This window comes from Nyctereutes procyonoides, unplaced genomic scaffold (genome assembly GCF_905146905.1).
Source record: "Nyctereutes procyonoides isolate TBG_1078 unplaced genomic scaffold, NYPRO_anot_genome, whole genome shotgun sequence".
In the NCBI taxonomy this organism is placed as follows: Eukaryota; Metazoa; Chordata; class Mammalia; order Carnivora; family Canidae; genus Nyctereutes; species Nyctereutes procyonoides.
The window spans coordinates 9,343,479-9,457,423 of record NW_026575139.1 but is presented as its reverse complement, the minus strand read 5'-3'; the positions used below and the strand labels follow the sequence as shown (position 1 = coordinate 9,457,423).

At 49.8% G+C, this 113,945-nt stretch overlaps 4 protein-coding genes across 6 annotated transcripts; 2 read left to right on the top strand and 2 right to left on the bottom strand.

The window, feature by feature from the left end:
* The first annotated feature begins 19,943 nt into the window (after nucleotides 1-19,943).
* Nucleotides 19,944-33,160, top strand: CCDC197 (coiled-coil domain containing 197). Its single transcript, XM_055304427.1, has 8 exons — nucleotides 19,944-20,038; nucleotides 21,194-21,276; nucleotides 22,184-22,227; nucleotides 22,686-22,758; nucleotides 22,919-23,097; nucleotides 25,003-25,113; nucleotides 26,325-26,441; nucleotides 29,609-33,160. The coding sequence occupies exons 1-8, from the start codon at nucleotides 19,944-19,946 to the stop codon at nucleotides 29,804-29,806; spliced, it is 900 nt and encodes a 299-aa protein (XP_055160402.1). The 3' UTR covers nucleotides 29,807-33,160.
* An 8,703-nt stretch (nucleotides 33,161-41,863) lies between these two features.
* Nucleotides 41,864-58,513, top strand: OTUB2 (OTU deubiquitinase, ubiquitin aldehyde binding 2). 2 transcript variants are annotated; one of them, XM_055303761.1, is made up of 7 exons: nucleotides 41,864-42,149; nucleotides 50,168-50,263; nucleotides 50,665-50,760; nucleotides 52,154-52,272; nucleotides 56,047-56,131; nucleotides 56,746-56,940; nucleotides 57,914-58,513. In XM_055303761.1, the coding sequence occupies exons 1-7, from the start codon at nucleotides 42,147-42,149 to the stop codon at nucleotides 58,118-58,120; spliced, it is 801 nt and encodes a 266-aa protein (XP_055159736.1). In that variant the 5' UTR covers nucleotides 41,864-42,146; the 3' UTR covers nucleotides 58,121-58,513. The 2 variants fall into 2 exon arrangements, with proteins under 2 accessions (XP_055159736.1, XP_055159737.1); XM_055303762.1 differs by lacking the exon at nucleotides 50,168-50,263 and having other exon boundaries at nucleotides 41,874-42,149.
* Nucleotides 58,514-62,472: 3,959 nt separating this feature from the next.
* DDX24 (DEAD-box helicase 24) lies at nucleotides 62,473-83,193 on the bottom strand. 2 transcript variants are annotated; one of them, XM_055303759.1, is made up of 10 exons: nucleotides 83,112-83,193; nucleotides 82,226-82,385; nucleotides 80,947-81,663; nucleotides 73,141-73,650; nucleotides 71,892-72,045; nucleotides 71,101-71,616; nucleotides 69,633-69,708; nucleotides 66,749-66,937; nucleotides 65,088-65,217; nucleotides 62,473-63,018 (listed from the first exon to the last, which is right to left on the bottom strand). In XM_055303759.1, the coding sequence occupies exons 3-10, from the start codon at nucleotides 81,656-81,658 to the stop codon at nucleotides 62,750-62,752; spliced, it is 2,556 nt and encodes an 851-aa protein (XP_055159734.1). In that variant the 5' UTR covers nucleotides 81,659-81,663; nucleotides 82,226-82,385; nucleotides 83,112-83,193; the 3' UTR covers nucleotides 62,473-62,749. The 2 variants fall into 2 exon arrangements, with proteins under 2 accessions (XP_055159734.1, XP_055159735.1); XM_055303760.1 differs by lacking the exon at nucleotides 82,226-82,385.
* A 12,096-nt stretch (nucleotides 83,194-95,289) lies between these two features.
* On the bottom strand, nucleotides 95,290-97,236 carry LOC129495835 (interferon alpha-inducible protein 27-like protein 2). The gene is made up of 4 exons (XM_055303565.1): nucleotides 97,139-97,236; nucleotides 96,969-96,998; nucleotides 96,290-96,451; nucleotides 95,290-95,683 (listed from the first exon to the last, which is right to left on the bottom strand). Exons 1-4 carry the CDS (start codon nucleotides 97,143-97,145, stop codon nucleotides 95,484-95,486), a joined length of 399 nt encoding a protein of 132 aa, XP_055159540.1. The 5' UTR covers nucleotides 97,146-97,236; the 3' UTR covers nucleotides 95,290-95,483.
* Nucleotides 97,237-113,945: the final 16,709 nt, after the last annotated feature.

The window sequence follows — 113,945 nt, the reverse complement described above, 5'->3', positions numbered from 1 at the left end:
CAGGGGGTTGGGGAACTTGTTTGTAATCTCATGATGTATAAGAGACGGTTTAGGTCTGAACCGCAACTGCCTGATACAGAAAGCAGTGCCTTTAGCCACAGCTACCCACTGCCCCCGGCCACCCTGCCCCGTGTAACGGGGAATCCGCATGTTGGAGCGGAACAAGGAACAAACTCCGCAATGTTACGGAGGTAGGTTGGTGAACATTTGCTTTTACCCTGATCCTGACTCATCCCAGCTGAGAGGCTTGATGCTGTGGTCAAAGTCCACAAAGCCCAAGCCAAAGACAGGTTGGCCTGTCTGTTGGCACCACTGGCTGCTTCTCTGCAGAACAGGCTGGAGTCTACCCTGGAGATTCTTTACTGTTATTATTATTTTAATTTTTTAGAGAGGAGACAGAGAGAGTGGGGAGAGGGGCGGAGGGGGGAGAGAGAGAGAATCTTAAGCAGACTCCCTCTGAGTGCAGAGCCTGGCACGGGGTTCAATCCCACGACCCTGAGATCAAGACCTGAACTGAAATCAAGACTCAGATACTTAACAGGCTGAGCCACCCAGGTGCCCCTCTACCCCAGACATTCTTATGAATTCATCCAAGTCAATGCCTGAACACTACTGATTTCTTAAAACTTCTTATTAGAGCATTACATACACAGAAAAAGTGTACCTATGTGTATAGCTCAGTCGAATTTTGCAAACAGAACACACACACACACACACACACACACACACACACACACACGGCCTATCCCTTCCAGGCTTCTCTCCTTGTTTATTTTAATCTGAATTCTCATAAATAGAGGTGTGTGTATGTGTGTATGCTCGCGGGCATGCGCACACGTGTGTGCATACATGTGATGGGGAGGCCGCTCATAGAGCCCTACACCTAGCAGGGCCCAGAGAGGACGCCAAAGCCAGCACATTTCCCTATGACAATGACACCTCTTCCAGGAAGGAGAGAAAGAGGGAGGGGGGAAGAGGAAGAGTCAGCTAAGCAGGGAGGAGGGAGCTGAGATGTGGGTCAGTGCCAAGTCCTGGGACAGCTCTGACCCAGCGATGGAATATCACCTGCTAAAATAAACACCCCCGTGGCCTTGGCATCCTGGCCCTCCGCCCTGGCTGCCTCTTGATATTAGTTTATTTTGGTGTCAAGAGATGAGGAACAGACAAGAGTCCAGTTCTCAACCTGGACAGCATCCTAAATGGGAGGGGTGGACAAAGGGCAGACAGCAGGGGGCGGGGTGAGGTGGTGGGGCCCACAGAGGCCAAGTCCCAGGAGGGAGGAAGGCAGATCTATGGAAAGGGAAGGAAGGGACCAAGGAGAACGTAGAGCCACATCCCAACTTCTCTTCCTTTCTTTAAAGTGGGCACCGTGTCCTCTGATGTGTGGCAGGTTGTACTTTCCTCTGGAACAGTCCGGATCCCCTCACCCTCCCAGGTACATGGGCTCCAGGGAGAGAAGACAGGCCACCTTCCCATTTCTAGAAAGTGGCGTCGGGACAGAGCCCTTACCCCTCAGGAGAAAGGGGCAGGCCAGCCTCATGCCCTATCAACACCCTACACATAGGGGTGACACCCACTAGGATGAGGGCCCCCAGGGACCAGTCAGCGGCTGCCTGGTTCAGCCCTGTTCTCTCCAATGCCCCACATGCATGTAAGGGGAGGAATAGTGGGATCTTACAAGGGTTCTCATCAAAACGAGCGATCTGTGGTACAAGTCCAGGCCTGGGACACGGTGCTCCTGAAGCCAGCTGGGGCCTTCCTGAGTCACAACTGACCCTTCACATGAGAGTGGTCAGGACAGAAAGAAACTGCAGGACCATGGGCTCAGCTAGCCTCACCGCTCCCTGCTCTAAACCCCTCGTGCAAACCAGCGACCATCCCCAGCTGGCGGTGCTGAGCTACCCCTGCTCCGAAGTGCAGAGTAAGGGGATCCCTGGGTGGCTCAGTGGTTTAGCACCTGCCTTCGGCCCAGGGCATGATCCTGGAGTCCCAGGATCGAGTCCCATGTCGGGCTCCCTGCGTGGAGCCTGCTTCTCCCTCTGCCTGTGTCTCTGCCTCTCTCTCTCTCTCTCTCTGTGTCTCTAATAAATAAATAAATAGAATCTTAAAAAAAAAAAAGAAGTGCAGAGTAAGGCCATCTTGCACCCTCCTGGCTTTCAGCTCCTGGGAAAGACCCATCGGCTGCAGAAACCCCGGAGTCCAGGACCATCCGGGTGAGGGTTCTGACTTTCTCCAGTGGATGTCTTGACCCCCGGAGGGTGTCCCGGGCCTGGTAGGAGGGGGTCCCAAATGGCTGGGATCTGCTTGGCCAACCTTGTGCAGATGGTATCTTCCTTGTTGGGAGATGCCACCCACATGCAATCCCAGTTAGCACCACACCATCCTGTCTCCAGCATGGGAACAAGTACCAGATAATCCCTGCCTATTCCTCACCTGCTGCGGGATCCTGGCCACAGCCCCACACCTCACTGAATCTGTTTCATCTTCTGGGAAAAAGGAGAGAGATGACTCCACTTTCCTAATGGCTATTAGGGGGTGAGATGAGATCCGGGGCTCAAAGAGCCCACCTGGGGCTCAGGACTCAGGAGATGGTGAATCCTTAGGACCTCTTCCTCTGTACCTGCTACCTGCAGGGGGCTGTGTGGGAGGCGAGGGCATCTCCCATGGCCAGATGAGCTCAGGCAGCCGGTGGGCCTCATTGGGCTGACCCATCCCAGAGGCTGCTGGCCCTATTAGCTGGTCAGGTCACGTGGCCCCCTCCAGAGCCTGGTCTCACTGGGCCTGAGTCGCCCTTGGGAACTCAGAAACAAAGGTAAACCCGAGTGAGCTGCTGGGAGCAGGTGTTTTATGAACATCACTGTATCCATAGCAGGGCCGGGAGCTTCCTACTGCCCTTTGGTAGGAGAGAAAGGACTCTCCCAAACAAGACCAGCACGCAGACCCTACCACCCATCCTCCTTCCCAGGGATGAGCCACTGGCTGTGTTGGGCACCGAATGCCCTGCTGGCCGCAGCAGCTCCTGGCTGCCCCCTCATCATCTGGCCAGAGCTGAGGCCAGATCTCAGACCCATTCCTTCTGTAACTGCAGTGAAGAGGGTAAGGCAAATGCCTCTCGAATGCAGTCCCTGGTGCCGCCACTCTGGAGGCAGAGCTCACGGGGAGCGCGGTGGCTGCTGTACACATGCAGCTGTTACTGATTTGGCTGCTGAAGGGCAGTGGCCTACTCCCAGGCATCGGTTTCACCCCGGCCCTGCTCCCTGGGGAATCCAAAGTGGCCAGTGATGTGACATTACAGGGGTGTCAGCCAGCCCCGCTGCTCTGGGGATGTTCCTGGGTTTGCTGTGAGGAGGAGGGCAGGGCTGGTGGGTGTGATGGGTGTGAGCTGGTGGGCAGGGGGTGGACCTGGTGTCCCGCTGCACGGCTGCCCCTGAGGGAAGAGCCAGCATCCCACTGTCACAGGTGGGGGCTCAGAACCCTCCTGGGACTTACCCAAACTCGGTGATGGTGACACCTCCACCTGCTAGCCCCTGTCCCACACAGAACTGAAAGAGCAGAAGAGCAAAGAATGTTGGAACGGGAAGGTCCTAGGGGTTCCTCTGCTCCAGCACCCTTTTCCTGAGGCTAGGAAACCAGAGCTGGAGAACCATAGGAGCTGCCAAGGCTTTACGGAGGCCACAGCTTCCAGAAACCCACTCCCGGCTTCCGCACACCTCCCTCCCAAGCTGACAGTGGGATCTTAGCGGTTGACAGTCGCGTTGTGCTGCAGACACTACACCCAAGTTGTTGGGCAAATGGGCAGGAACCTGGCCACAGCAGAGGGAGACGAGCCCGGAAGGCAGGCTGGGCCTCCTCATGAGCACATTTAAGCTGCCTGCTGCCCGCTGGAGAATCCCAGAAATGCTCGGGTAGGAGGATGTGGTTTATAATAGACCACAAGCCCCAGTGAACAGCCAGTGGCTTCAAGCACGGGCAGTCTGGGTGTCTGTGTCATTGCGCCTCGTTGTTCCCACTCCAAGGGGTCAGGCTGGGGCCACTCCCAGCACAGGACCACTTGTAAGGTGACTGCCCTAGATCTCCCGGCAGAGCCCAGTGGCCGAGATCCACCCTTGCTGAAGGAGTCTGCCAGCTCCACCCTTGCTGGCTGTGTGACCTTGGACAGCTTACTTAAGCTCTCTGTGCCTTGGCTTCCTGATTTATAAAATGAAGGAAAAATTATGTTACAGATATCCTTTTCTTTTTCTTTTTTTGCGATTTTATTTATTTATTCATGAGAGACACAGGGAGAGAGAGAGAGAGAGAGAGAGAGAGAGAGAGAGAGAGAGAGAGGCAGAGACACAGGCAGAGGGAGAAGCAGGCTTTCTGCGGGGAGCTGATGTGGGACTCGATCCTGGGTCTCCAGGATCATGCCCTGGGCCGAAAGCAGATGTTCAACCACTGAGCCACCCAGGTGCCCTTCAGTACCCAAATCTCATAAGAAAGTATATCTTTCTTAGAAGAAGACTTATAAATGTTAGTGGTTGTTATTAATTTAAACTTCCTTGTAGAGACAGAGGGGATGGTGGTTGGCTGGAAACAGTGCTTCCTAACTGGGGACAATTTCCTCCCAGGGGACATTTGCCAATTCTTGGGGACATTTTTGGTAGCCACAGTTGAAGGGGCATTGCTACTGGCATCTAGCAGGTAGAGGCCAGGGATGCTTCTAAACATCCTACAAAGCATAAACATTCAAACAAAGAAACAAACACCCTTCACAGCACAGAACAGTCACCCCAATGTAGAGTTAACAGTCCAAATGTCCAGGACGCCTGGGTGGCTCGGTGGCTGAGCGTCTGCCTTCAGCTCAGGGCTTGATCCTGGAGTCCTGGGATCGAGTCCTACATCGGACTCCCCCCAGGGAGCCTGCTTCTCCCTCTGCCTGGGTCTCTGCCTCTCTCTGTGTGTCTCTCATGAATAAATAAATAAAATCTTAAAAAAAAAAGAACAGTCCAAATGTCCACGGAGCTGTGATGGAGAAAGCCTGGCTTGCCATGGAAAAAAAGCCAGTGGGTCTGCACTGAGCAGATGAGGGGAAGAGGCAGGGGTCTCCCTTTCGTTCCTGGGGGTGGCTTTGGATTTCAGGAATAGCTGCCATCAAGAGGGTCGGGGGCTTGGATTTCAAATGCCTTTGACTGTCATAGGAATGGTGCATTAAACGGGCTCGTAAACCAGCCCTGAAGATCACCAGCAGAGGGAAATGCAGTTGCTGCTTGAGTAAAGCAAAAGGAACAGCCCTGGTGATCATCATGAGGTTGGAGTTTCTCCATTTAGCAGGAAAGGGGGAACCCTAGGTGGGTCTCAGCTCTGCCGGCCAGACTCCTGCTGGCGGCTGGTGCCGGCAGACACACGCACGCGGGTGTGCCAACGATGCTCAGCTCACAGGCATGCTACACCCACAGAGCTCACATTCTTTAAGTGAAGAAAAGAGGGGTGCTTAATCCACCCGCTGGCACGACAGTTGGTAAGTGAACTAGTCCTGTAAAAATATTAACTAACTGTTGAAGTCTCCTGTTTTCTAAAAATACGGTCCATATCTTTTTTGGTGCGTGTGCGTGTGTATGTGTGGGGCGAGAGGCACCCGACACAGTGAAAAGAGCTCAGACCTAGCCACCAGCATGCTGGTCTTGGCTCTTCTGGAAAGTTCTGTGTGACCCTACACAAATCGTTCCCCTCTCTGGAACCCTAATGGGAGAAAAGGTGCTGTTAAGATACAGGCCCCTCCCAACTCTGGAGGGTCTGTGAAACCAGAATGGGCAGCGACAAGTCGGTGCACCCATGTTATCTTTGTTCTCTGGGATCAAGATTTCTACTTGTCACTTGGGATTCAAATCAAACCTATATTCGGATTTTCAAAACAGGAATAAAAAAACTGGGATAAGAATGATTTTGGAAGGTCTCTGAGTCCTGGGATTCCTCTCGTCGCACGTAATTTCCAATGATGGCTGTTGGCCAGAGTTTAGTTAATGTGTTTGCTGCTGGTCTTTGCACAAAGGCACATTCCCACCCATGCACACTCACGGTGTTGGACGTGACCCACCCCCAGATCCCCTGGGGACCCCTGGCTTGAGCAGACCCTGGGAAGGAGGGTGTGAGTTGTTGCACACCCTGGTTGGGGGGTGACCGTCCCCATTTCACAGCTAAGTAGGTGGAGGCTCAGAGACTTTAAGATACATTCCCAAAGTCACTCAGTACAGGGTTCAGTATTTCAAAATTCCTCTCTCTCTCTCTCTCTCTCCCTTTGTCCCCTACTTCCTGGTTTCCCTGGCGCCCCTGATGCCGGCCAGCATCGGCCCCAAACTGCTCTGTCATAGCTCCTGGCCTGGCCCCTGCAGAGCGTGTGACCAGGCACACCCCACGGCCGCCGGGGTGGGGGGCAGCCTCAGCTACAGGGCACCGCCAGCCGCTGGCCGCCTGGGCCCGGAGCCGACTTCTCTGTTGACGCAGGGCCTGCTCTGTGGCCCCTGCAGGCGGCCAGCTGGCCCCTCCCTCGGGGCCCCTGGGCCTATATTTAATGGCAGAGCCTGGCCCGACGGGATCGGGTGTCTTGTGCTTTGCGTCCCAGCAGAGAATCTTCTGCGGGCTACGGCTCCCCCTGGGAGAAAGGCAGATCCCGAAGGGTCTAAACAGGCCCCAGTTCATGCCTGTTGCTCAGTTGTCTTGATGGGGCCTCTGAGGCCCCAGTGACCAGCCTCGCACACCTTCCTCGGCCGCTCTCCTCGCTCGATGCCCTCAGCCTCGCCCCACCTGTCGGCACACTCAGGCCCTTGGACCCTCTTGGATTGAACGCCCGTTCGCTGGGGGCAGAGCAGGAGTGGGGCGATGCGGGTGGTGCTCTGGAGGCCCCACTGAGCTTCATGCACAGGAGGCAGCCGATTTCCCCTTCTCCCAGCAGGCCCTTCTCACTTGTCCCTCGGGAGTCATTACTAGAACCTTCTTCCGGGGGCCGAAGTCTGACATGAGTGACTCACCAAGAAAGCCTAGGACAGTGGCTGCCCAAGGCAAGTGCTTAGTAACTGTGACTCCTATTTCCATCCTCAAGGCACAAATTAAATGCCACAAGCCCTACTAAGAGCCAGAAGCAGGGTCAGCTGCTGGGATGTACAAGCCCTACCCTTGCTGGGCGGCACAGACTCAAAGATGGGGCAGGGGGTAGAGAGGAGTGGGGGGGAGAGGCGGGGCAAGGAGGAGAGGTAGAAGGATGAGTGGGGTCAGGGAGAAGCAGTGGGGGAGGGGGAGGGGAAGGGAGGAGGAGTGAGGGGAAAGATGGGATCAGGGAAGAGGGATGGGGCAGGGAAGAGGGGTGGGAGGAGGGATGGATCAAGGAGGAGTGGGGGAGGGGTGGGGCAGGGAGGAGGGGGTAAGGGAGGCCTTCCAACAAAGGCCATGCCTCTTGTCCTGACTCTTGGCAGATGAAGCATATGCAGGTGCCCAGGTGGGTGCCCGGCACCCAGGCGGAGGGGACCACCTGAGCCAAGGCCTGTGGCACTGAAGCCCGTGGCCAGCTTGGCCACCACAGGAGACGGAAATGGCCACAGTGCAGGCTGTGGGAGAGGGCGAGCGTGGGCTCGAGGCGTTGGCAGGGCTGGAGCAGGAGAGCTTTGTGAGTCATGCCAAGGGCTTGGACTATCTGGGGGGCAGGGGAGAGACAAGTGGAAGTGGGGGTTTGGGGTTTGGTTTTGTTTTGTTCTGCCTACAAAAGACAGACCTTTCCCACTGGCTCATGTATCAGCCCGAGGTCAACACACAGGCTGGCGGGCGGCTCAGTGCCCCGGCTCCCAGGTCGCCAGCTGCTCCTTAAAGCCTGTCACTGTCGGTCCGCATGTTGGAGGCAGGGTTGCCATGGGTTCCAGAATTCTGTGGGTTGGGAAGACCAAGATCCAGATGCCGGCCGCCCCACATCTAGGGGGCCCCCACTCCTAGCTCGTGGAGGGGTGCTTTTTTGTTTTACCCTCACTTGGCAAGAGCAGGTCGAGGAAGCAGTGCGGAATGAGTGTCTTTCCTTTCATTTCTACAGCCCAGTGCAAGGCAATGGGGGATGGGGGGTTGGGGGCTGAGAAAGGAGGGAGGAGGAGGGATGCAGGGAGTGAGAGAGGGAGAGATGGGGGGACAGGAAGCCAGCTGTCTTTGTTGGGAAATACCTGGGTACAAGTGTGGGGTGGAAGTGACTCTGGCCTTCTGACCTTCGGAGAAGGGGGAGGAGGAGGAGGACGGGGAGGAGGAGGAGGGGGAGGAGGGGGACCTCTGCAGGACAGAGTGGAGAATTAGGGCGGAGGCAGGAGGGCCACAGGAACAGGCAGGTGTGCAGGACCAGCCTGCACAGGTGCCCCTCCACCCGCCTGCACTTCCCAGGAGGGCCAGCTGGGCTCCCGGAGGGACGGTGCTGGGTCTGCTGGGGGCAGGGTCCAGTCAGGTGGAGATGGCAGGGGGCTTGGACGGTGGGAGAGCACGGGCCCCACAGTTGGTAGAAATCTCAGGGGAGGGTTTGGATGCAAGGGTCCCGAGCATCCCATGAGCTTGGAGCCAGTCATGGCCACGCCATGCAGCTGAGAGGCCCCGTGGACATCTGGCCACATGTGCTCGGCCTCCACTCTGCGCCTCTTGCCGGACTCTTAACAGAGCTTCTTGAGGGAGGATTGGGGCCTGTGTGTGGTATCTGTGACTCTGTCCCTGTCCCAGCCCATCTTGGCAAGGAGTGGCCTCTGAAAGCATCATCAAGGGGACAAAGCCCAAGGGAGATTAAGAAACCCTAGTTGCCTTTTCTAGACTGAGCTGGCTTCCTCGGTTGCGGTCAGGTCCGCTCTGCCTCCTGTGCCCAGCTCCGTGCCCGGCAGGCTGGCAGCTCTGCCCAAGCCTCCTTGCCCTCTGGCTTTTGACTGAGTCCAGCCAATGGGAGGCCAGGTGGGCAGGACAAGAAAAAGAGCGCAGGGTAATCATTTCTCCGGCCCCCCCTCTGCTTGGCACCACGGTTCTGACAGGGACTCCATCCTGTCCCTGCAGGACGCGGTACCTGTCGAGCTGGACTCCGGGTGCCTTGCTCTGTCCTGGTGTCCTTGACGCTGCCCACACCTCCACCAGTGGATTCCTTCTCTTTATCTATCTTACACTTGTGCCTGTGGAGTTTTGCAGTTGGGGTCATCAGCTTCCCTTTGAGTTTCACATAAGCAACAAATACTTTTAGTAGGAGTATGTCCTAAATACGGCGTCGGACACACTTACGCTACACAATTCCTTGCTGTTTATCAGAAATTCGTATCGAGCTGTATGTACATCTTGTCTTTTTCTTTCCAAAAAATCCTACTTTTAGGGCCCCCTGATTGATACACTAACATGTCCCTCAGGTCAAGGGGGCATTTCTAGCCCCCCAACTAGAGGAATAAGTGAGTCTGCACCCCTTAGACCCTGCCATACAGAGACGGGACCAGGGGCTGCTTCTTTGTCAAGTTGGGGCAGTGGGAGGCTGCCCTGGGGACCAGAATGTAGCCTAAAGATGAGATCGACCCAGACATCTCCCCACTTGCTGGCATCAGCCCCTAAAATGTCCCCAGGAGCACAGAGAGGCATCCAGGTCCTTGCTCCCAAGAGCAGGTCCTGGCCACTGGCAGTGACACAGCCCAATTCTCAGCAACTTTGAGGTCACAGCAGAGCTCCAAGGAGGTTGGCAACCGGGACAAAGACATTTGGAGGGAGAGAAGCCATTAGAAAGATCTGGAGTCCTCCTGCAAACTGTCGAGTGGGTTTAGAATCAGGGTTTGAAGGCTCTTTCTGTGATTCTGGGCCTCAGCTCCCTGGGAATTAAATTAAGGACTTGCTCATGGCCCTCAGACAGCGAAAGACAGGGTCAGGGCTACACTGAGGGCTGCCCACCTCCCAGGCCTAGCCTCTCGTCCTCTGAATTAGTCAATAGTTGTTGCCGTAACATATCCCAAAACACACAAAGGCTCACACACAATAGTGTGTTCCCCGCTCTTGAAAATCCACACGCAGCCGCTATTCTTCATCGACATGTGGCTCTCCGCCCAGAGGTGGTTCAGGGACCCAGGGACCCACAGACCCATGTCTGTGGGTGGCTCCACCACCACGCGTCCCCGCCGCATGCACACTGAGATGCAAGCAGAGATGGCATGAAAGGTGACACACGGAACATTCTACCCCTGGACCTGGAAGTGTCAGACACTCCTCCTCACGTGCTGTCTGCTAGCCCTCGGTCCCCGGCCTCTTGTCACTTCAGCCGGGCTGGGAAATGTTTCCTGGCTCTGTTCCCAGGAGGAAGGGGAAACAGTTTCTGTGACAGCCAGCGGCCTCGGCTCCCCACTTCCTGGCCCTGGGAAACCACACAACTGACAACACCGGGGGCAGGGGGCTGCGGGGAGGCCCCAGGAGAAGGTAGCCCCAAAGAAATGAGGCCGTGGTTCTTCCTTTGGATCCCCCTGGAGCCAACTAGGATTCGAGTTTACACGGTGTATGTGGGGAGGGAGGGCACAAAACCTGGCCGGGGGTGGAGGGGAAGGGGAGCAAAACAGAAAAGGAGGGTCAAGGCATGTATGGAGTGGCCAGGGAGGGGGGCCCAAGCAGGGTACCCGCCGTGTCTGCAACCTCCGCCAGTTTACAAGGGCCATTTCCACTCAAGTGGCCCCTGGACGGGACAGGCAGGGGTCAGCTCCCAACCTGCAGCCTTGTCCATCACCTACACCCTGGTCCCCTGGCTCCCAGAAGCGGGGTCAAAGAGCCCGCAGTGTGGCCAAGGGGTGAGCACTTGACTCGGAGTCCGCTGACCCAGGTAGGCTGCTTCCTGGCTCGTGGCCTTGGGCAAGAACGTCATCTCTTCTGAGTCCAGTCCATGTTCCGTTTTCACTTAATGACATTCCCGGGGCACCCACTGAACATGTGGCCTTGAGTGTGCTGGACTCTGAGGACACCGCTGAGTCCCCCCCCCCCCCCCCGGGCTCACAGGTACTTAACAGCTCCGTGCCACGGCTGCTTTTTAGGAAAACAGGTGGGTGGGGGTCTGCAAAGCAGATAGAACTCCCGGTCGGTTCTTGGAGGGCAAGTTGTGTTCCTGCAACAGAGCATCTCGCCAGAGCCTTGCCTGCGGCTGGGACGGCGTGCATTCCAGCCAGGTCCCCGTGCTGGGGGCGCCCCCAGGTTCCGCCGGGAACGCGGGTGTGCTCACTGCCTCTCTGCTGAGATTCTGGCGAGGGGAGATAGCTGGGTGCCTCCGTATATTGCCTGGTGCAAAATGCAAACGCAAGCCCCGTGTTCAGAGATCATCAAGATTGCAAGGCAGCAACAGCAGAGCACGAGACTAAGCATCCCTGAGCGTGGGCCCCTGCGCGCCTGCACCTCCGTGAGATGTTGCTGCAAAAAAGCATTTGTAAACTGTGAAGGACGGGGTGGGAGAGGCTCCTGAGGGGAGCAGGAGTCTGAATGAGCACGTGGATTAGTGGCACCCGCCCTAAGTCCGAGCCCCGAGTCCTGGCCCCACTCTGGGGTCAGACTGTCCGTCCTCAAAAATGGCCAGCTGGTCCTCCGACCTTGGCCAAGGCCCAGCCACCCTGTTCCCGGGTCGGAGGGGTTGGCAGCCTCAGGGCTGGGAGGCACAGGCTGTCTGAGAACCGCGGGCTGCGTTCGTGATGCCTGAGGACGCCCGGTACTGGGAAGGCCTCTCAGGGCTTGGGGACCCGCTGCCCAGCCCCGCACCAGCCCCTGCCCCGGGAAAGCGCTGCTCCAATGAGGTGCCTCTGTGCATCCAGAAGCTCCCAGGGCCCCAGCGTGCTCAGCGGGGCTCATGGATGGCCCTCCTCGGAAGCCCCCGGGATTTCATCTGGAAACGCTCTCCAGGCTTTGGGATGCCTGGAATTGGTAGGTTGAATGACGGCCTTGAAACCCACACTGACCTTCCTCCTCATGCCTGGGAGGTCCTGAATGCCCCTCAATCCAGCCTCAAATTCGTATGATGTTTCCTGTCCAGTCCAGAGGTTCCGTAGTTCAGAAGTTGGGGTTCTCAGCATCTCCTAGGGCTGAACTCAAGGCCCAGGCTCTTGTCTGGCGCCGCGGGGGAAGAACCTGCTTCCAGGGTTGTTCAGGTTGCTGGCAGAGTCGGTTCCTGGAAACCACAGGACTGAGGTCCCATCTGCTTGTCCCCTGTTGGCCCGGGACTTGTCCGGGCTCCCTGGTCTTTGCTCCATGACCCCTCCACCTCAGCCAGTGAGGACCTCCCTCACTTTGAATCTGTCTCCTACGGCAAATCTCTTGGGATCTTCCTTTAGGGGCCTGAGAAGTTTTCCAGGGCTCCTGTGATTAGATGGGATCCCCCGAGGAGCCTCCCCTGTCTCAAGGGCCACCGATCATAGTCTTAGTTACGTTTGCAAAATCACGAGGGGGTACCCCATCATAGTCACAGTCCCAGCACTGGGCTGTGGGGCCAGAGCACCATCTGGTCTCCCCCTTCCCTCCCCACCCACCCCCTTTCTTCCTTGCTTTCAGGTCGTGGCACTGTCCTGGCCGCCACCTCCTCCTCTCTCGCTGCTGCTCCTGCTTGGTCTCCTGCACCATGTTCCCCTTCCCCCACCGCCGTCAGCACTTTTATGAACATCAAGACTCCCTTAAAAAAAAAGATACGCCCCAGACGGGGACACTCAGTATCCCCATTCCAAGGCATCTCGTGGCACAGAGGCTTAGGGCCTTGACTCCCAAGCTCAGCAAATGGAGTCACTGCCCTGGGGGGACTTTGGAAAGTTCTGGGTCTTGTCCACAGGGAGGATCAGCTCTGATGGCTGGGGGTGAAGATGGGGTGGGTGACCCAAACAGGCTGGCGCCTTTTTCCAGCTTGGCTGGGGCACATTCAAGAGAGGGCCTGGCCTTCACCAGAAATGGCTGTGGCCCCGAGTAGCACAGAGGCCAGATGTGGGAGTGGCCGGGCCCCAGGCAGAGTGACAGTAGTGGCAGCTGGTGTTTGAGCACCGTCTACGTGCTAAGCTTCTGTGTCTACCGGCTTATTTAGTTCCCACAAGTACTTATGAGGTCGGTACCATTGGTAACCCCATTTTACAGAGGCTCAGCGAAGTTAAGGGACTTGTCCAAGGTCAGACAACCCACACATAGAGCAGAGCTGGGGCCTTCCTTCAGGCTCCTGACAACCAGCTCCATCTGTCCTCCAATGTTGTTAACCTGGTTGTAAGAGCCAAGGGACTATGTGGGGGAGCGGCTGAAGCAGGACCAAAGGAAGGACGCTGTGGGGCACACATGTGTGCACCCTGCATAAGGAAGAGCGGATGTTCTGGTGGTCAGAGTGGCCCAGAGGTGGACAGGGCTACCTTGGGAGGGGATGAGCTGCCTGTCGTCAGATAGATGCAAGTGAGGAGGCCACTCTTTTTTGGAGGTTCTGATAATAACAGACCCTGTACCAAGTGCCTTCCACTCAGCCATCTTCAGACCCTAATAGCTGTGTCACTTAGGTACTGCTGTACCCACTTGCAGATGAAGAAACCAAGGCTCCAGGACATTAAGTGACTCCCTGAAGGCTCTGCAGGTGGTTAGTGGGGAGCTCTACTATACCCACAGGTCTCCTGAGCGCCTGCCGGGTGTCCAGTACTACTCCTCTAGAGCCTGAGGCTCCAGCGGGGACACTTTCCCACCAGTCCTGGCCCCCATGGACATCACACTCCAGGACAGACGATCCAGAGTAATGAGAACTAAAATCGAACTTACCGAGAGTGAGGGGGAGACCAGAGGTACGCCGGAGTCAGGGTTGTTCGACACAGTCAGGGAAGGTCACTGTGAGGTGGTGGCACCTGAGCTAGATCTGAAAGGCAAGGAGGAGAAAGCACTCACAAGGGCTAGGAGAACAGCGCTCTGGGCAGAGAGAACCACAGGTGCAAAGGCCCTGGGGTGAGTCCAATGTGGGAGGAATGGCCACAGGGGACCATTTAGGACCTGGTCAGCCAAGGTTTGAAGTTCATTTGTAGTTGTTGGAGGATTTTTTTTTTTAAATATTTATTGGGCAGCCCTGGTGGCCCAGCGGATTAGCACCTGCCTTCAGCCCAGGGCATGATCCTGGAGACCTGGGATCGAGTCCCACATCAGGCTCCCCCCATGGAGCCTGCTTCTCCCTCTGCCTATGTCTCTGCCTCCCTCTGTGTCTCTCATAACTAAATAAAAATCCTTTAAAAGAAAAAAAAGAAAAAAAAATATTTATTTAGAGAGTGTGTGTGGGTGGGGAGAGGCACAGAGGGAGAGAGGGGAACTTAAGCAGACTCTGCTGAGCGTGGAGCCTGACGCAGGGCTTGATCCTGAGATCATGACCTGAGCCGAAACCAAGAGCCAGATGCTTAACCAACTGCACCACCCAGGTGACCCTGGAGGACTTTAAAGCAGTGGTAGCTTTAAACCAACCCGCAGCAGCTGGAGAGCCACCTATTAAATCTTCAGGACTCTTGCAAGCAGGACCGTTAACTATTTGCAGCTTAAAATCAGCGGTGGAGGGAGTAGTTTCCACCATGGAGATTGGCAAGCAAATTTCCAGCTTTGCCCCCTGGGAAGCTCAGAGTTAAACTTTTGCCTGCATAGCACTGGTTTGGAGCAGAGAAATGGGGAGGTTAGGTTTGCCTTTGGAGGGGAGCCCTCTACTGGGTGGAGAATGGCCTGCAGGGGACAGAGCCCCGGGATGGCCTGCAAGGAAGGCCTGTGCGTCCATCCACGTTGGAGAGAAGAGAGTGTGGACCAGGGTGGGCCAGCGGATGGGTTCAAATGATTCTGGAGGCAGATCCGATAAGCCTTGCTGACAGGACCCTCATCACCGAAGCTCAGAGCAGGGAGATGGCCCAGCCAGTGGCGCTCCAGGGACCTGGAGGTGTGATTGGATCCGGGTCTGCGGGCCCCAGGCCTACTCCGTCCCCTGCGCCTCAGTGTTTCCCCGCGTTGCCATGAAGATTCTTGCTGGGGGCTGAGAGGACAAGCTAACGACATCCCTGGCTGCCTGGCAGAGCCAGGTGCCTGAGGTCGAGCAGCCCCTCCCCACACCTCTTCCCGGGAGGGTGGTTCCTCCAAGATGCTGCAGGTGGGAGTGAGGGGAGCCGGGTGTCAGCATCACAGACATTGGAAGGTCCGGCCTCCCCTGGGTATCCAGGGGCCATGGCCAGGGTCTGCGTCCTCCCTCCTCAGAGGGCCAGCCTTCAGAGAGCTGCCCCAGAGACGGTGTCAGGGGGTCCCAGGACCTGCTGGGGGTGACCGCCCCGTTCAGGGACCTGGGCCCTGCCCTGGTGCCGGGCAAGCAGGAGGGCGGAAGCTGGGCTGGGGGCCTCAGAGGAGGAGCCGTCATAGCACTGCTTCCTGGGCCCTGGGCTACTCTGGTTTTTTGCCTCCTCAGTACCTCGGGTGGGAAGCCGGGGATAGGAATACATCTCGGAGACCCTGTCTCAGTAGGGGAGTGGGACACTGAGCAGAGCCAGGTCTTAGCAAAATTCAGGCAAAACCAATAGGCTACGCTTGTCTTCCTTGCTCCAACCCTAAGCCATGCAGGTTCACGCATACTACACAGCTTCCCTGAAGCCACTTTGCCAGCCAACCCCGGCCCCAAGGCTCTTAGAAAAGACTCCTGTGCTAGGGGGTCACCACAATTGTCACAACCTGGAGGCAGTGAGAAGGGAAGGTCAGGAGCCAAACTAAGGCTGATTGAACTCCTACTATGTGCCAGGCACTGTGCTGCTTGCTGTTCTCAGAGTTACGGTCATAGAATAATTTCCCCTCACCTCCTGCCCCTAAAATAAGAAATAAGCCCTAAAAATCTCATCTATACCCTCCTAGACTTTCTTCCATGCACACACACATAGGTTGTTTTGACAAAAATGAGATGATGCCAACTGTTCGATGTAGATGATGTCATTTCATTCTAGGTACTATAATTATCTCCACTTTACATTTATTTTTTTAAGATTTTATTTATTTATTTATTCATGAGAGACAGAGAGAGAGAGAGAGAGAGACGCAGAGACACAGGCAGAGGGAGAAGCAGGCTCCATGCAGGGAGCCCAACGTGGGACTCGATCCCGGGTCTCCAGGATCATGCCCTGGGCCGAAGGTGGTGCTAAACTGCTGAGCCACCCGGGCTGCCCTTATTTATTTATTTTTTTTTAAGATTTTATTTATTTATTTTGAGAGTGAGGGCACAACGGTGGAGGAGGGGAGAGCCAAGGAAGAGAGAGAGAGAGAATCTCAAGCAGACTCCATGCTAAGCGTGGAGCCCAAGGTGGGGCTCCGTCTCAGGACCCTGAGATCATGACCTGAGCTGAAATCAAGAGTCAGATGCTCAACCCCAAGGCGACCCTGCACTTTACATTTAAACCAGAGGCTCCGAGAGGTTGTGTGCTTTTCCTAAGGCCACACAGGTGGTAGCCCTGCTTGGCTGCACAGCCTCAGTCTGCATCCTGAGCATCACCCATGCACGGCTGGGCAAGGGCTGGTCTTGTCCCTACTGGAGGCATTTGGGGCTGCAGGGCAGGCAGGGTTGGAATTCTGGGCCGGAGGCCTGATCTGGCCATCCTGTTGGCTGCCCTGGGAGACTCAAGCCCTGGGGTCAAATTCCAGCCCCAGGAGTCCTTGTTAAGGCCTTAAAAATGGGGTTCTATTGCCATTTAATTGTGGTTCTGCCCATAATGCGCACCCCCAGTCCCAAGGTTGTCAGCTATCTGTACAGACAGCCTTGTCTTGGATTTTCCTCCCTACAGCACAGGGGAGAGAGGAGGTGTGTGTGTGGGGGGTCCCTGCCTTTCTCCACCTTGATCCTCTTTTCTGGTTTAAAGTTCCTTGCAGCACCATGAATCTGCCCCTAATCAGGGAACAGTGGGGTCTGCAGCCTGTGGGTGGGCGTAGAGGTGGGGAGGAGAAGAGGAAGAGCCAGAGCCCAGCAGAGGCTGAGGCGGGCTGGGGTGGAGTTAACTAACAGGTGCTGGAATCTCGAGACATGAGTTCAAATTGTCGCCGAGCGCCTACGCACGGGCCGCGCTCAGAAGAACCCAGCCCTGGTTTTGTGTTCCACCACTGCTGTCTTGAAGTTCTTACTTTTTTAAAATAAGGAGCCCATCCCTTTCAGGTCGCACTAGGCTCCATGAATTATGTAGCCAGCCCTGCCACCAGGTATTAGCCATGAGCCTGGGCAAGTTCCTTTGCCTCAGAGACCTCAGTGTTGGCCTCTGCAAAATGGAGCCATGCTGCTAGTGCCTTGGATGATCTTTTTTTTTTTTTTTAAGATTTTATTTACTTATTCATGAGGGACACAGAGAGAGAGAGGCAGAGACACAGGCAGAGGGAGAAGCAGGCTCCATGCAGGGAGCCCGATGTGGGACTCGATCCCAGGACCCCGGGATCACGATCCGAGCCCAAGGCAGACGCTCAACCACTAAGCCACCCAGGTGCCCCCTTGGAGGATCTTTCTGAGAAGTGAGAGACTCCCAGCAAAGCACCAGGCAGCGGTAAATCCATGATAGTTTTCACTCCCTGGTCATCATGGCAGAGTCACTCTTTGGGGCCTGACAGGGAGAGAGGTTTCCAGAGCCCCGGCAGTCTGTCTCCCAGCCTCGTGTGGGTGTGGGACATTTGAGGCCAAAAATAAAATTATTACGGGAAGCAAATTGTTCCTTCAAACCCACAACCCCTGCCTGTGGCCATCCTGGGTCAAGTAGTTTAGAGCCCTCAATGAGCGGTCCTAAGGGTTTTTGAGCCGGGGGAGAGATGAGGTGGCCAGGCAGCTCCTGCACCTGCTTAGGGCCAGGGGAGGGCAATTGTCACCCTCACAAGTGAAGGCATAGCGCCCAGAGAGAGTTAATGGGGTCCCTCTGGGAGCAGCCCCCCTTGCCTCATGTCCTGGCTTGTGGGATCCCCACTGGATCAGTATCCAAGTCCCGGCAACCCAACCTCCCAGACTCTCTGGAGTCCTGCCTTCCTAGATTAACAGCTCAGCTCAGCAATTTCCCAACAGCGAGGTGGTGGGCAGGTGTCTCTTGGGCCTCAGTTTCCCCACTGTGAAAGAACAGCTCGGGCCTCGTGGCATGCCACACGACATTAGGCCCTGCACGGAAAGCCTTAGGAGTGTCCTGACAGATGTTAGTCTCACCTCCACTGAGCCCGGAGTTGCCTCCAGAACGCCCATCTGACCGTGCCCCTCCTTCCTTCAGCTGTTTGTCGTCTTCAGGATAAAGTCCAAGCTCCCTGGGCTTCCCTGAGCCTCTGTGAGCCAAGCACCTGCTCAGCACCCATTTCCCAGCCTCCCGCCATCCACCGCCTGGGGTTTGCTCTGGGCAACTTCCAGCCCCCAGGGCAGCACCTAGGATGTGACTGTCGGTCAAGCCAGGGGACGGGCACATGACCAGGCTCAGCCAACTGGCTGCCTTCTCTAAGGCCCGGATTCTTGGGGGTAGGGAAGCTGGTTCTGCTGACTCTCCAGGCAAGCTCAGACCCCAGACCCCTGTGTCTATGACCAGCATTTCCCCTGCATGAATCCAAGGCCAGAACCAGGCCCCGCTCACCTTCGTCTCTCCGTTGATGCTCATCAGAAGTTTGAGAGGCTCTTGAACCATGGACAACAGACAGACACAGCTCCCTTGAGACCTGCTCGGGGACTTCTGGGCCGGCGGGGCCTGTGTGCCCCTGCATTGGCCCCAATCCCTGCCCCTACCCGGTGCCCTTTCACCTATGACCCCAGCCCCTGTCCAGACTCCTCCCTCCTTTGCCCTCACCGTGGTCCCTCTCTGCCCGAGCCTTCTTCCCAGTGAAACCCCTGCCTCAGGCGATGACTCCCTAGGCTGCCCTCTGTAGGGCTCTGACTGAATGGGGGCCTTTCTGGGGGGAGGCCTGGACAGCTTATAGTTGGGGCATCAGGGGGTGGGCAGCTCCCCCAAATGCTACAGACCCTTGCCATAAGGCAAGGGCAGGTCCCAAGTTGAGGACCTGAAGCTTCCTTCACCTTGCTCTGCCCCCTGCCCTGGGCCGGGGATGGATTATGAGGTCACAGCCCAGCAGTAGCTTTGTGCTCCTGGAGCCACTAGTGAGTGCAGTGGGGCCCCTGCTCCTTCCCCGTGCTCGTGTCCCCAGGTCTGATGCTGGGACCCAGAGCTGACCGTGCAGCCCCTCCCTCCTCTCTCTGCTCTGTCCCTGTGCTGGTCTAGCAGGCAGCCAATGCATGGCAGGCCTAGGGAGACTTTCTTCTCCTTTGGGCCATAACTGGGAACCAGGCGTAGGCAAGCGGTCCGGGAGCTCTTTGCCAGGCTGTGCGGAAACCAACCGTTAGGTAGCAACCTTCCAGCCGGACCACGAGCTCATTCAAAGCGTCTGTCTCGGCCCCCACGCAGCTTTGCCGAGCTCTGCACACGCGAGTATGTGATGTTGCTGAATGCACGAGTGGGTGGAGGCCGGGGCTAGGGCAGGGACCAAGCTCTCCTCCCCACGAGCGCTGCTTTCGGAGCCAGCCCCCAGCCCTGGCCCTGGGACCATCTCCCGAACACTATTGGAAATCACCTGTTGGAAGTCCCGGGCGTCGTGGCGCCCTTAGGACTTGTGGTGATGGGGTCGTCCCAGTTACAGGGTGGCCAGCGCAATAACGCCACTACGACAAAGGCAAATCCGGCCTCTCCAGGGCTGGGGGCGTAGCTCAAAGACCCCAGACATTGGCCTCAGTGGGCCTCAAGTCCATATCCAGTCCTGCTGTATGTCCCTGAGCTGGTCACCAGCCCCCTCTGAGCCTCTGTTTCCTTTTCCATGAAGTGGGGATGTGACCTGGCTTCCGGGGGACAGCTGCGGAGATCAGGAGAGAAACTGTCGCCCTGCCGGTTGCCGCTGCTGTCCCTCCTCTTCCCACCTGGCCCACGTGGGCCCCGTCCTGCAGCGGGACGACGGTGGTGAGGGGCGACGCCGTGGCCATGGACACCGACCAGGGGGCTGGCCCCAGCTCTACCGGTGACAAACACAGGGACCTGCAGGTGCTGTTACAGGAACTCTGGCGGCTCCAGGCAAAGTACGAGACGTGCCAGGCCCCGCTGTGCCCCTGCGCCAGGCCCAGTACCACCCACAGTGGGCTAAGGGGCTGGAACTGAGCAAATGCACCTGGGGGCCAGGCAGGGAGGGGACGACGAGGGGGCGATCCCTGGACGTAAACAGGAGGGACAGCAGTGGGGAGGGCAGTGGGCGGCTGGGCTCCTGCCCCTCGAGCTCGGACCCTGTGGGCTTAGTCTCCTGTCACGGAGGCAGGCCTGCCGGTGGCCCTCCCCTGCACCTGTCAGCTCAGCCCCTCTAAAGTCAACCCGCAAGGCTGTCCCCCCACCCCCACCCCTGGGTCCTCACCCCTCAGGCAGCCTGTCAGCTTCGGGCTCCCCGTGAAAGCCTGAATCAGATACAAAAGGCTGTGTCTCTGAGCAATTTTATGGAGAAAAGGTCCAACTCTGCCATCAGATTCTAGTAGGGCTTCCGACCCCACTGAGGCTTAGCACCGTGGTGTGCAGGGTCCACATGGTATTTGTGGGGCAAGATGGGTTTTCCCAGCCTTCTCCAGGACCGAATGGGTACAGTCCAGTGGGGCCCGAGAGTCAGAGGCCTGCCTTGGGGTGCTGAGCAGTCACCCCCCACTTCCCTGGAGGCTCAGCCAGCCGGCCAGGGCAGGTTCCGCTCTGCCTCAGCCCTTGACCGCTGCTCTTGACTGAACTCAGAACAGACGGCCTACCAGGGACTTGGCTTGCTCGGGGGCTGGCCTGGGCCTGCACGGACGGGCAGCAGCACACGGTCGTCCCCCCTCCAGGGGTGCTGGGCCCCCCCACCTCGGATCGAGGGCTCACTATGTCCTGGGAGCCCCACGCATGGTCTGGGCCAGCCTGAGAGGGAGGGGCTCTCCTTACTGTCCTTACAGACCCAAGCACAGGAGTGAGGCCCCTGGCCAGGTCCCACCCGAAGGGCTGGACTCCACCCTCCCCGTGCCCCTTCCTCATGGCCTGACCATGGCAGCTCTTCCTTCGATTTGTGGCTCAGTTTACTCGGCAGGAAATGGGGTGGAGAGGCCCGGCCAGCGCAGGTCTACACAGGCGATCCACGGAGAGTGGCCTTGCAAGAGGTCACGGCCTGGGAGCCCCCAAACCACGTTCCTGGGTCTGGCTCTTGCTGTCATGAGATGTCTCTGCAGGCAGAGGAGGCTGAAGAGAGAGGTGGAGAAGCACAAGCTTTTTGAAGACTACCTGATGAAGGTCCTTGAGAAAATCCCCAAGGGTACGTATGGCCCTTCCTCTCTGCTGCCGCTCCAGGCTGGGGACCAGAGTGAGCCCAGACTCCGTCTGCAGAATGAAGACCCACGGAGGCCGATGCCGCGGGGGTTTGAGGGGCACAGGTGCTGAGCGAGCCACCAACGCTGCCGGGGCGGGGGGCTGTGGCGAGTTCCCCAGGTCCCGGTTTCTTGCTCTGTGACTAGGGGAGCAGCACCTGTTGTGCGGGTCGGACGAACTCATCCTTCATAAGCCCGTGCTGTGGATCACGACCCACTAAATGCTGGCTATGATTGCCATGATTTTGCGTGTCCTTGGTTTTGTTTTTTGTTTTGCCGTTATTGACAAAAATTGCACGGACACCAGAAATGGGCTTTGTGTTTTGTTTTATCTTGATTAGTCCCGGAGCCTGCTGTTGTCAGTGCCAGAAACTTGTTAGGAAAGGGCAGGGGAACAAATATTATTATTTTTTAAAAGATTTTATTTATTTATTCATGAGAGACACACACAGAGAGAGAGAGGGGCAGAGACATAGGCAGAGGGAGAAGCAGGCTCCACGCAGGGAGCCCGACGTGGGACTCGATCCCAGGTCCCCAGGATCATGCCCTGGACTGAAGGTGGCATTAAACCGCTGAGCCACCCGGGCTGCCCACGAATATTATTTTTATTATCATTATCTCAACATCATCAACAATAACTATTACTGCTTATTAGCTATTTAAGTTCTTTAGTAAATATTTTTTTACCCCTCTGTATGAGCTTCTGAACACTGTCACCCAGGCTCAGAGGGGCTAAGGAACTTGCCCCAAATGCCCAGCCAGGAAGTGGTGGCGCTGGGTCTGACTCTGGTCTGACTTCAGAGCTGCTGTGACAAGTGCTATGGAGATGAGAGGCTCCAAAACTCTGTCCTGAAGCTCAGGAAGGCTTCATGGAAGAGGCGGCCTCTCCTGGGGCGCAAGTGAGTTCAGCGAAGGGGAACGGCATCGCGGGTGCAGGGAACAGCACACATGTAGGCCGGAGCCACAGCCCTGCGTGGTGAACTGAGGGATGGCGAGTTCCAGTGGGGCACCAGGGCCTGGCAGGGGTGCTGGGAGATTTGATTAACATCAGGAAGCTTTGAGCACCAAGCCAAGGAGGGGTGAAGGCTCCGGGTCAGCATGGGGCTTGAAGCAGACTCGGCACTCAGGGCTGCTTCTAAAGCAACCTCATAGTATGGGTGGGGGGAGCTTCCTAATTTGGCAATTCAACCCTGATCAACCCATCCAGGATGGGTTTCCTCCAAAACTGGGGACCCTGTCGCTCACGACAGCAATAATTCCTCTCCCCGTCTTTGCGGGCTCCCGCGGTTAGCACTTTCTCCTTGGGGACCGCGTCGCTGGGCATCCTCGCTCTAGAATCTGGGTTCTCCGCTGCCAGGTGGCCTTTCTCTTGAAGAGGCAGGAGGTGGTGATGGTGCTGAACAGCTGCGGACGGGTCCTGCTGTCCTGGGGTAAGCCCTGCATGGGTTGCCTGGCACCTCTCAACTGTGGGCTCCAGCTGGAATTTCAGGACGTAGGTCCCATCCACGTCGTGGGCATCACCCCTGCAGGGGGCAGGTGAGGGCTGGGCTGTCTGTTACCACCCATCCCGCCATGGCCCTGTCTCCACAGGTCACTACGAAGGGGAGGAGCCAGATGAGGCGCTGGTGGGGACCATGGTGGAGCATTACGAGAAGCTCTTCATAGTCATCCAGGACGTCCAGAAGCATCTGGAGGCCCTCTCCGAGATGAAACAGGTCATCTGCCAGAGGCTGGAGTCTCTAGAGGAGAGCCACAGGGCTCTTATCCCGGTAACAGCTCTCCGAAGCCTGGTCCCTTGCCCTGAGGCCATAGAACTGGAGACAGAGGGTGGCCCGTCCCTCTGCACCCCGGGGAGGCCTTGGAGCAGCGGTGGGCTGCTGAGAGGGTCTGGGTGGGGCTGAGAGGTGACACTCCAGAGCCTTGTCCTGTTGCCCTTTCTCTCCCTACCTTTCCCTGTCTGCTGGCTGGCTCGGGGCTTCTCCAGAAGCTTAGCTTGTTTCAAAGGCGTTCTTGGTGGTAGAAAAGCCCCGAGTCCTAGATTCAAACAGACCAGTTCGCGTTCCATTTCGGTCTCCAGCTGCATGATCCTGCGCAAGTGTGGACCCTCTCTGAGCCTCGGTTTCCCTATCTGTCACATGGCAATGCAACCTAGTTAGTAGGTGGCCATGAGCACTGAACACCAGCTGTACCAAGTAGGAGCCCTGAAGTCCCCCCTCTCTCCTTTTTGGTTAATCTTAAAATAAATAGAACTTTCGCCAGGAGGCCTGGGCATTCCAGCCAGGAGAAACTGCCCAGGCAGAGGCCTTGCAGGATGACCCTGCGTGTTGCGACTGGGGCCTGGGACCACCACGGAGGGGAAGGGGACCTGGAGAGGCAGGCTGAGGGTGGCTGGGTTCTTGCCAAGGGCCATTTCGTGATGTTTGCGGCGAGTCTCTGCCCCCTGGTGGCCGCACTGAACACCTACAGCACTTTGCACCTGTCTTCCTTGGGAGAACTGGACCCTTTAGGGTTGGGCGGGGCAGGGTGAGATGCACTTTACCTGCTTTTTTGCCTCATTTAAATCTCACCTCAGGGACGCCTGGGTGGCTCTACGGTTGAGCGTCTGCCTTTGGCTCAGGGCCTGATCCTGGGGACCCGGAATCGAGTCCCGCGTCGGGCTCCCTGCATGGAGCCTGCTCCTCCCTCTGCCCGTGTCTCTGTGTCTCTCATGGATAAATAAATAAAATCTTTAAGAAAAATCAATCAATCAATCAATCAATCTCACCCCAGCACCTGAAGATAAGTGTTTTAATTCCTAGGGCTGAGACAAGGGGAGAGGGAGACGAGGGGAGCATTCGTTGGATCCCATCTTTATTTAAAATGTTAATATTTTGTCCCTCATGGAATTTTTGTATTAACTATGAGTCTTTAAAAACTATGAATTTTCTATTCATTGGAGAGAGAGAGCGAGAGAGAGCACAAGCAGGGGCAGAGGCACAGGGAGGAGCAGACTCCCTGCTGAGGAGGGGGCCCAACACGGGGCTTGGTCCCAGGACCGCAGGATCATGACCTGAGCCGAAGGCAGATACTTTACCAACCGAGCCACCCAGGCGACCCTAACTTTGATTTTTTTAAAAAATTGGATTAAAATATGATTTATCTTAATTTATCTTCGTTTTAAATATAAGCTGAGTTTTCGATACCACCTTAAATTTCGCATCTTAGACGCAGTTGCACCCTTCTTCCCACTTTCCAGGGGAGGAGACTGAGACGAGAAGTGAGGACACCTGTGTATGTCCCATGTCCAAACCCACCCCACAGGGCCTCGCAGGGGTTGCAGCCAGCACAGCCCAGTGCAGAGTAGGCTGAGCCATGGAAGGCCACCCACAGCCTTGCTCGTGGTACCCTCCGGGCAGTCCCCCAAGGCCACAAGGGGGGAGACCCTTGGCTCTGGTTATGGCAGGAAAGGGGGCTCTGGGAGGGCGAGTCAACATGCAAACCCCAGTCAGCCTGGAAGCCTTGTCGGGTATTTCCTGATGCCTTGAACAGCTGGAAGATCCAGAACTTCCCCTCTGCCCACCCTCACCATGGCTCAGACCTCCCCAGGGCAGTGAGCACCTGGGTGGGGGCGGCGGGACCAGGCCCAGGGCAGATGTCCCAGCTGTGCCCGGGTGACCCAACCTCTCCCATCGCAGAGCCTCAAGATCCAACTGTGTCAGCTGCAGAAGCGGTGTCACCACCAGCAGAAGCAGTGGTTGCAATTGGAACACCGGGTCACCTCCCAGAAAGACATGGGCAGCTACAGTGTGAGTCCAGTCTGCGGGATGGGGGTGGGGCAGGGCTGGGGGCTGCTGTCTCCTCAAGAAGCATCACCCCCACCACACGCAGATCACACACCCCGCTTGCCTCGCCCTGGTGACTGCTTTGCAGGGGCTTCTCTAAGATGGGGCAGAGATTACAGTTGGGAAAGCTGAAGGCACAGAGAGTTTAGAGCCAAGCTCTGCCAAGAACCAGAGCTGGGATCCCCCGGCCCAGTCCCAGAGCCTGGCGTATGCTGGGTGCTCACCCAGTCCTCCTGTGGTTAATGATAGGACAGTGGCATTTAAGTGAGTGGTTATTATGCACCATCGCCAGTAATGGTTAAGTCTCTGTGCTCATCACCCGGCAGAGCTTAGCCCAGGGCCTATCCTGGGATAGGCACCCCTCAACGTGGGTGGGTTCTTACCTGTTATCTATTTCACAGATGAGAAAAGTAATGTTCACAAAGGGGAAGTCATGGCCAAAGTTCATGACCAGGGGCCCGGATTTCTGGGCTCTCCAGCTGCTTCTTCCTGGCCTTTGGAATGGGAACAAGTTACCCTCTGGCCCCTGGGTCCTCACTTAAACCAGAGCCTGTGTGCTCCCAGGCCCAGGGGCTGCTGGGAAGACACCAGGGCCAAGGCTGGGGGTGCACTCTACCGGGACAGAATGTGGGCAGCAAATGCAAGGCCCTCTCAGTCCCCGTGTGATCCTAATTTGGAAGACAAGGGGGTTGGGGTCTACATGTTGCCGACCTCCAGCCAAGGGGCTGAGTGGCCAGAGTGGATTGGCCACTGTTTATAGAGCCCCTTCTGGATCTTTCTCTTCAAGATGGGAAGCAAGGCCGCCACCACTGACCATAGCCCTGAAGACCTGAAGTCTAGGCCTCCAGGGCTGCCCAGAGTGAGGGGCTCCGGGTTCCTCCATGACCCTTCCCAGCCCCTGCCCCAGGTGTGGACCACAGGTGTCTCCAGCCAGGAGGACCCCTGGGAAGGTCATTCAATGTCCCTCATGGCTGGGGAGAATGCTCAGGCCCTGACCTGGGAGGGACTCATCCAAGGCCCTTGGGGTGGGGATGGGGGGGGGGGCGGGGAGAGCACAGACTGGGATGAGAAGGTGGCTTCTCCTGCCTGAGCAAGCTGGGGGTCGGGGGATGCTGGGAGAGGACCAGAACCTCCTCTTCCTCCTCCTCTTCCTGCTCCTCTTCTTCTTCTTGCAGAATCAGCTGCTCAACTACGTGCAAATGGCCATCGACAGCATGGTCCGTCAGTGTTCCCCTTCTACCCGCAGCGCGCCCAGGACCATGGGCCTCTTCTCTAAGCTCGACCTGATTCAGGTGAGGACCCCCTGCCGCCCCAGGCTGGCCTCCAACCTCGGCCTATCCTGGGGCTCAGCCCATGGTGCATTCGCATTCAGCCCCCAGGAGCCTGTCCCTCCATGGCTACACGGGCTCCTGGGGCAGTAGCTCTTGAGGTCTCTATTAGTCACTCAACAAACTTGTAGTGAGCTCTCATCTGGTGGAGGATCAAAGGGAGGCGCAAAGGAACTGCTGCCCAGCCTGGCCTTTCTCTTGGCCACACCCTGCACATCACACACACGAACATTCATGCGCTCTCTGTACACCTAACAATACATGTGAAGCACCTGCAGACAAACATACCAAGATGCCACGGGGATGGCCCCACATTTACACTCCCATGTGTGCTCTGGGAGGCCGCAGTTCTGTGACTGAGGGAGCCTCTCTCTTGCAGGGTCCTCAGTTGAAGGCTCAGACTCTCGGTTGAGTTCCCTGGGCTTCCCCGTCTCTCTGCCCCCCAGGAGCAGGCCCCCACCTGCCCTGTGTCGATGCTTTGGTACAGGGGACATGTTGTCACACTGGCTTCCACTGACCACAGAGCATGTCTTTCTTTTCTTTTTAATAATGTCTTTACTGGGATACAATCCACATGCCATACCATTTTCCCTTTTATTTTTTATTTTTATTTTTTTCATTTTCCCTTTTAAAGCATAAACCTCCACGTTTGCGTTTTTGGTTCAGTCAGAACCCGGCAACCATCACTACTACCCAGAACATTTCTTCACCCCAAAAAGGTACATTCTGCATCTGGTTTCTCTCACTCGGCATAATGTTTTCAAGGTCGATCCATGTCATAGTATGAAGCAATACTTCATTCGCTTTGGGGCCTGGATAATATTCCAGTGTATGGAAACACCACATTTCCTTTATCCATGAGTTGATGGACATTTGGGTTGTTTGGGGGTGTTTGGCTATTGTGAGTAATGCTGCTGTGATGTTTGTGCCCAGGTTTTAGTGTGGACATAGGAGTTCAGTGGTCTTGGCTAGATACCCAGGAGTAGAATTGCGGAATCGTATGGTAACTGTATGTTAAACATGTTGAGGAACTGCCAAACTGTTTTCCAGAGCGGCTGCACGATTTCACAATCCCATGATGAAGTGAGGGTTCCAGTTTCTCTACATCCTGTCCACGCGGGGTATCATCCGTCTTTCGTAATTCAGCCATCCTAGGGGGTGTGAGGTTATATCTCACTGTGATTTCGCTTTGCCTTTCCCTGGTGACTAATGTTGCTGAACATCTTTTTTTTTTTTTTTTAGTTGAGCATCTTTTATGTGCTGATTGGTTATTTGTATCTCTTCTTTGAAGAAATGTTCAGATCCTTTGCTCATTTTTAAATTGGATTATTTGGTTTTTTTTATTGTTGAGTGCTAAGATATATTCTAGATAGAAATATTATCAGATATATGTGTTTGCAAATATTTCCTCCCTTTCTGTGGGTTGTCCTTTCATTTGGTGCCCTTTGAAGAACAAGAGGTTTTAATTTCGATGAAATCCAGTTGAGCTGTTTTATCCTTTGGCTACTTGTCTTTAGGCATTGCATCTAAGAAACCATTGCAAAAGCTATAATCCAAAGTCGTGAAGCTTTACACCTAAGTTTTCTAATAAGAAATTTATAGTTTTTGCTTCAATATTTAGGTTTACAATCTATCTTAACTTGTTTATGGTATGGGATAGGGGTTGGATTTCATGCTTTTGCATAAAGATACTCAGTTGACCCCATACCAACTGCTGAAAAAAAAAACTATCCTTTATCCCTTGAATTATCTCTGCTGCCTTGTCAAAATTTTTTTAAATCTTTTTTTTTTTAAATTTTTATTTATTTATGATAGTCAGAGAGAGAGAGAGGAGAGAGAGGCAGAGACACAGGCAGAGGGAGAAGCAGACTCCACGCACCAGGAGCCCGACGTGGGATTCGATCCCGGGTCTCCAGGATCGCGCCCTGGGCCAAAGGCAGGCACTAAACCACTGCGCCACCCAGGGATCCCTGCCTTGTCAAAAATTAATCGACTGCCAATGTGAAGGTAGATTTCTGGACTCTTAATTCTATTGCATAGGTCTAAATGTTTATCCTATGCCAATACCACACTGTCTTGATTACTGGAGCCTTGTAGTAAATCTTGAAATTGGGAGATGTGAGTCCTCCAACTTTGCCTTTTTTTTTTTTTTTTTTGAGGTGGTTCGACTCTTCTATTAAGGTATGTTTGCATCATAAGCAGAAGCTCAGTGGCTGGGTGGGTTTCAGGCATGGTGTGACCCAGGCTCACTGGCTGGGCTGGGACTCATCCTCTCCATACTCTGCTGTCAGCGGACTTCAATATTGGCTTCACATTCTAGGTCGCAATTTGCTCTGCTTACTTGAGGCAGGCTCAGTGTTGATGTTCAAACACAGGATGTTCGGTTCCTCTGGAACACGCGGGGCTGTGTCCCTGCCCCAGGGTTGTCATAGCAACAGCCAACAGTCAGCAAGCCTGCATCTCTGTTGAGAAGGACTTCTCACGAGCTCTCAGACAGCACCAGGGCTGCTCCGCGGCATGGCTCCAGGGACCCCATTCACATCGTTGGCATCCCCTGGGGCACAACTCATGTTATTCATATTCACATTGTGATATGAATGATGTAGTTTTCAATAGGGGCACATTTGTCTAAGTAGTCACAGTGCATTAATTTCATCTTCCTCCCAAGAAAAGGGAAGAAATTACACGGTGATGACAAGGGGTGCCCTGGGTCTCCTGCAACAATCACTCAACTAAGACGTATTGAGTCGCTCAGCATTGTGCTAGGTAAAGAGTTGGAGATGGAAGATCCTTATGAAAAGAATGCCTCTCAGAGAGGGAAGCTGAGGGCAGTCAGGGTGGGCTTCCTGGAGGAAGCAGTGAAAAGAGGCAAGCAACCACATTCAGGAAACCACACCAGAACCTGGACTCTGCCATCCAGCTTGGCCACCCGTGGGCTGTGCTGCTCCAGGTAAGTCGCTTAACCTCATTGAGCTTCAATTTGCTCATTGGCCAAGTGTCACTGATACCATACCCTTTGCAGGATGCTTGTGAAAGTTAAGCAAGGTGTAGCTCACCTCTGATGGTGCTTTGGTCCTTGGGAAGGGGTGTCAAAGCACCAGCAGGTGAGAGAGATCTCTTTTTCCTCCCAGGAATTTATGTTGGACAAAATGGAGACAATGAGATTTATCTCACTGCTCATGGAACCCAGAGTATGCTGGTTAGGGGACAGTCTCAAGGACCCCAGAAGATACCCCAGATCCTTCGGGAAATGCCCAAGGGATCAAGACTCGGTTCCCAGAACCCCTTTTCCAGGCACCCAGACTTCAGACTGCTCCAGCCCGCACTGACCCAGCTAGTGGCCATGCAGGCCCTGCCAGCATCATGACCATCTTCTTACCTGTCCAACCTTCTTTTCTCATCACAGCACCCTCAAGTGGGCAGGAGTCAGCCTTGGGGATGGGGGTGGGTGCTGTTCCCTGTCCTGAGGGATTAGCAGGCATGGAGGCTGGGAATGAGGAAGGGGTGTGTGGGGGGGGTGTTCCCCGGTTGGACCCAGCAGCCAGGTGGGAGGTCTACCTCTAGGGGCCAGGGTCACATGCTCACAGTGATCAGTGGGTCTAAGAAGAGTTGTAGATAGATGCCCAGATTTTAGGAATATCCAAATCACAGACATTCTCATACAGAGCCACCCAGGGCCGTAGGATGCATGGGAGCTGGCCTTGCCCACAGCAGCCTGGGGAGCACAGTAGATGGGGGACTGAATTTTCTGCTGGGGGCATCTCATCACTGGTTCTCAGAAGCTGAATACCGAGTCAGATCTGCTGCCTTCCTGAGAGTCGGAGCTGCCTAAAGTGAATGCTGCTCTCAGGTAGACGTTGGCCAGGCAAAGCCCTTCCCCAGGCTGGTTTTGCCACTTGTAGGATTGGGTGAGAGGGTGTTTAAGGGAGTCCCCTCCCCAGTCTGACATTTTTAGGTCAGTGTCAGAAGAGCTGGGTCTGCATGGAAGGCACTGGTTTGGTTTTATTGTGTCACTGGTGTAAAATCCTCCAAGCAGCCCCTGCAGCCCTGGAAAGAATTCAGCTCTGGAAGTCTGCGTTGGTTTATCGGTTTGGGTAAAAGGGGCCAGTTACGAGCAACTGATGAGCTGCCACAGTGGTCAGCAAATTGACTTTCAAAGAAGAGTTTCAGAAAAGATGCTGCTATGCAGTCAACAAACACAGAAGGCCTCTGTTTCTCAGGGGTAGCTGGGAGAGGGGTCAGGAAGCTCTGAGGGAGGGAAGGTGGGAGCATGAATGGGTTGTAGCTGCCGAATCAATCAGGGAAGCTACGTACGTATAATAAGACTGAGTGTGGCCGGGTCTCTACGTGCAGCTTCACCAAAGGAGAGCCGAGGAGGGACCATTGCTTCGAGTTCTGACCTCACAGGCCTTTGGAGCAAAGTGAACATCTCAGGTCGGGCTCCAGTCAGGTTTGAGAAGGCCAAGGTGGTGGGACGGCTCTGAAGGTCAAGCGAACACAAGGGGGAGGGTCTTCCAGTTTGGCCAGAGCATGAAGAACCTGACTGGTGGTCTGAGAAGGTGGACTGTAGACCCCTCATGGGGTCCATGGGCCGGGCTCCAAGGTTGGGGTTTGGGTCTGGAGGCCACGTGTAGGGGTGCCTTGGTCCACTCGGGCTGCTATCCCAGAAGCCCGTAGACCAGGGGCTTCACACCACAGACATTTACTTCTCATACTTATGGAGACCGGAAGTCCCAGACCAAGGCACTGGTGGGTTGGTTGCATGGCGAGGGCCCACTCCCTGTTCTCAGATGGCCACATTCTTGTTGTGTCTTCACGTGGTGGCAGGGGCGAGGCAGCTCTACGGGGTCTTTCTTATCAGGGCACTAATCCCACTCATGGGGGCTCCACCTGCAGGACCTACTCACTCCCAAAGGCTCCACCTCCTAACACACCAGGGGTTGGGATTTCACCACGTGAATTTGGGACGGGAGGACTTAGTCCCTTGCAGGGAGGCTCCCACCTTCTTAGCCTTTCCCAGTTCTCCCTCTGCCACGACAGTCTGCTCTCCAAAGAGATCTAAGGCATCCCATCAATCCCCTGTGATGTGGGCATGTGCTAGGCCAATGGTTCTTCGATTCCAACATTCATTGGGAAGACTTGCGAAAACACAGAGCGTGGCCCTACTCCAGGGGCTTCTGATCGAACAACCTGGGGTCTTAGAGGCCTGAGGATTTGCATTTCTAATGTGATTCCCAAGAGATGCTGATGCCTTAGGTGCTGGGATCACTTTGGGAACTGCTGCTTTGGAGGAATAGCAAATCCCAAATGCCTAAGCCGGCCCTGCTCCTCCCCCTGACTGGACTTCAGTGTCCCATCTGCATGACAAGACTGGACCTGGCAGCGTGGGAGCACCATCCCCACCCTAACCTCCCGGGTGGCAGGGGACATATACCTTTTTATAGGCCCAGGGCATGGTTCTCTGGCTTCCTGGCTGTTCCAGGTGTGAGGACACCTTGGGGGGGGGGCTGTTGTCCTCCTGCCCCCTGCCATCCGCATGCTGGGCACTGGGTGTGCATTTGGAGGTCTACTTCAGGTCTTTTGTCACACTCCTCAGGGAGGGAAGAGGATGATCAGAACAGGTGCCTGGGGTGGCAGTGGCCTGGCCATCAATCTACATTTGCAATGGGCACCAGGTCTTTCAGGAGCTCCCAGCCTCCACTGAGAGGGGCTTGGGTTATGAAATAGACGGATAGGATGCTGGGCTTGGCGATGCTGCTGCAGGCAGGTACTAGAACGCCGGGGTTTATCCTTTCTGGTCTTTGTGGTCAAACAGAAAGCTATCTCAGCCCCAACCCTGTACCTTTAAAGTGCTTTTTTCTTGGGTTTCATGTTAGCTGGAGAAAAGCCTTCAAGTGCATTTGGAGAAAAAAGCAGGGGTCAGGTACCTGATGAAATGTCACCTCATCTGATCGCCCGATCAGATCCTGAGACCCCAAGACCCCAAGACACCAGGTGGTTCAGGGCTTGGACAGTTTGTGACACGGTGAGCTCATTACCTGCCAACGGATTCCAGCTTTAAGTAACTTCAAGTGTGAGAAAAATTCTTCCTCCACACCATCCTGGGAAAGTTGGTTTATTGGCAAATGGTTGGTGCTGAAAAGCTTGGACATTTGGTGGGAAAATAAAATTATGTCCTCTTTCTAGACTATACACAGTGGGACGTTCCAGTTCCTTTGAGTGGTTGCTTTCCAACTTCCACATCATTGAAACTACTACGACAGTCGCTAACCACGGAGATGCCTGGAACCTATTCTGGAAGGTGCTGGTTCTGAGGTGGGGCCCAGAAATTTGCATTCTTAGCAAGGCAGTTGCTATGGGAGTTCCAGGTGGTTCCAGGCAGGAACTGGGCAGTTCCAATGAGATGTCTCTCCCAGCATAGGGTGAGAAATACTGGGTGTGCAAACGCCCAAAAAGAAGAAAATCTGGTCTGTGTTGCCCTGCTCTTCGGTCAGGAAGCACTTTGGAAGCACGAAAGCCACAGAAGTATACCTGAAAATAATTTGACTACATAAAAATTAGAAATGCATCTACCTCAAGACATATCAAAATATCTGAGGACAATAAACTGGGAGGAAATGGTGATAAATTGGGGATCCCTGGGTGGCTCAGCGGTTGAGTGCCTGCCTTTGGCCCAGGGCGCCATCCTGGAGTCCCGGGATGGAGTCCCATGTCGGGCTCCCTGCATGGAGCCTGCTTCTCCCTCTGCCTGTGTCTCTGCCTCTCTCTCTCTCTCTCTCTCTTTGTCTATCATGAATATATCATGAATAAATAAAATCTTTAAAAAAAAAGAAATGGTGATAAATTTGGAAAAGGATCAGTGGTTTTGATATTTAAAAAGCTGTCACAAAGTAAATTACCACTGTTCATATTCAGAAAATCACAAAATAAAAATGATCTATAAACATGAAAAATATTTCACCTCACTAAAAAGATTAAAACATTTAATTTCTGCCGGTAAAAAAATTTAAGCTAATACACTAATGCTTGTTAGATAGGCTGCCTAAAGTGCGATACTGTTTACACAAACTTCAGAAAGCAATTTGATTAGAGGTCCCAAGAGGCTTTGAAAAATGTTTATGTCCTTTGGCTCAATGATTTCAAGCCAAGAAGTTTAAGCTAAAAAAAAAAAACAAAAAACAAAAACAAAAAATGGAGCTATTTGGTTCAAAAATGACAGCGAGCCCAACTCAACTTGGCTTAAGCCAATAAGGGAATTCACTGGCTTATGAAACTGAAAGGCCAGGGACCCTAGGTTCAGGTCCAGCTTGATCAGGTGGTCAGTGTCCACAGAATCCTGTCTCTGTCTCTGGGCTCTACTCTTCTACACCTTGGCTTCATTCTCTGGTTCCATGTAAACGATCTCCCCCCTGCATCCTCCAGAGTTGAGGTCAGAGGAAGAAACAATGTCCCCTCAAAGTCTCAGGGCAAGTCCCACGGTTCACTGTGATGGGTTCGCCTAGGGGCAGGTGCCTCTCTTTAAACAAATCCCTCATTGGCCAAGCTTTGGCTGTGCATCCATCCTTAACTAATCTCTGTAACTAGAGGGAACTGCATCCTCTGATTGGCCAGGTCTGGGTCAAATTTTGAGTTTAAGTGAGGTGCAATATCTTTTATGGCTAGAGTCCTTCCTCTGGAGCTGGTGGTGGGTGCCACATGAACTACATGGGTTGAATGAAGGGGAGATATGGTTCTCCCCAAGGGACACCAGGCTACTGTGATCACGGGGAGGTGGGACCTGAGGCTGGGTGGGCAAAACCCAGAAATGCCCGTTACAGATGCCGGCAGAGTGTTTAGACAAAGATGTCCACCACATTGTTATTTATAATAACCAAACTGGAAAGAACTGAAGTATCTCAGAAAAAGAGCTCAATAAGTAATGCCCAAACTTTATGATTTTATAATTCTGCAGCCATGCAATTACATGTTTTCAAAAATTATAGAAGGAAAAATAAAGGATGTAAGTTAAGTGGGGGGGGGGAAGCAGGGATTTAAAGAATAGAATTTAAGCTCAACTTGGTAAAAAAAAAATTCTATCGGAATTTGAAAAACAGAACATAAGCCAAATTTGGTCAAAATTATATAAAAGAGTGGAAGGATATGCACTAAACCAGTGCTTATCGGTTTGAGGATCATGATCCTCGGGAGGAGGCAGGTGTTAATAGCCACCTAGTGCAGCAGATTGAATCAGGGGTCCCAAGTTTTCACTGTCCCGCGGTGGTGTCCACTTCCACGCACTTGCCAGAGACTCTTGGTGGGCATCTCTCTCTCTCTCTCTCTTTTTTTTAAGATTTTATTTATTCATGAGAGACAGAGAGAGAGAGAGAGAGGCAGAGACACACAGGCAGAGGGAGAAGCAGGCTCCGTGCAGGGAGCCCGATGTGGGACTCGATCCCGGGTCTCCAGGGTCATGCCCTGGGCTGAAGGCGGCGCTAAACCACTGAGCCACCCAGGCTGCCCTCCTCTCCATCTCTTGATGATGGGTTGGCCATGTGAATCGCTTTGGCCAATAGGATATTAGTGGGTTATGACATAATCAGAGGCTTAAAACATGATCCCCCCTGGCACCTCCCACCCCCACCCCCCCACCCCCATCACGGGCTTATCATCAGTGAGCTCTGCTATGGAGGGAATGTACCCCTAGGAACCCCTTGATTCTGGAGGGTTACGAGCCACATGGAGCAGACATGGCTCCAACACATAGTTTGGCTGCACAAGAATCATTCAATCCTCAGCTAACCCTGAGCCAGAAATAAATGCTCATAATGGCAAGCCAGTGAAGCTAGCAGCGGCTGCTAGGTACACCTGCACACTCCTTCCAACGCCATTGTCTCTCCAACCCAAGGATCACCAGTCGACCTGATGGGCGTGGATTGTGTATCTGAGGGGTGCTGGGATGCTCGGTGCACCAAAAGAGCTGTTTTGCCATGATGATGTGGCTTTGGATCCTAGGACCCTACTCTTTCATTTTCTTCTTTATACTTTTGTGTATTTTTAAAAAGATTTTATTTATTTATTCATGAGAGACACAGAGAGAGAGGCAGAGACACAGGCAGAGGGAGAAGCAGGCTCGCTGCGGAGAGCCCGATGTGGGACTCGATCCCGGAACCCTGGGGTCACACCCTGAGCCCAAGGCAGACGCTCAACCGCTGAGCCCCCCACTTTGGTGTATCCCTACACTTTGGTGTATTCTCTGGAGTTTCTGCAGTGAGCATGGTGCACTTTTATAACTGGAAAAAGAAAGCTTTACTGAAAAGTTGGGAAGATTAATTGGAAACTAACTCTTCTTGGCATCTCACAGATCCTCCCTTTGGTGTCCCTGAGAAAAAGGCCACCTGCCAATTTATTCACCTGCAGGACCATCTTCAGGACTGAAGCCAGTGTTCTCAGCCCCCTGACTATTGCCTTTCGTCCGCGTTTGGGGACTCTGGCTCTGAATTAGTTTCCACTGGTCTCTAGCCTTAGTTTTCTGGCTCCATGTTACAGAAGGGGAGGCTGCAGCTCCGCGGTTAAGTGGCTGGCCCAAGGCGACACAGCCGCTCAGTGGAGGAGCGGGGACATTAGCCCCAGTCCACGGGCTCCAAATGGAGCTGCCACCTAGAAGATGAACGAGTTTTCATTCTCCTTCAGCAAGTAGTAAGAAGGTGAGAATCAGGAGTCGGAAAGCCGGTCCGAGAGGAACGTGTCCTCAAAGTCCTTCTGGGAGGGACAGGGTTTTTCTAAGACAACCGAAACGAATACTTTAACTCAGAGAGGTGCAGTAACTGGCTCCAGGTCACACAGCAAACAAGTGGCGGAACCCAAGCCTGGCTGACCTCAAAGCTAGGGCACTTTTCCTAATTCAAGTTTCTAGAACTTTCCCCCAAATGCCTCTATTGGCAGAGGAGAGTGAACCCAGACTTTCGGGGACCTGGTGCTCAGGCCTGAGGGGAACGGAGCAGCTTTGCACTTTTGTTTCATCTGAAAATTTTTTTAAAAGCTGATTCGCATTGTGTTTCATAATACGTTATTCATATATATATATATATATATATATATATATATATATATATATAAAATCATGTTTTCTACCTACAAAATATCTTTGAGGACAGCAGATGCTCCAGGGAGCTGTTCTATGTGTCTGCTGTCCTTCCAGTTCTGGCTGGCAGAGCTCTGGGTGTGGGGCCCCCCCTGGGACCCAGGCGGGGGAGCCAGCACTTACCCCACACCACCTCCATTATCTGTAAGCACAGGCTCCCCAGAGGCCTAAGGAGTTTCCAGGGATCACAGAGGCCTGAACTTTTCCATTTTTCATGTCCTGGGAGATGGGATTCATGGGATTTGTTCGGGCACCAAGCTCTGCTAACAGCCCATGCTGTCTCCTGCCGGCTCTCCCACCTGTCCCCTGGGCCAGCAGACCTCGCGTCACCCTGGACCCTCCCTCCTGCCATTCTACACCCAGCCCGCCACCAGGTCCTGTCCACATGGCCTTCTCCCGACACTGCACACTTCCCTGCTCTATGGGCCCTGTCCTAGTCCCTGCACGCCCGTCTCCAACCCGGAGGACCACAGCAGCACCTGCCACGAGCCCCCTGCCCAGTGTACTTTGGTCACCTGGTCCCTGCCCTCTGGGACTTTACCCAAGGCAGGCACACAGGAGGAGTCATGCCCTGTGATCAAGCAAGGGTGGGCCGGGAGTCATGAAGTGCTGAGAAAGAGACTAATGCTGGGGGCAGGGAAGAGGACAAATGACACCTCCTCCAACCCACCCTTTAGATTTCAGCTCAAAACTCACCTCCAGACAAGGCCAGAGCCCTCAGTTACCTGCTCCCACCGTACCCTATCCTCTTTCTTTCCAACACTTTCCAGAGTTTGCAATTAGACATTGTCTTGTGTGGCTAAAGCAATAGAGAAGACGGTGGGGGTAGAAGCCCCACTGGGCCTCCAACGGGGGTCTGAGGAAGTGATGGGGGGTCACCCACACGGTTCCCCAGAGACACAAGTATCATTAATCTCATTTCATAGAAAAGTGGACTGTGGCTAAGAGCAAGAGAGGCTGTATTAGTCATCGGAGGCTGTGTAACAAGTCACCCCCCAACTCTGCTGAAGATAATGAACATTTATTACCTCCTTATTATTCCTGGGGTCAAGCATCTGGGTGGGGCTGGGTCCTCTGGCTCCAGGTCTCTCCACTAAGCTTCAGTCCAGCTGTCAGCCAAACCTGTGGCTTCATCTGAAGGCTTGACCAGAGGAGAATCAGCTTCCAGGCTCATGCACGTGGCCATTGGGAAAAGTTCCTCACAGGCTGTGGGACTGGGGCCTGACCACCAGGTGGCCGATGACAGAGAAGGGGGAGCAAGCAGGACAGAAGCCACAGTCCTACTCTCAGAGGTGGCAACTGTCCCCTGAAGTCGAGCCCACGCTTGAGGGGAGAGGGTCACGGTGGTGTGAACACAAGAAGCTGGTTGCTGGAGGCCGTTAGAGGCTGCCTCTCACAGAGGTCACAGACCTGCCACAGGTCTCCTAACTAGGACACGTCCAGGAGGTGGGCTCTCTGCCCCCTCCGAGGATGGTGAGGCCAGGGCTGGGACTAGCAGCGCCCACCAAGCCCAGGGCCCCCACCCTGCCCTGGCCTCAGCTTCCTATGAACCATACCCACTGCTTTCTCCTCCCATGGAAGCAGGGAGCCCTGCCCACCCAGCCCCCCGAGGCTGCGGGGGTATAACACTTGCTGTCTGAGCTGAAGACATGTTGGCTTTCAGAGCCCAGGCCTGGGGAAGCACACGGTGGGCAGCTGGCTGGAAACCTGGCCCATCTACTCCTCTCCGGGGGCTGCAGGCTGTGTTTAATCTGAACAGTGAGCAGAGACTTGGGGGAACCCAGCCTCACAAAAGTATTTCTCTTCTAGATTTCCTTGTCTCACATTTGGGAAGCCCGAGCAGCCCGTCGTGGGACTGGCTCCCTGGAACCGTCCTGCGGGGTCCAAGAGAGGCCACATGCCTTTTGTGGTCTAACTCGAGTTAGCTCTCACCGTGGGTCCCCTCTCCCCGGGCTGCCTGGTGGAAAGTTAAATCTCGAACATTTGCGGGGGTTCCCTCTCCATCCTCCGCCAACCCGTTGGGGGTTGTGTGGTCCTGCGCAACTGGTTCAGTGCAGAGTCATTGGTGGTGACGTACCCGTGAGAATGGAGGCTGAGTGAAGGCAGCGAGTTTTTGTCATTTTTGTGCACAGATGTGCATAGTCGGTGCCAGTCACGCATCTGCCTGTCAGATGTGCAGTAAATCTTTGCTGAGTGTTGAATGAATGGCCTTGGGTCCTGCACCGCCCCCACCCCCGACCTAACATACACTGTGCTTTGAAGGCGGGCACAGAAAGGATCTTTGCCAGGTCAGGATCCTGTGTTCCCTTGGGCGGTGCCAACAGGTGACAGGAGAGTGAAGAGCGCCCCTTGTTCTGGGACACCTGCTTCCACCGCTTCCCAGATTCCAGAATGTTCTCTCCCTATTCAGTCAGACCTGCCTACCCATTCTCAACTCTCCCAACTTTCATTGTTTTTCTTGGAAATGCCTTTTCTGAAAAATAAATGGTTTCTCCTCATTCCTGCCCCTGGGAGTGGGAACCAGGGCAACCCACTACCTCCAGGGCTGGCCGGCAGCTCCCAGGGGACAGGCGTGGGGGAGGGGAGGGGACTAAGTCCAGCTCTGATTTTTCCTGATCTCCCCCCATCAGGGAAACAACACACAGGTTTGCACCTCAAGCTTTCCAGCTCAAAGTTACAGGCTCTGCACAATAACGATGGGGTGGGAGCAGCCCGGAGGGCAGCGTTGGGTTGTGCAAGGACGTAAAGCACTTGACAGGTCGCCCAGCATCCTGGTCCCCCCTGCACAGTGCTGGGGCCGGGGTTCAGGGGTTCACGGGGGAGGGAGAGTGTGGTCAGTGTAAAGAGCAGCAGAAAGATGGGCTTCCGCCACCAGCTCCTGGCCACACGGTGTAGCCACCTGAGGTCCCAGCTTTGTCTCACTGATCTAGCAGAGGGCAGACACCCCCCCCTTGCAGGTGCACAGGCACACCAGCCTTGGAACTCCTCCCTGCCACATGCGAGTTCTTACCTTGTCCCCCTCAGGCTCCATCCCAGAAGGATGAACAAGACTCAGGCCCCTGGAAAGCCCACATATTTTGGGTACTTCCTGGATACCAGGCACAGTGTCAAGTGCTTTTCAGGGTCAGCTCATTGAGTCTTTGCAACCGACCTTTGAGGTAGGTACCAACACCCCCACTTTACAAACAAGGAAACAGAGGCACAGGGAGGTGTGGCTTGCTCAAAAGCTATTACATGGGAATTGTGACACAAATACTCTTGATGCAACTGCCCACACCTGTAATTATCATGTCCTACTGCCCCGGCCAAGTCACAACCACAGGGACCAGCACCATAGAAGGACAGGGACAGGGGCTCCATGGGGCAGGCCCTGAAAGGACTGTTCACATTTTCAACTCAGACCCCACCTGAAAACCAGCTAGACTCTTTCTTCCTTGGAGAGCTTAGATGGGTTAGGAATCAGGAGATTATAGTTTTCCCTGCTCATTCCAGCTGCAGTAAAGGATAGAGTCCATTACGCATATATGGAGATTCTGGGTAAGATTTTTTGTTTGTTTGTTTAAAAGGCTCACTACTAAAAATATTTTTTAAGTATTTTTTTAAATTGCTCCAATTGTCCAACCCTCTCAATAAGAGGGGAATCAGAGGCCCAGAGAGGGCCTGGAAGTCGTCTGAGGCCACGCAGCAGTGAGTGGCAGAGTCTAGAGCCGGTCTGGAGCCCAGTGTTCCCTGGGAATTCCAGCCCAATGTTCCTTCTTGGGATGCCAGCTTAGCTTGGAGCTGCTGTGGCCTGGGGAGGGGAGGAAAGTGGACCAAGGGCTCGAGGCCTAGTATGGCTCAACACAGGGCTCCTAGAAGCCTCAGCCCACTCAGGGTCCTCCTCCCGGAGGCCCTCAACGCCTCAGCTGTGAGCTTGATCAGGGCTAAGCCTGTGCCCTCCCTTCCCCAGCAAAGACTCATCACCCGCTCTTCGTGGAAGTACACCTGGCTCAGGTATTTCCACACGGAGTGAAGCCCAGCACAGCTTTCAGTGAGCACCGGACGAGGAGTCAAAAGTCTGGGGAACCAGCCTGGCTAGGCCACTTTGTCGCTGAGCAGCACTGGGCTGCTTCTCTTACCTCTCTGACTCCCTTGGCTATAAAAAAAAACAAGGAGCAGAGCCTCCAAAAGCAAACAGGGGCGTGGTGGTACGCACCCTCATCATCACATGCATGGTTCCTCAGCAGAATGAGTCTGGAACCAGCTCCAGAGTCAGGCTGCCTGGGATCGAATCCCACTGTATGGTGGGCGAATTTGGGTAAGTACCTTAAATGTCTCTGTGCCTCAGTTTCCTCATCTGTAAAACAAGGATCATAGGGATGATAATAAGGCAACTTATCCCTGTAAATTAGTTGTCAGAACATTAAGTAGGATGATACAGGTTGAGAGTTGAGGACAGCGCCCAGTACACAGTGAGTGTTCAATAAAAACTCATCTTTGTTGTTCTCGCTCCTCCAACTACGATTAAAGCCTAGATTCCCCGCGTAGTAAATGATGTGCACTTGGAAGACACAGATGTTTGTTTGTCCAAGAGTCAAGCCTGGTACCTGGGGCAGGACAGTGAGCATGGGAATGGGCAATTGCTTAACACACGGACCTGGGAGTTTTGACACCTGTAAATTGATGCATGGAATGCACTGGAGCCCCCCCTTCCCCAGAAACCCTCCCTCCCCCACTGGAAGCATCTCCTGGGGAAGGGGGGCAGGGCTGGGGAATGAATCTTTGAATGATACATATTCCTGTGTTTGATGTTCCGTAATAATGAGCTTGTATGCAGGCTGAGTCACCAGACCTGATTTACGTCTGTGCCACACGTATGCAGCCTTAGGATTCCAGAGGCACAGCATCAACAATCCTGGAAATTCATTCACTCAACAACCATTAATTGGGTGCCTGCTAACCGACTGACTCATGAGTTGGAAGTGGGTAAAACATTATTTAGAAGCTACACAAGGGCAGGCAGGTAACTTGATGTTATTGGGCACGTGTTCCCCAAGCACCTGTCCTCTGATCTGGAGCAAACTATACTTACGTGGCCTTGTTGAGAAATTAATGAGAGCCGACTAATCTTTCAGGAGGCCTCAATTTGCAGTTTTGGTCAAAAGCCCTTCAGCCTTTACAAATGAAGCCCTGCCTTTTTGGGTCGGGCTAACTCCTTTGCTAGTTAAAAGCTTTCTGTGTCTTTAAAAGGGGGCGGTGCCCTGTCAAATAAACCCTGAAGCATAGGCTGAAGGCGCGTGGAGTCCCACCCACTTTCTGTGACGTCCTGCGTCCCAGCTGCTGATTGCCCGCCTGAGACGTCAATCGCGGGGCGTGCGTCTCGCTGGGACACAGTGGAGGTCTAGCCCGAGGTTTGCGGAGCGGTCGGGTGCATTCTCCGCTCGCCCCCGCGCCCTCGAGGCCCCCGCCGCCCGGCCCAACGGCGGAGCCAGCCGGTGGCTCCCGCGGCGCCCTCCCGCACCGGATCGCTGCCCGCTGGGGCGGGACCTGGCCCGACGGCTGCGGCCACTATGGTCAGTGGTCGTGGAGGGAGGCGGGGGGAGGGGAGCTGGACGGGGGGCGCGGGGGGCGGGCTCGCCGCCGAGGCACCACTGTGCTCGCAGGTCGGGGCACGGGCGCCGGGCTCAGCCCCCAGCGCGGGTCCTGGGGCGTTCGGACCCCTGGGAACAGGGAGTCGCCGCGACGGGTGCTGGGGGGGGGGTCCCCGTCCTCCCCGGGGAGGCCCTGCAAGGCCCGAGGCGCGCCCCGCCGTGCCCCGTGGACGCCCGGCGCGGGGACCCAGCCTGGGCTCCGGGCCCCGCGTCCGTGGTGCGCTCGCCCCCGTGTCCCCAGGGTGTCGCCCCGACGGCGCAGTGTAGGCGCCCTCTACGGAACGGGAACCGAGAGGCCCCGGGGCTGCGGGTCGCCGTCTTTGTTAAGTAGCCGCGCAGTGGGCAGCTCCCGGCGCCACCCCTCCTCCCCAAGCCCCCGCAAGTGACCCAGGAGGTGCAGGAGCCCCGTGGGGGGGGGGGGACGTCCTCTCCATCCCACGGATCAACAGAGGTGTGTGCTGTTGGGATGCACATGGAGAGGCGCCTCAAGTTGCAAGCACATGAGTTAGGGGGCCGCGGCGGAGGCCAGGGGAACCCTTGATTCAGAGTACGGGTGGAGCAGAAACGGCCCCAGAGCCACCCTGGGCCAGGCCGACCCTGGAACTTGCGTGGGAGGGGAAACTGAGGCCCAGATAAGCAAAGGGCGGGGACTGATTGTGGTAGTAGACCTGGAACTTGAACGCAGGCCTCTGGACTCCCAATCCAGTGCTCCTTGTGTTACATCAGACCACCTTGCAGGTGGTGGGGGGAGGGGCCGGGCACCCTGCGAGCAACCGAGCAACCTGGTGTGGTGACTGCCTGAAACCCTTTAATCCTTAGCCCCCTGCTCCAGGGAGCCTGTAGAGTGTAGGGGCTGGTGGCCCTTACGGTGGCTTCGGGTCATACAGCTCTGAGTTCAGATGCCATCTCCACCCCTTGGAAAGCCAAGAGGCTTTGGTTGGGCTGCCCCCCACCCCTAGCACTACTTGGCACATCTGCACAGCAGGCACTGTGAGGGCCACATGAGGTGACGCCTGTGGAGCGCCCGGCCTAGGTAACCAGCTACGGCTGCTCCTGTGGTACCAGGGTCCTGGAACTGGGTGCACACGCATGCCCAGTTCTTCTTGGTCCCCTCCCTCTCCTGTCTGCACGGGGAGGTGGTCCATCCCTTCAGGACGCTGCTGGGCTGGCGCATGGGTCAAAGCCTGGTCACGGCCTGGCACGTTGAGTGTGGCACGAGCAGCCAGGGCAGCTAAGTCAGGGCTGCCCTGGACAAAGCAGCTGGCTGCGGGGGGGGGGGGGGGCCAGGCCTTTGGGGCATCTGGAAGCATCAGCTTCCTGCTTCTACCCAGTGCCCCAGGGTTTCCCTGGCTCTGCTGCTCCTGGAAGGGGGCCCAGGTGTTTCTGCATCCATCACCCACTACGGAGTGGCAGGAGCTGGGGTAATAATGAGTTCAAAACGCCACCCTGGAGCCGGAGGCCACGGTTGGGAAGCTGAGAACAGGGCAGGGACGGTGGCAACGAGGACCTGAACTTTTGGTCTCTGTGCTAGACAGTGAGGCCTCTGATTCCACCTTCCCCACTGCCCTGGACTCTCAAGACCAGAAGTCAGAGGGCAGATGGGGTCAGAAGCACCAAGCCTTCACCCTGTCAGGGAAGGCTTGGGGGCCTTGGAGAGGGGTGAAGTGGTGAATGCACTGAGGAGGGTGTCTGCCTGGGAATCACGGGGTGGGGCAGGGCTGCGCAGGGTCTGCTGGCATTTACTGAGCACCTACTGCTAGCCACGCACTGTGCTATGTGGCGATTTTTATGTTCCTGCGTGGTGTGAATGGGGCTATGTGTGCGGGGGCAGCAGAGGAGAGGAATGTCCTTGGGAAATACACCATCCTTTTTCCTCTTCCATTTCAAAGACACTGGGCTAAGCTAGAGGCCCATGGAGAAGGCACAGGACCCCCTGGGAGGGCAGGGGCTGCCACTGGCTGGGCTGTAGGTAATAAGTGCTCACTCAAAATCCAGTTAACATTTGGTGAATACATGAGTGTGAGAGGGGAATAGTGAAACCACAGGGCCTTCTGTGCTTTGTTCTTTTATTTGTCAAACAAGCCCCTAGTCATCAGGCCGCATGATGGGCAGCGATGAGAAAGGTGAGGGGCCTAACCTTGCTTAGGAGTTTGGTACCTGTTGGTCAAGACAGAGCTGGATGCAAGCAATCCCTGAGCTACTACTGATCATGGCCTAAGAGGCCTGACTGAGGGCTTGGGGAGCACAGCAGAAAGCTGGTAGTTGCTGAGGGTGCAGGGAGTATCAGGGAAGGCTTCATGAGGGAGTCTTTTGAATGAGGTTCTGAAGCATATGTAGGAGTATTCAGGAAGGACTTGAGGAAGGGTGCATTCCAGGCAGGGTGGGACAGTGTGCTTAAAGGCCTGGAAACAGGGTCAAGAATGGAATATTCTGGGAAAGGTCTGTGTGGATGCAGGGAGCTCAGAGGAGGGAGGGGAGATGAGTCCAGAAAAGTAGGGAGCGTCAGGATGTGCTGGGAAGGGCTTCAACATGCTGTGTTGTGGGCTTTGAATTTTATCCTGCCGGTGGGGATGGGGTGAGGACTGTAACAGACTTCTGACAAGTACGGGGTGGTTGACTTGGATGATCTCCCTGGCAGTTTGGTGGACACAGGGTTGGAGGTGGCCAGGCTGGGTGATGAGACTGGCTCATGCATTTGTTCATTCACCCATTCACTCAGTATGCATTTTTGGAGCATTACTGTGTGCCAAGCACTGGGGATTTGGTCTTGACAGGCATGCACAAATACCTGCCCTCATGTTGTTGACATTCTAGCAGAGGGACAGACAGATTGCAAGGAAATGAGTGAACCTACATGGCAGCCGATGTGAAGAAATAAAGCAAGTCAAGGTAGTGGGGGAGGGGCAATTTTACACAGGGCACACGAGGAAGACGTCTCTGAGGAGGTGATGCCACCTGAGTCTTAAGAGGAGCATCCCAGGCAGCAGGAGCAGCATGTGCAAAGGCCCTGAGGTAGAAATGGGCATGTCTTGTTGGAGGAACACAAAGAGGGTCATTGTGGCTGGTGCTCTGGGAGGGTAAGGTAAGCGAGGCTGGATGTCGTGGAACCTGGGAGATTGTCTTCAAAACGTTGAGTCTTTTCTTTAAGTGAGGGGAGCACCTGGAAAGAATGGAAGAGAGTTGTGTCCTCCTCTGGCTTATGTGAAGCTGCCTGTGCTGGCTGCTGTGGAGGATGGTGAGGAAGGGGGGCAGGGGTGGAAGCCAGGAGATGGGTTGGGCTGATGCTATTGCAGGCTCCCTGAGGGCAGAGGGTGGCGACTCTGGCCTGACCCAGGAGCAGAGTCGATAGAGAAGAGAGGAGTGCAGGGAGGGGTCCTGGGTTTGGCATGAGCTCTGGCTGGATGGAGGGGCCTTTTGGGGAGCTGGAGACAGCTGGAGAGGAGGCAGGTGTGGAGCAAGAGAGCAGTTGGGGCATAATAGTTGGGGGGATGCTGCTCAGACATCCCGGTAGCTGTTTAAAAGTGGGAGCTTTAGGGCCAGAGATGAAAATCAGAGGGTCCTTTAGAAGATGCTGTAGGAGTCCAGACATCAAATGAGAGGTGGCTGGGATCTGAGTTCAGAGTCTCTGCAAAACTAGCCAATAACTGTGACCCAAAAGGGGTGGAAGCCCAGATGCAGGGACTTCCCTGTTTCCTTATCTGCACTGCACAGAAGGGGCATGTGGTGGGGAGGGACAGGCTGATAGCTCCCTGAGGATGTCCACACCTAATCCCCAGAACCTGTGAATAAGGTCCCTTACATGGCAACAAGGGCTTCACTGGTGTGGTGAAGTTAAGGGTTATTGAGATGAGGGCCCTGGATCATCCAGGTGGGCCCAATGATGTAATCACAAAGGTCCTTATAAGGGAGGGGGGGCAGGTGGTGGTGGTGATGGAGGAAGAGGTGGAGGTGGAGAAAGAGGGGGGAGGAGGAGGATGAGGCAGGAGGGTTAAAGTGAGGAGCTGTGATCCTGGAAGGAAAAGGATCGTGAACCAAAGAGCACAGGTAGCTTCTAGAAAGTGACAAAAGTAAGGAAATGGGTTTTCCCCTGGAGCCTCCAGAAATGCAGGTAACAAATCTGTGTTGTTTTTAAGTCACCGAGTGTGTGCTAACTTGTTATAGCCCCAATAGGAAACCAGTTCAGGGCACTAGGTCTTTCCAAGATCTTTTGCCCCAAGCATTTTGATCACTCATCAGTAAAAAAATTGATCATCCTATACATCCCTGTATTCTATACATCCTCTCCTAATGTAGCCCTTGGCCAGCCTACCTCCCTCTGAGGCAGCTCCACCAGCTAGGCTGACCACAGGCTGAGTCAGCCTCGTTAACCAGGCCCAGTACCCCAGAAGCCACGACTCACCGCGTGGTCTGACCTCAGGCTACCAGCTCCTTCACGGTAGAGTCCAGAGCTTCCAGGGGTCACCCACCGACAGGGCTCAGAACCTGGCCAATCTCCCATCTCCTCTCAGAAGGTCCCTGTCACTTCCCAAGGCTTCCTGGAGCTCCAGCCCTGGTCTTGCCTGCCTGGAGCCAGAAGGATCTGGGTTGGGTGAGCCTGGCGTTTGGGGGGTCTGAGGCTGGTGGAGCAATGCTTGAGGCTACGTGGCCAGGTTACCAGTCTGCAGAGAGACTTTGGAGAGACTATCAGAGGAAATTGGGGAATCTGACTCTCCTGCATTTGGAGTGGGTGTAGACTCGGGTTGGGATCAGTTGCAGCACACCAAGTGCTTTGATTCCTGCCCTGGCTCTGAGGCTGTGGTAGGAAAGCAGTCCAGGCTCTCAGCGAGGAGGAGGAGGACACAAACCTGGTCTGAATGCCAAGCCCACCTGCTAGTGCAAGGGGCTAGTTCCCAGGATTGCTAGGGATGGAAGAAAGGCCCTTTTCTCACTTTGAAATATAGGCCTCGACTTAACCTGCTAAATGCCCCTTCCAAGCAGAGTTGCCAGCTGCCTGACTTAATTAGCATCTATTTGCAAACCAGCAATTAAAGACTAAAATCCTTTCAGGTGGCCTGATTAGGGCCAACGGGACATTGTCAGGCTTGTCCTTTCAACATCCTGGAAATTTTCAGGCACAATTAAAATAAAACAAAACACCAATTAGAGTCAGCCAATATCAACCCGGAAAGCCTTGTACCTGATTTATGGGCCAGTAAACTGAGGCCGTGCCCAGGTTCTCCGTGGAGTTTCAGACCCTCGTTTTCCCCCAGAGCTGTGACCAGGGCTGTGCTGCTGGGGACAGGGACCAGGACAGGGACCTCAAGCTGATTTGGGCCATTCTGGAAATCCTGGTCCCCCTCCACCCCTCCCCCAGCCCCATAAGTACACTCGTGACCACTAAGGGGGCCTTGGACCTGCCGGCACCTGGGGTGGAGGAAGCCAACCAGGGGAACCATTTATCAGGAGGGGTAAATCTTAAAGTAGTATTAAGTGAAGCAACGTAAAAAGGCCATGATATCTGCAGAATAGTATGTAATGCACATTTAAAACACGTGCATACGTAAAACAACTCTGTAGTTTTAAGAAGACCAGTACATTCCACGTACATGAGGTCCCTAGGCTAGGCAGATTCAGAGAGAAAACAGAATGGTGATTGCGGGGTCTGGGGGTGGGGTGGGGAATGCAGAGTTAATGTTTAGCGGGTAGAGTGTCAGGTGGGGTGATGAAAATGCTCTGGGGACAGAAGCTGGGTGATCGTTGCACAACTGTATGTGTACTTAATGCCCTTGGACTGTACACTTACAAGTGGCTATGGGAGTATATTTTATATTTTACCTCAATGAAAAGACAGGTACACACTGAAACACGTACCACAGGGACTACCGATAGAGGGTGGGGCACGGGGACAGGGATGAAGGGAAGCCAGTGTTGACAGCAGGGCTCTCGAACCCCGAGTGTGATGAGCGCCACCGTCAGTGGCTGAGAGGCACCCCGAGCTGCTTTTTAATATTTTTCCTATAAATTTAATAGCCTAAGGAAATTTGCCCCAAATGCCAAGTTTGTATTATGGCAAGTGGAAAACCTAAACTGGCTTTCCTGGTCTAAGGTGGGTGTCCCTTTCTATTAACATTCTTGTTTTGACTGCTAATGGTGCTTTTCTATCATCTTAAGTACTTATCCTTACATCATTTGGATTAATTCCCTAAACTCCTTTCCATGCCTCCACTCCTCTCTGAAGCAACTGAATACACCTAACTACATGTCCTCCTGCCCCATTGTTTGGTTGGGTTTTGTTTGGGGCAGGCCAGGGATAAGCAGCGTTAAATACCAGTTGTACTGCTTTTTAATCCATGTTTAGAAAGACCCAAGCCAACGTTTGCAGTCCACTGTCTATAAAACGAGACTTTTGTTAGTGAGGTGGGTAATGGGACCCTGGAAGGAAGTGAATGTGAGCTAGAGGGTTCTGTAGAGCAGGCGCACCTGCTGTGTTTAAACACACCTGAGTGTCCCCTTGCCTTTCCCTCAAAGCGGCAGAAGTGGATTTTTTATTATGAAACTTATGGGGTCCTGTGGGTAACTGCTTTACTAGCACATAGTAGTAGGAGTGCAAAATTGCACACCAGTAGTTGTTATGCCGATAATGGAAATCCTCCATGATTTAGCAAAGATCAAAACATGTTAACTTTTCCCTGCTCTTGTCATGTCCAAGCTGAAGTGAGGAAGGAGGCTGACTTAATTTTGCAGAGGAGGCTGAGTATGGAATGGAAGCTTCCAGAAATGAAACCCAGAATCTCTTCCCCCACCAACAAGCATTTGCATCCCTGTTCCCTCTTTTAGAAAGCCTTTTCCTCCTGTTCTTGGGATGATACATTCATCCTTCTCCACTCAGGTTTTTCTCTGGGAAGTTGGCCTGACTCCCCCAAATTCAGGAGGGCATGTTTGGGGCCACCAGAAAGGGAGAAAAGGAATAAAGTGTGAGTTCAGGGGAGAGCCCAAGCCTGACTTGGGTGGGGTGGGGCAAGCAGGGAGTCCTCGTGGATATGGTGGCTTTTGTTTAACAAATCTCTCACCCTCTGCTCTCTTCCATGCCTTATGATGGGTCCTGGGGCATCAGGTAAATGGAAGGCCTTGGTAGTGTGACAAGCTGTCATGCGCCAAGGGAGGCCTGCATGGCTTTGGTGATGTTGATGGCAGGGAGCATCCAACCCCCCAGAAATGCCCCCTTCCCAGTCAAAGCTCCTCTCATCTGTCCTGGATGCTGGGCACAGGAATCCGAGCAAAGAAGCTCATTGTCAGATAGAAGTTTGAGTCTGTCCAATGTAGAGATGGGCATCCCTAGAAGTCACTTACACCTCATTGTGTGATCTTGTGGTCCAGCTCTGTGCTACCAGTGATGAACTTTGGTGAAATCTAATCATCAAAAATCCAGACATTTTTCCAGGTGGAAAGGAGCTTGTAACATCAAGGCTCCTCTGTGAGCCCTCAGCCCTAGCCCTCAGTCTGTGAGGAGGTGGAGAGGCTGCCCAGGAAAGGCCCGTGTGGTCAGAGGCATAAAGTGAAAGTGGTGAGCTCTGACAACTCTGTCAAAAATGATAGCAATAGATGGAAAGCTTTTCTATTCACAAAAATCCCAAATAACACCAACCTTATAGCTGTGCAGTGTTGAATAACTGTCTCCTTGGGTTGTGTGCAGACACCAGGGCCACTTCTCTTAAATTAAATGACACGTGGCTTTAATGCCAATTTCTCTTCCATTGCTTTCATGCTGTGATCAGAGCTGTTCTAGAGATGGGTTGGAGGCAGGGGTGCATCTGCCATTTGTCTGGGCACTGGGCAGGAACAGTTTGAGACAGAGAGGAGGCTGGTAGGGAGTTGGCTGTTAGAACAGAGATGTCTCCTGCCCTTTCCCTGGCCCGAAGCCACCTCCTGCCATGACCTGCTCCTTGTGGATTTCTTCTCAGCCCTCCAGAGCAGAGCCCTGCCTCTGGGCCAGGAAGCTTATCTCTGGGTTGGAATGGATCCAGGCTCCAGCTGGGCTGCAATATGGACTTTGGCCGGTAGGTGGTACATCCACCAGATGTTCTAACCCCTATTTCCAGAATGTCAAAAGGTGGTTTGTGCAGGCTGGAAGTTTAGGTATTGTTGGCAAATAAAATGAATGAATGAGTGAGACAGGAAGGGCAGGAGACAAGGGGTTACCTCATACTCCAGCATGAAGGCTCACTAGGTTCGAGGGGTTATATCCTAAAGTGAGTCCATTCGGAAGTTACAGGATGACATCCCTAAAGGATGGGGCAGATCCTGACCAGGGAACATGACATCCAAGATAACTGGTAGTGTGCCCTTTGTGGATAGGTAACATTCACTATGTCACGTAACTAGCAGTTCAGAGGCTTTCTACTTGGTGGAAGCCCATCAGTTGCTTTGAAATTGTCACACAGCTTTGCTTCCCTTTCAGAGTGAAACATCTTTCAACCTAATATCAGAAAAATGTGACATTCTATCAATTCTTCGGGATCATCCTGAAAACAGGATATACCAGAGGAAAATCCAGGTGAGATGGAGGTCTGCAGGGGAGAGGATCTTGGAGCAAATGTGCTGGAGCTGGGATTGGAGTCAAAGGTACCACTTTGAAGGCAGAGTGGCTTAGCATTGGGGCCAGGCTCCCGGGCAAATTAAAGGGATCCCAAAATATTCTCATGTTGGGTATTTGCCTTAATGAGAAATCTTTTAATTGTCAAAAATATATGTATACCTATATATTTATATAGGATTTTTTTAAAGCTAGGTACTATCCTAAATGCTTCATATACTCACTGAGATCTCATGACAAGGTTGCAAATCAGTACTTTTATATCCACATTTTACAGCTAAGGAAACCGAGGCACAGATACTAAATAGCAGGCCCACCATCCTATAGCTAGTGAGTGGACAAGCTGGGGTTTGGAACAGGCAGCCTGATCTCTAAGCTGCATCCAGAACCACAGTGCTAGGGCATCTCTCAGTGGGGAAGAACCACTCCAGCTGAGCTATGCAAAAGAGGAGTTGGCCAGAAGGGTGCAGGGACAGCTCACAGAACCAGGGCAGCAGGAGGAGCCTGGGCTCTCTCCATCTCTGGGGGCAGCACACCTCTGCTTCCTCTGCTCATTGGCAGGACTATCTCCTGCAGCCACAGGGAGCACTTCCTGGGGCAGGAGCAAAGGCTGGGCCATAGGGACTCGTGTACCCTGGAACCCTCTCAGGAGGTAAGAAGGGGTTCCCAAGGAGCATGACCTTCCCTGTTGGCCTGCCTGAGATGGGCCCCAGTAACTCCAAGCCTTGTCATTGCTGTGATGGGAGCAGGGACTTCCTGATGCCCATGCTCTGCTCTCAGAATGCTGATGGTAGCCCCATGAGGCAGCCAAGGGGACTCCAGGGCGTTGGAGAGATTGGCAGCTAGGAGCAGAGTGGAGGTGAGTGGCCTGGGGAGGGCCACATCTTTTGAGCAATGTTTGAAAGACTGGCCAGACCACGTGGTTATGTCTGAGGAGTCCTTTTCTAGAGGCTGCAGACTCCTGGCCCACTGCTCAGCCACACTACCCCTGCGCCATGCACATCACTTTTGCTCCTCTCAGTGCTACTCCTCCTGGAAGCCTTTCTAGACTTCTGATGCCACTGTTCCAAGGCACTCCCATGCTTCCCGTCTTGTCCTAATTGTCTAACCCCCAGACTGTAGGCTACCTGAGGGTGAGCCTTGACATGTTTGTTCAGCACTGGGTGCTGCCACAAGGACAGGCTCAGCACAGTTTTACATTTGTGTGATGAAGGATATTTGGGAGACTGTGAAGGGTCAGCCGGCCCAAGAGCAGGGAGCAGGTGCTACCTGGGGGAAGGGTGGGCCCTGGCCCTTACAGGACCTAAGGGGTGATGGTGTTGCAGATGTCCACATTTCCTTCTCTGCCCTACAGGAACTCAGCAAAAGGTTCACCGGGATCCGCAAGACCAAGGGGGATGGGAACTGCTTCTACCGGGCCTTGGGCTATTCCTACCTGGAATCCCTGCTGGGGAAAAGCAGAGAGGTCCTCAAGTGAGTGGGGGGCATGTGGGATCACCGGGTGGGCTGGGGGGGCGGGACGGCTGAGTCTCCCAGAGGGGGTTTCCTAGGTACAGCCTGCCAAACCTGGGGAGGGGACAGCCAGGCGGTTGGGGATGGAACCAGTGACCTCATGGGTGCCGTTGCCCTGGCCTGAGTGCGCCTAGGTGGGTTGCCTTGGCTGACTTTTTGAAGACTCACTCCAAGGAGAAAAATGAAGCTTTGCCCATTGTGAATAATTTCAGTTGCCCCTGTTCTTAAACGTGTGTAACTGGGCATCTGCCCATCTACCTCGGTCTTGACGTGATGCCGAAGGTTCCTCTCTGTTCAGCCGCTGCTCCCTGGAGCAGTCCTTTAGGCCTCTGCATCTGGGCTTAGGCCAGGGCTTCTCTGGTGTCCCCCTTCGCTCAAACCACCTGGATCTTGGTGAGGGTGGTCCCGATTCAGTTGGTCCAGGGCAGGCTTTTGTGTCCCTCCCGAGCTCCAGGGAGATGCCGCCATTGCCGGGTCTCAGACCACACTGTGAGCAGCAAGGAGCTGAGATGTGCTTCTTGATCTTGGAGCTCTCACTGCCCTGAGAGGATCTGATGAAGGCCACCGCCCACACATGCGGGAGCAGAGCAGAGTAGCCCAAGCTCCCAGAGCCCTCAGGCTTGATCCTTGGACCCTGGTGCCAGAACTACTCTGCAAGGGCAGCTTTCTCAACAGCGGCACTCCCCACATTCTTGTTGTGGGGCTGTCTGGGGCCTTACAGGGTGGTTAGTAGCATCCCTTGCATCCACCCACTAGATGCCAGGAACATCCTTCTCCCCAAGTCATGACAATCAAAAATGTCTTCGGACTCAATCAGGTATCTCCTTGGTTGGGGAGCAAGTCAACCCTGGTTGACAACAGCTAGGTTAAGGCCATTATCTCCTGTTCAAAATGTAGATTCCCTCAAAAGGGACAGAAATTAGGCCACCTGTTCCTTATTTGGAAGGAACCATTCCTGAATGACAAACTGGCTGAGTCTCTCTTGATGGGAGAGTCACCTATCTGTAGTCACCATCCTCCCCCATCTCCCCACAGCTCTGCAGAGTCGAGACCGCACAATCCTGGGCAGGGTTTTCCCCCACTACCCGTATCCCGCAGAGTTGGGCCATGTCGAGGTCTAGGGCTCTAAGCCTGACCTCACTCTCTTGCTTACTTGCTGTGTGACTTTGGGCAAGTCACCCCACCTCTCTGAGCCTCCGTTTCTGTGGAAGGTGGGTGAGTTTGCATACACAAGGTGGTGTTGTGGGTGCTGCTCACAAAGCCCAGCCCATGTGTCTGTACCAGCCCTCATGCTCATTTCCCTTCATTCCTGCACTCCTTCCAGGGCAGTGTCCCTGCCTGCAGTCCTCACCCAGCAGGGCACCACACAGACTGGCCCCAGGGATGCAGCAGAGAACGAGACAAAACCCCCCGTCTGTGGAGCAGACATGCTAGCAGGAGAAGACAGTATGTGAGGTGTCAGGTGGTGATAAGCGTTGTAGGAAACACCAGGCAGGGAAGGTGGCCAAGTTGTCCAGGGCTGGGGCAGGAGGTGTTGCCCCAGGTGTTTAAGTAGGGGTTGGAGGTAAGGTCTATAGCTATAAAAACCCTGAATTTCAGCCTGAATGAGACAGAGCCCCTGAGGGTTTGAGCAGAGCATCGCCTGGCCTGCTGGCTGGTCTCCACAGGACAGACTGAGGGGGGCAGAGCAGGGAACACACTCAGGGAAAGGAGAGAGGATAGTGACCAATCCCCCTCCACTCCCGCCATGAGCAGGTGGGGGTACTGACTGGATTCCAGATTCCTGTAGAGGGGGCATCAACAGGACTCATTCACGGTTAGGCGAGGTTGGCATTACCCCATGCTGCAATTTGAGTACACTGAGCCTCAGGAAGGTGACAAGCCTTGCCCAAGGTCATCCTAAAGCTGGCATACAGGGCAGCCCGGGTAGCTCAGCGGTTTAGCGCCACCTTCAGCCCATGGTGTGATCCTGGAGACCCTGGATTGAGTCCCACGTCAGTCTCCATGCAGGGAGCCTGTGTCTCTGCCTCTCTCGAATAAATAAAATATATATATATATTTTTTAAAAAAGCTGGCATACAGCAGAGAGCCTTACCCCAAGTCCCAACACCATCCTCCTCCCCTTCACTCGCCTCATCGGCTCAGAGTTCTGGCCTAGGCTTTTGCCTCTCACATAGCTGGGCCCGCGTGCTGCTCCACAGTGTCTGGTATAGGGGTCAGCAGTCACTGGGAGGAAGCAGTGTGGGAATGCAGCTGCTGAGGTCCAGGGAGGCGGAGGGGGCCCAAAGTCTGAGAGCAACCGAACAGCAGGGCTGCCAACTGCCGGTGTGGTGTGTTCCCCACACCCGCCCTGGCCAGAGCCAACTTCCACCTACTGCTTTAGATGTTTGTGCTCCGCATACACCACCCCTCTCCTCACCGGCCCCTCTCCTGCAAGGAGGCACCTGAGCCTCCCCCTCTGGCCTAGAGTTCCTGGTTGAAACCCTCTGCCTGTGCCCCACTGGGAGTCTAGCCTCCCTCCCCAGGGGAGGGGCTGCAACTCAGCCAGTGCCAGCTGTCCCCCAGAGACAGCTGGTCCTTCTCTACTTGGTCCTTCTTGCACCAGCTCTTACCCTCCCCTCCACGGACCAGTCATTTATTCTGTTTCTCATGTCAGCTGCTAACTGTGTCTCGGGGCCAGGGGCTGATACGGCTCCTTGCGGGCCTCTACCATGACTGCTCTTGGAAGGGAGCTGTGCCGTTAGGGGCCTGCCATGGAGGCAGATAGGGCTGAGCCAGCACTGACAAGAACAAGGGCCATTGGACCAGGTGTGAAAGGAGGTCAGTGCTGGCCAAGGTTTAACGGCTGTGGGACAGGGAGGCCTGACTTGTTAGCCCATCCTGTGGTTTAAATACTCCTGTCACAACTGGTTTTTCAAGCCACCATCATGGGGGTCACTGAGCAGGGATCAGGGAAGAGATAAACATATGCTACAGCCCAGTCATATCTCCACCATCACACATGACAGACATATGTAACCTCAAGAGCAAAGATAATTAGAAACGGAGTTTTAAATATTTAGCTTTGTGTTGTAGTATAATTCAAGTAATGGTGTTTAACCCCTGACTGGCAAAATCTTGAAAACTGAACAATTAGCTCTTGTGAATAGGTAGAGGGCACTGGTTGAGGGGACAGGGTGCTAAGGAGTGAAACACAGACGGGGAGTGAGTGGCTGTGGGTGGGAGGGAGGCTGAGAAGGGAGAGGAAATTGGGGAGCTAGGCAGGGGCCCTCCCTTGGATGTTTGTGCTGAGGAGCTGTGTCCTGAGGGAGGAGACTGTGCTAGGTCACTCCAGAGGTCCTTGTGGAGAAGGGACTGGGAGCACGGGAAGGCTGAGCATAGCCCTGGCCAGAAATGATGATCACATGCCAAGAACCACGGGGAAAAGGAGGAACAGAGTTCAGAAACCTTTGAAAGGTAGAATCAATGTCTGGGAGGGGGTAGTGATTACCTCAACCTCCTAATCTATGAACTGGGTGTAACACTCCCTTCCTGGGATTTTATACACTGGGGAGGAATAGAAAAGTTCGTGTGTGATCCACAGGGAAGTGCTCTGAAAGGGAGAGAGCAGTCACCTGGTAGTGGCACAAACCTCAGGTGTGGGGGGCAGTGGGTGTGAGCGGGAGGACACTGACTGTCACAGCAGTGCTCCATCATCATTTCTCCATGAGCCATCAGTCTTCCTTCCCCCTTCAGGTTCAAAGAACGTGTCCTGCAGACCCCAAATGACCTCCTGGCTGCTGGTTTTGAGGAGCACAAGTTCCGAAACTTCTTTAATGCTGTAAGTTAACCTGGGCAGGATGGCTGAGGGTCCAGGTCCTTCCATGCTGGCAGAGCAGATAGGAATGGGCACTGGCTGGAGCCCCTCACACCCCATGTTCTGCTGTTATGCCCTTCTTGCTCCTCCCAGCTGGGGGAAGGACAGACAGCTGCTTCCAGCACGTGGGGACAGGACCCCAGGGCCCTGCCCCTCCTATTGGGAAGGGGCACCTCCTTTGGGGCAGCTTTCAGGCTGGAAACATCCCCTAGTTTCCTTCATCCATTCCCTCTCCACCCTGCTCCCCTCCCTTATGAAGCCGGTGGGGTTGGAGGATTCAGTTCTGAATCCCAACAACCAGTGATGGAAGGAGACCCCCAAGTGCTATGCCCTAGACAGAATTCTGGGCTAAGGTACACATTGCAGAGCATTTCTAACCCTCCTACTTAGCTTTGGTCCCAGATATTTATTTCGGTACCTCAATTAGAGGACTTAAAAGGGAAATACACATGGAGGGGAGGGTCCTGTGGAGAGAGTCCCATGGGGGGCGGAGAGAAGGGGAGGGGAAGGAGGGGGGGGAGGGAGGGGAGGGAAGGTCTTGCCTGTGCCTCCCTCGACTGACACCTGGCGGAGTGTAGTTTTACAGTGTGGTAGAGCTGGTAGAGAAGGATGGCTCAGTGTCCAGCCTGCTGAAGGTGTTCAATGACCAGAGCTCCTCGGACCAAATCGTGCAGTTTTTGCGCCTGCTCACCTCAGCCTTCATCAAGAACCGCGCAGACTTCTTTCGACACTTCATTGATGAGGAGATGGACATCAAAGACTTCTGTACTCATGTAGGTCCTCAGAGTCTCAAGCTTTGGGGACTTAGCTCCCAGCCCTGGGATCTGCTGTATCAATACCCACCTCCTGGGATTGTACACACAGGGGAGGATGGTGTGTGGGCCATGGGAAGGTGCCAGGAAAGCCCCTCTCCTCTCAGGAGACTTTAACACCATCATCCCTCGCCAGGGCAGTTGATGTCACGTCTGCATTTGTAATCTGAAGAACAAGATTAGCAAGCCAGAAACTGATCCTACTTGAGCTGCCTGAACTGTGTGGCTGTGGGTGTACATCCATCTGAGAAATGAGGGCCCTGTTTACAAAACTGCAGAGTAGCAGCCCCAGAATCACATTTGTCTTAGATGTGTTTTATGCTGTATGGTATTTATCTGAAACGGAGCTGCCAACATTTAAACCTTGGGTAGCTTTCCTATCTGGATTTCTCTCAGAAGATCCAGCTCTCAGGGCTTTATTCCTGCATGGCAACAATCAGCAGGAGCAGAGTAGCAGCGCCCTGGTTATGTGGGACACGCATGCCAGCCTGCCACCATCTCTCTGTTGCCTCTTCAGCTCTCGGACTCACTCATTCGCCTAGCCCTCTGAAATTCCTTTTTGATGTCCTCTTCCGCTCTGAGATTCTTTGGTTCTGTGCATTAATAAGTTCAAGCTCAAATATTCCTGCCCCCCCCCACCCCAGTTTTTGAAAGTAGTGTTCTCTTCTTACATATAGCTAGAGTCGGGAATCAAAAAGATCTCGATTCAAGCCTTGCAGTTCTACTGTGTTTCTGGTTGCTCTTCCTCACAGGGTTTGTTTCCTCCTCTAGAAATGGGGGATGGAAGTATCTACCTAATGAGTTGTTGTGAAGACTATTTCCCAACATAGATGCTTTAAAAGACCCAGGGCCATGAAAGCCAGAGCTGGGATTCTCCTGTGTCCTCTGCCAGGCCTCCTTCCTAAACTGAATTTTTTTATTCTGGCCTTGGCAGGAAGTGGAGCCCATGGCCATGGAGTGTGACCACATCCAGATCACAGCCCTGTCTCAGGCACTGAACATCGCCCTGCAGGTGGAGTATGTGGATGAGATGGACACGGCGCTGAACCACCACGTGTTCCCCGAGGCTGCCACCCCTTCCGTTTACCTGCTCTATAAAACATCCCACTACAACATCCTTTATGCAGCCGATAAACGTTGATTAATTTTAGGCCATGCAGTGGAGCCTGTCACCTAACGGGACTGCATTCTAAATGGAACATTCCGGCTTTTCAATTTTTTAAGCAACTTAAACTATAGTTAGAAAATGTACAGCCTTTTGGGCAGAGTCACTGGGAATGAGGCCTACCCATTATGGACTGTGGTAATTTGAGGATCAAATGCTTTCTAACTCAGGGCTACAAAGCCAGAACCCCTGGCTCTGCCCCCAGTTCCCTGAGGCCCTGGGCAAGTCACCTCCCCTCTCTGGGCCTGTTTCTTCATCTGGAAAAGGTATTTGCCAGCACTGTATATTGTTCTACTGTATAAAAATAGGCCCTCTGGTTTCCTTTCACCAGGGGCAGAACCTCTGTGGGGGAAGAAAAGCTCAAGGTCAGCTGTCGTCTGTGAGTTACCTGTTCTACAAAAAGGAATCCAGTCCAATCAGCTGTTAGACTGGATGTTGGTGGATGGCTGACTGAAGCATTGGCCAGTTGAGGCCAACTTGAATGTGAGGGCTTCATTCAGCGTGGTTCTAAACGTTCATGATGATGGGGGTGTTTTCTTACCGTAACTTAAGGACAAAATAGAGACTTTTATGCCAAAGTCTAGAAAGGGGTCTTCAGCACCGAAGCTCAAGTTGTTGTGGCCCCTCTCTACCTCTCTCAGGGCCAGAACTGCTTGCCTTTGGGCAGGCCCTTTAGGATTCTGCTGCTAGCCCCACCTGAACAGAGGCTCAAGGAAGCCTGGGACCAGGAAGCTGTCTCACCATCCCCAACACAGCCTGGAAGTAGAACCCAGGTAATCCTCCAGGTGGAGACATAGCACACACAGCCACAGACATGGATGGGCAGGGCAGACCAGTTTTGCAAGGCTGTCTGTGGCTTCTTTCCCTTTTCCCCACTTCTGCTTGGTTTTGTGGGCTGGCAGGAAATTAGGTGGGAAAGAACAGAGACAAGGCAAGCAAACTGGCAGTGGGGGAGAATTTGGAAACTGCCTGGAAGCCAGGAGTCCTAGCTGGCAGCCTCCTTGTTCATCCACCTGAACGTGCCCCTTAATAACCTTGTCACATTGGTGACCCAGGACATCAAAGAGCCCTAGCTGATCTGGGGTACTGCTTGCAAGTTCTCTTCCTCTGTGGGAGGAAATGGAGAATGTAGAAGTGTGGAACTGCCCATGGGATGCTTCCCTAACCCAAGGGGTTTTCTCATAGGTTCCATTCTGCAGGGACTTATGACAATCTACCCTGAGATGTCTGCTGCCAGCCAGACTATGCACAGGGACTGAAAGCAGACTGCTGAGGCTTTGTACACAAACAGCACATTTGTATCACTCTTCTGCCTTTGCGAAGACAGGTATTAGAGTGCTTAAATGGCAGGCACAGACTCAGGTTTCCCCACTGCCTTAGGTGGAATTTAAACCCAAGGGCTCACAATAATTATGTCACTTTTCCACAGGAATGTAAATGCGACCTTGATTTCTAAATGGGAGTGCTAGGATCTGTAACACACTGGGAGGATGGGGGGGGGGAACACTATGTGACTAGTATGTATCAGGATCTCCATTTTCAAACTGAAGGGTATGAACACAGCACCAGGCTGAATGCCCTTGGCTGCTCCAAGGCACTGCAGGATGGCCTGCGCCTCCAGCTGGGCTCTCACACACTGCACAGGCAGCAGGTGCCACTTTTCAGCATGTGTTCACAAAGGCAGATTTCTCTTTGGCAGACCGGCTGGAGAAATTCCCTCTCAGACTTCCTTGCTGTACTTCCAGGTCTGAAGCTCACCAGGGCTCCTAGGATCTCTCCTGGGAAGAGGGCCCCCAGTTTAGGCAAATTATGTGCTTCCCCCTTTTTTCCACAAAATCTCTGGTCAAATCCAAGCCATGGCTCTCTGCCCTGACATCTGCCCTCAGATCTGAGGGCAAGCACAAATGGAGAAAAGGCAGTGGCCGAATTCAGGAACTTGTTCAAATCAAGTCATCTGGGGAAGTCACGGAATGCCAGCAGGACTGGCTGCTGTAGCAAGCATACTTCCTGCCTGGATAATTCTCCACCCACCTCACCAAGCCATCCATCTCTTTCCAGACCAAAAGCAGGGAGGAGAGTTGCTTTTAGAGCCTATCTTTAGACCTGCATGTTTATTATTTTCTTTCTAAAGGGAACTTTATAAATAGGACTATTTAGTGACAACAAACTGTCCATGCTTTTGACTGGGTTCCTATTTTAAACACAAAAGGGAGTTCTGGGGCCAGACTCGCCTAGGTTTGAATCCCACCTTTTTACCTCTTTCAGCCCCAATTCCCACATCAGTGAAATGGAGACAATACCTATGCAGCACAGGATCACTGGTTAAAGTGGAACAAGTTTATGGCTGAGTACTGAGACCTGACACCCAATGCTCTGAATGTGGGGAAACAGAACACTTGCAACATGGGCAAATATCACCTTGGCAGGAAACTGTAGCTTCCCACATGGGGAAGTATCAGGGGCCGTTAGAAAAGTCTAAGAACCATTCTCACACTGTGCAAAATGGGGACAGGAGCTATGGCTCAGTGGGCGGCTGCCCAGGGTCAAGGTGGGGGCCAGGCCCCATTGCTTCTCCCAGCAGTTGGTGGGAACATTTTCCTAGCATTAAAATGGTTTCCATGACAACTTCTGTCCTGGTTTCTTAGTATTTGGTATCCAGCATGCACTGAAAATCAACACTCTCCCACACTGCTTATGTATGTGAATGGATTAGCAGGGGAGAGTGGGCTCTCAGTTAGTGGAAGATCTACGTACTCAGGAAGTTCTGCCCATGGGCTGGTGGTACCAAAGAAACCAGAGGAATGACCAAAGCTTTACCTCATCAAGTCAGAGCACAGAACTGCCTGTGAGGCTAACCTTATCTTTTAAAACCTATCCCTTTAACACATGACCCCACCAAAAAAGTAAGAATTTGCTGCTGGAGGACAAGGGCAGGATGTCAGCAGGCATCAGTGGGTCTGTCTGGGCTGTAGCCAGCAGCCTCAGGCTTCTCGTTACTGAGGTGCTAAGGTTCCTTAAGGCTGCTCAAAGCTCCACTGTATCATTTGGATAATGGTGAGTCTCCTGCCATCTTCTACCAGCTGTCACTCAAGAACTCATCTCACAGACTAGGATTGTTTTCTACTGCATTCTCCCTGGTTCACTGGTGACCCTGGGGAGATACTTCCTGGCAATGATGCTACCCTTTTAAAACTGAAACAGTTTTCTGAACATGCACTGGGCCCACAAGGAAATACCCACAGTTTTAATCCCAGGTCTGCCACTTGGTGGGTCTGTGATCCTGAGCAAGTCTTAACTACTCAAGTGTCCGCCTTCTCAACCACAAAAACGTATTAGCACTTGCATCTCAGAGGCTTGTTAGAAACTAAATGATAAAATAGATGAAAATGACTAACAGTGCTGGGTATCTGGTCAGCACTCAAGGATACCCGACGCTGAGTTCAGTCAGGCTGTCCTGTTGTGGTTACACAGAGGGGCTGAGGAACATTGCTGCCATCCTGCCAACCTGTCAACCATGAAGCCAAGGGGACACCCTTGTAGAAGCCCAGACTTAGCTGTGAAGAAATCTATGCTTCTCTGGCAAATTGTGGCTACTCACCCTAGACTAACCTAAACAAAGCTGGGGGGTGGGTGTACCAAGAGGTCACTGGTTCCCCCAGCACATATTTATATCATGCTCTGACGTAAGTTCCAGGGCTGTTAAGGGGTGATTTAAAAGCCTATGCTGTCAAGGAGCTCAGCAGAGACTATACAGTGTGCCAAGTGTTATGGAGAGTTGGTAAGCACAGCTACTATGGGAGCCTACGTGAGGACACTGTTCCCTTCAGGGACCTAGAGAACATGTAGCTGTGCTCAAGGATGGAAAAGGCAAGCAGGCGGAGGGAAGAGCTTACAGAAAGGCTCAGGACAAGAGAAAGGACATGTGGGACTGTGGGCAACAACCACTCTGTCACAAAGAGGAGGGGAAGGGAGACAAGGCTGGAGAAACTGTCTAGTGCCAGACCCCAAGTGCCTCACAATGCCAGACTCTGCATACTGTTACTGGCTTCCCCACAAGCGGGTATGATGTTAAGGACGCCTGTGTTTTCTTGGAACCCAAGGATGGCAATCTCTTCCCTGCCCATCTCACAGTGTGGCTCCAACAAGACAAAAGCTGTGAATGGCAGAGATAAAGAGCTATTAGGGTTGTGGAGAAAAGTGGGACCACAAGTGAAGACCTACCACTCCATCCACACTGTCCAGTGGGATCAGATACACCCCACATGCATCCTGCAGGAGGATTAGGACAGCTATACATTCCAGCCAAAAATTCAAGAATAACATGCTGGTTCTGACTACTGTCTTTAATTGAGGAAAACAAGCTGAACATACTAGAAGTCTGTACACACTGGGATACAGAAATATATAAGCTGCTGCATAGAAATTTTACTCCAAAACAACACAAATATGCATGAAGCCTCTCCTGTGATGGGGGCTGGCATGGAAGAGGGAGATTTTTATAACCAGGGTTGATGGTGGAGTGAAAGGCAAAGTGGGAAGATTTCCTGTATAACCAGAGAACACAGAAACAATGTGCAGTCACTAACAGACTGACCTGGAGGGCAGTTAATTTGCACTTGTACTTGGCTGCGGTTGTTCCGGCTGCTGCTCTTTTGGCTTCTTTTTCTTTTTCTTCTGTTTAGCGAGGCAGCTCAAAGCAGACTCACCATTTCGTGGGGTAGACATGAGTGTGGGCAGCTTGCCAGACTGAGTTGGATACTTGGTTTTCAGGTCATCTTTGAACAATGGCTGGGAAAGTAAATGGCGCAGCTCCTTCTTCAGGACCTTCATCTGCTTTTGTCTCCTACGTTCTTCTTGCTGGTCAGTTTTTCTCCCTTAAAACACAATACAAAACAGACCATATTTACTATTATTTGTAGAAATGTTTTGTTTCCCTTGATGGATACTTGTGATGAAAAATGTTTTGGAACTCTTGGGGAATCAAGGCTCAAAAGTTCTCTAAAGACGCTAGTATTGGCTAACTTCTAGCACAGTTTGAGAGGGATACTGGGGGGGGGTGGGCCACTGGGTCCTTCACTCTATTTATCTATTTATTTATTTTTATTTATTTATTTACTCCGTGGATCAATAATTTACTACGAGTTACGACAATACTAAATTTGGTCAATTATTCATGGACTATAAAGTATCTATAAATGCTACATTAATTTAAAGCATTAGCCATTAGAATTCAAGTATTAATAAAGCCGGTGCCAACTTAAAGGAGGAAAGGAAGGGCACGGATAACGAGGGCGGCTCGGGGAGGGGGAGGGCTCCTGGCTGTTACTACGATAGTTCCGATAACGGGTTGTCCCCGGGAGCCCCACTTCTGGGGCAGGCAGAGGTGCGGGGGCCCCTGGGGTGGCCTGGGGATCCCCTCGGAGCGGGAGCCCGTGCCCTCCAGAGGGCTGGGCAGAGCCCCCGGCTGCCCAGAGCCTGGCTCCCCCTTCTGTTTCCTGCTGAGATAAGTGGAGTCTTGCCAGGCCTCGCTGGGCACCTCCTTCTACCAGGTGCAGTGCCCCCATTAGCCTTGTCCACCCGCAACACAGGTGGTTCTCGAAGGGGCCACCCAGAGGCCATGGCATAGAGGGATCCGGTCCTCAGAACAGCAGGGCCCCCACGGGTGGACCCCGCCTCCTTCACTCCATTAAAAAAAAAAAACAACCCTCTGAGACAGGAATTCTCTCAATTTTACCATCAAGAGCACTTGCTAAAAGGTCACAGAGCTAGCTAGCTAGCTGTCAAACTGCGATGAAAACCCAAGGTTCCTGACTTGAAGATCAGTTTTCTTCCTACAATTCACCCATTTGCTACTTGCTAGCTAGGGTAGGGTGACCTGACAGGTACAAAGCCTCCAGGAGACTGTGAACACCATCCGGCAGCCCAGCTCTCCTATACCTCACTACCAGCACTGTGACTGCACCTGTGGAGGTGGGTGTGCCCATAAGGGCTCCATACCAGCTGGTCCTTAGGAAGTGAAGCTCAAGCCCCAAGCCTGAGCTATCAGGAGGAACAGCTAACTGTCACCAAGCCCACTGGTCTGGTTCCTAGCTTCTGTGTTGACAGAAGCAGACAGCATAAGTCGGCCTCTGAATTTGTTGGCTTTGGCACTCAGATGCCACACTTGTGGGATGGAAAGAACACTGGATCTAACTCTGGTATTGTCAGTTCTAGATTTGGCTCTCACTTCTTAGACTGAAGAGCTTTCTTAGAGCAGGGGCCACACAGATTCATCCATGAATCCTTAGGCTTTTGCCTATGTTCAGAGTAGGGGCTCAGGAAAGGCCGGTAATGGAGCCATTTCCCTGTGCAAACTGCTGCTCTTCTGTGAGCTTCTGGTTTCCATATATAAAAGGACAGTAATTCCTGCTCTGTTTATGTCACGAGACTACGGAAGTCACTTGAGATGATGACTGGTGCAGGAGTAACAATAATGATCATAAATAACAATTTAAGATGTATCAAATATTATTTGTTAGGCACTGGCACAGGCACTTTATTCTCATTAATCAATACATCTTTGCAATAACCCCATGAGGCAGGAATTTATGACCCGTACCTTAAAGATGAGGACAGCCTAAGTACAGAAGAGAGGTTAAGGGTCTTGAGCTGGTCACACAGCCAGTTAAGGGAATGGACCAACAGTGGCCACAGAGCCTACCCCTCATGTCACTACCTTTCCATATGAGGGAGACAGCTGAAGGCTCCAGACAAATAAGACAGAAGGAACAAAGGCCAAGGGCTGTACGCTTAACTGGGACTACAGCCTGTCACAAAAACAGAAAAGGTATCTTGCTGATTTTAACAGGATCCGTGGTAGTGGCAAAGTTCCAAGAGGACAAAAGTTGAAGGAAAAAACAAATACTGAATGTATTCTTCAAGTCCCATCCAGCCCACCACTCACCCTTATACATCTCTTCTTCCAGCTCAATCTCTAGGGCAGCTGCTGCCTGTTCAATCCAAGAGTTGTGTAGACAAGCCTGGAAGTTCCGATACTCTGCTTTCTCAATCTGTCGAGCCAAATGGATTCGTTCCTGGGGAAAAGGAATAGAGTGTTCATTTGACAGAGCATTCAAGCCTCTGGGAAGCAAGGGCTCAAATACTTTGTGTCTTTTAAAAAAAACTCTGGAGGGCAGCCCGGGTGGCTCAGCGGTTTAGCGCCGCCTTCAGTCCAGGGCGTGATCCTAGAGACCCGGGATCGAGTCCCACGTTGGGCTCCCTGCATGGAGCCTGCTTCTCCCTCTGCCTGTGTCTCTGCCTCTCTCTCTCTTTGTGTCTCATGAATAAATAAATAAAATCTTTAAAAAAAAAAAAAAAAGGATTAGCTCCCATCAAAATGAATTTGTTCTGGTTCCTGATAAAAGCAGAGGGCAGTCATCACATGAGTATGCACAAATGAAATCACAAGAGCTAGCTTTCCTAACAACAAATCAGGAGAGCCCCACTTGTTGGAAGCTCACCTTAGCTGGACTGCCAGTCTACAGGTGTCCCAAGGGAACTCTTCCCCAGATACCACAGATAGGGAGCTGGGACCCTGACACACTCCAACAGCCCTGAGTTAGGGCCCCACTGTGACTGATCAGAGGGACTACAAACTCACAGAACTGCCTTCCCTTTCTTCCATGTTGTCCTTGCCAAAAACACTTCAACTCTCTGCTCATGGGTGATGGAGTCAGACCACAATGACAGTAAACACAGAAAAAATGGAAGAGATCTTGTAGTGTGAGGGAAAGGAGCCATGGGAAGAAAGAGTGGCTCTCAACCCTACTAATGGGAATTCTGTCACCTTCATCCTTCCAAGCTCATCTCCCACCATATTTCCCCACACAGCTAACATTCCTTCTGAGTCAGAGGAGCCAAAAGTCCCTGAACTCTTCTATGCTTTTGCTCCCCCACTCCTGGAATTCTATTTTCCTCTCTACCACTCCATATGCAAGAGGCTTGGAAGAAACCTCCTCTCCTACCAATATAACCATAATGCCCACCAGACCCATGGTGCTCCATTTATACCTGAACTTCAGCATGGGCTTGGTCTACATCACAAGCCAGTGGACCTCCATGGAGAAAATCCACCTGGCTTTGGTACCTAACACATGATGCCCATAGTCAGCAGCACCTATTCCGCTGAATGCTTGCTGAGTTAAAATAAAACCAGCAATGGTAGGAATTACTGGCATTTGCTTTACAGATGTGACAAAACTTAGTATCTGCCTCAGCAAGACAAGTTGACCTTACTTCCCTACAACTACCAGGTAGCCACACTCACTGTCCTTGTCCAGCGGAGGGAAGGATGGTGGTGGTGGTGGAGGCTACAGGGGCAGGCAGTGAAGGGCTCAGGAAGAAAATTCCTCATGTTTTTGGCCACTCAAAAAAGCCTTTACCCTTCTGCCATGTATAGTATCCCTATTCCTTTTTTCTCTTTTTCTTGTTTTTATGACCTCCCTATTCAGCTGTTGGCAGAATCATTAGTTTTCAAGGGTTCTGCTGCCAGGGCCTCACAGCAAGGTGAAAGTGCAGCAGCATTCCTTCCCTCATCAGTACTAGGTTTCTAAGTTTTCTTTTTACCTTGACCGCGTCCATGTACTTTGTTTGCACAGGGAACAGTGGGATGTCCTCATCTTTCTTGAGGGTTTTGTAAATCTTCTTAAAGTTGATCGTATCCTCAGGCCCAATCAGCATAAGGCTGAGGCCTTCATTGGTGGCACGAGCAGTACGACCACTTCGGTGGACATAGATCTCTGAAGTACGAGGGACCTGCCAGAGGAACAGGGAAATCAAATGCATGGTTATCAGCCAGCATTGCTCTTCTCCTTAGGGCCAGCAACCCAATGCTGGGTCTCTCTCCCTCCCTGCCAGGTAGACAGAAACCTCTCCAGCACTGTGGACATATCCAACCCTTTTCCCTTAGCCCTCATGTTTCAGGCCCATTCACTATGCAGTGTCTACCCTCCACGCCCCCGCTCCTGGCTTCAGGCCCTCATGACTACTCAAGAGAACAATGAGAGTCACTTATTTTGTCTCTAAGCCTCCCCACTCCCCTTGACCCAGCCCAAAGCTGCCACTGTAATCTTCCTGAGTCAAAGCTCTGATCTTAATTCCCACTCTAACTAAAGAAACAGGGGATCCCTGAGTGGCGCAGCGGTTTGGCACCTTCCTTTGGCCCAGGGTGCGGTCCTGGAGACCCAGGATCGAATCCCACGTTGGGCTCCCGATGCATGGAGCCTGCTTCTCCCTCTGTGTCTCTGCCTCTCTCTCTCTCTCTCTCTCTCATAAATAAATAAAAAATTAAAAAAAAAAAAAAAAACTCCACTGATTCTTCATTAACTCTACATGAATGATTAAACATGGTAATCATAACCAACATTTACAACGGGCCAAGCAATTCCAGCACTTTACATGTATTATCCCACTTACTCCTCACAAACAAGAATGTGAAATACTTTCATGACTATGCATATTATAGACCAGAAAACTGACAGAGATGTTAAGCAATTCCTCCTAGGTGAAGAATTAAATACTGGAGCCAGTATCCGAACTGAAGCAGTCTAGCTCCAAAGACCATGCTTACCCCTAGGCTCCATTGCTTCTACTCTAATACATACTGGATATTATTCACAGATATGATATAGATGCTGACAATGCCTCCCTCCCGTGCACCCATGGCAAATACCACTAATCTAGCAGTTTTCTCCACTGAACCCAGATAACACTACCAATTCCAATGAAGCTCTAAGTACTGCTCTAAACTGTTCATAATGGTGCTAGAAATGCAGTCTCTTAGCCACTCTTCACTTTCTTCCCCCAACATAACCCCTACTTGTAGCCAACTGCCCACTTCCACACCGTTCTTTCCTCCTTCCCTTCTACCTCTATATGCCCAGATCTTCCCCATCCTTAAATGCAAAGCATCTTTTAGAAAGCCCTTTCCAACTTCCCAAACTAGAAGCTACCACTCTCCCCCATATTTTGCAACCTTCTAGTATCTCCTGCCTTAATTTATGGTTGTAGTCATCTCCTCTCCTTTAGTGGGTCTGAGATTTCTCAGGGGACAGAACTGTGTCTTGTTCATCTGGATATTTCCCACAAAGACTGGCCCAGTCTCTTCCCCAAAAACGAAGAAGATCTGCTAAATTGAATTGGCACCCTGAAAGATTTTATTTGAGAGAAAGAGGAGAGAGTGCATCTGCATGCATGTGGGAGTGAGCAAAGGGAGAGAATCTTCAAGCAGACTCCCCAGTGAGCTCAGAGCCCAACAAAGGGCTTGATCTCACTATCCATGGGATCATGACCTGAGCTGAAATCAAGAGTCATATGCCCAGCCAACTGAGGTACCCTGGTGCCCATACACCCTGAAAGATTTTTTAAACCATGAAGGATCAGAAGGAAGAAATAATAACACCACAATAGCTACCACTTCCTAAGTAATGAACACTGTGCAAGGGGTCTCATCAGCAGGAACTCATTTAATTCTCATGGTAACCCAAGAGGTTAGGCTGCATCATCACTTCCAATTTACAAATAATGACAAGTGAAACCAGAGATGTTAAGTAACATCTTAACATCTGGGTTAAGATGTTAGCCCAGCCCAAGCTAACAGACTATGAAGCAGGCTATAAGCATTTGAACCTTACAAGGGTAGCCCTGAAGCCTAGACTCCTAACCACCACTCTATGCTAGGATTTGCCAGGTGCATACACTAATATTGTCAGTATTAAGAGCAGCTAACATTTAGTAAGTGCTCAGGATGTGCCTGGTGTCTAAGCTGTTCACCCATTTATTTTGCCTTAATAAGAACTTAAAAAGGGACGCCTGGGTGGCTCAATCAGTTGTGTCTCCTTCAGCTCAGATCATGATCTTGGGGTCTTGAGATCAGGCCCCACAATGGGCTCCCTGCTCACTGGGGAGTCTGCCTCTCCCTCTCGCTCTGTCTTTCCCCTCCCTGCTCATGCTCACTCTCAACCTCTCTCCCAAATTATAAAAAAAATGAAAACAAAAACAAAAAAACTTAAAGTAGACACTGTAATAACTTTCATTAAACAAAGACTGAGGCAGAAAGAGATTAAACAGCTTGCTCAAGGTTACACAACAGGGATTTAAGTCTAGGCAGGTCCTATCACCACACTCTTCTATTTCTACCAGGGTAACCAGTTCACATGCTACTATGCCCATTCCATAAAGAAAATAAGACTCTAACCTGCCAATATCAATTAGTTTGCTCAAATCAAAGAGAGAGGGGCTATGTGGTATCAGAAGTGCCAATGGGTTTTTTGAGAATAAATCTCTTGAGTTTTCAAAAAATTACAGCAGCTAATCAGTCACGAGATGACAGTGGTACTCTGCTGCATTAGGCCTTGAGACCAACAATTCCTCCTCCCTCTCTTTCCTCTCTTCCCAAACCTTTGCTTAAAACATTTCCCATTCAATGCAACAAATTCCCTAATGCCCCTACCTGGTAATGGATGACATGCTGGACTTTAGGAATATCCAGGCCCCGAGCTGCCACATCTGTTGCCAGAAGAACACAACTGTGATAGAGAGACAAAGCTCGTTAATAATAACTAATAGCTATCATTAATTAGGTTCTTAACACCTACTGAGTATTTGATCCTGATCAAATAAAACATAGAGGTAAACAGACTTGAAAAATGAACTATACAGAGTCCACTCTACCATGTGGCTAAATACAGACAGGCCTATCAGGTGACCCCACCCCAACATACCCATAGGCTCTAAGTGACCAACAGACTACTTACAAGTAGGCACAGTTACTGAAAAAGGGAGAATGCCATACATGGCCATACTTCCTCATCTTCTCCCTTTAAAAACATCCCCACTTACTGCCTCATTGCAGACAGCCTCTCCTCTGCTGGCCTGCCCACCCGCTCGCTCCCTTGTGGTGTATTCAATAAACTCCTATCGCCTTTGTTCTCCCTCAGGTGAATTCTTTCATCACCGGCACCATTGGTTTCCCCCCGATTGTTGCCCCACATTTGGGGGCCCCCACCTGATCAGACAGATGCCCCACTTAGACACCACATAAACCATTAACTTCTACCTAGCAACATTCCCAGGGAGATAAACCAGACACTTGTTCTAGAAACTAATCACCCTGTAACTTGACATTATACTGGACAAAAGTCAACTTAGGCTTAACCTCCAATTCTCAGGCCTAATCCTGAAAACATGCACACTGCCCCTGGTCATCAGTCTGACCCAAAAGGAGATGCACAATGACAGCATGGTAGGACAAAGCATGAGCTCTGGGTCTGACTGCTTTGTCTGAGGTCCAGCTCTGTCACTTTCAGGATGAGAAACTGTGGGCAAGCTGATCTGCTTATCAATTTATAAAATGAGAATAATGACAATAAATGATAAGTGGTATTAAAGCTAACATTCAGCAAATACATACCTTGGGCCAGACATTGTTCTAAATGCTTTATATGTATAAATTCCTCTAATCTTCCTAACAACCCTCTCCATTAGCTTCTACCAATATACTATTATGCCAATTATGAGAAAACTGAAACACACTGAGGTAATTTGGCCAGCTAGAAGTAGCACAGCCATGGTCCTGATCTTAAGCAGTCTGGTGCCTGTCTGTATTCTTAACCATCAATCTATTTTACTTCTCAAGGATGTTAGAACTGAATGAATGTGGTACTATATTTAAAATGACAGTATGATACTTACTCAATTGTTAAGTGTTCCACAAAAGTAGGTACTATTATCACCATTACTTATAAGTAGGAAAGTTTCTGTTGAGCATTATCAGCAACCAAATGCATTAGATGAGAGTAAGCCTGCTTCATGATGTGTAAAAAAGAGCTATCTTCTATAGCTTCCCACCATCTCACCACCATCCTGGCAACCTTGACCTAATGGCTAGAACCTGGGCTCTGGGTACAGGCCTGACTTACTCTTCCAGACGAGCAAACTGCTCCAGGTTTCTCAGCCTCTGCTTCTGGTGCATGCAGGCATGTAGGGTCAGTGGCATGATATCCAGGACTTTGAGGAGCCCAGAGAGGCGTTTGATACATGAGATACTGTTGGCAAACACTAAGGTGCGGCCTGGATACTGCATCAGGAAGTAGTACAGATATAAATCTTTCTCATCAGTCTCACAATGAATCTTGGTCTCTGTCAGTGTCTCCACCGTGGCCTCATTTCTGGTCAGGTCAATGACCTTGGGCTTGCCCCGCATACCAATCTTCTGCACAAAGAGGTCAAGTTTGGCAGTTTTGTCAATTTTCTTAGTGTGTTTCTTGTGAAGGATTCGAGCAGGAGCTTGATGTACCAGGGTCAATGTGGCAGAAAAAATAAGCGTCTGTCTCTTTGGGTTGTACTGGGAGTCACCAAGCATCTCTAGCAGCTGTGAGAGCTCAGCAAAGTGGCCTTTCTCAACCATCCGATCAGCCTCATCCACCACCAGGCACCTGCAGATCCAGAGAGATCCACATAACTTGAGGAGTCATTTATATAGCACACTTAACTACCATCTCCACCCTCAACACAGAAATACACAAACACCACCACCACCACCAGGGGCTCAATTAATCTCCCTCATGCAAGGTATTCTGAAGGCCAAACTCTGGCTGGTACCACACCATGGCACTTAGTGATAGGGAGAAGGCAGTGCACACACAATCATGTTACCTCAGGCCCACAACAGAAAAGGGAGTGAAAGAGAAGGGGAAGTATTGTCACTTACCTGAGCTGCCTAAGGTTGCTCAAATGAGGGTGCTTTTCTTTAATTAGCTCCCAGAGCCGGCCCGGAGTGGCGACTACAATCTCTGGCTGGCGGTTCAGCATCCTCTGCTGTTTCTGGGTAGACATTCCACCAACCAAAATAGCAGTTTTAATTCCTATAGTACACAAAATATGAGACCCTGTTATTCAGTTTGGCTGCCTATTTTCTGCCATGGCTGACACAGGCAACCCCAGATTAACAGAGACAATCAATCACCAGGATAGCTCTCCTCTCTTTAGGAGGTGTGGGGGATGGTGAGCCAAAAGAGTGAGCCTGGCCTGCCTCTTGGTACCACTCCTAGAAGGCATAATCAAGTCTTCTATGGTCTGGGCCTTGCCTAGTTCCCAAACTTCATTTCTTTGTATTCTCTCCCCCTTATCAACAATAGAAGAGCTGGATTTGAACCCAGGCATATATACATCCAAAGTTCCAGGAAAACAGTAGTGTACCACAATGCTGGAAATGATGTCACTCTCAGCTGTGACACATCTCCCTAGAAAGTCCTGCCCATCTCCCTCAATTCGAACTAATATGAGCCTCCTCTAATGCCTATTGTCTGTTCTGTTCTGTTCTCTGGGATGACTTCTTAAGGTATCCAAAGAGGAAAGAAAACACAGGATCATGTAGGCAAAATACTTAGTAAAGTGCCTGGCACATAATAAGAGCTTGGTAAGTCACTGTTGCTTACTATAAAGTTGCAACTGTTGCTGCTATAAAGTTAAAATTCTTACTGAGCAGCTTTTCCAGAAAGGAATTCCATGAGAAGATATATGTTAGTGCCCTAAGACAGATGTCGGCAAACTTTTTCTTAAAGTGTCAATAGTAAGCATTTTGGCCTTGTGAGCTAAACCTGTCAGAACTACTAACTTTACTTCATTCCTCCATCGTAGTGCAACAGCCACAGACACTATGTAAATAAATGGGTGTGGCTGCACTTTACAAAAAAAAAAAAAAAGGTACTTTGCCAACTCCTGCCCTAAGTATCCACCACATCCAATAAACTAACTTCTTTGCATCTAGAATGGCACAGAAATGTGTCATCCTTGGGAGAATGGAGAAAGTGTCACTCAAACAGTTTTCTATAAGGCTTAATTCTCTGGCAGGTAAGAGAGATTTCCCCTTAAGGGAGGAGCCACAGCTCATTCATCTTTGCCACCCCAGCATCTAGGATCCTCTCAGGAAGTATTTATTAAATCGAATTAAACCTCACCTGTAAACTTGGCCACAGCATCAATGTGTTGCTTGACCTGGACAGCGAGCTCCCTAGTAGGAGTCAGAACCAGTCCAAGGAGAGGGCGCTTTGGATGTGCTTTACAAGTGGCCATTTTGCCACCCAACTCTTGCTTCAACCTTCCAGTCTCTTCTTCATCTAGCTTTTCCTCTTTGTCTTCATCCTGTTTGGGGATGGTATTCTTGATTAGGGAAGAAGGTCCTTCACCAGCATCATCATCAGAGAAGGGTAGCATCTGGTCTGAAACAGCAGCTGAAGTCTTGACCTTGCTGGGTGTTGCTCTAGCCTTCACTCCAGCTTCACTGGGCAGGGCTTCACCCTCTATTCCAATCTCATCAGGCAAAACTTCAGACTCAGTTCTAGCCTCCGTTCTGGTCTCACCAGGTAATGCTCCTGTGTTACTTACAGCTGGAGTACGTTTATTTTTCACCTGCCACTGGAGTACTGTATGGATCATTGGAATGGCAAAGGCAAGAGTTTTTCCACTTCCTTAGAAGTAAAACAAAAACAAAAAAGTGTGAACCGATAAACACACTTACTTTTTTGTCTAGGCATCTTTCTTTTTTTTTTATAATTTTTTTAATTTTTATTTATTTATGATAGGCACACAGTGAGAGAGAGAGGCAGAGACACAGGAAGAGGGTGAAGCAGGCTCCATGCACCAGGAGCCCGACGTGGGATTCGATCCTGGGTCTCCAGGATCGCGCTCTGGGCCAAAGGCAGGCGCTAAACTGCTGCACCACCCAGGGATCCCTAGGCATCTTTCTTTAACACAGAATAAGGGAACCTGATAGCCAAGTGCCACCATGACCAACCCAAAGCTCCTCCACTCAGCACAGGTTCCCCAACAGCACTGCAAGCAGAAGGCATCTGGAATTAAAAGCCTGAGAAAAAGTCTAGCAGACTAACACTGAGGCCTGAGGTCACCAATGTGCATTATACACAAAGTCCAAGCACCAAAACTCTAAACAAGTTTTGTCATTATTTTGAAAAAAAAAAAAACCACCACATTAGGGTGTGGGGAATGGAAATCTATGTATAGTTTCCTAAGACCTTTGGTGGAGAAAATGGGAGTAGAAGACAATTTTCTTAGTTTTTGAGAAAATTTAAAATGATCACACTTCTTTCTATGCCTTAACATTTTCAAACTGATTTTTGAATGTGTATGAAGCCCAAATTCACATCCTCTGGGTGGTTAATACAAACAAGACAACTCAAGTTGAGAATTTAAAGTAGTTACAAAGTTATAGTCTCCCAGCTAAAGCAAATAAATGATCTCTGGAGGAAGAACCTTTATCATAGGCCTCAAAGAATTCTCACAAGAGGCACATGGGTGACTCGAATCCTGGTTTCAGCTTGGGTCATGATCTCAGTCATGAAATTGAGCCCCAAGTCAGACTCTACACTCAGCGCAGTCTGCTGGAGGTATTCTCTCTCTGCTCCTCCCCTAGCTGGTGTGTGCTCTCCCAAATTAATAAAATCTTAAAAAAAACAAAACACCTATTGAAAAAAGAATTCTCACAAGTAATTTTCAAAGGAAAATGAGCAGCTCTGAGTAAAAAAATAACCCACAAGACACTATAAACAAGAATTATAAGAAATAAAAAGATCAAAGGCCCTTAACACTTCAGATAAAACAGTACTTTACATCAGAAACCAAAACTAGAAGACAGTATCTTTATTTGAAGACATAAAAAAAGAACTGGACAACCTAGAGCTCTAAACTTAGCAAAAATTCCTTTCGAAATAAATGCAAAATAAAGACGTTTAGGGCCACACAAAAGCTGAATCATTTATTATCAGCAAACCTGAACTACAAGAAGTACTAAAGCGAGTCTTCCAAGCAGAGGATGCTACTGGATGAAATTCCATGTCTGTACAAAGGAAGAGTACCAGAAACAGTAATAGTGACATGGGTAAATATGAAAGATGTCTTTTTCTTAAATATATTATTTAAGTTTAAACTTTTTTAACCTTGGAACTATTAAACATAAAAATGTATTTTGGATTTCTAACACATAAAGTGTAGAACAAAAAGCATAATGTAAAGGAGAAGGGAGATATAGTCTTGTAAGATTCTTGTACTATATGTAATATAATACATTACTATTTGAAGATGGACTATGACACGTTGAAGATCTGTACTATGAATCTAAAAAGCAAACACTAAAAGGATGTAACAGTTACAACTAAGAAGATCAATAAAGGAAATAAAATTCCATCACAAAAAACATTCAGTCCAAAAGAAGAGGAAAAACAGAATAGCAAAATAACAAATTACAACTCAATTATTATCAATAATCACATTAAATAGAAACGACCTCAACAAATAAGAAACAACCAGAATGATGAGACAGCAAGACGCAACCTATGCTCTCTCCACAAACACCATTTTATTTTATTTTTTTACTAGGCTCAGTTTAATATAAAGCATATGATAAAGGATACAAATGAAAAGTCAAATGAAGAGGCACATAAGACAAGGTCTGAGGTCCCAAGGGCTTCTGTCCCTGTGGAACTGGGGGTGCACCACCCTCTCAGCACAAAGATGTGTTTACCAACCTAGAAGCTTCAACAAACCCACTTTAAATACAATGACATAAATTAAAAGTAGAAGTGGCATCAGCAGGCTCAGTTGATAGAGCTTGTGACTCTTGATCTTGGGATTGTTAAATTCGAGCCCGATGTTGGGTGTAGTGATTACTTAAAAATAAAATCTGAAAAAATACAAGTATGCAAAACACACCATGCTAACATTAATCAAAATAATACTAGAAAAGGTACATTAAGGGGATGTTTGAGCATCTGCCTTCAGCTCAGGGTGTGATCTCGGAGTCCTGGGATCGAGTCCCACATTGGGCTCCTTGCATGGAGCCTGCTTCTCCCTCTGCCTGTGTCTCTGTGCCTCTCTGTCTCTCATGAATAAATAAATAAAATCTTTAAAAAAAAGGTACATTAATATCAGATCGAGAAGATTTTAGAAATACTATGGGGATAAAGAGGGCCATTTAGTAATCAAAGGAATAAGTTAATTTACAGGATATAATAGTCCTCAACATTTATACACCTAAATATAACAGAGCTTCAAAACACAGGAAACAAAAACTAATGAACTGCAATGAAATCTATCACGCAAGAAAAATTAAGTAAAACAAATATTTCTAATACATTAAGGCAATTAAATTCGTAGTTAAAGCCCATCTTACAAATTCATCTGTGCAGGCACAAATGAATTCTACCAAATATTTAAGGAAGAAAAAAAAATACCAATTCTGTACAAACTCTTTCAGAAAACTAACAAGAATACTTCAAAAGTCATTACAAGGCCTGCATTACTCTGATTCCAAAACCAAAGACATTACTAGAAAACTACAAACTAATATCCCATGAACAGAAACTCAAAAATTATCAACAAAAGTTTAGCAAATCAAATCCAATACATAAGTGGAAAAATACACTGTGACCAAATATGGTTTATCTCAGGAATATAAGTTTAGTATTTGAAAAATTAGTGTAATTTACCATATTGATAGACTAAATGAAAAACCACTTCTCTTAATAAATGCAGAAAGAGCATTTCAAAAAACCCAACAACTGTTCCTGATAAAAATGTTCAGCAAACTAGGAACTGAAGAGAATTTTCTCAATCTGATAAAGGGTCATCTATGAAAAACCTAGAATTAACATTAAACTTAATGATGAAAGACTAAGTACTGTCCCCCAAAGATCAGGAACAAAATAATGGTGCCTGCCCCCATACCACTTCAATTCAAAATTGTACTGGAGGCTTTAGTGCAGTAAGACAAAAACGAGAGGCATCTAGACTGAATAAAAACTATAGAACATCTGATGTACTCTTTAAGAAACTACTAGATGGGAGGCACCTGGGTAGTTCAGTTGGTTAAGCATCTGACGATTTTGGTGCAGGTCATGATCTCAGGGTTGTGAGATTGAGATCTGTGTTGCACAGAGTTGGCTTGGGATTCTCTCTTTCTCCTCCTGTCCTTGCACTTTCTCTCTCTCTAAAATGGATGAATAAATAAAATCTTAAAAAAAAAGGAAAAAAAACCTACTTGATGGTACCAAGTTGCAGGAAATAAGGTCAATATACAAAGCTATCACATTTCTTTTTTTTTTAAAGATTTATTTATTTATTTATTTATTCATTCATGATAGACATAGAGAGAGGAGAGAGAGAGGCAGAGGGAGAAGCAGGCTCCACGACGGGAGCCCGACACAGGACTTAATCCTGGGACTCAAGGATTGCGCCCTGGGCCAAAGGCAGATGCTCAACATTAAGCCACCACATTTCTATGCTCCACATTTCTATTTGTTAGCAACGATCTGAAATAGAAAAATTTAAGTTGCCATTTACAATAGCATCAAAAATACGAAATATTTAAGGACAAATCTAATAACCAATGTGCATATACTAAAAACTACAAAACAAAAGACCAAAAAAAAATGGATATACTACATTCATGGACAGAAAGATTCTGTATGGTCCAGACGTCATTTGTCCTCAGTTTGCTTTATAATCAATGCAATCTCAATCCAAATACCAGCTGGCTCTCTGTAGAAACTGACAAGTTGACTTGATACAAAGGCAATTTAGTGGAGAAAAAGATAGTTTTTTAAATAACAATGCTGGATATCCATATTCGGGGAAAAAAAGGAACTGTGATCCACACTTCTCACTGTAAACAAAAGTTTACCCAATAAAGATCACAGACTGAAACATAAAACCTAAAACTAGTAACACTTCTAGAAGAAAACAATGGAGAAAATCTTTGTGATCTTGGGTTAGGCAAAAGGTTTGTAGATAAGCACATTGGTAAAAAGGAAAGTGATAGAACTTCATCAAAATAAAGAACTGTTCTTTTGAAAGATACTGTAAAGAAAATAAAAAGACAAAGACACTGGGAGAAAAAAATCCTAAATCACATATCTGATAAAGGGGTATATCCAGCATATATCATGAATTCAGTAATAAGAAAACAACAATCCAATTTAAAAATGGGCAAGATAAGAGTGGCTGGGTGACTCAGCCAATAAGCATCTACTTTGGCTCAGTTCATGCGATCCCAAGGTCTTGGGATCAAGCTCTAAGTCAGGCTCTCTGCTTATGGGGAAGCCTGCTTCTCCCTCTCCTTATAACTCTCTCTCACAATCTCTAACATACCCAGTATTGGCAAGGACAGGGACCAATTCAAACTCATGACTTGGTGGGTATGGAAAATGGTATAATCTCTTGGGAAAATTCCCAGAAAGTAACATTTATTATAAAACCTAGCTCTTGGGATCCCTGGGTGGCGCAGCGGTTTGGCGCCTGCCTTTGGCCCAGGGCGCGATCCTGGAGACCCGGGATCCAGTCCCACGTCGGGCTCCCGGTGCATGGAGCCTGCTTCTCCCTCTGCCTGTGTCTCTGCCTCTCTCTCTCTCTCTGTGACTATCATAAATAAATAAATAAAAAATAAAATAAAATAAAAAAAAATAAAACCTAGCTCTTACACAGGTGTTTACCAAAAAGAAATTAAAGCATATACCCAAAGACTAACACACCAATATTTATGATAGTTTTTTAAGATTTTATTTATTTATTTATTTATTTATTTATTTATTGGGTGGGGAGCAAGCACACACATGCACAGGGGGTGGAGGAGAGAGGGGAAGGGAGAGAGAATATCAAGCAGACTCCATGCTGAGTGTGGAGTCTGATGTGGGGATCATTCTCACCACCATGAGATCATAACCTGAGCTGAAACCAAGAGTTAGAGGCTTAACCGACTGAGCCACCACGTGCCCGTATTTATGATAGTTTTATTTGCAGAGCCCAAAACTAGAAAGAACAAAAATATCTATCAACAGATAGGTAAACTGTGCTATATCCTTACACTAGAATATTACCAATAAAAAGGAATGAACTATTAGCACTTGCAATAATATGACTGAATCTCAAAGTATGCTGAGTGAAGCAGCCAAACACCAACCCCCTCCCAAAAGTACATAGTGTATGATTCCATTATATAAAATTCTGGAAAATGCAAATTAATCTGGTGACAGAAAGTATATCGGAGGTTGTCCTGGGGATGGACAAGGAGTGGGGCCCAGGAGAGACTACAAAAAGGGCCCAAAGCATCTTTTGGGGGTGATGGATATTCATGATCTGTTTGCGCAGCAATTTGTCCACAGCCCCAAAAGTCCTTGTGAATCTTGGACCTGCAGATTCACAGCATTCTATGGGGATACCCAGTAACAACTGCAGTATGAATCCAAATGTCAGGCTCTAGCCACAGTGGCTGATACAACTTTGCCTCTGCCTCCAGACACCCATTTCCAGGCTTCTGCAGAAACCAAAGCAGTGTAGCAGAATGCTTAAGAGCACACAGACCTAGTCTAGAATTCAGGTACCACTACTTTCAGCTGCGGTTTTAGGGATATTGTCTTTTGTGAGGCTGAGTTTCCTCATCAGTAAGATGAGAATGATGCAACCCCTCTCAGGGTGATTTTGAGAACTGAGTTCATCAATATAATGTACTTAACACTGTGCATGATACATTTTAAATGCTAAAAAAGAGTTCTAATTTATTATTATTACTTCCATCCCCTGAGGCTTCCTCACTCTTCCACTTATGTGACTCTTCTACAAGACCTCACCGAGCGTTTTCTGACCACTCTTTCCAGAAACCCAAGGCACAAAGTGTCTAGATGGTCTAGTTCTATACCATACCATCTAACAGTCACTAGCCATGTATGGCTATCAAGCATGTAAAATGTGGTTACTCTAAATCGATGAGTGTCAAGTTCGAAATACAGGCTAGGTTTTGAAAACAGTATAAAAAGAATTAAAATACCTCAATTTTACATTAACTACATACTGATATTTTTATATAATTGATTAAATACATCATTAAAATTAACTTTTACCTGTTTTTTTACCTTTTTAAAATATGGCTCCTAGAAAATTTAAAATCATGTACGTAGCTCATGTTATATATTTATTTCTATCAGTTACTGCTGGTCTAGTTGGACTTAGTTACAAGCAGTACAAGCTCCTCCCTTCAGTTAGTAATTCAGTCTATCGAGGTCTAGTCAACCTATCATTGCTTTATAAAGTGTTAGGTGGCCCAGGGAATGAGGGAACTTTAAATACTGCCTAGACCCAACAGTCACCTCGTGCCAACATCTACCTACAAAATCCACCTAATGGTTTTCTATCACACAAATCCTTCCAATAACAATAAATTCACCAATTCCCAAAGCAGCCCCTTTATCTCTGGACAACTCTTTGAGAATTAGACATTTATTCTTTATACTAATGAAGATCTACCTATCTAGATAGCTAATCTTAACCCTACTTTACCCCCGAGCCATTTAAGGTGGCTCAAGAATACTAAAAAACCAAACCAAACCAAAACAAACAAAAAACTACCATTTGCAAGTCACTTACAATGTACTGTGTAAACTTTACTTTGGCATTTACATTTAACCCACAAGGCTAAATAAAAATAAATAAACAAGCAAGCAAGCAAGCAAGTACCGGCATTATTCTCCATTTTATAATAGGACCTACAGGGATCAGAGAGGTAAAGGCATCTGTCCAGGGTACCAATCAGAAAGTGGCAGATTTCAATCCAGAGCTGCCTGACTTCTGAACACCTTCATTCAACATTGCTTTTGTGGTTATGTCTCCAAGCTCCTCTCTCCCCAAGCTACCCAACCCATTAGCAGCTGTAAGTTTGACCCAGAAGCAATCTTACCCCAGGCAGCTAAGGATGCCCTTACCCGTCTCAGCAGCCCCAAGGATGTCCAGTTTGTCACGGATGGCAGGTGCCAAGGTCAGAGCTTGGATTGGCGTGGGTGCAGAGAAGCCTAGAAAGCTGAGTGCTCGGAGAACTGGCTTGGGTACAAATAGATCTTTCCAAGCTGTTACATCTGCCTTATGGTCATGCATTTCAGGCATCCATGTCTTTGCTTTTTTGGGCACCTTTGGAGCAGTACCCTGGGAAGGCTCCAATTTTTTTTTTCCTTTCTTTTTTTTCTTTTTTGGCACATTCGGAGTTGAGCCTTCTGATACCACCTCCTCTATCTCTGGATCAGGATAAACTGTGCCATCTCCCTGGGGCTGTGGCCCAGCATCTCTGACTTCAAACTCTTTCTGCGCACTGGTTCCTTCAGTTTCCGTATCTTTATTCTTCTTCAACTTTATCTTTTTCTTTGAGGAGCTAGACTCTCCTTCCTCCCCTCCTGAAACAGCCTGTGCCTTTCTCTTCTTGGGCTCCTCCTTGGAAAAGAGACTGAAGGAATTTTTGGCAGGGGAGACCAACTGGTAATCTGTCAGTTCCTCAAAGCACACCAAGTCATCCATCTGTCCATCTGCAAACATATTTGGGTCAATCTCCACCTGCTTCCATTTTCCCACAACTTTGATTCCCTTTGTCTGAAATCTGCCATAGCTTGGTGGCTTTGGCCTTGATTTTGTCTCCTTCAACTTCATGGTTGCTGAAAAGAAAAGGAGAGAAGTGTCCCATTAGGTCAGCAACTGCAGAGCACAGGGTTCTGAGGCAACATATATTTTCTGAGCAGCCTACAGAGTTATCAGGCCCTACAAAGAAGTGAAGATACAAGAGATACAGAAGATCAGAGAGAAGAGAGATACCAACAGAGCAGGCAAGTTGGCCTGGAACAGAGGATACCCAGAAGATGGAGGGGCACAGACGTGAGCGCCAGATCTGGTTTGGATTCCAGATCCAATATCTACCACTTGTGTGCCACTGGACAGTGGTGCTTGTTCCTCCCTGAACCTCAGTGTTCTCACCTTTTTAAAAGGGAGAGGGAGGGATCCCTGGGTGGCTCAGCGGTTTAGTGTCTGCCTTTGACCCAGGGCGCGATCCTGGAGTCCCGGGATCGAGTCCCACGTTGGGCTACTGGCATGGAGCCTGCTTCTCCCTCCTCCTGTGTCTCTGCCCCTCCCTCCCTATCATAAATAAATAGATAGATAGATAGATAGATAGATAGATAGATAGATAGATAGATAGATGATAAACAAAGGGAGAGGGAGCACCTGGGTGGCTCCGTGGTTGAGCGTCTGCCTTCAGCTCAGGGCGTGACTCTGGGGTCCCGGGATCGAGTCCCACATCGGGCTCCCCTCAGGGAGCCTGCTTCTCCCTCTGCCTGTGTCTCTGCCCCTCTCTCGGTGTCTCTCATGAATAAATAAATAAAATCTTAAAAAAAAAAAAAAAAAGAACGTGGGGAGTTAAGGGGGGCTGGAGAGGCCGGCTTCACTTGCAAGGGCTCCAGCCTGGCCCCCAAGAAGGCAAATGCCTATTCCCGCCATTCTGGCCTTCGCCCGTCCAGCTTTCTCGTGACACTGTAAGTGGTCTGCAGCACATTTCAACAGAGGCCCCTGGAACGGAACCCCATCCACGGTCTCTCCCGTTCCAGAAAGACCAAGGGGCGGCGGGGACAAAGGTAAACGGCAGTGCACACCCGGACCGGCTCTGGGGCTGCGGAGGGCGTCTCCATCTGTGTGGGCCTCAGTCTCCCCGCCTGTCAAATGGGGATGACGAAGGTGTCCTTCCCAAGGGGGGCCGTTCCACAGACGCACAAAGAAGTGACGCACGTCAGCAGCCGCCGGGCATGGCGCCTCGCGGGCTCGGCACGTCGGCGCGCAGGGAGGCTTCACCCACCGCCGCAGCTCCGCAGCGACCGCACGGCACCGGCTTCCACCACGGCGGGGGCGGTCAGGCGCCCGGGGGCGAGCGGCCGGGCCCGCGCCTCACCGCCTCACGCACGACGCTGACAGGCCTGACAGGCCGACGCCGCCGGGCCCGGACGTTCAGGGCAGGGACCCCCGGCGCCGAGGCCGGCTGCCGCCCTCGCCGGGCTCGAGGCCCCCACCGGGCCCCCCGGGAGCCCGCCCCCGGCCCCGCTCGGGCCCCGCTACTCACCGCGCGGAGACCCCGCCGCGGCTCCCTCACGCGCCGGCCAACCGCCGCGCACGCTCCCACCCCTCTCCTCGGCTGCGGCGTCCCCCGCAGTTCCGGGGCGGGGCTTGCGCTCACGCACGCCTGCGCCCTGAGGCCGGAAGTCCCGCCGCTTCCGGCTAGACCCCGCCGCGGCCCGCTGCGCGGGCGGCGCTTTTCTGCAGTGCGGCTTGGGAGGCGGGGCGGGGAGAGCTGCCGTGCGGCCTGCACGGGCCCACCCGAGGGCGCCGCTGCGCCAGCCGTGCAGCCTCCGGCTCGCTGCCGGCGCGTGCGCCCCAACGCTCTTCCTTCGATTTGTTTTTAGTGCATTGGCTGTCCGCGAAGGCGGCACCTGCTGCGTGCCTGGAGCCTTGCAGATGTTTAAGCATCTAATTTACAACCCAACCAGCCTGTATCAGAGGTGCTGTTTTCTTCGTTGTTTTTTTTTTTTTTAAATATTTATTTATTTATTTATGCATGAGAGACACAGAGAGAAAGAGAGGCAGAGACACAGGCAGAGGGAGAAGCGGGCTCCATGCAGGGAGCCCGATGCAGGACTCGATCTGGGGGGGTCTCCAGGGTCACGCCCTGGGCCAAAGGCAGGAGCTAAACCGCTGAGCCACCCAGGCTGCCCCGTGTTGTGGTTTTTTTTTTTTTTTTTTCATTCTGTTTTCTCCGGTATTCCCTCTGTTTTTTTTTTTTTTTTGTTTTGTTTTGTTTTGTTTTTTGTTTTTTTTTTGTTTGTTTGTTTGTTTGTTTTCATTGCTCTCTGATGGTTTTTAGGCTAGGCCGGCCCGACTCCAAAATGCCAAGCTGAGCTGGCTGCCCTGTTAAATGCAGAGACATCAGCTTCACGCCAGACAACCACCTTTTCCATGTGGGCATCACCACCCCATTTGGGAAACCTTTCCCATAGGCTGTCTCTGGCTGGTGACCTTGGGAAGTCCTAAAGGAATTCATGAAGTTTAGGTCTAGTGAGCCTCCCCACCCTGCCTTGGAGCCACTATATGACCGAATGTAACTCATTGGAGGGCACCCGGGCGGCTCAGTGGTTGAGCATCTGTCTTTGACTCAGGGCGAGACCATGGGGTCCTGGGATCGAGTTCCCCATCAGACTCCCTGCAGGGAGCCTGCTTATCCCTCTGCCTGTGTCTCTTTGCCTCTCTCAGAATAAATAAATAAAAATCTTTAAAAAAAAAAAAAGAATTTAACTCCTTTCTTGAGGGAACTTGGCAGTGTGCCCCTAAGAGCGTGGGTGCATAAAGCCTTTGCTCCAGCAGTGGTCTGAAGTCTGATCATGGCTAGTGACTGAAGCTGTCCAAATGGCAGAGGGAGGAGAAAGGGCTGCATATCTCTACCTGGCAAGACTAAGGTTCCTGTCCCATCCAAGCTAGTTACACACCTTGGAGGACTATAGTGTTGTCCTGACGGAACTTTGCCTTAAGAGGGCTATTTCTTCAGCAGAGACTGGCTAGAAATAGGGCCCCTGTGGTGGGACTTGAGGTCAAAATGGGTCATGGTGGAGATCCTCAGTAGAGGTCTCTGGAAAATTGACAAAAGCATCTGTATTAGAGTTTTTCAGCGGAGCAGGGATAACAGGATTTGTGTATATAGAGAGGAGTTTAAGAAATTGGGTCACTGTGATTGTGGAGTCTTGGCATATCCAAACTCGATGAGGTAGGCCAGCAGGCTGAAAACTCAGGGAAGGGTCCAAAGACAGTCAACTAACAGAATTCCTCCTTGCTCAGGGGATGTCAGTCTTTGTTTTATTAAGGCCTTCAACTGGTTGGATGGGGCCCACCCACACTGTGGGAGGTAATCTGCTTTACTCAAAGTCCACATATTTAAATGTTACTCTCACCCAAAAAACACCTTCATGGAAACGTCTAGAATAATGTTTGACCGAATTTCCAGGCACAGTGGCCCAGTCTGGTTGATGCATAAAGTTAACCATCACAGCATTCTAGGAGAGAAAAGAGTAGCTTTTGTTTGGACACCCTCCATAATGGAGGAGACAATTCTAAGATTTGCAAACAGCACCAGCTAAGTTAAAGTAGCTTTTTCCCCCTCCATGTCTTATGGCTTTGTTCACTTGACCTTGTAAAGGCACGAAAAGCAGCCATATGAGGAGGAAGTAGACAAAAGAGAGGTGAGCAGGGGCAGCGGTTAAGCATCTGCCTCCAGCCCAGGGTGTGATCCTGGAGACCTGGGATCGAGTCCCACAGCAGGCTCCCTGCATGGAGCCTGCCTCTCCCTCTGCCTGGGTGTCTCTCTCTCTCTGTGCATCTTTCATGAAAAAATAAATAAAATCTTTAAAAAAAAAAGAGAGAGGTGAGCAGATTACCTCCGCTCTTCCCAAGTCTGTATTTCAGAGCCTGAATCAGACCTAAGCTGGGGAAAAGGGAGAAGTTATAAATTTGCACGTGAGAGGGAAATTTTGACATCAGAATAGATGGTGTTTTGTATTCACCATTTTTTCCCACATTATAAGAGGGTTTTCCCCCTGATTATAATGGTCAGATATTAAAATGGCATTCTCTGAGTCAGTTTTAGTGGAACCACAAAGAGAAGAAAACAGTAAGTGCACAGTTTCCTTGCTCTCCAAAGCAGGTTCCCTGGAGAGTGTCAGACCTGACAAGGAAATCGTCTCCAAACCAGTGTCATGATACTTAGCTCAGTACCTAGTTCAAAGTATTAAAGGATTGAAATTGAAGAGGCCGAGAGACAGAGTTTCCTTGCAGAACATTGCTTACAATTTGTGGCTGAGGTTAAATAAAGTATAATTTGACTTAATTTATTTCAACAAGCATCTCCTTCTTCCGGATTCCCAGAATGTACGCTGTGAAGTAGAGCACTTTCAACTCTGCAGTAGATTGGGAAATTTATTTTCTTGTCCTATTTCTCCTAGATTACATGCCCCTCAAAGAATTTCCCTCAGCATCCTCTTGGTATTCCCTAACATGCCTAGCCAGTGTCTGGGTGACATAGCGGGTCATAGCTGTTTGTTGAATGAATGAGTGAGTGAGAAAGCCATTGACCTTAGCTCGAGGACAGTTCTGACTTTTGCAGCTGAACCCATTACCAAAAGTGACAACGAGCACTGACTTTGGCATATAGCATCTGCTCAAAGTTCATAGCAGCTTTGTTACAGCCCCATACTAGGAACAACTAAAATGTCCTATGACAGGTGCATGGTTAAACTATGGTATGTGGTAATCACTTTGTAATATATACATATATTAGGTCATTACATGGTACACCCTAAACTTACAGAAAGTTGTATGCCAATTATGTCTTAATAATTCCTATGGTACATCTATTCAACAACAGAAAGGAATGAACTAGTGGCACACCCAGCTTGGATGGATCTAAAGGGTATTATTTTGAGTTTAAAAAGCCCTGTCTGCTGGGCATAGATAGAAGAGTCTGAAAAAGACGAAATCTGGGGGACCTGGGTGGCTCAGTCGGTCAAACATCTGCCTTCAGCTCAGGTCATGATCCCAAGGTCCTGGGATCGAGGCCTACATTGGGCTCCCCACCTCCTGATCAGCGGGGAGCCTGCTTCTCCCTCTCTTACTCCCCCTGCTTCTGTTCTCACTCACTCTCTCTGTCAAATAAAGAAATAAAAATCTTAAAAAAAAATTCTAGGATGGAGAACAGATTCATGGCTTTCAGAGGTTAGGAAGGAGGGGATGGTTAGAGGTTGAACATGTGGAGTATCTTACACAGAGCTCCTAAATCCTTCGAAATTTCCTAGGTGACAGGAACATCTTTTGTCCTAATGGGATGATTATTAGTGGGCCCTTGGGTGGGGGCTGATCACCAGAAATGCCAACTCATGATTAGAACTTTAAGCCCCAATCTTCCAGGGAGGGGAAAAAGCACAGAAGACTGCATTGATCATGCTTACTTGAGGAAGCCCCCGTGAAGTCCCTAAAATATGGGGGTTCCTAGAGCTTCTGGGTTAATAAACAGGAATGCATCCATGCATGTCCTGGAAGGATGGTGCGCCCAAACCATGGAACAGAGGCTCCTGTGCTGAGGACCCCATCTTATATAACTTTTCATCCAATTGTTCATTTGTACCCTTTAATAGCCTTTGTAATAAGTCAGTAATAGTAAGTCAAGCATTTTCCTAAGTTCTGTGAGCCTTTCTAGGGAATTGTCCAACCCAAGGAGGGGATCATGGGAACTCCCAGTGTGTAGCCAAGATGGACAGAAGTTGTGGGTAACCTGGAACCCATTTCTTAAGATTAACATCTAAGGGAGCCAGTCTTGTGGGCCAGAGCCCTTAACCTATGGGGTTAATGGCAGTTAGTATTAGAATGAAGTTAAATTGCAGGACGCTGAACTGCTGTCCACACAGAAATAGAGCATTGCTTCATATGGAAAAACCCACGTGTCTGGTGTCTGATGGTTGAGTAACTGCAGTACAGAAACTGTGTTTCCAGGTGCCTGCATGGCTCAGTTGGTTAAGCATCTGCCTTTGGCTTGGGTCACGGAGCCCTGCAACCACACTGGTCTTCCTCCTCAGCGGTGTGTCTGCTCCTCCCTCTCCCTCTGTCCCTGCTGGAGTGCTCACTCTCTTTCTGAAGTAAATAAATAGAATCTTTAAAAAAAATTTTTTTTAAAAAGAACTCTGTTTCCAAATGCTCAACATCACTCTTGGCATCAGGCAAATACAAATCAAAACCACATTGGGATACTACCTCACACCAGTCAAAATGGCTAAAATTGACAAGTCAGGAAATGACAGATGTTGGTGAGGATGCGGAGAGAGGGGAACCCTCTTACACTGTTGGTGGGGATGGAAGCTGGTGCAGCCACTCCAGAAAACAGTATGGAGGTTCCTCAAAGAGTTGAAAATAGAGCTACCTATGACCCAGCAATTATACTTCTAGGTATTTACCCCAAAGATACAAATGTAGTGATCCGAAGGGGCACCTGCATCCCACTGTTTATAGCAACAATGTCCACAATAGCCACACTATGGAAAGAGCCCAGATAGCTATCGACAGATGAGTGGATAAAGAAGATGTGGTATATATGTATTATATATATGGAATATTACATATATGGTATATATTCAGCCATCAAAAAAAAAAGAAATCTTGTCATTTGCAACGAACTAGATGGTATTATGCTAAGTGAAATAAGTCAATCAGAGAAAGAAATTAACATGATTTCACTCATGTAGAATTTAAGAAACAAAACAGGATCATAGGGGAAGGGAGGGAAAAATAAAATAAGATGAAATCAAAGCGGGAGACAAACCGTAAGAAACTCTTAATCATAGGAAACAAACAGGGTAGCTGGAGAGGAGGTGGGTAGGGGGAAAGGGTAACTGGGTGATGGGCCTTAAGGAGGGCACGTGATGTGATGAGCACTGGGTGTGCTATAAGACAGATGAACCACTGACTTCTACCTCTGAAACTCATAAGACACTATATGTTAATTAATTGAATTTAAATTGAAAAAAATAATTTAAAAAAGAAACTGTTTCTCACTCAGATGGTAAAAGTAACTTACACGAGTCTTTTTTTTAATAATAAATTTATTTTTTATTGGTGTTCACTTTGCCAACATACAGAATAACACCCAGTGCTCATCCCCTCAAGTGCCCCCCTCAGTGCCTGTCACCCATTCACCCCCACCCCCCACCCTCCTTCCCTTCCACCACCCCTAGTTTGTTTCCCAGAGTTAGGAGTCTTCATGTTCTGTCTCCCTTTCTGATATTTCCCACACATTTCTTCTCCCTTCCCTTATATTCCCTTTCACTATTATTTATATCACGAGTCTTCATAATTCATCCAGCACCTTGCCCAGACCTCTGAAGAAGCTTCATGCACCATGCATTAAAAAGTAAAAAACATACACATGAGTACATACACATAAACACAGTATTTGGGTGTCCCTTTACCACCATTTGGTAAGTTGTCTCTTTTACTCAACAATACCTAATGAACAATTCCCCATGTCAAAAAATGTAAATCCACTACTGTGGAGGTACAATATTTTATTTACTTGATTTCTTTTTGTTTCAAACATTTGCTGTCATCAGCAACACCATGATAACCATTCATGTGCTGGTATCTTTGTATGCGTGTCTGATTCTTTTTTTTAAGATTTTATTTATTTATTCATGAGAGACAGAGAGAGAGAGAAAGAGAGAGAGAGATAGAGAGAGAGAGAGAGAGAGAGAGAGAGAGAGCAAGCCAGAGACGCAGGCAGGGGAAGAAGTAGAGGGAGAAGCAGGTTCCATGCAGGGAGCCTGATGTGGGACTTGATACCAGGACTCCGGGATCACACCCTGGGCTGAAAGTGGCGCTAAACCACCGAGCCACCAAGGGATCCCAGTGTCTGATTCTTAAAATGAATTCTATAAAGCAAAATTTCTGAGTCAAATGGAGTGGAAGTTTTTACTACATGTTTCCGTGTCATCAAGCAGAAAGTACATATCAGAATACACACCACCCAGTAGGGTAGGAGGGTTCACCTCTCAGCCTAGGCTAACGCTGGTTGTTATCAGTCATTTACTTTCTGGAGCAGATTTTGAGGATGTACTCAATCATGTCTGTCTCGTCCCCCGTCCCAGACTCTATGACAGAAAGCTAACCACCGTGTCCTGCATAACACCAGTTCTGCAAATGACCTGGATTGTACCACACTGGCTCCCCTGTGGCAGAGATGGAAAGTAGAGGGGGGCAGGGGCGGGATGCACAGGGCTGTGCTTCCACTGCTTTTGCTGCCAAGCACAGTCCCAGGATCCAGTTCTCATCAAGACGCAGCATTTTTCTGGCATACATGACATGTGAGGCAGTTGGGTCACAGAGCCAACAGGTGATCACGGTAGTGGCTGCTGCACTGTTGGTGGTAGAGGTCTTCAGTGTCATTCTGAGGAGCATGTCCTTCCTGGATGTTCAACCTAGAACCTCCTCCTCCTCCAGTCTTGGAGCAATTTTGAAGGCAACTAATTCCCTGTGTTAAAAGCCATTCTGCTTAAGTTAGCTGGAGTGATTTCTGTTACCTGAGACCAGATCCTGACTAATGGACTCATAGGTGCCGAAACACCCACACACTGTTACACTTTTAGAAAACGGTTTTACTCTTAGTGAGATTGAACATCTTTTCAAATATTTATTGGCCATATGTAATTCTCTCCTTGGGAAGCACCTCTTCTAGTCTCAGAGTTTCTCTTTAAAAATAGTTGTTGTTTTGTTTTGTTTTTAACAAAAAATTGATTAATAAGAACTCTTTGACAACAGGATATTAACCGTGCAGAGGTTTAGGTTTTTTTCCCACCTTGGTAGGTCACTTGTCTCTTAACCTTGCTCATGGTGTTTTTAGTACCACACATGGTCTAATGGTACCATCTTTTTTTCCTGCCCCACACATTGGCTTTGCAGTTATCTTCTAGTGATGGAAAACTCAAAGAAACCAATCTGCCTGTTTCTCCCAGTGAGGAATGTTCTTGATGCCTTAAATTCTGCCTAGAACGTAGAGCCAATACCGATCCTATGGCTGCTCCCACAACCCATCCCTGCAAACCTCTCTGCTGCTCATCCCAAAGACAGTGGTCATGCAGGATCCCAGTGAAGTTGGAGCAGTTTGGGGGTTGTACCAAAGCTAAATGGGACTGGAGGCTATGAGCTGCACAGGACCCTGGGTCTGGCCACCTCCTTTCTCATCTTGCACAGGAGGCAAAGCTCAGGACATTCAAGGATATCTCAAGAGAGGCCTCAATTGCCTCCTGATTCTACCACTTGTATTTCCTGCCTCTCCCTTTCCCCCCAACTTCACATTGGGAGGCTCGTTTTCCTGTCTCTCCTTCATTCTTTCATTCAAAACACATTTACCGAGCTCCTGAGTACTGACCCAAGAGAAAAAGACAGAAAAATCTATGCTTTCGTGGGACTTATTCCATCAGGGACAAGAAACAGTAAATGTAATAACAGACATACTTTCTGAGTGCCTGTGTGTCACCCGACTAAGGCACATAAAGCTTAATGAACTCGCCCAAGGTCACAGCTGGTAAGGATCCCAACCCAGGTGAGTGGCCAGAGATCATGCTCTTCACCACCAATCCATGCTGCCATATGGGAGTAGGGCTAAGTTCCTTTTGGTTCTGAGTTCTGTTCTCTTTGCATTGAGCTCCCCCATCGAATCGGCTCTCCAGTCTTGGGTTTAGCTTGCAGACAATTGGCCTGGAACCTGAGTCCCTAGCCCATGGTACAGTTCACAATTCTCTGGTGATTGGGGATTCCTTCCCAGCTCCAGTTTGCAGTCCGCATTTACTCGTCTGCTGGGTTAGTCCAGGCTGAGAATTGCTGCTGGTGTGCATGGCCTTCTCTTGGCCAGTGGCAGTAACTTTTCCTGGGGATTGCTGGTATGTTGAGGCACACAGATTTATCTCACTTTATATAGATAAAGGCTATTGCTAAGAGGGATCTCCAAAGCCAGAAAGCCACAAAAATTGGTGGGCATGGGTTAAGAACCTAAGACATATCACCACCACACCCAAAGACTCCTGTGTTAGGATAAGTTGGTCATGGAACAGATGAAACTGACACCACATCGCACACCAGCCTCACAAGAATTTCCATGAAACAGGGTACACTATAAAAACACTATAAAACACCAACCCAGCAGTACATCCCTAAAAGTATTAGTTGGCCCCGAGAAACTCAAATGCTTAGCCAAAAAGATCCTTAAACTCTAAAGAGTAAAATGCTCCACTTTCTGGCACACTTGCTCATTTTATGTCTAAGAACTAGAGTCCTGGAAGCTTTAAGTTTCTACAAAAATGGCAAAATCTTGCTATGCTCATTTTGTACTCTGAGAACTTATCCTGGTAACCATCAGGTTGGGGGCCCCAAGCTATGACCAGATTGAAATGCGGGTTGTACCTCATTTTCAGCTAAGATCCTAGCAAACTGCTGCTAGCCCTTGGGGGGAAATTACAATGGTCATCATGAGGAATGTTCCAGTTAGATAAGATCATTTAAGAAGTGGACTTAAAAGTCCCCAAATTAAACAAACAGAATGGGATACATATTTTAATGGTTATACAAATCCTCCAAAATTCCAAAATAGCTTTATTGAAAGATGTGTTGCAAAAACTTAATGAAAAATTGGGGGCTCCTGGGTGGCTCAGTTGGTTAAGTGTCTGATTTTTTTTAAAAAAGATTTTATTTATTCATGAGAGACAGGCAGAGACATAGGCAGAGGGAGAAGCAGGTTCCCACCAAGGAACCCGATGTGGGACTTGATCTTGGACCCCAGGATCCCCCTGAGCTGAAGGCAGACACTCAACCACTGAGCCACCCAGGCGTCCCGAGCGTCTGATTCTGATTTTAGCTCAGGTTATGATCCACTCCTGTGCATGGAGCCTGCTTGAGACTCTCTCTCCCTCTGCCCCTACCTGCATCCCCCCCAACTCATGCACGCTCTCTCCCTCTAAAATAAAACCTTTTAAAAAGTTAATGAAAAATTAAAGACGACATAGGAAAATCTTAAAAAAAAAAAAAAAGGTGGGGGTATCCCTGCGTGGTTCAGCGGTTTAGTGCCTGCCTTTGGCCCAGGGCGTGATCCTGGAGACACTGGATTGAGTCCCGTGTCGGGCTCCCTGCATGGAGCCTGCTTCTCCCTCTGCCTGTGTCTCTGCCTCTCTCTCTCTCATTCTATGTGACTATCATAAATAAATAAAAAAATTAAAAAAAAAAAAAAAGAGAACCAGTTAAGAGGCACCTGGGTGGCTCAGTCAGCTAAGTGTCTGGCTTGGGCTCAGGTCATGATCCTAGGATCCTGGGATCCAACTCCAAGTCCCGCTCCTTGCTCAGCAGGGAGTCTGCTTCTCCCTCTCCTTTGGCCCCTCCCCTGGATCATGCTTGCTCGCTCTCTCAAATAAATAAATAAAATGTCAAAAAAAAAAAAAGAACCCATTAAGAAATGATTCAAAGATCCCAACTCCTGCTGCTATTAAGATGGGCATCTTCCCACAGGCTGAGAATGGCTGGCTTTATGGGTTATTTCCAGATTTGGAGTCTTACTCTGGCTCCTTGCCCACCAACGCCCTACCAGCTGCCTCCTTGAACAGCCTGTCTGTATTCAGGGAGATAAAATTATTTTTGAAATGGATCAATTCAATTGATGAAGAGGTTCAGGGTAGGGGGTGGGGAGGTAGGAGAGTTGAACAGTTTCAGCCACCTTCTGGCCAGCCCCAGCCAGACTCTCTGGAGTGGTAATAGGGATTTTCTAGAGAAGGAAATTGAGAAGAGACATTTTTTTTTCAAACAGAAATTGTGCCAGGCTTTTTCCTGACAATTGCAAAGACTTAGGGGGCAGTCCACTGGTTTGAGTGATTTACCCCTTGAGTCCTTACCCAGCCTCAGAGCTGAGCTGTTTTCTCTGCTGGAATGCCCACAGATCTGGACCTGGCTGTGGCGAGACAGACCATAAAGCCTCTTGTCTGAGCCTCATTCTGAGGCGGGGAGAAGGATAAGGCCTGAACACAGCCAAGTTTCAGAAGCAATCGAATATGGCACTGCAGTCGTCCTGGGCTCAGCCCTGTGGGCCCCTGAGCTGGCCTGAGGAGAGGGCGGGAAGTTGTCTTGGGCTGAGACTCCAGCAGGAGGACTGGAGTCCAAGTGCTTTGTTTGGGATGTGACCCCAGGGGGCACCAGCCAGGAATGAAAGATGAGGTGGGGAAAGACACAGCCAAGAAAGGGCCCATTCATGGGTTGGCTCTGTGGCCAGCTGAGGCTTGATCTCAATAGCCCTGTCCCTTCCCCAAGGGTAGGAGTTTCTCTCCGAGCCCTGGAAGGTTTGGCATTCCAACCTTAGGGGGAAAGGTGTTCTTCCTCCCACCCTCCCCCATCCATAGGGATTGTCATGCTCTGGTGGTTTAAGGGTTTACCACCCTACCCCCAGCAATGTGAGGCTTTTGCTCCCCGGGGGGAGCAGGAGTGTGGGGCTGTAGCTCCTTCCCTATTTCTTCTCCGCGATGGAAGTTTTCTTCAGGGTTTCTGCCTGCCGGGTCTTTCTCAGTGGAGCACCCAGCAGGCCTGCTGCTTCAGCTTTTAGGGGTTCAAGAAAAGGTAATTTTCCTGTATATTTTATATTCATTTTAAAAATTATTTTTTGTATGTTGTCTGGATTTTTCTCGTTGCAGGTTGGGAGTGATAATGCTAGCAGCCCTTCCTGTTGATAGGCACACAAGTGGTCTATAAAATGTGGAGGGTGCCCCTGGACACCTCAAGACTACTGGGGTGGGGGCAGCCTGGGTGGCTCGGCGGTTTAGTGCTGCCTTCAGTCCAGGGCCTGATCCTGGAGACCCAGGATTGAGTCCCCCGTCAGGCTCCCTGTATGGAGCCTGCTTCTCCCTCTGCCTGTGTCTCTGCCTCTCTCTCTCTCTCTCTGTTTCTCATGAATAAATAAATAAAATATTTTTAAAAAGACTACTGGGGTGTAAGCAGAAGTTTTAGAATTTCTACTTATGTTATATCTCATCCTCAAAAACAAAGCCAAACCAAAACAACAAACAAGTAAACAAAAAACAACTGCAGATAATGAGACCTCTCTGGCAAGAGGTAAGCTGTCACCTGGACATGAGTGGAGACAGGGGACACCAAGAACACTTATCACAATTGGAACTGGAGGATTTTTCCCAACACAGTGAGGTGACCATTCCCGATTCAGTCTCTTGCCCGGAAGCTCCACTGTGACATTCAGCATACCATGTTGGCCTGGTGGCTTGCTTGTCAGCCTCTCCACTGGACTTTGAGGTCGGGTGGGGAAAGGCCTGTGTCTGGCTCATCTCAGGATGTAGGGTCCATGCATGAGGAAGGGAGAAGTGTTTTGGGGTCAGCGGCTCATTAGGTATCCTGGCTACCCTTCACCCTGGCTGCCTAACTGGAACGTTTGTCAACGTCAACCCCATCGTGGAACTGAGGCCCACAGAAGGTCTAAGAATGGCCCTGGGTATATACAGCCCATCCCTTGTAAGACTAGGACTAACCAAAGCCTCCTGCCAACTTGATTCAGTGCTAAGTCAGCCCTGTCCTGGCCCCCTCCATGATGCAGGTTGGAGGAATGGGGGATTCCATCCCCCTACTCCCCTCCCCCAGCAGGGCTGCAAGAGGCAAAGACAGGGAGATGTTCTGCACATGACCTTTTTTTTTTTTAGATATTATTTATTTATTCACGAGAGACACAGAAAGAGAGGCAGAGACACAGGCAGAGGGAGAAGCAGGCTCCCTCCCATGTGGGACTCAATCCTAGGACCCCAGGATCACAACAACCTAAGCCGAAGGCAAATGCTCAACCACTGAGCCACCCAGGTGTCCCTGTGCATGATCTTTATTTCTCATGCTTCTCTGACCCGACTGGGGGGTTTGGAGGTTCAGCTTGGGATTCAGTTTCTTCTTGCTGTTCCCCTTCAGCCCCGGGTTCTGCTGGGGGAGAGGAAGATTCCTTTTTTGGTTTTCCAAGGTAGGCTCCTAAACCTGACCCAAGAGAGGCCAGGAGGATTTTGGTTGACGTGCAGAGCCCAGCTGCCCCTGAAGAAGAGACAGAGGGTGAGCAGAGAAACATGCAGCGGCCAGTGGCCCCCCACCCCCGCTGGAGGTGTGAGGCCCAGACACCTGGATCCCTCCTCTAAGGTTCTGAAAACCCCCAGGGCTTGGCCTTGGGCAGAGGTCGCTGGAGGTGGCTGCCAAGTGAGGAAGTGAGAGGCAGAGGACAGTCAGCCACAGAGCCTGAGAGCGACAGGTCCCCTCACGTCACACAGGAAGCCACTGAGGCCCAGAGGGGAAGGGACCCTGCTCGTCCACCCAGGTGTCAGATCCCGGTAGGGCTGCACCCAGAGCCCTGGGCTCCTTCTCCCTCCTGGAGCTCCCTTATCCCTCCACTGCTATGGAACCTCACTCAGAAGGAGCCAGAGAGAGGACAGTGAGGGAGGCAAAGGGCCAAGAAGGAGGAGGATGTCGCAGGCCTGGGGGGAGAGGACAGGCCGTGCCTCGGGCTCGCCTCCGGCCTGAGTCAACTCCTGGCTCTGCTCCCACCCCTCCCATTGCCCCCTCCCCTCCTCCCCGTCCCCGTCCCCGTTCCCTCCCCGCTCCCCCTCCCTCCTCCCCCTCCCCCCTCCCCCCCAGCCCCCAACAAACCCACGGACTGCAGCGTGGCCACCAGGCTGCCGGCGGCGACTCCGCCCCCGTTGGCGACAGCGGCCGCGGACATCATCTTGGCCGCCAGCGAGGAGGCGGCGATTCCGGCGCCGGTGAAGCCCGCGGCGCCCAGGGTCACCGGCACCGCCGCCACCGCCACGACTGCGGGCACGCGGAGCTGGTCAGGGCGCGGCCGGGCCGGGGACCCCTCCGGGACCCCTGGGCGGTGTCGGGGCCCGTCTGCGCGGCGCGGAGGGGGTCCCGGGGCGGAGACAGAGGTGGGGGTGGGGGCGGGGTGGGGTGGGGGTGGGGTGGGGGTGGGCGAAGGGGTCACACGGGCCGAGGCGGGCCGGGTCTCTAACGTGGCTGTGCGACCCCGGGGGCGGGGGGCACTGGCCGCGCTGGGCCCCGTGTGCGTACGTGTAGGAGCTGAAGTACCCCAGTGCGGGGTTCCGCAGAAATCACCCCCTCCCTTCCCCGCCCCTCACCTCCCCGCCCCGCCCCGCCCCCGCCCCCATCAATGGAAATCTCCACCTGCGGGTTAGGTACGCGGCCCGGAGGGGCGCCCGCGCGGAGTCCGCTGCCCTCTGGGGCGCAGGGCTGCCACCCGGGCCTCCCTCCGTCCCCAAGGCGCACCCGGGCAGCCCCAGCCACGGCCGCGAGGCTCCAGGCCACTCACCTCCTCCCACTACAGCAAAGGCCGCCTGTTCTTGGGAGACGAAACCGGGGAGAGAGAGAGAACGCGTTAGCTGGGCAGGAGGGGGCGGGGGCGGGGAAGGAGCGAGGGGAGGCCTGCCGCCCTGGGGTCCCGGGGTCCCGGGGTCCCGGCGCCCCGGGGGGGGGACTCACTCATCATCGCGGAGACCCCCGCCTTCTCCCCGAGCAGCCCTGCAAACGCCTCAGCGGCACCGGGTGTTATTTCCTGGGCCAACCAATGGGGACACCTCCATCCCCACCCCGGGGCGGTCCTCCCCACCCGCCGCCCAGCTCCACCCACTTCTCGCGGCTCCTCCCCCCCTCGGCTGGCCTCCCTGCGCCGCGCTGGTGGCCCCCCTGCCTGGTGCCCCCACCCAAGAGAGAAGCTCCCTAAAGCATCTGAGCAACGGAAGAATTGTTTCCAGAAAAAAAAAAAAAACAAATGTAAAGAAACCACCCAATACAGATTACTGCTGCACAGCAAGGGTTTGAACTCTGGGGGTCCACTTTTTTTTTTTTTTGTGGTCTTTCTATGTTTTAGACATTTTTTTGATTAAAAAAATTTTTGAGTATAGTTGACACATATAGTGTTACATTAGTTTCTGTATGATCTCTTATATGTGAAATCTTTTTTTTAATAAATTGATTTTCATTGGTGTTCAATTTGCCAACATACAGAATAACACCCAGTGCTCATCCCGTCAAGTGCCCCCCTCAGTGCCCGTCACCCAGTCACCCCCACCCCCCGCCCTCCTCCCCTTCCACCACCCCTAGTTCGTTTCCCAGAGTTAGGAGTCTTTATGTTCTGTCTCCCTTTCTGATATTTCTCACACATTCCTTCTCTGGGGGTCCACTTTTGTACTGATTTTTTATAGTACAGTACTGTAAATATATTTTCTCTTATGATTTTTTTTAGACATCACATTCTTTTCTTTAGCTTATTTTATTGTAAGAATACAGTGTATAAAACATGTAACTCAAAAGATGTGTGAATTGACTTTATATGAGTGGTAAGGGAGAAGCAGGCTCCCCTTGGGCAGGGATTCCCCCCGCCCCATGCGGGACTGGGTCCCAGGACCCTGGAATCGTGACCTGAGCTGAAGGCAGATGCTTAACCGACTGAGCCACCTAGGCACCCCCCAGTTTTATTTTTAAAGTTAACAGAAGCTAATTATTTTCGGGTTTACTAGGCTTATGCAATCCTTATGTTATGAATTATCTTCGCACATTCCTGGTTTTTTTTTTTTTTTACATGGAGATGTTATTTTTTCCCTTACAATGTATAGGAACTATATATATATATATATTTCATTATATATATATATATATATATATATGTATCTCTTAATTCACTCTCTCAAATGTTGCAGAACTTTGTTTCGAGTTCAGCACCTTTTTGCTTTTCTTAACACAGAAAACTTTAATACCTATATAAATTTGTCAATATTTTACTTCTTTATTTTTGTCTTTGTTGCCTCAAAAGGTTGTTCCCGTTAGCTATCAGACATCCTCACTTGCATTTTCTTTGGGTTCTTCTGGGGCTTCACTTTTTAAAATTAACTTTTTATTCCATCTAGAATTCAGGTTGCTACATATACGGTGATTTGCATACCTATATATGTCCTGGTTCTTCCCGTGTCATTAATTAATCATCTTTCCTTTCCTCTTTGATTTGAAATTCTGTCTTTATATTCAAAATGTGCATACTGGCATATACACCAGTATAGGTGATTTGGAATTTCTCTTTTCTAATGAACTATCATTTCCTTTTGGCAACACAATCACACTGTTTCAATGTTTATAAATGTATGTTTGACTCCCATATTTTTGAGATAGAGATATTTTAGAGATAATATCTAAATTGGGCCTTAGTATTTCTATTTTTTGGATAAGCACATGCTACACGAGGGGATACAGTGAAAAGTCTCCCTTGCCTTGCCATTTGTCCCTGAACTACCCAGTTTCATCCTTGAAAGCAATCAGTGTTTCCAGTTTCTTATGTATCCTTCCAGAGATAACTTATGTTTATATAGTAATATATATGCCTTGTTTTTTTCCTTCCTTGATATGATATCACCTTTACACATTATTCTGTACTTTGCTGTTTTTCCTTTATCAGTGTGATAGTTCCTAATTTCTCTAAAGCAGCTATGTAGTTTCTATTGTATGGTTACACCATGATTCATTTAGTAAATTCTCTCTTGATTGACTTTTTAAAAAAATGTATGTTTGATTTAATATCTGCTCGTTTTGGTTGAGGTTTTAAAAATATTCTGACTCTTCCTATTAATTCTTCAGATGAACTTTAAAAATATTTTTTTCAATTTCAAAAAATAATCTTTCCTATTTTTATTGAAATTGAGCTAAGTTTTAAAATAAATATTCAGGAGAAAAGCTTTACAGAAACTATTTTTTACATCCAGGAACATGATAAATCTTTCCACTTATTCAAGTGGTTTTTTAAAAAAGTATTCCTTAATAAAATTTTATAGTTGTTTTTATATAAGGACTAGATATTTTTAAGTAAACTTTATTTTATTTTTTTTTTATTTTTTATTTATTTTTTTTTTTATTTTTATTGGTGTTCAATTTACCAACATACAGAATAACACTCAGTGCTCATCCCGTCAAGTGTACCCCTCAGTGCCCGTCACCCATTCACCCCCACCCCCCACCCTCCTCCCCCTCCACCACCCCTAGTTCATTTCCCAGAGTTAGAAGTCTTTATGTTCTGTCTCCCTTTCTGATATTTCTCACACATTTCTTCTCCCTTCCCTTATATTCCCTTTCGCTATTATTCATATTCCCCAAATGAATGAGAACATACACTGTTTGTCCTTCTCCGGTTACTGTGGCCAAGTTAAAAAAGGGTGTTGCCTGAGTTCTTCTCTGGGATTTTGATGGAATCTTGTCTCACATTTAGATCTTTCATCCATTTTGAGTTTATCTTTGTGTATGGTGCAAGAGAGTGGTCCAGTTTCATTCTTCTGCATGTGGATGTCCAATTTTCCCAGCACCATTTATTGACGAGACTGTCTTTCTTCTAGTGGATCGTCTTTCCTCCTTTATCGTATATGAGTTGAGCATAAAGTTCAGGGTCCACTTCTGGGTTCTCTGTTCTGTTCCATTGATCTATATGTCTGTTTTTGTGCCAGTACCACACTGTCTTGATGAACACAGCTTTGTAGTACAACCTGAAATCTGGCATTGTGATGCCCCCAGATATGGTTTTCTTTTTTTAAAATTCCCCTGGCTGTTTGGGGTCTTTTCTGATTCCACACAAATCTTAAAATAATTTGTTCTAAGTCTCTGAAGAAAGTCCATGGTATTTTGATAGGGATTGCATTAAACGTGTAAATTGCCCTGGGTAACATTGACATTTTCACAATATTAATTCTGCCAATCCATGAGCATGGAGTATTTTTCCATCTCTTTGTGTCTTCCTCAATTTCTTTCAGAAGTGTTCTGTAGTTTTTAGGGTATATTTTGAGAACCATTTGAATGGTAAATGGTTCTCCAACCTTTTATTTTCAGGTTGTAGGTGTCCTTCTGTCTAAAATGAGTCTCTTGTAGACAGCAAATAGATGGGTCCTGTTTTTTTATCCAGTCTGAAACTCTGCGCCTTTTGATGGGGTCATTAAGCCCATTCACGTTCAGAGTTACTCGAACTTCTTCTTAAAGGGGAGTTTTAAGAGTCCCCCTTAAAATTTCTTGCAGAGCTGGTTTGGAGGTCACATATTCTTTCAGTTCCTGCCTGTCTTGGAAGCTCTTTATCTCTCCTTCCATTTTGAATGAGAGCCTTGCTGGATAAAGTATTCTTGGTTGCATGTTCTTCTCATTTAGGACCCTGAATATATCCTGCCAGCCCTTTCTGGCCTGCCAGGTCTCTGTGGAGAGGTCTGCTGTTACCCTAATATTCCTCCCCATGAAAGTCAGGGACTTCTTGTCTCTTGCTGCTTTAAGGATCTTCTCTTTATCTTTGGAATTTGCAAGCTTCACTATTAGATGTCGAGGTGTTGAACGGTTTTTATTGATTTTAGGGGGGGATCTCTCTATTTCCTGGATCTGAATGCCTGTTTCCCTTCCCAGATTGGGAAAGTTTTCAGCTAGGATTTGTTCAAATACATATTCTGGCCCTCTGTCCCTTTCGGCGCCCTCGGGAACCCCAATTAAACGTAGGTTTTTCTTCCTTAGACTGTCATTTATTTGCCTTAATCTGTCTTCATGGTCCCTTAATTGATTGTCTCTTTTTTCCTCAGTTTCCCTCTTTGCCATTAACTTGTCTTCTATGTCACTCACTCGTTCTTCCACCTCGTTAACCCTCGTCGTTAGGACTTCTAGTTTGGATTGCATCTCATTCAATTGATTTTTAATTTCTGCCTGATTGGATCTAAATTCTGCAGTCATGAAGTCTCGTGAGGCCTTAATGCTTTTTTCTAGAGCCACCAGTAGCTGTATAATGGTGCTTCTGAATTGGCTTTCTGACATTGAAGTGTAATCCAGATTTTGTAACTCTGTGGGAAAGAGGGCTGTTTCTGATTCTTTCTTTTGAAGTGAGGTTTTCCTTCTAGTCATTTTGCTCAGTGCAGAGTGGCCAAAAACAAGTTGTATTGGAACACGGGGGAGTATCACTGGTCCCTCTAGCTGGTCTTCTGGGGGAGGGGCCTGCTGTGCTGATTTTCAGGTGTTAGCACTTGGGGGAGCTGCTCTGCCCCTGCCTGCTGCAGGGCTCAGCGGGGGTTGTTTACCCCGTCGGGCCCCAGGAGGAACAGCCCCAGTGGCTATGGCAGCTCTGGAAGCCTGGATTCGGCCTCCGCAGGAACTACGGGGCTCGGGGCTCTCTGCTCTCCGTCCGCAGGGCCTGGAGGCTCCGGGGCGGGGCCGCTGATCTGCTCAGCTCGGGGCAGGAGCGTCCTTGCTGTCCTGGGCCCTCCCGGCCTCTGCCTGTCCCGGGGGAGGCCGGATCCTGGGCTGTGTCCCGGCGCCCTGTGCTCCGGGGCCTGCGCTGTTGGATTCGCGCTCCCGCCCTGCAGCCCGCTCCGCGGAGCCGCCGCCCGAGCCCCTCCGTGCTGCTCCTGCTCCGGTTGGTCCCGCCGTGCGCGCTGCAGCCCTTAGGGAGCTCGGCGCACTCTCCTGCGCTCGCAGGTGTCTGTTAGTGTCCCCGGGAGCCCGAGGGCATCCCCGCCCTCCTGGGTCCTGCTCCAACTCCCTGCGAGCCCCTTTCCGCCCGCCCGGGAAGGTTGGTGCAGCTCCTGCTCCTCCGGGACGGGGCTCTCCTGTCCTGGGGACACTCGCCCCGGCCTCAGCCCGGCTCCTCGCGGGGCCCCTCCCCCTCGGAGGCCTTTTGTTCCTTTATTTCTTTTTCCCCGTCTTCCTACCTTGATAGAAGCGCAGACTCTTCTCACTGTAGCGTTCCAGCTGGTCTCTCTTTACATCTCAGGCCGAATTCGTAAATTTTCAGGATGGTTTGAAGGTTATCTAGGTAATTTGGTGGGGACAGGTGATTTGGGGACCCTACTCTTCCGCCATCTTGCCCCTCCTCTCGTAAACTTTATTTTTAAAGGAAGTTTTAGATTTACAGAAAAATTATAAAGATAGTGCAGAGAGTTCAAACATACCCCACACCCATTTCCCCATCATTGATGTCTCATATGGTAGGGTATCTTTGTTAGAATCAATGAGCCAATGTTGGCACATTATTGTGAATTAAAGTCCATATTTTACAAGCTATCAACCTGACTTACATGGTTGAGGTTAACCTTGAGCACCTGGCTGAAGGAGTGTGTGTCAGGTTTCTCCACTGTGAAGTCACTTGTATCCATTCCTTTCCATACTGTCCTGTTGGGAAGAAAGTCAGTGCAGCCCACACTTAAAGATTGGGAAGTTAACCCCAAGACTGCTAGGACTCATACAGCAATTTGGCAGTGTGGCAGGATACAAGATCAATGCCCAGAAGTCAGTGGCATTTCTATACACTAACCATGAGACTGAAGAAAGAGAAATTAAGGAGTCAATTCCATTTACAATTGCACCCAAAAGCATAAGATACCTAGGAATAAACCTAACCAAAGAGGTAAAGGATCTATACCCTAAAAACTACAGAACACTTCTGAGAGAAATTGAGGAAGACACAAAGAGATGGAAAAATATCCCATGCTCATGGATTAAAAGAATTAATATTGTGAAAATGTCAATGTTACCCAGGGCAATTTACACGTTTAATGCAATCCCTATCAAAATGCCATGGACTTTCTTCAGAGAGTTAGAAAAAATTATCTTAAGATTTGTGTGGAATCAGAAAAGACCCCGAATAGCCAGGGGAATTTTAAAAAAGAAAACCATAGCTGGGGGCATCACAATGCCAGATTTCAGGTTGTACTACAAAGCTGTGGTCATCAAGACAGTGTGGTACTGGCACAAAAACAGACATATAGACCAATGGAACAGAATAGAGAATCCAGAAATGGACCCTCAACTTTATGGTCAACTAATATTCAACAAAGCAGGAAAGACGATCCACTGGAAGAAAGACAGTCTCTTCAATAAATGGTGCTGGGAAAATTGGACATCCACATGCAGAAGAATGAAACTAGACCACTCTCTTGCACCATACACAAAGATAAACTCAAAATGGATGAAAGATCTAAATGTGAGACAAGATTCCATCAAAATCCTAGAGGAGAACACAGGCAACACCCTTTTTGAACTTGGCCACAGTAACTTCTTGCAAGATACATCCACGAAGGCAAAAGAAACAAAAGCAAAAATGAACTATTGGGACTTCATCAAGATAAGAAGCTTTTGCACAGCAAAGGATACAGTCAACAAAACTCAAAGACAACCTACAGAATGGGAGAAGATATTTGCAAATGACATATCAGATAAAGGGCTAGTTTCCAAAATCTATAAAGAACTTATTAAACTCAACACCAAAGAAACAAACAATCCAATCATGAAATGGGCAAAAGACACGAACAGAAATCTCACAGAGGAAGACATAGACATGGCCAACATGCACATGAGGAAATGCTCTGCATCACTTGCCATCAGGGAAATACAAATCAAAACCACAATGAGATACCACCTCACACCAGTGAGAATGGGGAAAATTAAAAAGGCAGGAAACCACAAATGTTGGAGAGGATGTGGAGAAAGGGGAACCCTCCTGCACTGTTGGTGGGAATGTGAACTGGTGCAGCCACTCTGGAAAACTGTGTGGAGGTTCCTCAAAGAGTTAAAAATAGACCTGCCCTACGACCCAGCAAGTGCACTGCTGGAGATTTACCCCAAAGATTCAGATGCAGTGAAATACCGGGACACCTGCACCCCAATGTTTATAGCAGCCATGTCCACAATAGCCAAACTGTGGAAGGAGCCTCGGTGTCCATCGAAAGATGAATGGATAAAGAAGATGTGGTTTATGTATACAATGGAATATTCCTCAGCCATCAGAAACAACAAATACCCACCATTTGCTTCGACGTGGTTGGAACTGGGGGGTATTATGCTGAGTGAAGAAAGTCAATCGGAGAAGGACAAACATTATATGGTCTCATTCATTTGGGGAATATAAAAAATAGTGAAAGGGAATAAAGGGGAAAGAAGAAAAAATGAGTGGGAAATATCAGAAAGGGAGACAGAACATGAGAGACTCCTAACTCTGGGAAACGAACTAGGGGTGGTGGAAGGGGAGGAGGGCGGGGGGGTGGGGGTGACTGGGTGACGGGCACTGAGGGGGGCACTTGATGTGATGAGCACTGGGTGTTATGTTATATGTTGGCAAATTGAACTCCAGTAAAAAATAAAAAATAAAAAATAAAAGATTGGGGAGTTACACTCCACCTCCTGGAGGGATGAGTATCCTCATAAGTTATTTGTAATTCATCTGCACAGATTTGTCTCTTCTTCCCTTATTATTAATTTGATCATTTGTTTATATCAGTATGGACTCACTGATATTTGTTTTATACTTTTTTTGCATAATACAACACTACTTTGTTTTTTTGCTCAAGTTTTTCCAGCTTTGGCCACTGGCAGTCTTTCCATTGGCTCCTGTGTCTCTTTGACATATCTCCATCATTGTGGAGTGCATACGTGTGTGTGTGTGTGTGTGTGTGTGTGTGTGTGTGTGTAGTGCTTCATCACTTTCTGGCATTACAAGATGCTCCAGGCTCATGTTGTATATTGCTTGTTCCAATCCTAGTATTGGAGTCCTGTTTTTTTTTCTTTTGATTGGAGCATGGTATTAGCAACATCTGCAAGCTAGGTGTGATCATTGTTACTGGGGTATCATTACTTCTAGGCCCTCTTATTTACAGAGCAAAGAAATATATGTGTATATACTAATCCATGCATGTACACATATCTATACATATTTCTGTTTGTAACCACCTGGATCAATGTTGAGCTAAACAGGAGTTCATAATGATACCTCAAACCAACTGCAATGCATTACCTGTGGATCATTTTTGCTTCCTCTCTTTTCTTATCTTTTAATTCCCACTCCAGTGGGGAGAAACATTGCTCCTTTCTTCTATCATCCACTTACTTAAATGTTCAGTTCCACTATACAATAGCATTATTAGAGCTGTTGATCCTAGACTACATATATTTTTAAATTTTTTAAAAATATTTTATTTATTTATTCATGAGAGACACAGAGAAAGACAGAGGCACAGGCAGAGGGAGAAGCAGGTTCCATGCAGGGAGCCCAACGTGGGACTCGATCCCTGGTCTCCTGGATCACACCCTGGGCTGAAGGCGGCGCTAAAATACTTTGAAACGTTTGCTACTATCCTGAAATGAAATTCATAGATAATACCATCCAGTTACATCCAATATATTTCCCAAACTTCAATATGAAAGAGAAAAAAAAAGGAAGTTACTTATATTAAACTAGTGTATATTTCAATATTTATGTGCTTAAGCACTATCATACCAGAAAATATAATGAATAAGGTGCTTGCATCTATCTAAGTTTTGAATGGACTTAATTTAATATTCAGCTGAAAATTATAGAGCACTTTTTTATATTTTTATAATTTGAAACAAATGCTTAAGAAATATCTCCACATGTCTTTATCCATTGATCTATATCTAATCATCAGAGATATGACAACTGCCAATACTGACTGATTCCAGTACCGTGAGTAACATTGCTACCAGCAACATGATTTTCCAAATGGTATCATTCTGGCACCAGTTATAACGTGTGGGGAATTTCACCCCACACCACCAAGTAATTCTCTGTACTAGTTGGGTGTCCTACAATTCAACTCCATTCTGACACTATTTCCCTAGAGATAGTGTCAAATCCCATGAGCTAAGGGCTCAGAAAGCCCCCCACTTCAGATGCCACTCCTAAATCCGGGTTGTTACTTTGTGTTATTGACCAAGTGGAATCAGAGGTTCCCAATTAAATTGGATTAATTTTCTAGAGTAGCCTAGAGGACTCGGGAAACCAGATTGCCAGTTTATTACAAAAGATATTCAAAGATATGAATCAACTGTCAGGTCAAGAGATACATAGGGCAAGAACCCCACCCAAGGAGCTTCTGTCCTCGTGGAGTTTGGGGCTGGCATACCAGCAGGTAGAAGCATTTTGGCTCACCAACCTGGAAGCTCTCTGTACCCTCTCCTTTTGGGTTTTTATAAAGGCTTCATTACTTAGGCATGATTGGTGAGACCATTGACCACAGGTGACTGATTCACCTTGCAGCTCATCACCATTCCCTGGAAATGATGGGGTGGAGCTGAGAGTTCCAATCCCATGTTGCATTGTTGCTTCCTCTGACACCAGCGCCCCCACCTTCGGAGGATTTCCGAAAGTCACCACATTAACAAAAGCTTAGTAGTGTTTGAAAGGGGTTTGTTGTGAATAACAAGACACATATTTCACCTCCACAACTCTGAAGTGACTCCAGGGATTGAGCACAAGAGACCAAATATTATGACAAAAGATACTCTTCATTGCTCTTCTTGCTCAGGAAATCCCAGGAGTTTGGGGAAATGTGAGTCAGGAAACTTGTTCTAAGACCAAAATATATATTTAATATAAATCACAATTGTCACCAGTTATGAATAACTCTTGGTAATGTTCAGAACAAATCAAAGTACAATCTCGCTCTGGTCTGCAAGATAATTGCAATTACTGAAAATTTAAACTGTTATAACTATACAAAAAATACATGTAAAATTTGGTGACATTCTAGGCTCAGATAATTATGAGTTTTCTGCTTGTGTGAAAGGACTTTTGACATTTCTACAGGATGACTTTCAGTTGTGTGAGACAGTCCTGCATATTTCAGGATGTCAGGCATTCCTGGCCCCTGTGTACTATTGGTAACATACTTCCATAATTGGGACTACTTAAAAAAACAACAAAACCCCCAAATTTCCCAAATGTCCTCTAGAGGGCAGTACCATCCTATTAAAAACTATCTTCTTAGCGGGTAACTAAAAAACGTAGGGATCTAGGGAGGTTTATAATTATTTAAAGAAAAAATAAAGCAAACAAATGACAATATTACTTTTGGTACTAATTTTAAGAATACTCTGTGCATACTGAGTATTTAACTTGTGCATAAGAACTTGGTATATGTGACAGATCAGAATTATGATTTAAATTTTAATGGTACATACTTCAGTAAGAATTTAATACTGGGATTATAAAGTTGAAAAAGATCCCATTTTTCAACCAATTTTGAAAATTTTGCTTAAGAATACTTGAAATTAAAAATTGTATAAGCTGGGATGCCTGGGTGGCTCAGTGGTTGAGTGCCTTTGGCTCAGGGCATGATCCCAGTTTAGGGATTGAGTCCCACATCAGGATCCCCGTGAGGAGCCTGGTTCTCCCTCTGCCTATGTCTCTGCCTCTCTCTGTTTCTCTCATGAATAAATAAATAAGATCTTTTTAAAAATCGTGTAAGCTTATTTGATTAGATTTCTATGATTCACCAATGTTTGCAGGCGGATTTTAAAGAAAGAAAATTTCTTTAAAAAGGCAATTGACTGTACATGCTAAAACCCACAAGACAACAGGCTCCAAATGGAGTCACTTATGCTAAGCCCCATGACACCAAACTGTGATTTAACTTAATTACAGTTTTGGCTCCTCCAGAAACAGAATCTTAACAGGGAATGGCTGTTAACCCTAGTTAAGTCATCCGCCTGATAGTTTCCTGACATGCCCTAAAGCAAAGTAACCTTGTGTTAATCATCCTGTTTTTTTGCATAGTATATCTTCCTTGTTCCTGCTCCTCTCTGCCTAGAAAAGTCTTTCATTTTATGCAGTTCACCAGAGCTCCTTTCTGTCTGCTGGACTGGGTAGGTACTGTCCAATTTGAATCAATTCTTGTCCAGATCAATGCTTACAATTTTTAATATGTCTCAGTTTATCTTCATACACACAAACTTTAAAATTGATTACATTAATATATATGCAGCATTTGGTTAAGTTGTAAAGTCCTCTTAGATTTATATGTAGAATATTAAGTTTTTAATTAGACCTACTTAAGGAATATTAGCTTTTAATTCGTTTTTCAGTAAATTGAGTATTAACCTAAAAATCCAAGTCACAACTAGACTTTATTGTCTCTAGAAGCTGCTTCCAAAGATAACCTAAAGCTCACATGTGTACCAGTTACCTTCTCCATTTCCCCTGAGCCTTTACTAATTTACTCCAAATTGCAGATAAAGACTATAAGCAAAACCAAACACAAACAAGTATTTAATCATTAAGGAAAAAGATGATTAATTTTAATTTTTTTTGAGAGACAGAGAGCAACTGCACACACACGCACATGTGAGTGGGGAGGGGCAGAGGGAGAGAGAGAAAGAGAATCCCAAGCAGACTCCATGCTCAGCCTGGAGCCTGGGGCAGGGACTCCATCTCATGACCCTGAGATCATGACCTGAGCTGAAATCAAGAGTCGGCTGCTTAACTAACTGAGCCACCCAGGCACCTATTAATTTGAAGACATTAAAATTTAGAAGCTCTATCCAACAAAAGGCATCAAGAGAAGAAAGAAAATCCAAGCCACAAGGTGGGAGAAAATATTTGCCGTACATGTAAGTAACAGTTGGTAACCAGAATACATAAATTATTCCTACAAATGAATAGAAAGACTTCAGTTAAAAATCCTAAGCAATTGAGAAATAAAAGGGAGCTTCTACAATCTTACAAAAGTTTTCTATGAAGAAAATAAACAACAAATATAATTCTCTATGCCTGCATATTGAGTGCATTCCCCTTTTGATTGGGAGGAGGCAAGGATGTGCACTTTCTCCACTTCCCTCCAGTATTGAACTGGAGGTCCTACCTAGCACAAGGAAGAAAGTCAGGGTGCATGGGGAAGATTGGAAAGGAAGCGTAAAACTTTCTTCATGTACAACTTTATGTAGAAAGTTCTTAAGAAGTCCACAAAAGAAAAAAAAATCCTGCTAAAACTAACAAGTGAACTCAACAATATTGCCCAAATCAGTTGTATTAATAAATGCTAGTAACAAAAGTCAAAATGACACTTTGTAACACCAAAGGGGTTTCAAATGACATGATAGCATTGAAACTGGGAAACACTTAGGAATGTATTATCAAAGGATGCTCAAGACGTGTACGTCGAAACCAGAAAATAATTGCGGAGAGAAATTAAATGGGACTTCCCCTCCCCCAAATGGAGAGAGTCACCATACTCATGGGTTAGAAGACTGAATTTTAAGTGCAATACTTCACACACTGACCTATAGATTCAGGGCAATACATCAACTCCATGCCAAGTGTTTATTCAGGAGAAATGAAGACATCTGTCCCCACTTACAGACTTGCACACAATGTCCCAAACAGCTTTATTCAGAATAGCCCTCCGGCTGAAAAAAAAAAAAAACAAACAAATCCAAAATGTACATTAATAAGTGAATTATACAAGCAATACAGGGTCATTAGAACATTTAGATGTTCTAGATTTACAAAGTGGGGGGAAAATCAAAGCCGTCTGGTTTCCTACCACTAACCCTGTTCATACTTTTGATGCAGAGCCAGCCTGCAACGTAGTCCTTAGGCCTCTACTATGGCCTCTACCTGAGGCCTCCTGCCTCTGCAGTTCTGGAAATTATATTGGGGTGTGAGTAAATCATCCAGCTCCTAATAAAGTGAATGAATTCACCTGGGAGGTGTCATCCTTCAAGAGATGTGACAGCGGTGGGCGCCGTGCCAAGATTTCTGAGATCCTGGGTCCTCTGCTCTCACCAATACCTGCAGCCATCCCAGTTTGGCCTCGGAGGTCCCTCTGACAAGGGACTTGGGGACAGCTGTCACTTCTGAGGAGTTGGTTTGGAGGGCCCTCTTGTGGCAGCGCCTCAAACTGAAGCCCAGTTGCAGGTACACAGGGTAGCACACCTATAAGGCTGGCTCCACTGGGATGGAGATTTGTTTTGAGGCTGGAGCAGGCTTGTCAGGAATCTCAAGCTGAGCGGGCTGCCGGGGTAGCTCATTTACTGGAGCAAAAGTTTGTACTGGGCGAGCAGAAGTCTCACAGTGACAGAGGTTTTCCAATACCATCTTTTTAGGACGTCTCCTCAACTCTCAGCCATGCCATTAAATGCTATTTCTTCCTCATTCACGGGTTGGGCTCCTGGAATCTATGTTTGTGAACATGGCCTCCCTTCCTGGACCACAGCAGTAGGACCTGGGTGGGCACTTGGCACATCTGGACCAAGCAGGGTTGTTTTCCTGGAAACTTGGAAGGAGAGCAATACAGAGATACTAACCGGATAGCTGAGTCTCTGATAACACGGGGAATGTGGGGCAGCTGTTTGTTTAGTTCTACTTTGATATCTCCATGTGGGTTGAGTGAAAGAGAGAGCTGGGGAAATGGAGCAAACGTGCAGAAAGAAGCCAGGGGCCTACATGCACATGAGAGCCCTCCCTGTGTTCTCCTTTCTGGAAGCTTCTGAGGTCTGGCTGCATCCAGCTTTTGGGCTCTGAGATGCTCCTAGAACTTATCGGGCATTCTTCCTTATGTCTTAAGCTACCTGAAGCTACATCTGACCTTGGTGCTTATCTCTAGTCTGTTCATTCAATCACACATTCATTTATTCATTCAGCAAGTAATTATTGACCATATCAAATAATACTGCTATAGAAACTGGGGAAAGAGCAGTGAACAAAATGATTTTTTTTTTTTTTTTACTGTCACGTAGGGGAGATGAACACAAAAAAAAGCAAACCCACAAGTACATCACACATCAGATGGTGTGAAGGCTATGAAGAAAAGTGAAGTAGACTAAGAGGAACGGTGGATGTAGACAAAGCAGTCAATAAAGGCTTCTCTGCTTAGGTGGGACTTGAGCAAAGACCTAAAGGAACCAAAGAAGCAGAGGGAGCCATGTACCAAGTTAAGGAAGAACATCGGGTAGAGAGAACAGTAGTCAAAGGTCCTGGGACAGGGCGTGTTTGAAGAACATCAAGGAAGTGACTTTGACTAATGGAGTGAGTGAGGGCTGAAGATGAGGCCAGAGGGGTGGAGGGAACTTGAAAGGGTAGGCCGTGTGGGTATTGTCGGTTGGTGATACGGGGCCTGCAAGGACTTTGGAAGGACTTTGGCTCTTGTTCTCAGTTGGATAGGGAACAATCCTATTGTTTTCAGTACATGTTATGATCCTACAACATTTTTTAAGTTAATAATCCGAATTTGGTGTTTATTTTGGGAGTCCAGGGAGATCCATTCAACATTCTGGAATTGCAAAAATTACCATAGGCCTGGTGGGTAACAACCCCTGGAAAGTGCAGGTCTGGGTCCTTGGGAGCAATTGGGATGTATTTGTAGGAAGAATGAGGGCTCACCCTAAAATGGGCTGGATTTCAGTTTTGTCCACTTGATATCTCTAGGCTTTCACACACTTGATTTGTTCTCTTTTAGGGGCTTTCATTTTTTTTCTCCCATGAGACAGAGCTGAAGCATGGGCCAAGTCTGATGTCCTCTTACTTGGGAGGAGAGACTCTTCACCCTGCCTACCTACCTCCATGGCCAAGGGGGAGGGAACTGAGGGGTTATGGGGGGGAGGTGGGGAGACAGCCTTACATTAGGACAGCACCAGAATCCATAGCAACAACCACACCATGTCCAACACAGTCTTGGGTAGGTCCAACCGCAAACCAGACCTGGGCTCCAGGCTTGGGGCAGGAGGGCTTTCCTCCACCCCAGTCCCCAGTGGTCTTTCCCTTTGATGCCCCACGGAGCCCAGCTTGTGTCCTCCAGGCATGGCCCACTTTCATCTCTTCTACGTGGAGGGGACTAGCTTATTTTATGGTCCCCTTGGTCAGTTCCTTGCCATCCTGGATTGTTAGGTAGAACCCCTACTGGTCTGTGGGCTGAAGCCTCATGGCCCCAAAGTGGGTTAGTAGAGCCTGTGTGGAAGTAGAGTTCATTTATTTATTTAGTGACTATGTATTTACATATTCTACAAGTCAGACTTTGTCCCCAAAGTGGATTTAAGGGAGACTTGATCAAGAGCCTTTCTCTGAGCAGTGGGGTAAAATACCACACATGCTGGATGCAAGGGAACCCTGAATCCCCCAATCTTCACGGATGCTCCACTGATGCTTCACTGATGCTGTCACGGGAAGATGAATGCCAAGACCATAGGTCCTCATTTGTACGATACTGAAATGTTTCCTCTTGAAGTGTCTATAATCTCACTATATAACCACTCAAAGAAGTCTTTCAAAGTCTTGTTACCTGATACCTAGGACTTGAATGGTGAGACCACACCTCCAGGAAAAATTCTTTAAATTTTTTTTTAAGATTTATTTATTTATTTATTCATGAGACACACACACAGAGAGAGAGGCAGAGCCACAGGCAGAGGGAGAAGCAGGCTCCCTGTGGGGAGCCCGATGCGAGACTGGATCCCAGGACCCCGGGGATCACACCCTGAGCCGAAGGCAGACGCTCAACCACTGAGCCACCCAGGGGCCCCTAGTTTTTCAATTCTATCACATGCTGCATTGATTTGCTACAACCACCAGAATGCTGCAGAATAAGCTGTCCCTAACTATAGGGGCTTAAAACAACATTTTTTTTTTTTTTCCTGTGGCTCTGTAGGCTGGCTGGGGCTGTTCTGTTGATTTAGGCTTGGCTGGGCTGGATGACTCTGCTTCAAGCTGTGATAGAAACATCTCTGCTTTTCCCTGATTGCCTGCCTGTTAGCAGGGGCAGCTCTGTTCCAGGTTTGTCCCTTCTGGCAGCTACCCAAAAGTTTTTTTTTTTTAGGGTAATGGTAGGAATATGTGAGGCCACTTAAAACATGTGTGTTTGCAACTGGCTTCCTGTTGCTTCCATTCCCTTCCATTGGTCAAAGCAAGCCACAAGGTCAGGCCCAAATCTAGGAGAATGGGATTACTCTGCCCCAAATGAAGCCATGGAAAGGGTGTGGATACAGGGTAGGGTAAGAATCAGGCCAGTAATTCAAGGTCACACCTGGTCAGTGCTCAACATGAACTGTTCGTCCCATGTGTTGACTTGTATATTCTCTAGGTTTTGAATGTGCACCCAGGAGAATTTAAAACTACTGTCTCCGGGGACTTTAAGTTAAGGATGTTAAGTCCCTTGGTTTCCTCAAGGGACTGCTGTTAGCTGCCGAAAGCACAAGGGGCCAGTCTGCCAGTGGTACTCGAGAAAGATAGAGGAGCTCTTTCTGAAATATAAAAACTGAAAAGCCTCCACCAGCCATGACTTGGGGCTTTTAAGATCTGGGTCTGGAGCTCCATCACTATGGACCCAAAACATCCATTAACAGGGCCATTAGCATGCGGCTGCCAGGGACAAGGCCAAGGACGAGGCCTCTGGGCCAGAGGGAAGCATTCGATTCCTCTACAAGACTGCAGGGAAGACTAATAAGAGGCCTGTGCCAAGGGCAGGCCACACATTATCTCATTTAATGCTGGCCGCAGCCCTGGAAAGTG

Coding starts and splice junctions, on each gene's coding strand:
- CCDC197 (XM_055304427.1), top strand. CDS start 19,944: ATGGACACCGACCAGGGGGCTGGCCCCAGCTCTACCGGTGACAAACAC. Junction 22,759..22,918: donor ACGGGTCCTGCTGTCCTGGG/GTAAGCCCTGCA, acceptor CTGTCTCCACAG/GTCACTACGAAGGGGAGGAG. Junction 23,098..25,002: donor GCCACAGGGCTCTTATCCCG/GTAACAGCTCTC, acceptor CTCCCATCGCAG/AGCCTCAAGATCCAACTGTG.
- OTUB2 (XM_055303761.1), top strand. Junction 52,273..56,046: donor AAAAGCAGAGAGGTCCTCAA/GTGAGTGGGGGG, acceptor TTCCCCCTTCAG/GTTCAAAGAACGTGTCCTGC. Junction 56,132..56,745: donor TCCGAAACTTCTTTAATGCT/GTAAGTTAACCT, acceptor GGCGGAGTGTAG/TTTTACAGTGTGGTAGAGCT.
- DDX24 (XM_055303759.1), bottom strand. CDS start 81,658: ATGAAGTTGAAGGAGACAAAATCAAGGCCAAAGCCACCAAGCTATGGC. Junction 69,709..71,100: donor CAGTTTGCTCGTCTGGAAGA/GTAAGTCAGGCC, acceptor TCTCTATCACAG/TTGTGTTCTTCTGGCAACAG. Junction 65,218..66,748: donor AGTACATGGACGCGGTCAAG/GTAAAAAGAAAA, acceptor CCTTTTCCCCAG/GAACGAATCCATTTGGCTCG.
- LOC129495835 (XM_055303565.1), bottom strand. Junction 96,452..96,968: donor CTTTGCTGTAGTGGGAGGAG/GTGAGTGGCCTG, acceptor GCGTGCCCGCAG/TCGTGGCGGTGGCGGCGGTG. Junction 95,684..96,289: donor GGCCACGCTGCAGTCCGTGG/GTTTGTTGGGGG, acceptor TCTCTTCTTCAG/GGGCAGCTGGGCTCTGCACG.